The sequence below is a fragment of the Camellia sinensis genome, chromosome 3 (genome assembly GCF_055761805.1).
Source record: "Camellia sinensis isolate YWXY chromosome 3, ASM5576180v1, whole genome shotgun sequence".
In the NCBI taxonomy this organism is placed as follows: Eukaryota; Viridiplantae; Streptophyta; class Magnoliopsida; order Ericales; family Theaceae; genus Camellia; species Camellia sinensis.
Window position 1 is genome coordinate 46,016,703 of NC_138963.1, and position 144,179 is coordinate 46,160,881.

General features: G+C 42.6%; 1 protein-coding gene across 1 annotated transcript; it reads right to left on the reverse strand.

Annotated features, from left to right (window-relative positions):
- Nucleotides 1-66,741: 66,741 nt before the first annotated feature.
- On the reverse strand, nt 66,742-68,639 carry LOC145821473 (putative disease resistance RPP8-like protein 2). The gene is made up of 3 exons (XM_082917995.1): nt 67,931-68,639; nt 66,937-67,468; nt 66,742-66,775 (listed from the first exon to the last, which is right to left on the reverse strand). The coding sequence occupies exons 1-3, from the start codon at nt 68,637-68,639 to the stop codon at nt 66,742-66,744; spliced, it is 1,275 nt and encodes a 424-aa protein (XP_082774121.1).
- Between the last annotated feature and the right edge of the window lie 75,540 nt (nt 68,640-144,179).

Consider the following 144,179-nt stretch of genomic DNA (forward strand, 5'->3'; position numbering starts at 1 on the left):
ACATGCAATGCAAAGAAACACACAAATGAAATCAAAATAGGATATCATGAGTTCGAGTCAAGCTCTCTAATGTCCCCAGCAGAGTCGCCAGAAACTGTAACAAGCCCGCGGGGGGACCTCGCTATAGTTCGGACTCTCGATTTTGTGTCGCGGTTCTTAATCTTGAACCAAAGAGTCCAAATCTGGCAAATCGTTTTGAGAAACAGATTTTTGAAAAAGTAGTGCCAAACATGGACTGCTTTGCCAGATACAGAGTCGCCACCTAAATATTTTTAAAAATGGGAAATTTAGGAAACCCTGACTCAGTGCCGAAGGCCACATGTCCGTCATCACCGGAGTTGTCTCGGCTCGGAAACTTGGGTACGATCGGGGAAGGTCAGCTATGAGCACCCCCTTTCGCCCGGTCCGAAGACCAGCCTCTACTAACCGTGATATCCGTTTTTGAAAACTTTATGTGTTCTTAAACCAATTATTTGCCTAGAATTACTATGTTATGCGCGCAGCAAACAAGTATAGACCAAATCGCCCAAATTGGAACAAAACATTTCATGTTTGTTTTGAAAATGGTTTGCTACTCAAGTAGGCTAAAATACAGATTTTGCCACCCTCAAGTGGGCTTTCGGAAAAGATGGTTTTGCCACTATCCAGTGGGCTTAAAAATCGCAATTTTAACGCATTATCCCAACTTAAGCAATTTGACCTCCACCCACAGGCATTCAATCAGTTTATCTCATGTAAGCACTTAGCCGCATGGCAAGCATACTGTTCTGGCAACACTCACACGCATGCTGGATGCTAAAGCAAAAATACTTACATCGTACTCCGTGCCAAAATAGTAAACTAGTTAGCAAACATGCGTGTCCTAGTTCATGTTAAAAATGGCTAATGCATCACATGCAAAAATGCAATCTAGGCAGGCTCGGCTAACCCTGAAACATGGTATGTGAAAATGCACAATTATCACATATTCGGTTTAGAATTTGAAATACAAATGCGGTTAGCGTGATGTACCGAGCCTAATGTATGCAATACAAATGCATGGATGCACGCATGCATGGCATAAGGTATGCTAATTTCAAAAAATGCCCTAATCTACCATCATAAGCGGGTAAATAAAAGGGAAGAAAGAAATGGGGATTGGAAGACATACACACCACCCACACACACTTATTACATCTTTACCCTCACTCGGAGGGATCAAATAAATATTACAGTCCTAAAATAATAAACGAATAAAATTATTACAAGATTTCTAATTTAATTTAAAAGAAAAGATGGCAAAGGAAAGAAGAGGGCAGCCGCAGCCTCTGCCTCGGGATGCGCGAATGGTGCATGCTCGAATCCGTCTCGCCTGAAAAACCCGTACTGTACTCCTGCCGCCTCTGTTTGTACTGCCTTGTCTTTCTAAAAATTGCCAAAGTACTGGAGCAAGTTCCTTGCATCCTGCAGAGCACCACCGGCCGGACAGAATTACCACCGGCACTTCACAATTCCCATCGGCATTTGTTGGATTCCTCGGCACTCCAGATAGTGCCGGTCGGCACTAAATTCTGTCGGTCGGCAGAAACTTCCTGCAGAAGACAATTTGACAGCAAACAGAGAACAGACAGTGCATGGCATGGAGTTTTTGGACACATGTAAGCATGGTCATACTTCCTATCATGTTTTGAACTCAAAGAAGCATGACCTTTAATCTTTGAGCCATCAATGGTGCATGGTGACTCAAGGGATCAAATTTGCCATTTAATGTAAGGATGTATGCAACAAACACAATGAACTCCGAAACCTTATCATGGCGAAGTCAAAGGCCTCGGGGACCGAAAGTTAAGACGCGTTACATCACTTGTGGTATGAACGCCCCTCAACTCTCACACTTGGTTTGACACCCCAAACCAAGTAATGCAATGCATGTTATGTAAAACATGGCTCAAAATGCAACATGATATCAACGTGCAAGGTATGCCAAGAATCATGCAACTAGTATGGCAAGCATGCAATATTAGACATATAAGACACAAATGTGATGTAAACACGGACACTTTGAGCAATAGAATTATCATGCTACAACAACATATGAAGCAACCATGCATCAATCATGAAGCAATCATGCAAAGATGGCTTAAAATGGCAAGGGGGCAGACCCTCACCCACCTCAAAACAGTGGCCAAAAGTGTCCGATAGATGGGCTAATGTTCATGCCAACATGCAAGCCAAAAGTCCTATGGTTAAGGCACAAAAGGGAAACATTTCACTTTCATAAACATGACTACTCATGGCATGATTAAAACAAGTAAAAACAGAATTTTTACATGCAAAATGGGACCCCAAAACCTCCTAATATGACAGCTAAAGTACCTCCCATGAAACAAATGCACTAAGGCTCACTCCTAGGCAAAAGAGGACACACCCTCAAGGCATGAAAGAGGTTATGCATTCACACATACAAACATGATTCTTGGGCTAAAATGTGGTCCTTGGTGATGTTAAAATCATGAGGGTAATCACAAACATGCATGCTAGAAGTCAACATGCTCAAAGCTTTAAAGCCAAAATACAAAGCAACCCTAACTAACATATCAAGCATGGTCAAATGGATAACCAACAAACTTTAAGCATGGAAAAACAATACTAAAAGCTTCATGGAACTAAGCCAACATACACAAGAATCATGGCCTAATCATGAGATGTACTTCCAAGCAAAATGGAGCAATACAAAACAAGTATTACAAGCATACAAGGAGGCACAAATCCGACCAAAAACAGAGGTTACATATGACCTAAAATACCTAAAAAAATTCTGAAATGAGGCCAAGGATCATCAAGCACACATGCTACCTTTTTGGGCCCAAAAAGCATGGAAACAAACCATGATGGGAGAGGGGTGTCCCTCCCCTATGCAAGACTTCAAACCATCTCTTTTTGACACTAAAATACACTGATTTTCAGTGGTCAAAGGACCAAAATACTGAAGTGGACAAAACCTTATGAAAGAGGCACCAAAATGGATCAAACAAGGCTTAGAAGGGGGAGTTTGCACTCAAACCACAAAATGACCTTAATGAAAGTGCTAGAGCAGGAAAATACAAGCCCTTTTTATGTTATACACAAGAGCTAAAACAGCAAGCTAGATAGGTAAAAAAAACTATTGCAAGTTTGGGGAATATAAATCAAAATGCTCACCCTTGAAGAACCTTTGAAGAACAAATGGTCTAGCCTCCTTCTTTGGATCAAAACTAGTCCAAAAACTCAAGAAACAACCCCCCAAGTCCCTCAATCTCGGAGTAAGGTGTAATGGTGTGTGTAATGGTGCAAAAGTAAGGTAAAAACCACCTTTTGAGCTAAGAAACACACACAAAGGAGAAGAGAGGGGGAGGTATAGAGATAATATGTATCTATATCTCAAAGGTCTGGTTTTTGGTTGCAAGAAGCTAACCTAGATCAAAGAGGAAGACCCCCCTCTTATAAGACTCCCTCTTGCAAAGCTTATTCAACAAGCTTGCTTAGAGGGAGATCCCTCCATACACGTGTATGGAGGGGGGAAGAGTTGGTTCCAGCTATCATAGCTGGCACAAAATATCTCCATAAAGTGGATGAACAGTGGTCGGCTGCCCAAAAATGTCATTTCGACAAAAAACAGTGCCGACCGGCAACAAACTATGCTGACCGGTAATAAAGTGTGCCGACCGGCAAACAAAGGTGCCGATGGAAGAAAAAGACTAGCCGGTGGCCTCCAGCCACTGCCGGTGGTGTGTGGGGATGCCTCATAAGGCATTCCCTGCCTCTCAAAGGCAAGATGTAAGTGTTTGGTGCAAAACCAGACACTAAACGGTTGAGTTCGGAGATCCTGAGGCAGGGCACGCGAGCCGAGACCTCTGGGAACTCTAAACGAACACATACATGGATGATCACCGAGTATTCAAACGGTGACGTCCAAGTCTTGAGGACGGTCAAAAATGGGGTGTCTACAGTTTGACATGACCCTGTAAATTGTTCCGACATTAATTCCGGTCAGTTCCAAGAACAGTCTGGCATAACCCCATAAACTATCCCGACATTTATTCTGGTTAGCTCCTACAACGGTCCGGTACGACCTGAAACTGTCCCGGCATTAGTTCCGGCCAGTTTGTATAATGATCCAGCAATACCTTAAACTATCTCGGCATTAGTTCTGGCCAATTTCTACAACGGTCCAGCGCGACCTTAAACTGTCTCAATATTAGTTTCGACCAGTTTTTATAACGGTTCAACACGACCTTAAACTATCTCGGCATTAGTTTCGGCCAGTTTCTATAATGGTCTGGCACGACCTTAAGCTGTCATGACATTAGTTCCGGCCAATTCCTACAACGGTCCGACACGACCATAAACTATCTCTCGGTATTAGCTCTAGTCTCTGATCTATCTCAAGTGCCCTTGCGCTTCTGTTCGGATTTTGCAATCTATTTGCCTTTTATTTTATTTAGTTTTATTTTATGTTTTAGTTTCTCTCTCCAAGTTGAAAATGTTTATCCTCCTATCTTGAGTTTGAGGGGGGATGTTAATGTATATATAGTATATATTTTTAGATATATTTGTATTATCATAGCTATGTTTCTTATAGGATATTCTTTCTCAATCTATATATACAGGTTTTCTATTGTATATGATTAATTAGTTGAATACAATACATATTAATTCTTCTCTCTCTACTATTCTAACAACTAGCATGTATACTCAACCAATAAAAAAAGAAGAAGAAGCCTCAATCAATGCCAAGTTCTTTTTTATTTTATTTTATTTTATTGTGGCTGATGATGCCACAAGTGGTGAAATGTTAAATTGGCACATAATATATGGTGCAACCAATAAAGGTGAAACCGAAACTTGTTGTGAATCTCCTACATGAAAGATTGAATTCATTCAAACGAACAAATCAGCATGATGTCAATTTTTTTAATTAATCATTCTTAATTTAAGAACCATGTTGATTCAATCTCACTTTCAAATCCACATGTTAGAATGCTCTAAATTCTATGAGTATTTCAGCCTTAAAAGTGAGCCACTTCATGAACATACAAATAAATTTTATTTAATTAAGCCAACCACAAGTTAAAAATAGAGTTGCAGTGTATTTTACATAAAAAAAACGGTGTTGTGAACAACAGAGATACAACAAGCTGCATTTTTTTTTTGCAGCACATCAATGTAGATACCCCATTTTTGACCGATCTCAAGACTTGGACGTCATTGTTTGAACACTCGATGATCATCCCTGCTCGTGTTCGTTTTGAGTTCCCGGAGGCCTCGGCCGCGCGCCTTGCCTCAAGATCTCTCAACTTGTCTGTTTTGTGCTTGGTTGTGGACCAAACACTTGTGTTTTGCTTCTGAGGGAAGAGGGTGGCTTGTTTGCCATCCCCTCAACCCACCGGCCAAGGCTTGAGGCCATCGGCCCTATTTTCATTCCATCGGCCAAAAGTGTTGGCCGATCGGCACTTTATTTAGTCGGCTGGCCATTGTGTTGGTTGATCGGCCATTTTTGTTGGCCGAACCCTGTTCATTTGTTTTATGCAGATATTTTGTGCCAGTTGGCACAGCTGGCACCCACAATTGACCCCCTCTATGCACATGTATGGAGGGATTTGCTTCTTGGTTTAGCTTTCTTTGGAAGCTTTGAAATTGGATTTCTATAAGAAGGGAGCTCCTCCTCCCTTCTCAGGGGTTCTGAAATTAGGGATAGAAAAATTTGTATATCTCTATCTCTATATTTCCCTATCTCTATCATTTTGTGACCTAAAGTGATTTTTGTTCACACTATTGCACGCAAACACCTAGCATTACACCATCCTTGGTTGCTGAGGTTCTAAGGAGTTGTTGTTAGGGTTCTTGGAGTGCTTTTGATCAAAGAAAGGTGCTGGAGTGGTGTTCTTGAAGGTGTTCTTCAAGGGTGAACATTCTTGCTTTAGATACCCCTTTCTTGCTTAAGCTTTTAGCCCTTCTTGCTTATTGTTTTAAGCTTAGTTTATAACTGATAAAAGTTCTAATTTTGTGTGCTTTAGATCTTTGTTTAAGGTCATTTTGAGGTTTGGGGTTTTTTTCCCCCTCTTAGGCCTTGTTAGGCCTTGTTTTAGGCCATCCCTTTTGGCCCTTGCTTTGAGCTTTGCATGACCTTTCTACCACTGAAATCTAGAGGATTTTTAGTGGTGGAAAGGTGGTTTTGGTGTCCTAAATAGGAGAGGGTCATCCCCTCTCCTTGTTGTTTTGAATGCTTGCATAAATGACTTATGTTTGTAGCTTGTATGCTTAGCTTGTTTTAGCTTCATTTCAGTATATATTAGGCTTTGTTTTTCCATGATATAGCACTATTTTGACTTGGTTTAGACATACCATGCATGCTTTATGTACTTGTCTTGTAATCCCATGATTTGCCTTACACATGTATCATGTTGTAACATGTCATTTTAGCATGGTTTTGGCTCCACTTCATGAAGCTTCTAGCCTTGTTTTGACATGCTTGAGCTCTATTTTTCATTGTTTTGGTCATGCTTACATTGTTTTGTATAGCTACCATGCAATCTAGCTTGTTAGCTTTGGGTGTTTAAGTCACTAGCATGCTCTATTCGGATCATTTCCGTGGTTTGGCATCACTTGTAATGTTATTTCAGTCCATGTTTCATGCTCAAACACTTGCACTTATTACTCCTTTAATGTTTTAAAGGGTTTGTGTTTTATGCCTCATGAATGTGCCATTGTGTATGCCACCATGCTTAGGTCTTTGGGATACCATCTAAGTGAGTTTTTGGGCTCATTTTGACATGCCATAACTCTGATTTTGGTTGCTTAAGTCATGCCATATTTGGTTATGTTAGGTGTAGTGTAACACCTCTTTTGTGGCCTTGCATGCCTCATGTTTTGGCATTGTGTTCTAGCTTGTGTTGGCTAGTTTTGAGCTCACTTTTGGTCTTGTTTAGACTTGCCTTGGGACTGTTTTAGGTCCCCCTGGCCCTTTGGGGCTTGCTTCATGTAGCCTTGGTTTGAGTCCCTTGGCTAGTTTCAAGTTTTGGGCTTTATTGCATGCCTTACTTGCATTATTTGGTTGATTTGGGATCATCCCTAACATGATTTCAGAGCTTACCATGTTTATCGTATGTCCATATTTATCCCCTTTTAAGTGTGCTTAAAAGTCACCCTTTTATGCCTAAGTGTTAGGATAATTAGCATGCATGTTTATATGTGTATTTCATGTCTTTGTCGCATCATTTTGGCCACTGATTTGGGCCTATTTGAGAGCTGCCCATTTTGGTTTAAGACCATCTCCGCATGTTGTTGCATGCTTGCCTTGCATGTTGTTGCATACTTGGCCTATTGCATGTTGTTGCATGCTTGAGTTGTCTTGCATTTGGCATGCACTTTTGTTAAGTTGCTTTACATGTTTGCATGCTTGCCTCACATGTTGTTACATGCTTGCCTATCCTTGAATGTTGTCGCATGCCTTGCATGTTTGCATGCTTGTCTAGGTCGCATTGCATTTGTTATGCTTATTACCATTAGCCTTGTATGGCATTGTCCTTAACATGCTCATGTTGCATTAGTTTTGCTTGCATGTTTGCATCCCTGGCCTCTTGATCAATCATGATAGAGTTTGGGGCCCCTTGTTTGTTTTGTGTGCATTTCATTTGATATTAAATGCACTCTTGGCTCCTTTGGCCATCATGCATTGAAATACGTGATTGATGGTCCGAGGGTCGAGAACTATACTCCCTTGAGTTCATAACATGATAGGGAGGGTGGTTGTACAAACATTGCCTTGTAAATGCATTGCCATTCTCTGTTTGTCCTCTGCAGCAGCAAAACAACATTCTGTAGGAATAGATGGTCGGTCGGCCATCTGAAGTGCCGGTCAGCTACAAATTGTTGGCCGAGAGCCTCATACATGGTCGATGATCAGTTCTCCTTGGCCGATGGCCTTGTCTCTTGGTCGATGGACTCTCAGCATGTCCCCAAGGTGGTTCAGAAGTATCCTTGAAACTTGTGCAGTTTCAGAGGTGTAAAGCAGTGCAAACAGAGGCAACATGACATGGCGATGGATTTCTGAGTGAAGCCGACCAAGCATGCATGCATCCCTCTTCTTGGGGCTGCTTTACTGCTTTAGTACCTTAATTAATTTGTTTAATTAGTTAAGTGTTGTGAAATAATTAATTAGCTTGTTAGTTAGTTAATTTGTATTATTCTTTCGGTCCCTCCGTCGAGAGGGCACAATTGTGTAATAAGCGTGCGTGTGTGTGATGCACGTCTTCCAATCCCCATGTCTTTCTCCCTCTTATTTAACCGCTTACGATGGTTAGATTTAGGGCATATTTCATTTTAGCATACTTATGGTTGCATGTTTGCATTCATTCATCAGTATTGCATGCACCGGGCTCGGCGCATCATATTAATTGCATCGTATTTCAATTCCAAGTTGAATACATATATCGAATTGTCGCATCTCACATGCTATCTTAGAATAGCCGAGCCTATTTCTAGTTTCATTTTGCATGTGATGCATTAGCCATTGTTAACATGAACTAGGATCATGCATTGATTACTAACTAGTTCCTTGTTTTGGCTCGGAGTGCACTGTGAGTTTTACGCTTTAGCATACTGCATATATGTTAATGTTGCCATGAAACCATGCTTGCCATGAGGCTAATTGCTTATGTGATATAACTACCTGAATGCCTGTGGGTGAAGGTCGGATTGCTTGAATTGGAACAATTCATTGAAATCCATGATTTAGCCTACTTGCGAGTAGCAAATCTCAAACCATTTTCCAAACAAACGGATATGTGATACTTTGTTCTAAATTAGGCGATCTAATTTATACTTGTTTTACTGTGCGCATCACGTAGTAAAGATTAGCTAATTAACCGGAATAGGAATGTATGTGTTTTCAAAAACAAGATATCATGTTTAGTAGTGGCCGATTTTTGATTGGGCGAGTGGGGGTGCTCATTGCATGACCTTCCCCAATCGTACCCAAGTTCCCGAGCCGAGGCAACTTTGGTGATGACGAACATGTGGCCTTAGGCACGAGTCAGGGTTTCCTAAATTCCCCCAAAACAAAATATTTAGGTGGCGACTCTGTATCTGGCAAAGCAGTCCATGTTTGACACTTCTTTCTTAAGAATCAATTTTTCAAAACGATTTGCTGGATTTGGACTCTTTGGTGATTTATCTGTCTCGCATTGCACTTTGCGGGATTAGATTCAAAACCGTGACATTTGAGTCCGAATTGCAGTAGCAAAGCCCTCGGGCGAGTCTATAGTTTCTGGCAACTCCGCTAGGGAGTTAGAGAGCTTGACTCGAACTCATGATATCTTGTTTTGATTACACTTATGTGTTTCTTTGCATTGCATTTGCATCGGTGCGCCTAGGACACCGTGTTTGTCGTATGCTATTCCTGAACGGTTTTCCGGAGGCTCGCTTCGAGAAGCGTGCCCTAAGGCTAACCAGTTGCGGGCTCTGCAATGACGGGAACACAAACCCCAGTTTTACCGGGGCACCCTTTTTGACCATTCGACCTAGTGCATATTTGGAATCCATAGCGACCATTCCAAGCTAGGACAGGTTGCTTACCCGATTGTAGGTTGTTTGAAACCGCTGTGTGCGTAGTGAAACCCTAGCTCCTGACAAAATAGGTCAGGGAAACCCTACTCCAACATAGGAGTGTTTTGGCTCTCATTTACTTGCTATGTGCTTTTAGAGTGTATCTCTACAGGGAACGCATATATCAGTTTGCAAGTCTGAGTATCAGGTCTGCGGGCATCAGTGTTTTGAGAATCGGTTATATTTGCAGGTATCGGATTCAGATTTGGGGCAGTGATTTTGGGGAACATGATCAGTGGTTGAGAACAGTTCATTCAGCTTGTGTTTGCCAACTGTGTGTTGTCTTTATTTTAAGCTGTTATACTGTCCGTTTTTTCTGTTCATTATTTCCTTATTATGCTTTATTTATCTTTTTGCAAGGTAGTTTAGCATCATTGCATCCGATCAGTTAGATATCCCCATAGCACTCTGGATCAGAGGTTGTAGACTTAATCGATCTAGGGATCTGATAGACGGACAAGCAGTGTTTCTTTCTTTACCCCCGGTTACCAGACGGAGGTCAAGAAGGCGCAGTGTATCGTTACAGCGGCTGTCAGATCAGTGGTCTACCCCATCAGTGGATAGTTAGGCTGAGGTCTTAGTTTTTACTATAGGAATAGATATACCAGTTATTCAGCTAGATCAGCATAACATGGCAGGAATGGAGGAAATGATACATCAACTCCAGGAAAGTATGAGAACCATGCAGCAGGACGCTGCCCGTCAAGCAGAGTTTGCCAAACAATAGGCCGAGGTCATGGCTCAATAGGTAGAGTTAATTACCAAACTACAACAACAAGCCGGAGCATCAGCTTCACACCAAGCTCCTCTCCTGCCAAGAGTGCCAATACTCGGGGAGGCAGCTAATGTCCAGGAAGATACAGACATTCCAATAGGGCCGGCTCTGCCCCCGATCCTACCCAGCTATCCAAAGCACAGATCAACCTACCAGATTCTCCCTTTGAGTTCGAAGTGGACTCCACAGCATTAAAAGTGAGCAAGCTTGAAAAGAAGTCTCAGGGTGTGAAGTCCATTCCAGATATTGAGGATGGGTACACCGACTCGGCCGTGATGCTGCCGGACCGTTTTAAGATGCTACATATTGACCGCTTTGACAGATCTGGGGATCCCATGGTGCATTTGTGGCTGTTTTCGGACATACTGAGACCGATGGGCCTCACCAGGTTACAGAAGATTTCTTTGTTCGGCCGGGCCTTGTCGGGTGTAGCAGCCATTTGGAATGCGAAATTGAAAGATTTCGTCAAGAGGAGTTGAGAGGAGATGGCCGAGGCCTACATAGCTCAATACACAGATCGAGATTATGACCCGTGATCTTGAGAAAACAAGGCAAGAGCCGAAGGAGAGTTTCTTTGATTTTGTGACTTGATGGAGGGCCAAGGCTTCGATGATGACCATCAGGCCTGTGGACAAGGATTAGATTAGGATAGTTATGCGCAGCCTCCAGCCCAAACTTATGCAGAAGATGATCGTTCTCTCCCTCCCCACCTTTTCAGATTTACATGAGATAGGAGTACAGATCGAGGACGCGATGAAACAGGGTCTAATTGACCAAGATAGAGAGCAGCCCAAGAGGGCATTCAACTGTAGCACCAATGCAGGCACAAGCAGTGCTGCAACTACCAGATCTTCAGATGTGGGAATGGTCACCACCACCACCACCCGGAGAACCCTTGCAGCTACGCCATTCACCGGCGCGTCCGAAAGTAGCTCACAAACAACCAAGTATTCCCCCCGAGGCCAAAGAACCTTTACCCCACTATACATGCCTTTGTCCAAAGCTCTGGTGGTTTTGATCAGGAAAGGGCACTTGAAGCCCCTAGAGTTGCGGCCATTACCAGATAAACTTCCTGCTTCCCATAACCCAGCCAAGTACTGCGCGTTTCACTAATAGCATGGTCATGAAACTGACTATTGCTTTCGACTGCGTCATGAGATTCAGGATCTCATTGATAACAGGGTGATCGTGCCTCTGGAGAAACCGAATGTCACAACCAACCCTCTCCCGCCATATAACTAAGCTCCACCTCCCAAACGCATCAATCTAATCCAAACTGGGGTTGTGTCATACAACCCTAGTATATATATCACCCCTTCTCACCTACCCAAGCCGGAGGTGTTCATTCCTGACAGCACTGACTTGTGCATGGTGGACATCTCCCAAACCCAACCTAAGACGATGGTGGTGGCTATCAAAGATGGAAGTGGGTCGACTATGGATGTAAATTAGATTGATGATACAAAGCCTGAGGGGTCTGCAAGCTTTGTGAAGAACTTGAGCGGTTACATTAAATCAGCAGGCCAGGCTAGGCCGATGTGGAATTTCCAGTAGGGGCAGAGATTTGTGTAGTCCGGGAAGATGGACTTGATCAGGGGCTGGATGACCTAGCAGAACTAGAGAAGGACATTGCGAATCTTCAGTTTTTCAACAAGCAGGACTCAGGGGACGTGACTGTCAACTAGTTTGGTTTGGATGGTTTAGCAGAGTCTGCCAGGTGGCTTGACGATCAGCCGGATATTGTTGAACAACCTCAGTCAGAACAGGGTCCGTCAGGGACGGGGACATCATTTGTGGCCGGTAGGGCCGAGGAACAGAGTACATCACCGGAGAGCACCGGTGTTAAGAATTTTGCTCAGAATACGGGCAGTTTGGGGATAGAAGAAACTAAACAGTAGGCTGTGCAGAAGCAGCTTGAGCGGGAAAGGATTGAAGATTCTGAGAGGATTAGAAAAGCCAAAGCCCTTGTGGGGACAAAATATGTTCCGGGCACGGGAACGGAAGGTGCTATGGGCACATGAATAGTTGTGACGAAGCTGGACAGGTGTCTGTTGGCTGCCGATGGCATGTGGTGGAAAGATGATGATTTATGTCTTGCTCACAAAGATGAGGACTAGGGGAATAACCAGCCGAATGATACCTGGTACATTGGTGAAGTGGACCACATGACTAGGAGCGGGCGTTATTTTAAGCCCCCGCACTTAGATCAACCAGAGGCGTCCGGAAAGGACAAGGAGGCGGAGAAGCAGAAAGATAAATTGCTCAAAGAGGAGGCTGTATTGAAATAGCTGAAGAAGATACATGTAGAGATCTCCATCTGGCGTTTTGTAGACACCCCATTTTTGACCGTCCTCATGACTTGGACGTCACCATTGGAACACTTGGTGATTTCCCTTGTTTGTGTTCGTCTTGAGTTCCCGGAGGTCTCGGTTGCGCGCCTTGCCTCAGGATCTCTCGACTCAACCGTGTTGTGTTTGGTTTTGCACCAAACACTTGTGTTTTGCCTTGGAGGGGCAGAGAATGCCTTATGAGGCATCCCCACACATCACCAGCCATGGCTTGAGGCCACCGGCCAGTGATTTTATGCCATCAGCAATGTATATTGCCGGTCGGCACTCTTTGTTGCCGGTCGGCCATTTATTTTGCCAAAATGGCAATTTTGAATGGCCGATCGCTGTTCATCTACTTTTAGTAGATATTTTGTGCCAGCTGTGATAGCTGGCACCCACTCTGTTCCCCTCCATACACGTGTATGGAGGGATTTCCCTCTTGGATGGCTTGTTTTAGAAGCCTTACAAGAGGGAGTTGCCTATAAGAAGAGGCTTCCTCTCTTGGCATTAGGGTTACAAAAATTTCAGAGGGAGTTCTGGATTAGGGTTAGGGTTGATACATATTTCCTATCTCTATATCTCTCTTGTGTGTGTCTAGTGTGTGTTTGTCCATACTATTGCACACAAACACATAGTGTTACACCTTCTCTTGGTTGTTGAGGGACCAGAGGGTTGTTCTTGGTGTTCTTGACTGGATTTGAGCTCAAGGAGGAAACAAGATCATCATTTGTGAATGAGGACTTCAATGGTAAGAAACTAGCCCCTTTTTACCCCATTTTTGCACACTACTTTTACCTATCTTGAAACTATTTTTTGGCTTTGCATATAATACATAAAATTTCTGTTTTTAAGGCCTCTAAATAGTTTATTAAGAGTGTTTTAAGCTTTGGGGTTGTTTGACCCCTCTTAAGCCTTGTTTGGCCCTTGTTTTGTGCTATTTTGTGTGAGCTTCGGGACTTTGGTGTTTGGGCCTCCTCACCATTGAAATCTTGAGGGATTTCAGTGGTAAGGATGGTGCCTTGAGGTCCCAAGAAGGAGAGGGCCAGCCCCTCTCCTTGTTGTCCTTGAAAAGGACCATTTTTGCCTCTTGAGGGAGCACCTAGCTTAGGCTCTTGTTGACCATGCCTTAGCTATTATTTATGCTTATTTTGCCATGAAATAGCATTGTTTTAAGTTGGTTCTGGTACACCATGCTTGCTTAGCATACATGCCCTGTAATGCCATTTTGTTGCCTTAACATGCCTTAGGTTGTAAATCATTGTTCTAGCATGTTTTATGTAACGCCCTCAAAATAATAACAATAAACCCATCAATATAGACATGAATCGATAATAAAGATAAACATTCTCCTATTCATCAGAGTAGTTTCTTACAAAAGTATTACATGTTAACAACAAAAGCAAATGCCCTACGGGCTTACAGCTTTCCAAGTTAACACTTGGTTACAACAAAAGAGTACTAACTCATTTACAGTTTAAGCCCTTGGCTTGAGATTACACGTAATACATCAAAAAATAAAACAACAAAAGTGTATCCGCCTCTAGCCTCCCAAGCTATGTCCTTGGAGGTGGCATGCTACCTGCACCTGAAAATGATATTCCCATATAGGGTGAGCCACAGCCCAGTAGAAATACACTAAACCAACCATGAACAATGACTAAAAGATTAGCAATTGATAGATGGCCAACACTGATACATCCACATAAATCACATTTTATGTCATACGACTTATGAGTCCAAGTTACTTTTCATTTTCCCTTTTTCAACAGATAAGCATATTAGCTCTATCATCATTTCAACAGATATGTATAAAAACTATATCCCACATTCACAGATAAGCATATAAGTTACATCCACATTTCACAAAGATAAGCATACTAGCCCTATCTTCACTTCTCTAGATAAGCATATGAGCTGTATCTACACTTCTTAAAGATAAGCATATGAGCTCTATCTTCATTTCTCTAGAAAAGCATATGAGCTGTGTCTACGGAGTTCATCCCCCATCTCCTCCCAACACTATCCGGTTTAGAGGTACATCCCCCATCTTCCCCTAAACCGCGGAGTACATCCCCCATCTCCTCCTCTACACATAACGTATACAAACACATTGGTTCTATATACTATCATTCAATACATACAGTTAATGTATTCTATTCAATCGTCAAATTCCATGACACATTCCATTGATTAGTTTTTATTTGCCTAATCATCATGCATTTTCTACAACAATCACGACCATCCTCCACCGATAGCCCAAAGCAGTTATTTCTAAACAGAAAATAAATGCACAAATGGATATTCAATCAACATTTCATTTCGGTGAGTGATAATTAATTCAACTATACCCTTTAACCCCATGCATTCCCAATCTCAACAATTCCATTTCATTTCCTCAATTCTCACGATTAATTATCCCAATTAATCAAACAATGTAATTAGGTCATTTCCCATAATTAACATTACAACCCTGAGGGTCCCATTTTCATCAATGATTCAACATTTATTCCATTACTCTATGCCAAACATGCATCTAGGTTTATTATAAATAAAACTCCAACTTTTGTAAAACTACACAAAAGCCCCAAACTTTCACAAAATTGCCAAACCAACCCCAACATCTGAAAATACTAAAATTTAAAGACAAAATCCATAGAGAGGAGTAGGATATCCCTACCTCGAAGTTTGAGCTCCAATAGAGATGAAGACCAAAACCAAAATGCTCCAAATTCCGAAATTTTCAGATTAAAACGACGCCCTCGACGATCAACACAACTTTTACAAAGGCCGAAGTGAAGGAGGACACTCTAACTAGATCAAATCCTAGAGAGAAGGGAGTATCTAGAGAGAGAGGCTCTCAAAAAAGGGTTTTTAGAAAAGTAGGAGAGAGAAAGAAAAGCAAAAAGTGATTTGAAATCACCCAGCGGATAACTCATATACGTATGACCCCCTCGAGCGAAGAACACGACGCTCGAGCGCCAAGAACAAAACTCTGGACACCCTCGAGCGCATTAAGGCCCGCTCGAGCGCCGAGACACAAGAATGAAGCACTTCCGCTCGAGCGCGAAAACCAGTCCGCTCGAGCGTTGATTTCCCCCTCCCAGAACTTAAACTCTAGAAGTACTACCCGCTCGAGCACCAACCGACCCGCTCGAGCGCCACCACTCGAGCGTAAACAAACCCGCTCGAGCGCAGAAATCATATCTGCAGAAGTTTTGCAGGAACACGAAATACTGGAGGAGTGTAATCCCCGCTCGAGCGCCAGAACACCCGCTCGAGTGCTATACTAGAAACCGAACTCCGCTCGAGCGCAGAATGACCCGCTCGAGCGTACCACGAAAAACCTGGGCAACAAGGATAAAGACCAAGGCTTAACCCACCTGTTCAACACAAGCCCATAAACATCCTAAAACTCAGTCAAGTGGAATTAAAGGACGACAACAAGATAAATACCACTACCAACTTCACGGAACCGAGTCCGGAATACAACAGGACAGTAAAGGGATAACCGGGATCGCTATAACCTCCCCCCCTTAAAGAATTTCGTCCCCGAAATTAAGCACAAGTTTTCAAAAATAGGTTTTTCTCCATTTTTAACAATGTTGCAATTTAACATTCAACAATTCGACCCATTACCGGTCATCCCATCTCTTATCAAGAGGCATTTCATAATATGTAAACAACATATGTACTTTCAACATGCATCAACATTACGCATTTCCCTTCCAATTTCAACAATATATTCAACATATATAATGTTACATTCAACTTCCATATGAGGCAAGTTTCAAAACATACTTCCAAAAAAAAAAACAAAACATTTTCAATGTTTCACAACTTAAGACATATATAAAAGCTCTTAAGTTCAACAATAGTCCAAAATGTAAATACAAGATTATACAACAACAAACAAGTCCGGATATTTTTCACGGACTTCCAACTCACGTTCCCAAGTGGCTTCCTCCACTCCATGATGTTTCCACAAGACTTTCACCAAAGGAATAGTCTTGCCACGCAAGACCTGATCCCGCCTATCCAAGACCCGAATTGGTCTCTCCTCATACGAGGCATCCTCATCTACCTCTAAATCGGTCCAATCCAACACATGTGATGGATCTGGCTCATACTTCCGAAGCATACTCACATGAAACACGTCATGAACTCCGGACAACTGTGGCGGTAAAGCTAATCGATAAGCAACCTCGCCAATCCTCTCAAGGATCTCAAAAGGGCCAATAAATCGAAGGGATAACTTCCCACTCTTCCCAAACCTCGCCTAGGTGATATCTTCAGAAAGACATGATCACCTACCTCAAACGCCAAAGGCCTCCTCCTACGGTCGGCATAACTCTTTTGGCGACTCTGGGCTGTAACAAGCCTCCTACGGATAAGCTCAACCTTCTCCGTCGTCTCCCTTACCAACTCCGGACCCAACAAAGGTGCATCACCCACCTCGGCCCAACAAACTGGAGACCTACACGGTCGGCCATACAAGGCCTCAAACGGTGCCATACCGATACTAGACTGAAAACTGTTGTTGTAGGCAAACTCCACCAAGGGTAAGTGCCTCTCCCACGTCTCACTGAAGTCTAGGACACAACCCCGAAGCATATCCTCGAGGATCTGAATAGTACGCTCGGACTGCCCGTCAGTCTGAGGATGATAAGCGGTACTAAAGGTCAACTTAGTGCCCAAGGCACTCTGCAAACTCTGCCACAACCTCTCTATCTGAGACGATCATCACTGGGACCCCGTGCAACCTCACTATGTCCCGAATATACAAGTCGGCAAGATGATCCACCGAATCTCTCACGCGCATAGGAATGAAGTGCGCCGACTTAGTCAACCGGTCTACAACCACCCAAATGGCATCACTACCCCGCTGAGTCCTCGGAAGACCTACAACGAAGTCCATAGTGATATGCTCCCACTTCCACTCGGCAATAGGCAAGGGTTGCAACAAACCCGCTGGCCTCTGATGCTCGGCCTTCACTTGCTGACAAGTAAGGCACTTCGATACGAAAACAACCACATCTCTCTTCATACCCCGCCACCAAAATTGGCGACCCAAATCCCGATACATCTTAGTACCTCCCGGATGCACCGCAAGGCGCGAATGATGAAACTCTCGGAGTACCTCCTCTCGGCAAGACTCTGGCACAAACAAATGGTCTCGGTATCTCACACTCAGGTCGGGATACACCGTCAAACCCTTCTCAACTTTCCCACTGGAGATCCTCTCTCGGAAGGACTCTACCTCAAGGTCACCTCTCTGTGCCTCTAATACTCTAGTCACAAGTGTAGGCTGTGCGACAACAGAAAACAAGGCTGCAGCCTCAATAGATTCGCCCCGTAGCAAATCAAACTCACCAAGTGCACCCAACATCTCCCATTCCCGGATGGCTATACTAGCTACATCACTAATGGATTTCCTACTAAGGGCATCGGCCATAACATTGGCCTTTCCCGGATGATAATGCAACTCAAAATCATAGTCCTCGATGAACTCCATCCACCTTCTCTGCCTCAGATTCAAGTCTCTCTGTGTAAACAGATACTTCAAACTCTTGTGGTCCGAGAACACCTCGAACCTCTCACCATAAAGGTAGTGCCTCCAAATCTTCAAGGCAAAGATCACTGCTGCTAACTCTAGGTCGTGCGTAGGGTAATTCTTCTCGTGTATTTTCAACTGACGTGAGCCATAGGCTACCACTTTCCCCTCTTGCATCAGCACACAACCCAAACCCTCTCGTGAGGCATCACAATAAACTGCATAACCCAACCCTCTCTCCGGAATAATCAAAACCGGAGCGGTGGTCAATCTAACCTTCAGCTCTTGGAACGACTTTTCACAAGTCTCACTCCACACAAACTTGACTCCCTTCCGAGTCAGCCTAGTCAACAGAGACGCTAACCTGGAGAAGTCTTTCACAAACCGACGGTAATACCCAGCTAATCCCAGAAAACTGTGGATCTCAAACACACTCTTAGGCTGTGCCCAATCTTGCACTGCCTCAACCTTGGATGTATCTACAGACACCCCTTCCCCGGAAACCACGTGGCCTAAGAATTTAACTTCTCCTAGCCAGAACTCACACTTCCCAAACTTGGCATACAGCCTATGGGCTCTAAGCAACTCAAACACCACTCTCAAGTGTTCCTCGTGCTCCTCCTCTGAAGGCGAATAGATAAGGATGTCGTCCACGAAAACAACTACAAATCGATCCAAGAATTCCCGGAAGATCCGGTTCATCAAGTCCATAAAGACTGCCGGTGCATTGGTAAGCCCAAATGGCATCACCAGAAACTTATAATGGCCATACCGCGTACGGAATGCCGTCTTAGGAATATCCTCCTCCCTGACCCTCAACTGGTGGTAACCCGATCTCAAGTCTATCTTAGAGAAACAACGGAAACCCTTCAACTGTCAAACAAATCATCTATACGGGGCATAGGGTACTTATTCTTAACCATAGCCCGATTCAACTTCCGGTAGTCAATACACAATCTCAAGGCACCATCTTTCTTTTTAGCAAAGAGGGCCGGTGCTCCCCACGGTGAAACACTAGGGCAAACAAAACCCTTATCTAGCAATTTCTGAAGCTGAACTTTCAACTCAACCAACTCTGCTGGAGCAAAACGGTAAGGTGCCATAGAAATCGGCGCCGTGCCGGGCACTAAATCAATGGAGAACTCGATCTCCCGATGAGGTGGCAAACTAACGAGATCCTTGGGAAAAACGTCCGAGTACTCACAAACTACCCTCGGCAACACAACCTGGGTCTCAACACACTCACCACTCTCAAAGCTAGCAAGTAGACCACTAAGTTCTCCCCGCCCTCGCGGATCACACCCCGGTGGCAAAACACTACCAACTCGGTCTCCCAAGAAATGGAAACACTCCCCGCTCAAGGTACAAACTGTGACCCTCTGGCGGTAGCAATCAATAACAGCCCGGTATGACGATAACTAGTCCACCCAAAATAACATCAAAACCCTTCATGGGCATGACAACAAACGGAAAAGGAAGCCTATGGTCGGCGACCTCTATATCACAACCTCTGACACCCTGTTTCAGAATCAACTCACCCCCAAGAGGTGACAATACACAAACAGGAGATGCTAACTGTGCTAACTCCAATTCCAAAACAGATGCAAATGCAGCAGATACAAAAGAATGAGATGCACCTGTGTCTATCAACACACTAGCAACCGAGTTGCAAAACAGAAAAGTACCTCTCACCACTGATGGAGCCGGCACTAGATCCTGCGCAGTAACAGCATACACGGGCCTTGTAGGCCCCTGATCTACCTGCTCACCCCTTGGAGCAAACGACTGCTGCATAGACTGGGATAACGAAGCTCCCGGATTGGCCCTCGAGGCCTGCACAGACTGAGCTAGCTGATAACTCTGCGTCTGCCTAGAACCAGACGCCCCCGAAGTGGCACTCAACTGCGGGCAAAACCTCCTCAGGTGCCCAGGCTGACCACACTGATAACAAGACAAGGGCTGCCCCCTGCCCAAACTCTGACTCTGTGGTCTAGCTGAAGAAGAAGCAGGTCTCTGACCCCCACCCTTCTGCGGGCAAACCGAAACTTTGTGACCGAGCTGGCCACACTTGTAATAAGCAAACTCCCCTTGATTGCCTCTCCCGGAGCCTGCACTCGGCACTGGAAAGGTCGATCTAGCAACACCACCCTGCGACTGTTGAGGGTTAGAACCCCTCTGCCTCCTGCCATCATCCTGGCCATCTTGGCTCCTCTTGGAGCCTCTCTGCCCCTCATCCTCCTCCTGCATCAAGAGCTCCATGTGAGCTGCAGCATCCACTAAATGCCTATACTCCCTGATGTAAGACCCACAAACTCTCAGCTTGAGGCCCCGCCTCAACTTCCGCTCAAACTCATAGCAACGGCGTTCCTCAGACGCCACCAGTTCAGGTGCAAACCTGGATAGGCTGGTAAAGGTAGCCTCAAACTCGGCCACCGACAAGCCCTGCTGATTTAGCCGGCTAAACTGATCCCTCAGCTTCTCCCTAGCCACTGCAGATAAGAACCTCTCCTGGAAAGCATTTACAAACGCCTCTCATGTACCACCAACACGAGCCTTCTCGTACTTCCACCATTAACCCGCATCTCCCTTCAGTTGGAAGGATGCCAAGGTCACTTTCAGTGCTCCGTCCTCGATGCCAAGCATCTCGAACGTCTTACTCATTTGCTCTAGCCACTTATCAGCCTTCAGTGGCTCCTTCGGATCCCCGATAAACTCATCCGGATTAGACCGGAAAAACTCCCTCTTCAAGAAAGAAGGCCCTGCCTCAGCTGCTTGATTCCCAGCTCTAAGAATACCCAAAGCTCCTGCTATCTCTCATGCCAAGGCACTCATAGCCTGCTGATCCGCTGGCTCAGCCACATTGGCCTGACCAACTCCCTCCTGTACTGTCGGAACGTCATCCGGTACAGGTACCTCCTGCCTCACAGGTCTACCACGCCTAGCACCTCTTCCTCGCCCTGACATCCTAATAAAGGTAGTACAGAACGTCAGCACATTCACAAATGTGCCAAAACTAAACACTCACGTCCTAATGCACTCCACGTAAGCACACATAAACACATAAGCACTTACGAATTTCATTTCCGGATAATGATAGTCCCAAGGCGTTACTAGAGTTCCGGTCAGAAATAGCATTGATCAAGTGCTTTTCCAACAAGACTCCCAGAAACCCAAGGATCCAATCAACATCCTAGAAATTAAATCCCATACCCACATAGTTACATAAGCATGTTATCAATTTAACACATAGCATATGACACTACATCTAAGTCTCTACCAAGCGAGACAAACCCATTGTGATACTAATCACTTCCCACGTACCCAAAGTATTCAAACTCGGTACGCTCTGATACCAAGTTGTAACGCCCTCAAAATAATAACAATAAACCCATCAATATAGACATGAATCGATAATAAAGATAAACATTCTTCTATTCATCAGAGTAGTATCTTATAAAAGTATTACATGTTAACAACAAAAGCAAATGCCCTACGGGCTTACAGCTTTCCAAGTTAACACTTGGTTACAACAAAAGAGTACTAACTCATTTACAGTTTAAGCCCTTGGCTTGAGATTACATGTAATACATCAAAAAATAAAACAACAAAAGTGTGTCCGCCTCTAGCCTCCCAAGCTATGTCCTTGGAGGTGGCATGCTACCTGCACCTGAAAATGATATTCCCATATAGGGTGAGCCACAACCCAGTAGAAATACACTAAACCAACCATGAACAATGCCTAAAAGATTAGCAATTGATAGATGGCCAACACTGATACATCCACATAAATCACATTTTATGTCATACGACTTATGAGTCCAAGTTACTTTTCATTTTCCCTTTTTCAACAGATAAGCATATTAGCTCTATCATCATTTCAACAGATATGTATAAAAACTATATCCCACATTCACAGATAAGCATATAAGTTACATCCACATTTCACAAAGATAAGCATACTAGCCCTATCTTCACTTCTCTAGATAAGCATATGAGCTGTATCTACACTTCTAAAAAATAAGCATATGAGCTCTATCTTCATTTCTCTAGAAAAGCATATGAGCTGTGTCTACGGAGTTCATCCCCCATCTCCTCTCAACACTATCCGGTTTAGAGGTACATCCCCCATCTTCCCCTAAACCGCGGAGTACATCCCCCATCTCCTCCTCTACACATAACGTATACAAACACATTGGTTCTATATACTATCATTCAATACATACAGTTAATGTATTCTATTCAATCATCAAATTCCATGACACATTCCATTGATTAGTTTTCATTTGCCTAATCATCATGCATTTTCTACAACAATCACGACCATCCTCCACCGATAGCCCAAAGCAGTTATTTCTAAACAGAAAATAAATGCACAAATGGATATTCAATCAACATTTCATTTCGGTGAGTGATAATTAATTCAACTACACCCTTTAACCCCATGCATTCCCAATCTCAACAATTCCATTTCATTTCCTCAATTCTCATGATTAATTATCCCAATTAATCAAACAATGTAATTATGTCATTTCCCATAATTAACATTACAACCCTGAGGGTCCCATTTTCATCAATGATTCAACATTTATTCCATTACTCTATGCCAAACTTGCATCTAGGTTTATTATAAATAAAACTCCAACTTTTGTAAAATTACACAAAAGCCCCAAACTTTCACCAAATTGCCAAACCAACCCCTACATCTCAAAATACTAAAATTTAAAGACAAAATCCATAGAGAGGAGTAGGATATCCCTACCTCAAAGTTTGAGCTCCAATGGAGATGAAGACCAAAACCAAAATGCTCCAAATTCCGAAATTTTCAGATTAAAACGACGCCCTCGACGATCAACACAACTTTTACAAAGGCCGAAGAGAAGGAGGACACTTTAACTAGATCAAACCCTAGAGAGAAGGGAGTATCTAGAGACAGAGGCTCTCAAAAAAGGGTTTTTAGAAAAGTAGGAGAGAGAAAGAAAAGCAAAAAGTGATTTGAAATCACCCAGCGGATAACTCATATACGTATGACCCGCTCGAGCGGAGAACACGATGCTCGAGCGCCAAGAACAAAACTCTGGACACGCTCGAGCGCATTAAGGCCCGCTCGAGCGCCGAGACACAAGAATAAAGCACTTCCGCTCGAGCGTAGATTTCCCCCTCCCAGAACTTAAACTCTGGAAGTACTACCCGCTCAAGCGCCAACCGACCCGCTCGAGCGCCACCGCTCGAGCGCCACCGCTCGAGCGTAAACAAACCCGTTCGAGCGCAGAAATCACATCTACAAAAGTTTTGCAGGAACACGAAATACTGGAGGAGTGTAATCCCCGCTCGAGCGCCAGAACACCCGCTTTAGCGCTATACTAGAAACCAAACTCCGCTCGAGCAAAAAATGACCCGTTCGAGCGTACCACGAAAAACCTGGGCAACAAGGATAAAGACCAAGGCTTAACCCACCTGTTCAACACAAGCCCATAAACATCCTAAAACTCAGTCAAGTGGAATTAAAGGACGACAACAAGATAGATACCACTACCAACTTCACGAAATCGAGTCCGAAATACAACAGGACAGTAAAGGGATAACCGGGATCGCTATATTTTAGGCTTGGCTTTGTGAAGCTTTCATGTTTATTTTGCCATGATTAAGGTCTGTCCTTAGTTGTTTGGGTCGACTTTGGCATGCATTGTATAGCCTCTTTGCATTTTTGGCTTGTTGGCCTTAAGGGTGTGAGCGTATAGCATGCATTACTTGCTTTGATTTAGTGGGTTGGGACCATTTTCCATGTCATTTCAGTCCACTTAGTATGCTTGTATGCTTGCATTTTATGGTCCCTTTGATGTGTCAAAGGCTTGTGTTGCATGCTCCATGTTTTGGTCATTGTGCATGCTTTTGAATTCAAGTCATTTAGATTCCATCTAAGTAATCTTTTGGGCTTTGTTTTATGTGCTAAAACTCTGTTTTGGGTCATTGAATTCATGCCATGTTTGGTCTTGTTAAGTGTGGTTCAATACCCCTTTAGCTTGCTTTGAATCTTGGACTTTACTTGCATACCTTGATTGCATTGTTTGGGTTGGTTTGGCACCATGTTCTTGCATGATTTTCAAAGCTTAATTTACATGCTAATTGTCCATGTTATGTCTCTTTCAAGCGTGCTTGAGAGTTGCCCTTTTGTGCTTAAGTATTAGCCCTTTAACATGTGCATGTGTGTGCGTGTGTTGGCCTCCATGTTTGAGCACTTTGGCCACTGATTTAGGCTTGTTTGAGAATTGCCTAATCATGTTTAAGTCCATCTCTTTGCTTGTTTGCATGCTCACCTCGCATGGTTGCTTGCCTATTTGCATGTACACAATGCATTGCCATATTGCATCCTTAGCTCGCATGCCTAGGTTGCATTGCATTGTGCATTCATTGCCTCACCTCTTGAAGTGAGTCATGATAGAGGTAGAAGCCCCTTGGTTTGACTATGTGCATTGCATTACATTTGAAATGAAAAATGCACAACTTGGTCTCTTGGGCTATCACACATTGAAATGCGCGCTTGATGGTCTGAGAACGAAGGACCATGTCCCTTTGAGTCATAAACATGATAAGGGATATGGTCGGTGCATACATTGCTTGAAATGCATTGCCATGCTGTGCCTTGCCCTCTGCTGCTGTCAATTGCCGGTTCTGCAGACATTCTTGGCCGACCGGCAGTGTTCAGTGCCGACCTACCATAAATCCGTGGCCGATAGCTTCATAAACAGCCGATGATCACATCTTACTGCCGGTGGCCATTCTCCTCAGCCGGTGGTGTCTCCCAATGTCCAGGGAAGCAATTCTGAGACTTTGGCAGTTTTCAGAGGGGCAGAGTAGGGAAAACAGAGGCAGCCTACGCATGGCGGTGGACTTCCGAGCAAGACCCGAGCACGCGTGTATTGAGCCCTCTTCCCGAGGCCCTTTTTCTTGCTTTCTTAAATTAATTAATTTGTTTAATTAATTTAGTTGGTCGGTAATAATTAATTAGCTAGGATAGTTAATTCATTATTCGAATTGTATTATTCTTTTGGTCCCTCCGAGTGAGGGCGAATTTGTAATAAGTGTGGGTGAGTGTGTGCATGTCTTTCAACCCCCACTTCTTTCTCCCTTTTACTTACCTGCTTTGATGGTTAGTAATAGGTCATGTTTAATTTAGCATACCTTATGTTATGCATGCGTGCATCATTCATCAGTATTGCATGCACCGGGCTCGGCGCATCATGCTAACTGCATTAGTATTTCAAATCTAACTTGAATACGTGCTACTTGTGCATTTTCACATGTCATTCATAGACTAGCCGAGCCTACTCTAGTGACATTCCGTATGCATTGCATTAGACATTTAAACATGGACTTGGATCATGCATTGATTCCTAACGAGTTCTTTGTTTTGGCACGGAGTACGATGTAAGTATTTATGCATTAGCATCCTTGCATGCGTGTGAGTGTTGCCATGATAGCATGATTACCATGAGACTAGCTGCTTATGTGATATAACTGCTTGAATGCCTGTGGGTGAAGGTTGGATTGTCTGAGTTGGAATAGCTCATTGAAATCCGTGTTTTAGCCTACTTGCGAGTAGCAAATTCCAAAACATTTTTCCAAAACAAACAGATATGCAATGCTTATTCCCAAATTAGGCAATCTAGTCTATACTTTTGTGCTGTGCACATAACATAGTAATTCTAGGCTAATAATCGGGATAAGAACATATAACGTTTTCAAAAACGGATATCACGGTTAGTAGAGGCCGATCTTCGGATCGGGCGAGAGGGGGTGCTCATAGCTGACCTTTCCCAATCGTACCCTAGCTCCCGAGCCGAGGCAACTTTGGTGATGATGGACACGTGGCCTTTGGCACCGAGTCAGGGTTTCCTAAATTCCCCCTTAAAAAAATATTTAGGTGGCGACTCTGTATCTGGCAAAGTAGTCCATGTTTGGCACTTCTTTTCAAAAATCTGTTTCTCAAAACGATTTGCCGGATTTGGACTCTTTGGTTCAGATTAAGAACCATGACAATTTGAGAGTCCTGAACTGTAGCGAGCCTAATAACGAACAGAATGGGACTCGTCCTCCCGGGGTGTTCGGGGGCGTCTACAGTTTCTGGCGACTCCGCTGGGGATTTTAGAGAGTTTGACTCGAACTCGTGATATCCTGTTTTGATTTCATTTATGTGTCTCTTTGCATTGCATGTGCATTGGTGCGCCTAGGACACTGTGTTTGCCATCTGCCATTCCTGAACGGTTTGTCGGAGGCTTGACTTTGTCAAAACACGCCATAAGGCTGACCGGTTGTGGGCTCTGACAGTATAGGAACACAAACCCTGGTTTTACCAGGGCACCCTTTTCGACCATTCGACCTAGTGCATATCGAAATCCATAGTGACCATTCCAAATTAGGACAGGTTGCTTACCCGATGTTAGGTTGTTTGAAAACTGCTGCGTGCATAGTGAAACCCTAGCTCCTAACAAAATAGGACAGGGAAACCCTACCCCTCTATAGGGGTGTTTTGGTTCTCTTTACTTGCTATGTGTTTTAGAGTGAATCTATGCAGGGGAACACACATATCAGTTCGCATGTTTGAGTATCAGACCTGAGGGCATCAGTGTCAGTTTATGAGAATCAGTTATATCTGTGGGTATTCGATTCAGTATTTTGGGAACAGTGATTCTGGGGAACAGTGATCAGTAATATAGTGCAGTTGTTCGGCTACACCCGTGTTTGATCTGTTTGGGCTGAAATGCTATTTGTTTTTCCCTTCAAGGTTCAGAGGTTCAGAGAGTTGATATAGAGTAGCTAGCGTTCCCCCTTGCTGAGGCAAGACAGATATCTGATCCGTCAGTCACCGTTCAGTACATCGGACTTATGATGACGCAGAATTCAGAAGAGATTGTGGTTATGATAGCTACGCTAGATCAAGGGATCACCCTGCGGGATGAAACCAATGTTGATGTATCGCATCTGCCTAGGTCGCCTGTCGCGCACCCAGTCTGGACCCCACAGTTGTATCAGGCTCGTGAGCCCACCACATTTGAATTGATGGGAATGATAGGTGACCTCCAGAGATCTGTGGCCGATCTGGCCTATGGAATGTCGGCTTTGCTGCCAGCGGCACCGTATGCCGGGAATTTCATACCACAGGAGCCCCCGCTACTGGGGCGGATTGTGATAGAGCTCAACCAACCAGAGGTTGCCTCCAGCTACAGCAACGACGTGTCAGCAACAACCGGGCTTCGCTCTGATGTAGTAACCCAAACCCCCGATCAAGCTGAGGCCAGAGATAAGAACAAAATGAAGGCAGATGCCGATCCCATTGAACAACTGCTGCGGGCAGTCGAGGCTTTGAAAGCCGGGGGGATGAACAAGCAACAGATATCCGCAGTTGTGGCAAAAACTGTGGAGGATGCTTTCCCCACTCCACCTGAGGGTAGTTCAAGTCAGTTAGAAAATCGGGATAGGCCCCGTCATGCCAGAACAATTCCTCCTATTCCCAACCCTGCACCTGGGAAAGATCAGAAAACCAAGGCAGTGCTTGCCGACCATTTTGCTAGTGCGTCTAGTAAGAGTACTCAGACTTCAAAGTACCTGCCTCGAGGGCGCAGGATCTTTCATGCTCTTTACATGCCTCTGTCTAAGGCACTTCAGATTCTTGCCGAAAGGGGGCACCTCAAACCCCTTGAACCTCGGCCTCTCCTGAAGAATCTCCCTCTCACACATGATGCTGCTTTGTACTGCGCGTACCACCAACAGACCGGTCACGCCACCGATAACTGTTTCCACCTTCGCCATGAAGTGCAGGATCTGATCGATAATGAGGATATTCTTCCACCTACCTCAGCGAAGTCTGTTACCACCGAGCTGTTGGACTTTGAGGATACTGCGAGTATGTGATCAGGGGTTGGACCACCTGCGGGCGGCGCTCGGTGTATTTCAAATGTGGCATCTGGCACGCACTTTTTGAGCATTTGTAAATGCAATTTTGTAGCTTCTGGCTTAGGTTTTGAGTCAGTTCTCTATTTTGTTTTTGAGTCTGCCTCTTTGCTTTGAGTCAGTCTTTTTGTTTTTGGGTCTGTCTTGTGGTACCGAGTCAGTCCCGTTGTATAGGATGTCGAGTCATTCCCGGGTTGTTGCCTCGAACACTGTTTTTGTATTTAACCTTTTTGCTTTCTTTTTGAGTCTGTCTCTGCTGTGGAGCCAGTTACATCCGAGAAACCTGAATGAAACAGCTGCGGCTATCATGTTTCCGTGCTTATTGTTTGTTTTGGGCTAGTTGTGCCAGAGGTTTTGAATGGAACGACCCTGCATTCTACCTCCTCTTCTGTGCCTTGAGAATTATTGCATTGACCTAAGTTCTTCAAAACTTTTTTCGAAACATTGTGATAAAAACGAAGAGGAAGGAATTCCTCCGGTTTTGCAAAAATTTGATCAATTGAGAGAAAGAGAGGCATGCTAAGCCCTTAATGAATGAAATCATGCTTGTCAGCGTGAGTACTGGGAAGGACCCTGGCTTGATCCAAATCGATTCCATACCATCTTCAACGCGAGCGATTTGTCGCTTTCTTAAAAAAAAAAACTTTCAAAAACAAAATATTTTGCGCGATCCTGTGAAGACCTGTGTGGAATCGCTCCTGAGATGGTGCATCCTAGGATCGCTCTCGACCTCAAGATTCGACCTGTTTGTTTTGAACCTCGAACTCATTCGGAACATTCAACGGTTAACTGTCAGAGGAGGCCCGTGTGGTCAATTTTGAAGCAGCCCTCGAACAAGAGGCACCAAAGTCGAATAAAAAAGATTAGATCTCACCAGAAGAAGCTCGTGGAGCAGCCATGATGGATTCTTCTGCAAATCATTGCAACAGCCGTCCTCCTAGATATAGAGAGGCTTCAACTTCAAAAACCATTTGGCATGGACTTGTTACACTTTTACCCTTTTGAGAGGCTTGCTGGGCCGAAAACCCGGAAGGGCGACCCAAGCAAAAGTTAAAGCAAGAGAAAAATACAAAAAATGCAAAAAAAAAAAAGAGAAGAAATAAAATCAAAAAAAAAAAAAGAAAGGAAAAAATACAAAAAAAATCAAGAAAAAAAAGAAGAAAAAAAAAAAGAAGAAAAAAAAAAGAAAATGAAAATAAGCTCGCAAGGTCGAAAACCCGCATCGAGCATCTTGGCAAAAGTTAGAGCCTGAAAAGTGAAGGTTAAAATACCCGAGTGTACCTTAACCGGAACTACGTAAGGCTTGATTCCCATGTTTGGGATACGTAGGCAACTTCGTCTTGAAGTCCAGCCCCCAACGCTCTCATAGCGACTAAGTCCATGCAATGGTTTTTAATCATCCTTGATTCCCATGTTTGGAGTATCTAGGCAGCTTCGCCCTGAAGTCCAGTCCTACGAACTTTCAAAGTGACTGTGTCCATATATTCGTTTTGACCATCTCCGTCTTCTCAGCATCCGAGAGTTCGTTTGCAATCATAACTGACGAAGACTGTTTACCAAATGCTACGGCGTCATCCAGACAAGGGGTAACTTTCCGTTCCTATGATGTCGCCGTTCAAACCAGGGGCAACTTTCCGTTGCCATGCAGCCCCTTCAAGCAAGGGGCAATTTTCCATTGCCTCCGATCCGAGGTTGCGTATCTCAAAGGTAAGTTCCGTGCTCATTTAGCATTGGCCGTTTGCAAAAATAGTTTTCTACTGAGGTTGACTATTTTCTCGAAAACTATTCCATTTTCCAAAACCTGACCTTTTCTTGGACACAAAAAAGGAAAATTTTCAGTGCTTACAGCCTGACTTGCGTGATTTTCAAATCAAAAATCGAACAAGTACGTTAATCAGACTCTCATCTTGATTAAAACTGTTTTAGTAGAAAACAAAAAAAAAAGGTGGTCAAAATGATGAACTATGGGCACGGTTGAGTCAGGCTTCTTGTCTTTCCCCCATCGCCAGCATACTTGGCAAGAAGGGCACAACTTAAGCCGTCATTAAAGGGCTGAAAGCTCTCTCAACCTCCGAGCAACGAGGTATCGAACCAAGTGCGAAGCACGAATCTGAAGGGATCAAGGTACTCTATTCCCTTACCTGGGGCATCGACCAAGCGCCACCGGAAGAAACAGCCGTGAGCTAACCATGTCGGGTGTGAACCTGCAACTTCCTATTCATTCATCAATCACCTTGGGGAGGGATGAAAAATGAGAGAATAAAAATAGAGAGGTGTAAGTTGAGAGAAAAGTAAGAAAAAGGGTTTTGAGAGAAAAAACGAGCCTGAGGGCCGAGTGATGTGAGAATCACAAATCAGAAAGGGTGGGAAATATACCCGGAGGAACTGGCTCCTCGAGATTTGAGGTCTTTCGTTGAACATGTCCGCGTGTCGTGTCTTTCATTTTGTTCACCTCAACTTTTGTTTTGGGTCTTTTCCGAGCGTGTCTCGTTGTGTTTAGGTCGTGTACCCTTTTGTTTGAGTCATTTCCGTTGTGTTCAGTTGTAGGCTCGATACCCCGGTTGAAAATCCTTTTTTATTTCGAAAATCGTTTATGATCAGAGTGTTGTGCCATTCTCTACATCTGTGCGAAGCAAAAGAAGAAGAAAAAAATTCGGGGCATCTGAGCGTGCTTCAACTTCAACTGGTTCCATCTTTGTGTTCCGTCTTGTCAGATTGGGCCGTTTTTCCAGGATTTGCTGTGTGCAGAATGAACCGAGTGTGGTGTTAGGGGCTGTATGCAGACTAATCCCCAACAGAGTATGGGCTGTGCGTTCAGTTTGAGCAGTGTGTTGCTTGGGCTGTTTTGCTATGAGGCCGTTTGGTTATCTGATCATTACAGTACAAATGCTCGATTTGTCAGACAACAGGTCAATTCCATTCACATTGAGGTGTAACATGATGTGATGCGATGTAATACATGAGATATGTAAATGTAACACTTTTTAAGCAAAAAGTTTGTTCATTTCATTATCTTTTTCAAGTACATAGCTTTGAAAACAAAAATCTGCCTGTGGTAGTACAAGGTAATCTAACTACCAACAAAGAGAAGGAAGAAAAAGGAAAAAAATGTACAAAAAAGAAGAAAAGCAGCAATCTGGATCATCATCAGTAGTCTCGGGCCCGGGGATTTATCCTCCCCCTCTTCTTGGACGAAGGTCCAGGGGCATCGTCATTAGTATCACCATCTGAGCCTGAGTCTGAATCGTCTCCAGCCTCCTCAGATGACCCGGCCTCTGCCTCAGCCTCAGCCTCGGACTCATCATCATCATCATCGTCATCATCAGGGGTCGGCGCCCGAGAGCTACTCCTGACATGAACATGCCCCGCCCTGGTACGGGGACGTACAGCGTCTCCATGCCCTCCTCGAGCAGGAAAAGAGGGCCCAGCCGGAGCGCCACCCACCGGAGGAATTTGGAAGGGAGGCTGAAAAGCACAAAAGGCAAATATATCATAATACTGTGAGCAGTGTATCAGTGCAGAATACAGTGTATGAGTATAGTGTGTGAATGCCGCGAGCAGTTTATCAGTGCAGAATGCAGTGTATGAGTACAGTGTGTGAATGCCGTGAGCAGTTTATCAGTGCAGAATGCAGTATATGAGTACAGTGTATGAATGACGTGAGCAGCTTATCAAGTGTTGTGTTGTGCACCAGATTATGTTAAGCAGCTTATGAGTATGGTTTGAGGCCGTGATCAGAAGAACATACCGGAATACTATAGAGGGCTAGGAGGTCGAAGGTCCGCTGTAGCATCCCCATCATGGAGGCATTCAACTCCAAGGACTGCCGGGTGTACTCGGAGGACGCCTGCAAAAGTATCAAAGGCATTAGTATTCTGCGGAATATCAAAATAAACTGAAATAAAATGACAATGCAAGATGCAAGATGCAAGATGAAGTAGTACATACCGGAGGTAAGTCATAGAACCCGACCAACTCATGGTCAGCCGAAGGAGGAGCAAAGGGAATCTGGTACGCCGCCCCACCCTGCCCTCGGCATGTCAGTATAGTGGGTAGCGCTGGCCAGCTAACCCCCCGACCCCTCCGAGCTCCGCTCCTGCCATGGACACGAGCCGTCCTCGACGTCTCTGCCCCAGCTCCTGCTCCAGCTACTGGCGCCGCAGGTCCCCCTCTCTCAGCTCGGCGGCCACCGCTCAGCGGCTGCATAATGTAGGTCTGGACGTACTCTCTGAGGTCGCCCTCGCCCCTGAAGTCCCCCGTGTCCCAGCCGATCATGTAATCGGCCATCTCTTGGGCGGTGAACCTCTCAGTATCTCTCATATGAGCAGGGGGCGGACCCGGAACTATCTGCTCTGGTAAACGCAGGGTCTGACGCAAGAAACGCTCGCCCAGGTACCAAGCCCGACAGACCGGGCCCTCCAACAGAATCCAGCAACGGGCAGTCTCCTCTGCGCCCTCGTAGTGATCCCTCACCACGGCTGGCAACGGAGCCCAGGGCTGCCAGGTGATCTGTGGATAAATATGCAGTTTGTTATCTATCTGTTATCAAACATACAGTGCTAAGCGAAGCCTAAGCAAATTCCAAAGTTGAACATACCTCCGCGGCGGTGATGGTGTTGAAGCAGCGGCGGAAGAAAATAAAAGACTCCCGTGGCCTCCGCACGCATCGCACATCAAAGCGATGAGAAAAGGGGACGCCAAGTGGGTCTCCACATCAAGTACTGGGGCAAGCCTGGGAAAGTAGGCATACACCCACAACTGCAGAACAAATATAAGTATGACTATCAGATAAAGCAAAATACAGAATAAAGCAGAAATGACAGAGCCGCGTGTTGTGCAGTGTATTGTACAGAGTATACAGTGTGTGCAGTATACAGTTAAAGGAAAGTAGAGTATATGTGTTCCGCGTGCGCAATATATAGTCAGTGAGAGGCAGACCGTGGTGTGTGCAGTGTACAGAATACAGAAAACGTGAAGCAGAAATGTAAAAGGGGAAGAAGATGTACCTCCCAAGCTTGCCAGTAGTCGCCAAGAAGCTGTCCGCTGAGGCGGGAAGAAGAGCTCATGTAACCATACAAAGTGGCCAAGCCGGCACCACCGCAGTCATAGCGGCGGATCCGCCTGACATCCACCAGTGCGCTCAACAGACATAGAGGCACGGTGTTCACCCGGTCGGCGAAAAGAGTCGTCCCGAAGAGGAACATGATGAAGCCCCGCGCATACCGATCCACCTTCTCTGGGGTCATCTGTGCCTCCTCCACCAAGGCTGACTGAATCCGAAAATGGCTCTCGAACCAAGAGTACCTGACAAACCCTGCTCGAGCGAGGGGAGGCTGAGTGCCGAGCAGGTATAGCTGGACGGCGTCCCACTCATCCATATCGGTGTCGAAGGGGATCGGATCACCCCCTACCCCGATGCCGGTGAGCATCGAGAAATCATAAGGGGTCATCGTCATGTCCCCCGTAGCGGAGAAGTGGAAGGAGTTGGTGGTATCTCACCACCTCTCCACTAAAGCGGCAAGCAAGGGCCTGCAGGTCATAAGTCGGGAGAGCCCCCTGCAGAAGATGCCGAAACTGGCCTCGTCGATGATATGACGAACCGCGTCTGGCAGCTCTATGTACCAATCCCGAGCAATGACATTCCCATACCCGCGGATGGTATGGGAATCCCCCTGTAATAAAAAACAACAATTGCGAGGCAATATTCAAAACGCAGTTTTAAGAAGCATACAGGTATACAGCATGTGTGCATGTTTTCAAATTCGAACAGGCATCGGGTGCCGGTGTACTTACAGTGAACTACAATGTGTGATGTGTCAGCGTGTTTGAGTGGTTCAGGGCAAATACAGCATGTGTGCATGTTTTCAGACTCAAGCAGATACCGGGTACCAGTGTGTATGCAGTGAAATACAGTGTGCGCCGTGTGTTTGGGTGATTCAGGGTCAGTGCAGTGTGTGTGCACGTGTAAGTTTCAAACAGATATCGGTTGTAAGTTTGTTTGCAATCAGCTACAGTGTACAGTGTATCGGTGCATCCGGGCTAAGCAGTTAGAGAACAAAATCAACAAATGGCAGTTATGTTCTACATTGCGGAAAATAATAAAACAGAAGAAAGAATGTTACCTCGGAAGCGCCGAAGGACAGATGGGAGGTAGGCTCACCCAGGAGAAGCTCGGGTGCCACGCCCCTCTCGAAGCTCCGGAACTGGCGTAGTCCATCGGGGAGCATCACATGAACCGCAGGCCTGTAGGTCTCCGGATCGAACTGCCGGATATGAAGTGGCAAGGGGTCGGCCTCGAGATCCATCTCGAGCTCTGGAGGGGTCCCGCCCTGTGGAAGATCGTCCGCCATCTCGAAGAGAATGTGAAAATGGCTGGAAGACGAAAAACCGGGCGAGAATGTGAAGAGTAAACAAAAAGTCAACCCCGAGAGGGACAGAAAAGGCCGAAAAAGCCGAAGTGCGGAGAAGGCACAAATATTGAGAAAAACTCAAGGGAAACAAGCCCCGAGTGGCGGAAACCGAAAAAACAACACCGAAATGAAATTTCAATCGGTTCAAAACGTTCAAAACGCAAGGGTGAACGCGAATCGAACGACGAAATGGAGGCAAAAACCAAGGAAAATGAGGAAATAAGGCTCGAAAAATATTTTAGAGAGAGAGAGGAGAAGATTTCGAGCAAGGAGAAGTAAAGAAAATAGGGCTAGAAGCCCTATTTTAAAAGGCCCGTAGCGAAATGCCAAAATTGCCCCGATACAGGGACTTTTTGCCAGTCGGCTACACTCTTTGCCGGTCGGCAAAATAGTTTGCCGATGGAAATTGTATGATGGCCGATGGATGGCCGGTGATGCATTTTGATGGCCGGTGGGTATCCGGTGGTCTCTTACAGTGGTTTTGGAGCCTCCTACATCCTTTTTTGGGTTATATGTGCGGCTCAGGGCCTTCATTGCTCAAGACGGTGCAAGAAACGTGCATCTCCGACGCTCAACCGGCCTCCGTTTTGACCTCGGATTGTGTCTTCTGTGCGTGGCACTCGAATTCGTGCAAGGTGTATCCTTTCCGTATCCTTTTGGCTTTTACAAAACTCAAAAGTTGCCCCATGTGCATCACATGTCAATCGCACTGTCTTGTGCATTTCAAATCAATCACACTGTCTTGTGCACTCACGTTGTCTAACGCATCGCGCTATTTTGCGCATCGTATTGCATTTTGCATGCATTCCATCGTGCTATCTCGCGCATCGCACTGTCTTGTGCACTCGCGTTGTCTAACGCATTGCGCTATCTTGCGCATCGCACTGTCTTGTGCACTCGCGTTGTCTAACGCATTGCGCTATCTTGCGCATCTCATTGCATTTTGCATGCATTCAATCGCGCTATTTTGCGCATCTCATTGCATTTTGCATGCATTCAATCGTGCTATTTTGCACATCTCATTGCATTTTGCATGCATTCAATCGCGCTATTTTGCGCATCACACCGTCCTGTACATACGACGGTCTAGGAGACCCTAAATCCTCTGAAGGTGCAAGTCCTTTGGTGTTTGTCGTGCCCGAACAACTTTTGATAAGTTGCATTATACATGTATTTCAAGTGACTCGCGTCGTCGCATATTCAAGTTCACGTGCATCTCAAAAGCCGCGTGTTGTCGCGCACTTCAAAATCATGCATCATCATGCATTTGCATTTCAAAAAAAAAAAAAAAAAAAAACATGCCTATGTCATGCATCATTGTAAATAGTGCATATGTCATGCATCATTGTAAATAATGCATATGTCATGCATTTCCACTATAAATATTACATTTCCATTCCATTGCATATTTGTAGATATTGCATTGTAGCTTGCATGCATTCACTGCATCACCTCCGCCTATGGCTTGCGCCTTTCCATGTTGAGCTTGGTCTGGTATGTGCCCATACTTTTCACGTCGAAACATAGTTCAGTAGACCGTTCTATGTTAGACATGGCTTGTATGTGTACATGCCTTTCCTAGGCAAGATTTGGTTTGGCCCGCAGGCCATATCCATCATATCTTTTCCATCCCAGTGCACATTGCATTGTAATTTGCATGCATTCATTGCATCACCTCTGTCTATGGCTTGCGCCTTTCCATGTTGAGCTTGGTCTGGTATGTGCCCATACTTTTCACGTCGAAACATAGTTCAGTAGACTGTTCTATTTCAGATACGGCTTGTATGTGTACATGCCTTTCCTAGGCAAGATTTGGTTTGGCCCGCGTGCCTTATCCATTGCCATTTTTCCCAGCATTTTCATTGTATATATTACATTGTAGTGAAATTTTTGCATCTAGCATTAGGATCATTGTCCTTTCCCCAGCGGGTCGTTTCCCTACTTATGTCATCCCCCCTAATACTTGTTCTTATGTCTGTCTACATTACTCATAGTTCAGTTGATCGTTCTATGGTAGACGGACTTGTTACCTCCATCAATCTATTTGACATTTGTGTGGTTTTGAACCACTCATGATTGGATCATGATTCAATTGCTTTGCATATAGTTTGCATTGTTTCAATTGCATTGCATTTTCATTTGCATTGTTTATACATAGTTTTGTATATATTGCATATCATTTTGCATTCATTTTGCATGTTATGCATGTTGCTAACGATATTGTACCTGTTAAGTTTGCTTTCTTTTCAGGCACGATATTGTATGTACGGTTCATTTGAGGCTAGTGCAACCAGACGAACCGCACATGTATTGTATCCTCCGAGTGAGACGTATCGAGAATTGCATAATTCTCTTACATCCTTTCTGCATTTGTAATGTAGTTGCATTGGTGTATGCTAGCTTAAAACTGTCGCATGTGTGCTTCATTACAGCTTTCTTTGCATGATCATAAGTTATGTCCGGCTCTGTGCATTGTCTTGCATCTTGCCCCTGCCTTCGGGCGCCAATCTTGTTTGTCTTGCATGTTTTTCTGAGTCTTCGGCCTTGTCAAAAATCGGTCGTCTCTGGACTTTGACATTCACTCCCGTCATTGTTATGACTTTCGAGTTCAGTTAAAGAGGGGCAACTATAGACACCCCATTTTTGACCGTCCTCAAGACTTGGACGTCACCATTGGAACACTTGGTGACTACCCTTGTTTGTGTTCGTCTTGAGTTCCCGGAGGTCTCGGCTGCGCGCCTTGCCTCAGGATCTCTCGACTCAACCGTGTTGTGTCTAGTTTTGCACTAAACACTTGTGTTTTGCCTTGGAGGGGCAAGGAATGCCTTGTGAGGCATCCTCACACATCACCGGCCATGGCTTGAGGCCACCGGCCAGTGATTTTATGCCATCGGCAATGTATATTGCCGGTCGGCACTCTTTGTTGCCGGTCGGCCATTTATTTTTTCAAAATGGCAATTTTGAATGGCCAATCGTTGTTCATCTACTTTTAGTAGATATTTTGTGCCAGCTGTGATAGCTGGCACCCACTCTGTTCCCCTCCATACACGTGTATGGAGGGATTTCCCTCTTGGATGGCTTGTTTTTGAAGCCTTACAAGAGGGAGTTGCCTATAAGAAGAGGCTTCCTCTCTTGGCATTAGGGTTACAAAAATTTCAGAGGGAGTTCTGGATTAGGGTTAGGGTTGATACATATTTCCTATCTCTATATCTCTCTCTTGTGTGTGTCTAGTGTGTGTTTGTCCATACTATTGCACACAAACACATAGTGTTACACCTTCTCTTGGTTGTTGAGGGACCAGAGGGTTGTTCTTGGTGTTCTTGACTGGATTTGAGCTCAAGGAGGCAACAAGATCATCATTTGTGAAGGAGGACTTCAAGGGTAAGAAACTAGCCCCTTTTTACCCCATTTTTGCACACTACTTTTACCTATCTTGAAATTGTTTTTTGGCTTTGCATATAATACATAAAAGTTCTATTTTTAAGGCCTCTAAATAGTTTGTTAAGAGTGTTTTAAGCTTTGGGGTTGTTTGAACCCTCTTAAGCCTTGTTTGGCCCTTGTTTTGTGCTATTTTGTGTGAGCTCCGGGACTTTGGTGTTTGGGCCTCCTCACCACTAAAATCTTGAGGGATTTCAGTGGTAAGGATGGTGCCTTGAGGTCCCAAGAAGGAGAGGGCCACCCCCTCTCCTTGTTGTCCTTGAAAAGGACCATTTTTGCCTCTTGAGGGAGCACCTAGCTTGGGCTCTTGTTGACCATGCCTTAGCTATTATTTATGCTTATTTTTCCATGAAATAGCATTGTTTTAAGTTGGTTTTGGTACACCATGCTTGCTTAGCATACATGCCTTGTAATGCCATTTTGTTGCCTTAACATGCCTTAGGTTGTAAACCATTGTTCTAGCATGTTTTAGGCTTGGCTTTGTGAAGCTTTCATGTTTATTTTGCCATGATTAAGGTCTGTCCTTAGTTGTTTGGGTCGACTTTGGCATGCATTGTATAGCCCCTTTGCATTTTTGGCTTGTTGGCCTTAAGGGTGTGAGCGTATAGCATGCATTACTTGCTTTGATTTAGTGGGTTGGGACCATTTTCCATGTCATTTCAGTCCACTCAGTATGCTTGTATGCTTGCATTTCATGGTCCCTTTGATGTGTCAAAGGCTTGTGTTGCATGCTCCATGTTTTGGTCATTGTGCATGCTTTTGAATTCAAGTCATTTAGATGCCATCGAAGTAATCTTTTGGGCTTTGTTTTATGTGCTAAAACTCTATTTTGGGTCATTGAATTCATGCCATGTTTGGTCTTGTTAAGTGTGGTTCAATGCCCCTTTAGCTTGCTTTGAATCTTGGACTTTGCTTGCATACCTTGATTGCATTGTTTGGGTTGGTTTGGCACCATGTTCTTGCATGATTTTCAAAGCTTAATTTACATGCTAATTGTCCATGCTATGTCTCTTTCAAGAGTGCTTGAGAGTTGCCCTTTTGTGCTTAAGTATTAGCCCTTTAACATGTGCATGTGTGTGCGTGTGTTGGCCTCCATGTTTGAGCACTTTGGCCACTGATTTAGGCTTGCTTGAGAATTGCCTAATCATGTTTTAAGTCCATCTCTTTGCTTGTTTGCATGCTCACCTCGCATGGTTGCTTGCCTACTTGCATGTACACATTGCATTGCCATGTTGCATCCTTAGCTCGAATGCCTAGGTTGCATTGCATTGTGCATGCATTGCCTCACCTCTTGAAGTGAGTCATGATAGAGGTAGAAGCCCCTTGGTTTGACTATGTGCATTGCATTACATTTGAAATGAAAAATGCATAACTTGGTCTCTTAGGCTATCATACATTGAAATGCGCGCTTGATGGTCCGAGAACCAAGGACCATGTCCCTTTGAGTCATAAAAATGATAACGGATATGGTCGGTGCATACATTGCTTGAAATGCATTGCCATGATGTGCCTTGACCTCTGCTGCTGTCAATTGCAAGTTCTGCAGACATTCTTGGCCGACCGGCAGTGTTCAGTGCCGACAGATCATAAATCCGTGGCCGATAGCTTCATAAATAGCCGATGATCACATCTTACTGCCGGTGGCCATTCTCCTCAGCCGGTGGTGTCTCCCAATGTCCAGGGAAGCAATTCTGAGACTTTGGCAATTTTCAGAGGGGCAGAGCAGGGAAAACAGAGGCAGCCTACGCATGGCAGTGGACTTCCGAGCAGGACCCAAGCACGCGTGCATTGAGCCCTCTTCCCGAGGCCCTTTTTCTTGCTTTCTTAAATTAATTAATTTGTTTAATTAATTTAGTTGGTCTGTAATAATTAATTAGCTAGGATAGTTAATTCATTATTCGAATTGTATTATTCTTTTGGTCCCTCCAAGTGAGGGCGAATTTGTAATAAGTGTGGGTGAGTGTGTGCATGTCTTCCAACCCCCACTTCTTTCTCCCTTTTACTTACCTGCTTTGATGGTTAGTAATAGGTTATGTTTAGTTTAGCATACCTTATGTTATGGATGCGTGCATCATTCATCAGTATTGCATGCACCAGGCTCGGCGCATCATGCTAACTGCATTAGTATTTCAAATTTAACTTGAATACATGCTACTTGTGCATTTTCACATGTCATTCATAGACTAGCCGAGCCTACTCTAGTGACATTCCGTATGCGTTGCATTAGACATTTAAACATGGACTTGGATCATGCATTGATTGTTAACGAGTTCTTTGTTTTGGCACGGAGTACGATGTAAGTATTTATGCTTTAGCATCCTTGCATGCGTGTGAGTGTTGCCATGATAGCATGATTACCATGAGGCTAGCTGCTTATGTGATATAACTGCTTGAATGCCTGTGGGTAAAGGTTAGATTGTCTGAGTTGGAATAGCTCATTGAAATCCGTGTTTTAGCCTACTTGCGAGTAGCAAATTCCAAAGCATTTTTCCAAAACAAACGGATATGCAATGCTTGTTCCCAAATTAGGCAATCTAGTCTATACTTTTGTGCTGTGCGCATAACATAGTAATTCTAGACTAATAATCGGGATAAGAACACATAACATTTTCAAAAACGGGTATCACGGTTAGTAGAGGCCGATCTTTGGATCGGGCGAGAGCGGGTGCTCATAGTTGACATTCCCCAATCGTACCCTAGCTCCTGAGCCGAGGCAACTTTGGTAATGACGGACACGTGGCCTTTGGCACCGAGTCAGGGTTTCCTAAATTCCCCCTTAAAAAAATATTTAGGTGGCGACTCTGTATCTGGCAAAGCAGTCCATGTTTGGCATTTCTTTTCAAAAATCTGTTTCTCAAAATGATTTGCCGGATTTGGACTCTTTGGTTCAGATTAAGAACCGTGACAATTTGGTAGTCCTGAACTGTAGCGAGCCCAATGACGAACAGAACGGGACTCGTCCTCCCGGGGCGTTCGGGGACGTCTACAGGACTGCTTATGGCTTCAAGAGTACATAGACAGGCTGTCCTTTCAGCAATGGACAAGGCCAAACTTTCAATAGACACTACACCCGAGCAGCTAGTAGGACTGGTCTTTCCGGGAGGAGCTTCCCCGACATTGACCTTTTCTGACAAGGTACCGCAGCCTGAGGGCGCAAATCACAACAAACCACTCTACATCTCTGTGGAATGTAGAGACAAATGGATACCGGTGGTTCTTGTTGTTACAGGATCCGCCATTAACGTGTGCCCATCGAGGACAACATGTGCAATCGTGTGAAGCCCCTGAAAAATGTATTCACTTTAAAGACCCTAATGTTTGAATTATTTTCTTAAAACCCCTCAATTCCTTGAATCATTTCAAATCTTGTCGGTTAGCATTTTATTTTATTTTTATCAAGAATATCCTAGCCAGATTAGGTTCCTTAGCCCAATTTAGTTTAATTCTACATAAGTAAGGTCCCAATACATGAATTTAACTCCAAGCCCTTACTTCTTTATTTAAATTCAAAATTTACCTCAAAAACTAGTACATGTACCCTTATACTATAAGTACCATCAATCAATTGAAATCTATATATATATATACATTGAGGAATGTGCCCCTAGTACCTAAATTGATTAAAAAAATAGCCCCATCACCCTTCCCAATGGCCGGCCACCCTAGGGAGAAGTGAGAAGCCAATTTCCAAGATTTATGATCATGGTATTCTAGAAAACCCAAAACCTAGCACCCTAGACCTAGGATGTTGTTTCCAATACTAGTTTCATTTCAACTAGGAATCAACTAGATGTTGCCTAATCCTATGATTAAGCTCCCTAATCACTCCTATCCCATTAGACTCCAAGCAAATCCTAACATTTCCATCCATTTCCAACTAGTGGGCTTTTATGACCTTTTACACCAAAATTTGCTTATAAATACCATCATCCCCTAGCTTGGCAAGCACAACAACACACTCACACACACACACACATTCGGCTAGAAGAGAGGAATGAGAGCAAGAAAGGAGTCTTGAGAGGAAGGAGAGCAAGAGAGAAGTCTTGGGAGGGAGAGAAAGGAAGAAGAGAGCCATCTTGTCCAAAGCTTAGCAAGTAAGCCACAACACAACCTTCTTTTTCATTTTCCTTTTTCAAATACATGTTCTTAAGGGTTATAAATAATTTTTTCAGATGCGTTATTGACGAGTTACTTGTGTTAAAAATGCTAAGAGTTGAGCATTGATTCTACCTCTCTTGTATCTTCTCCCATTTCGGCACAAAACCATCTTTTTTCATACCAATCTCTCAAACTTTCCAAAGGCACACTTTCAAGAAAATTTTCTGAGTTTAATATATGTTAGTTAGCATGTTCTCATCACAAAAGAAACAAAAATTTTCCCTTAGTGCACCCCTTTTCTCATAAATCTTCTTGTTTTGGGCATTGAACCCTAGAATCTGTTTTTGCAGCCCATTTTCAAATATTCTAGAAAAATGTATAAAATTATTCTGGACCTCTATTTTATGTCAAAATCTTCCTTAAGGAGTTAGATTTCAACTAAAATTGGTTTCATAGAAAAACAGTGAGCGGTTTGCAAGAAAATCAAATTTTCGTAACGATCGACAAATCTGGACAGCGCTGGAATGTTTTCTAAATAATTTAAAGTCTAGAAAAGCTATCCCATTTCCGAAATATGTTCTAGAAACTAGATCAAATTCTCCACGAACCATAGGAAGGACGAGTCCGGTGAAAAACCTAAAATAGCCCTTTCATTCTAATCCTTATGTGATATTGAATCTGGAAAATTCTGTTGTGTTTGATGTCTTATGCCCTTGTGTTCATGAAAATGTTTATTAGCTTATGATCATATCTTGGCATGATATTGTATGTGTTATGGTTATGTTCTTTATCTTCTTCATATTATTGATGCATGCTTGTGTGGATACTATTATCGTGTTAAGTTGTCTAACCTTGATTTAAAACATTTAACTCAACGGAAAACTTAATTGGGATGGTATTGGGTTTTCGATCACTTAAGTAATGAAAAGATGAAAATATGTGATGTATGGATTGTTGGGATGCGTTCCCTATTTGGAAGTTAAAGTCTTGCGTAAGTGGTTTTCGGAACCCTTGAACGGAGCGGTTGTATTCGGACCCTAGGTGGTTTGGTATGAGGAGGGATTCGGGCAAGGCCCTATTTTAGCATCATTTCAGTATATATTAGGCTTTGTTTTGCCATGATATAGCACTATTTTGACTTGGTTTAGACATACCATGCATGCTTCATGTACTTGTCTTGTAATCTCATGATTTGCCTTAACATGCATCATGTCGTAACATGTCATTTTAGCATGATTTTGGCCCAACTTCATGAAGCTTTTGGCCTTGTTTTAACATGCTTGAGCTCTATTTTTTATTTTTTTGGTCAGGCTTACATTGTTTTGTGTAGGTACCATGCAATCTAGCTTGTTAGCTTTGGGTGTTTGAGTCACTAGCATGCTTTATTCGAATCATTTCAGTAGTTTGACATCACTTGTAATGTCATTTCAGTCCATGTTTCATGCTCAAACACTTGCACTTATTTCTCCTTTAATGTTTTAAAGGGTTTGTGTTTTATGCCTCATGAATGGTCCATTGTGTATACCACCATGCTTAGGTCTTTGGGATGCCATCTAAGTGAGTTTTTGGACTCATTTTGACATTCCATCACTTTGATTTTGGTTGCTTATGTCATGCCATGTTTGGCTATGTTAGGTGTAGTGTAACACCTCTTTTGTGGCCTTGCGTGCCTCATATTTTGGCATTGTGTTCTAGCCTGTGTTGGTTAGTTTTGAGCTCACTTTTGGTCTTGTTTAGACCTGCCTTGGGACTGTTTTAGGTCCCCTTGGCCCTTTGGGGCTTGCTTCATGTAGCCTTGGTTTGAGTCCTTTGGCTATTTTCAAGTTTTGGGCTTTATTGCATGCCTTACTTGTATGGTTTGGTTGATTTGGCATCATCCCTTGCATGATTTCAGAGCTTAACATGTTTGCCTAATATCCATGTTTGTCTCCATTTAAGTGTTCTTAAAAGTTGCTCTACTATGCTTAAAGCAATGGACCATTAGCATGCATGTTTGTATGTATATTTCATGCCTTTGTTGCATCACTTTGGCCACTGATTTGGACCTATTTGAGAGCTATCTATTTTGGTTTAAGACTATCTCCGCATGTTGTTGCATGCTTGCCTTGCATGTTGTTGCATACTTGGCCTATTGCATGTTGTTGCGTGCTTGAGTTGTCTTGCATTTGGCATGCACTTTTGTTAAGTTGCTTTGCATGTTTGCATGCTTGCCTCACATATTGTTACATGCTTGCCTATCCTTGAATGTTGTCACATGCCTTGCATGTTCGCATGCTTGTCTAGGTTGCATTGCATTTGGCATGCTTATTACCATTAGCCTTGTATGGCATTGTCCTTAACTGCTCATGTTGCATTAGTTTTGCTTGCATGTTTGCACCCCTTGCCTCTTGATCAACCATGATAGAGTTTGGGGCCCCTTGTTTGTTTTGTGTGCATTTCATTTGATATTAAATGCACACTTGGCTCCTTTGGCCATCATGCATTGAAATGCGTGATTGATGGTCCGAGGGTCGAGAACCATACTCCCTTGAGTTCATAACATGATAGGGAGGGTGGTTGTGCAAACATTGTCGTGTAAATGCATTGCCATGCTCTGTCTGTCCTCTGCTGCAGCAAAACAGCATTCTGCAGGAATAGATGGCCGGTCGGCCATCTGAAGTGCCGGTCGGCTACAAATTGTTGGCCGAGAGCCATACTTATGGTCGATGACCAGTTCTCCTTGGCCGATGGCCTTGTTCCTTGGTCGGTGGACTCTCAGCATGTCCCCAAGGTGGTTCAGAAGTATCCTTGAGACTTGTGCAATTTTCAGAGGTGCAGAGCAGTGCAAACAGAGGCAACATGACATGGCGATGGATTTCTGAGCGAAGCCGACCAAGCATGCATGCATCCCTCTTCCCAAGGCTATTTTACTGCTTTAGTAGCTTAATTAATTTATTTAATTAGTTGAGTGTTGTGTAATTAATTAATTAGCTTGTTAGTTAGTTGATTAGTATTATTCTTTCAGTCCCTCCCTCGAGAGAGCCAATTATTGTAATAATTGTGCGTGAGTGTGTGAATGTCTTCCAACCTCACGTCTTTCTCCTTTTTAGTTACCTGCTTATGATGGTTAGTTTTAGGGCATATTTCATTTTAGCATCCTTATGCTATGCATGTTTGCATCCATTCATCTGTATTGCATACACCGGGCTCGGCGCATCATACTAACTGCATTGTATTTCAATTCCAAGTTGAATACATGTCCCAAGTTGCATTTCATATGCCATTCTTAGGATAGCCGAGCCTATTCTAGTTGCATTTTTGCCTGTGTTGCATTAGCCATCTTAACATGAACTAGGATCATACATGATTTCTAACTAGTTTCTTGTTTTGGCTCGGAGTACACTGCGAGAGTTTACGCTTTAGCATACTACATATGTGTTAATGTTGCCATGAAAGCATGCTTGCCATGAGGCTAATTGCTTATGTGATATAACTGCCTGAATGCCTGTGGGTGAAGGTTGGATTGCTTGAATTGGAACAATTCATTGAAATTCGTGATTTAGCCTACTTGTGAGTAGCAAATCTCAAACCATTTTCTAAACAAACGGATATGCGATGCTTTGTTCCAAATTAGGCGATCTAGTCTATACTTGTTTTGCTGTGCGCATCACGTAGTAAAGATTAGCTAATTAACCGAAATAAGAACGCATGTGTTTTCAAAAATAAGATATCATGTTTAGTAGTGGTCGATCTTTGATCGGGCGAGCGGGGGTGCTCATTGCATGACCTTTCCCAATCGTACCCAAGTTCCCAAGCCGAGGCAACTTTGGTGATGACGGACACGTGGCCTTAGGCACGAGTCAGGGTTTCCTAAATTCCCCCAAAATAAAATATTTAGGTGGCGACTCTGTATCTGGAAAAGTAGTCCATGTTTGACACTTCTTTCTTAAAAATCAATTTTCCAAAATGATTTGCCGGATTTGGACTCTTCGGTGATTTATCGGTCTCGCATTGCACTTTGTGAGATTAGATTCAGAACCGTGACATTTGAGTCCGAACTGTAGTAGCGAAGCCCTCGGGCGCGTCTATGTAGACACCCCATTTTTGACCGTCCTTAAGACTTGGACGTCACCGTTTGAATACTCGGTGATTATCCTTGTTTGTGTTCGTTTGGAGTTCCCGGAGGTCTCGGCTCGCGTGCCCTACCTCAGGATCTCCGAACTCAACCGTTTAGTGTCTGGTTTTGCACCAAACACTTGCATCTTGCCTTTGAGAGGCAGGGTAGGGCTTGTGGACCATCCCCACACCCCACCGGTAGTGGCTAGAGGCCACCGGCTGGTTTTTTGCTGCTATCGGCACTTTTGTTTGCCGGTCGGCACATTTTATTGCCGGTCGGCATAGTTTGTTGCCGGTCGGCACTGTTTTTTGCCGAAATGGCATTTTTGGGCAGCCGACCACTGTTCATCCACTTTATGGAGATATTTTGTGCCAGCTGTGATAGCTGGCACCAACTCTTCCCCCCTCCATACACGTGTATGGAGGGATCTGCCTCTAAGCAAGCTTGTTGTATAAGCTTTGCAAGAGGGAGTCATATAAGAAGAGGGCCTTCCTCTTTGATCTAGGTTAGACTCTTGCAACCAAAAACCAGACCTTGGAGATATAGATACATATTATCTCTATACCTCCCTCGCTCTCCTCCTTTGTGTGTGTTTCTTAGCTCAAAAGGTGGTTTTTACCTTACTTTTGCACCATTACACACACCATCAAACCTTACTCCGAGATTGAGGGACTTGGGGGGTTGTTTCTTGAGTTTTTGGACTGGTTTTGATCAAAAGAAGGAGGCTAGACCATTTGTTCTTCAAAGGTTCTTCAAGGGTGAGCATCTTGATTTATATTCCCCAAACTTGCAATAGTTTTTTACCTATCTTGCTTGCTGTTTTAGCCCTTGTGTATAACATAAAAAGGGCTTGTATTTTCCTGCTCTAGCACTTTCATTAAGGTCATTTTGTGGTTTGAGTGCAAACTCACCCTTCTAGGCCTTGTTTGGTCCATTTTGGTGCCTCTTTGATAAGGTTTTGTTCACTTCAGTGTTTTGGTCCTTTGATCATTGAAAATCAGTGTATTTTTAGTGTCAAAAAAGTTGGTTTGAAGTCTTTCATAGGGGAGGGACACCCCTCTCCCTTTATGATTTTGTTTCCTTGAGTTGTGGCCCAAGAGGGTGACATGCATGCTTGCTTGGTTCTTGCTTCATTTCAGAACTTTTTGGGTGTTTTTAGGTCATGTGGGATCTCTATTTTTGGTTGGATTTGTACCTCCTTGTATGCTTGTAATACTTGCTTTGTATTGCTCCATTTTGCTTAGAAGCGCATCTCATGATTAGGCCATGATTCTTGTGTGTGTTGGCTTAGTTCCATGAAGCTTTTAGGGTCATTTTTCCATGCTTAAAGTCTGTTGGCTATCCGTTTGGTCATGCTTGACATGTTTGTTAGGGTTGCTTTGCATTTTGGCTTAAAAGCTTTGAACATGTTGACCTCTAGCATGCATGGTTGTAATCATCCTCATGATTTGACATCATCTAGGATCACATTTTAGCCCAAGGATCATGTTTGTATGTGTGCATGCATGGCCTCTTTTATGCCTTGAGGGTGTACCCTCTTATGCTTAGGAATGAGCCTTAGTGCATATGCCTTTTGGGAGTCATCTTTAGCTGCCATACTAGGAGGTTTTGGGGTCCCATTTTGCATAAAAAAAATCTGTCCTTACTTGTCTTAATCATGCCATAGCTTGGTCTTGTTGTTGGAAGTAAAGTTGTCCCCTTTTGTGCCTTGACCTTGGGATCATAAGTTTGCTTGTTAACATGAGTTGTTTGTCCATCATTTTGAGCACTTTTGGTGCTGTTTTGAGGTGAATAAAGGTCTGCACCTTTATCACTTCGAGGCCCCCTTTGCATGCTTATTTCATGATTGATTGCATGATTGTCCCATTAATGTGCTATTCTAATGCTAACTTTATGGCAAATTGGTTCATGTTTGTATCCCAATTGCATCTTGCATGTTGACATTACATACTTGCCATGTTTTTGTTGCATAACATTTGGTATATCTTGCATGTTTAGCATCATGTTGTATTTTGAGCCTTGTGAGCATAACATGCATTGCATCATTTGGCTTGGGGTGTCAAGCCAAATATGAGGGTCAAGGGACATTCATACTCCAAGTGATGCAATGTACCTTGATTCTCGGTCACCGGGGCCTTTGACTTCGACATGAAAAGGCTTCGGATCTCATTTTGTTTGTTGCATGCATCCTTACATTGAGTGGCAAATTTGATCCCTTGGGTCATCATGCTCCATTGATGGCTCAAAGATCGAGGGTCGTGCTTCTTTGAGTTCAAAACATGATAAGAAGCACAACCATGCCCACATGTACCTGAGAACCCCATGCCATGCACTGTCTGTTCTCTGTTTGCTGTCAAATTGTCTTCTGCAGGAAGTTTCTGCCGACCGGCAGAATTTAGTGCCGACCGGCAATATCTGGAGTGCCGAGGAATCCAAAAAATGCCGATAGGAATTGTGAAGTGCCGGTGGGAATTCTGTCCAGCCGGTGGTGCTCTGCAGGATGCAAGGAACTTGCTCCAGTACTTTGGCAATTTTTAGAAAGACAAGGCAGTACAAACAGAGGCGGCAGGAGTACAGTACGGGTTTTCCGGGCGAGACGGATTCGAGCATGCATCATTCGCGCATCCTGAGGCAGAGGCTGCGGCTGCCCTCTTCTTTCCTTTGCCATCTTTTCTTTTAAATTAAATTAGAAATCTTGTAATAATTTTATTTGTTTATTATTTTGGGACTGTAATATTTATTTGGGCCCTCCAAGTGAGGGCAAATATGTAATAAGTGTGTGTGGGTGGTGTGTATGTCTTCTAATCCCCATTTCTTTCTTCCCTTTTATTTACCCGCTTATGATGGTAGATTAGGGCATTTTTTGAAATTGGCATACCTTATGCTATGCATGCGTGCATCCATGCATTTGTATTGCATACATTAGGCTCGGTACATCACGCTAACCGCATTTGTATTTCAAATTCTAAACCGAATATGTGATAATTGTGGATTTTCACATACCATGTTTAGGGCTAGCCGAGCCTGCCTAGATCGCATCTTGCATGTGATGCATTAGCCACTTTTAACATGAACTAGGACATGCATGTTTGCTAACTAGTTTACTGTTTTGGCACGGAGTACGATGTAAGTATTTTTGCTTTAGCATCCAGCATGCGTGTGAGTGTTGCCATGACAGTATGCTTGCCATGCGGCTAAGTGCTTACATGAGATAAACTGCTTGAATGCCTGTGGGTGGGGGTCAAATTGCTTAAATTGGGATAATGCGTTAAAACTGCGATTTTTAAGCCCACTAGATAGTGGCAAAACCATCTTTTCCAAAAGCCCACTTGAAGGTGGCAAAACCTGCATTTTAGCCTACTTACGAGTAGCAAACCATTTTCAAAACGAACATAAAATGTTTTATTTCCAATTTGGGCGATTCGGTCTATACTTGTTTGCCGCGCGCATAACATAGTAATGCTAGGCTAATAATTGGAATAAGAACACATAACGTTTTCAAAACTGGATATCACGGTTAGTAGAGGCCGGTCTTCGGACCGGGCGAGAGGGGGTCCTCATAGCTGACCTTCCCTGATCGTACCCAAGCTCCCGAGCCGAGACAACTCCGGTGATGACGGACATGTGGCCTTCGGCACCGAGTCAGGGTTTCCTAAATTTCCCCATTTTAAAATATTTAGGTGGGGACTCTGTATCTGGCAAAGCAGTCCATGTTTGGCACTACTTTTTCAAAAATCTGTTTCTCAAAACGATTTGCCAGATTTGGACTCTTTGGTTCAGACTTAGAACCGTGACACAAATCGAGTCCGAACTGTAGCATGAGGCCCACGGGCGCGTCTACAGTTTCTGGCGACTCTGCTGGGGGAATTTTAGAGAGCTTGACTCAAACTCGTGATATCCTGTTTTGATTTCGCTTATATGTTTCTTTGCATTGCATGTGCATTGGTGCACCGAGGAACACAGTGTTTGCCATCTGCCATTCCTGAACGGTTTGCCGGAGGCTTGCCTTGTCAAGGCATGTCCATAAGGCTGACCGGCTATGGGCTCTGACAGCATGGGAACAGAAACCCCGGTTTACCGGGGCACCCTTTTTAACCATTCGACCTAGTGCATATTCGGATCCATAGTGACTATTCCAAATTAGGACAGGCTGCTTACCCGATATTAGGTTGTTTGAGAACTGCTGCGTGCATAATGAAACCCTAGCTCCTGACAAAATAGGACAGGGAAACCCTACCCCAATGTAAGGGTGTTTTGGCTCTCTTTACTTGCTATGTGCTTTTAGAATGTATTTCTATAGGGAAATGTACATACCAGTTTGCAAGTCTGGGCATCAGGCCTGAGGGCATCAGTATCAGTTTTAAGAGAATCAGTTATCTGCGGGTATCAGGGTTCAGTGTTGGGAACAGAGCTCGTTTTTGGGGAAACAGTGATCAATATCGAGGAACAGTGTGTTCGGCTCACCGACTTTGTATTGAATATCCAACTGTGTATTATATGTTTATTTTATACTGTTGTGCTGTCCGGTTGTTGGTTTATTTATTGCTTTATTTATCTTTTTGCTAGGTAGTTTAGCATCATTGCGTCCAACCCACTAGACATTCCCCAAGCACTCTGGATCAGAGGTCGTCGGCTCCATCGATCTGAGGATCTGATAGAAGGACAACCGGTGTACCATTCTCTACCCCCGGTTACTAAACGGAAGGCAACTAGGCAGAGGACATCGGTCCAACAGTCAGTACAGAGGGCTTCATCTACCCCACCTGTGTAAAGTAGGGATCAGGATCCTGTTTCACCCACAGAGAGGGAACGCATACTAGTAACTCAACCAGAGCAGAATAGTATGGCTAGCTTAGAGGAGATGGTGCGCCAACTTCAAGAAAGCATGAAAATGATGCAGCAGGATGCTGTCCGACAAGCAGAATTCACCAGACAACAAGCTACAGTCATGAGTGAGCAAGCAGATTTAATTGGGAGATTGCAACAGCAAACTGGGGCATCACCTTCGCAGCAAATCCCTCCTCCATTAAGGGTTCCAATACCCGAAGAGACACCAATCGCCCGGAATGTCCAAGAGGATACAGACATCCCAACAGGGCCAGCTCCCCTCCCGATTCCACCTCAACAATCCAAGGCACCCACTTCCATCAATCTGTCGGATTCTCCCTTTGAGTCCGAGGTAGACCCCATGACGTTAAAAATGCACAAGCTTGAAAAGCTGTTCAAGAAATCTCAAGGTACGAAGTCCATTCCCGACATTGGAGACGGATACATCGACACAGCTGTGACGCTGCCAGATCGGTTTAAGATGCCACAAATTGATCGTTTTGACGAATCTGAGGATCCCATGGTACACCTGCGACTATTCTCAGACGTCCTAAGGCCAATGGGCCTCACTAGATTGCAGAAGCTATCTTTATTCGGCCGGACCTTGTCGGGAGTGGCGGCCGCATGGTATGCCAAGTTAGAGGATGATGTCAAGAGAAATTGGGACGAGATGGCCGAGGCCTTCATCCTGCAGTACTCGTATAACACAAATCGAGATCACGACCCGGGATCTCGAGACAACGAGGCAAGAACCCAAGGAGAGTTTCTCAGAATTTGTAACCAGATGGCGGGCTAAGGCTTCGATGATGACCTTAAGACCCACGGACAAAGACCAGATTCGGATGATTGTGCGCAATCTCCAGCCGAAGCTAATGCAAAAGATGATCGTAGTCCCCTTCCCTACCTTTGCTGATCTGCATGAAATGGGGGTACAGATCGAGGACGCCCTAAGACAAGGGTGGATTGATAATGACCGGGAGCAACCTCGCAGAAATTTCAATCGTAATACTAATGCAGGCCCGAGCGGCGCTACGACTGCCAGGACCTCCGAAGTGAGTATGGTCACCACTAACCCTTCCCCAAGAAATACGGCAGCCACACCATTCTCCGGTGCGTCCGGAAGCAACTCACAAACAGCCAAATACCCTCCCAGAAACACCAGAACCTTCGCTCCACTTTATATGCCCCTGTCCAAAGCTTTGGGGGTTTTGATCAGAAAAGGGCATCTGAAGCCCCTAGAGCCGCGGCCCTTACCTGAAAGACTACCCGCCACCCACAATCCAGCCAAGTATTGTGCGTTCCACCAGCAGCACGGTCACGACACCGACTTATGCTTTCGTTTACGTCATGAGATTCAAGATCTCATTGATAATGGGGTGATTCTACCCCCTGAGAAACCCAATGTTACTACAAATCCTCTCTCCACACATAACCAAGTTCCACCACCCAAAAGAATCAACTTCATCTACACTGGGGTCGCATCCTACGATCCTAGTAACTATATCACACCCTCCTACTTGCCTAAACCGAAAGTTTTCCTCCTTGATTGCACCGATTTGTGCATGATGGACATCTCTATAACCCAACCCAAGCCAGTGGTGGTGACCATCGAGAACAGGAAAGAGGTTGTCAAACCAGAGTCTGTGGAGCCTGAGAATGATATTGGGAATGCTTACAGTCCGAGTGACTACATTTCACCAGTGGGCCAGAATCGACCAAATGTCGAATTTCCAGTCGGGGGAGAGCTGTGTGTAATCCGAGGGAACGGTCCAAGATAGGAAACGGATGATTTGGCAGCCATGGAAGAGGATTTTGCCAAGTTCCAATTTTGCGATAACCAAGATCTAGAATATTCAGCCACCAACTGGTACGATAATGAAGAATCAGCGGAGGCCACAGGATGGTTAGACGATCAGCCAGATGTAATAGGGGAGTTCCAGTCAGAACAAGGCCCGGCAGGGGCGGGAATGTCCACAACGGCCGGGAGTGTCGAAGAACAGAATACATCGCCGGAGAGCGCCGGTGTCGAGAGTTTCGCTCGGGAATGGAGCATTTTAAGTACAGGGATCAATGAGCAATCTACTGCATTGACACAGTCAGAACAAGAGAGATTCGAGGATTCTGAGAGGATCAGGAAAGCAAAAGGCCACGTGGGGGTCGAAACCGCCACAAGTACGGAAATGGAGAATGCTGCGAGCATAGGGATAAAAGGTACTGCGAGTATCGGGACAGTTGTGCCAGAACCAGACAGATGCTTGTCAGCTGCAGATGGTATGTGGTGGGAAGACGACGATCTATGTCTTGCCCACACGGACGAGGATTGGAAAGGTAACCAACCAGATGATATCTGGTATATCGGCGAAGTCGATCACATGACTAGGAGTGGACGGTATTTCAAGCCTCCACACCTAGATCAACCAGAGGCATCTGGAAAAGATAATGAAGCAGAGAAACAAAAGGAGAAGCAACTCGAAGACGAGGCCGTATTGAGACAATTGAAAAAGATACAAGCAGACATCTCCATCTGGGGACTGCTTATGGCTTCTCGAGTATATAGGCAGGCTGTCCTTTCAGCCATGGATAAGGCCAAACTTTCCATAGATACCACGCCTGAACAACTGGTGGGCTTAGTCTTTTCGGGAGGAAGTTCCCCAGCATTGAGTTTTTCTGACAAAGAACTGCCACCCGAGGGTGCGAACCATAACAAGCCGCTCTACATCTCTGTCGAGTGCAGAGATAAATGGATACCTGTGGTACTTGTCGACACGGGGTCCGCCATCAATGTCTGCCCGGCAAGGACAGCTTATGCGATTGGTTTGAAAGTCGCAAATTTTGTGCCAACGGCCCAGGTGATTCGGGCATATGACAACACAAGCCGGGAAGTGATGGGGACAGTTAAGATTCAAACAAAGGTTGGGCCAGGACAGCACGAGATAGATTTCCATGTCTTGGAGGTTCCTGCAACGTTCAACTTGCTTTTGGGGCGGCCGTGGCTGCATCAGGTAAAGGCGGTCTCCTCTATCCTACATCAAGTGGTGAAATACCCCTATGGGAAGGGAGTAGCCATTGTTTTTGGAAACTCATCAATTCATCCACCACCAGAGGTATCTACGTCTGTTCTAGAAATTGAGCACGGTATAGAAGATGTGTTCATATCAGGTTTTACCTTGGCCGAGGCTCGGGTCGTACAGAACATCATGGCAGCTAACGAAGGGGTGTATGTCAGTGCCCAAGCAGTCTATCTCATGAACAAACTCCAGCACATCCCCGGGATGGGATTAGGCAAGAGCGGCAGGAAAGGTGCCGCAGCATCGGCCGAAGTGCCACATAACCCCCATACCTTTGGTTTGGGCTACCTACCCACCAAAGAGGATTGGATAAGGAAAGGAAAGGAAATGGCCGGAAGGGCCAGGGCGAAACAGATGGGGAAGCCCTTTGACTTAATGCACCAGCCCATTCGAGGGACCCTAAACGGATGTTTCGTCCGGGAGGGGGAGGACTTTCCGTCCTGTGCCTTCCCAGAGCCGTGGCTCAACGCGGAGAAGAAGCGCGTACCGGGATTTGAGATTTTCTTTGATTTACAGTTACCTGAGGGTGACATCGCCGAAGGGCAGGCAGATCTATCGGCTGAGGCTGGGCAAAGTAAGGAAGTGCAGTTTGAGGACGCTGAAAACGAAATGGGGGCAGCGCTGGCATGTCTGCTTTCAGATCCTCCGATCGAACAGAAGTGCTTGGGGGATAGCTCCTCGGTATGTGTGATTGGCAATGAAGCGGCTGCGAGCCTACCATCAGCTATTTTGGATGCGTCCATCGCACCTTCTCTCCTCTGGCAATATGAAGAAGGCTTTTTATCAAGCAGCACCGGGTCAGGTAGTGAGCCGGAATCTGATTCTACCGAATCTTGTGCGTCGAAATCAGATTCCAGCTCAACTGAGTCTGAGTCCGGTATTCCCGGCGGTGATAACTCGGATGCCACAGTCCTGTCTAGGTCATCTTTTTCATTTTCTTTTGAGTCTGTTGTAACAGAGGAATCCGACGGCTCGGAAGTATTTAATGACAACGACGTGGATGTGGTTTCGGAGTATTTTTCTGTGCCTTTGATTTATTGCTTAAATCAGGATTTTCAAAATTTTGATGAAAACGACGAGGAAGAAATTCCTCCGGTTTTGCAACGGTTAATTGATCAAGAGCAGGAAAGATTTGTTAAACCTTTAATGGATGAAATCACTACTGTGAATGTTGGTACTGTGAAGGACCCGCGGCTGGTCCAGATCGGGTCCACGTTGTCTTCTGAGGAACGCGGGCGCTTAGTCGCTTTGTTAAAAGATTTCAAAGATGTTTTCGCGTGGTCCTACGAAGACATGCCTAGAATCGATCCTGAGATTGTACAGCACCGGATCCCTCTTGATCCCGAGGCCTGACCTGTCAAACATAAGCTCAGAAGGATCCGCCCTGATTGGGCCATTAAGATCAAGGAAGAGGTCACCAAGCAGATTGATGTAGGCTTCCTGTTGGTGTCTGAGTACCCGACTCGGCTGGCCAACATTGTTCCGGTGCCGAAGAAAGACGGCAGAATTCGGGTCTGTGTAGACTTCAGAGACTTGAACAGGGCCAGTCCGAAGGACGACTTTCCCCTGCCGCACATTGATGAATTAATAGATTTCACGGCAGGACACGCCTTGCTTTCGTTTATGGATGGCTTCTCAGGCTATAATCAGGTAGTAATGGCACCCGAAGACCGGGAGAAGACTGCATTCACTACCCCGTGGGGTACATATTGTTATAGAGTGATGCCATTTGGGCTGAAAAACGCTGGAGCTACCTATCAACGGGCAGCAACTACAATATTGCATGATATGATCCATAAAGAGGTCGAGGTGTATGTGGACGACATGATTGTCAAGTCCAAAGAAAGAGAGGGCCACTACACCGCCTTACAAAAATTCTTTCAGAGGATTAGAGAGTTTCGGCTGCGGCTGAATCCCCAGAAGTGTACTTTTGGTGTTACAGCAGGGAAGATGCTAGGGTTTCTAATTACGCAAAGGGGCATCGAGGTCGACCCTTCCAAAATCAAGGCCATCTTAGAAATGCCACCACCGAGGACTGAAAAGGAGGTGAGAGGCTTTCTAGGTAAAGTGCAATTCATAAGACGGTTTATCTCTAAATTAACCTTGACTTGTGAACCACTTTTTGGTCTCCTGAAGAAAGGAAAGAAATTCCAATGGGACGGCCGATGTCAAGCAGCTTTTGAGCAGATCAAAGAGTATCTACAGAACCCGCCTGTGTTGTCACCGCCAGAACCGGGGAGACCGTTGATATTGTATCTTTCGGTAACTGAGACCACCATGGGCTGCATGCTCGCACAGGAGTCAGAAGACAAAGTGGAAAGGGCCATCTACTATCTGAGCAAAAAGATGCTGGATTACGAGACCCGCTACACTTCGCTCGAGAAGGCTTGCTTGGCCTTGGTATGGGCTACCAGGAAGCTGCGGCACTACCTGTTAGCTCACTCTGTAATGTTGGTTTCATGTTTGGATCCCATCAAATATCTTTTCGAGAAACCAGCACTTACGGGTAGGCTAGCTCGTTGGTTGCTATTGCTTTCCGAATTTGACTTGAAGTATGTAACACGCAAGTCGGTGAAAGGGAGAGCGGTAGTGGAGTTCCTTGCCGACCACCCGGTTAAGGGGGATGAAGCGGTTGAGTACCTATTCCCAGATGAAGCCATTCTGCACATCGAAGATGAAACTTGGACGATGTACTTTGACGGAGCGTCAAACCAGTATGGGTATGGGATAGGGGTGTTGCTGATAGCGCCTGACGATTCCCGTATCCCTTTAGCATTCAAGCTCCAGTTCAGAGTCTCGAACAATGAGGCAGAGTATGAGGCATGTATTGCTGGTCTGGAAGCAGCCCTAGAACTAGGGGTAAGACGGTTGGACGTCATTGGGGACTCAAATCTTGTTGTGTCTCAAGCAAAAGGAGACTGGAAGGTCAAGGAGGAAAGGATGATAATCTACCACCAAACCTTGGATTTGTTAATTCCTCGATTTGAGAAACTAAATTTCACCCACCTCGTAAGAGAGAACAATAGGTTCGCAGATTCACTAGCAACTCTATCTTCCATGATAGACATCCCGTCGGGAGTCTGGATGCGTCCAGTCATCATTGATAAGAAGTTTGCGCCAGCATACGAGTCAATTTCTGCCATAGATGAGGCCCAAGACGACAACCCCTGGTATTACGATATTTGGAACTTCTTGGAAAAGGAGACGTATCCACTAGGGGCAAGCGCCAAGGATAAGAGGGCCATTAGAAGAATGGCTATTCAGTTCATCATCTGCGGAGGTAAGCTGTACAAAAGGGGTCATCTGGGAATGCATAAGCTCTGTGTAGAAGCTGAAGAGTCGAAGCGCCTAATGGAGGCTATTCATGGAGGGGAGTGTGGTGCGCACATGAATGGAGTAATGCTGGCCAGAAAGATCCTCAGGCAGGGTTACTACTGGTCGACCATGGAGGAGGATTGTATCGGCTTTGTTCGGCGATGCCACAAATGCCAGATCCACGCAAACCGTATGAACATCCCACCATCCAAGCTTTACAACATGACGTCCCCGTGGCCATTTTCCGTGTGGGGGATTGATGTGATCGGAGCTGTTACCCCGAAGGGGTCGAACGGACATGAGTATATCCTGGTAGCGATAGATTATTTCACAAAGTGGGTCGAGGCCCAATCATACGCGGTGTTGAAAGGGTCACACGTCACCAAGTTCATCAGAAACAACATCATTTGTCGCTACGGGGTACCAAACGAGATCATTTCGGATAATGGATCCCACTTTAAGAAAGAAGTGATCGACTTGTTGGAAAAGTATAATGTGGCTTTTCATAAGTCATCTACGTACCGGCCGCAAACCAATGGAGCAGTTGAGGCCGCCAACAAGAACATCAAGCATATACTGCGGAAAATGGTGGAGACCTATCGAGATAGGCCAGATAAGTTGCCGTTTGCTCTGTGGGGCTATAGGACTTCAATTAGAACTTCTACCGGAGCAACTCCGTATTCGTTAGTTTATGAAATGGAGGCTGTTCTACCTATTGAGATTGAAGTTCCGTCTTTACAGGTATTGGCCGAGTGTCAGATAGCTGAGGCAGATTGGCAGCAGAGCAGGTTCGAAGAACTTATGCTCTTTGACGAAAGAAGGCTGAAAGCACTGTACCACGTTCAGAGTTATCAGCGCAAGATTGCTCGGGCTTTTAACAAGAAGGTTAAGTCCAGAAATCTAAAGGAAGGGGATTTGGTACTCAAAGACAACCGAGCACCCATCCACGACCCGAGGGGCAAGTTCAGACCCAATTGGACTGGTCCCTACATCATCAAAGCTATCTGGTCAGGTGGAGCTGTGGTTCTGATGGACTTAGATGGCTTGGAATTTTCCCAACCGATCAACATGGACAAGTTGAAGAAATACTACCCTTGAGAGGCTCGCTAGGCCGAAAACCCGGAAGGGCGACCTAGGCAAAAGTCAGAGCACAAAAAAATTAGAAAATATAAAAACTGAGCTCGCAAGGCTGAAAACCCGCAAAGGGCGGCCTTGGCAAAAGTTAGAGCGCAAAAGGAGAGTGAAAATACTCGAGTGAACCCCAGCCGGAACTACGTGAGGCTTGATTCCCATGTTTGGGATACGTAGGCAGCTTCATCCTGAAGTTCAGCTATAACACTTCCCCGATCAACTTTGTCCATTTGATCATCTCAGTCATCTTTGTTCATCAGCATTCGTTGGAATCTCCGGTGCGGTGCCACTCAGACTAGGGGCAACTTTCCGTTGCTATGCAGTGCTGCGGCGCTCTTCAGACTAGGGGCAACTTTCTAGTTGCAGGAATCTGGGGTTGTGCATCTCGAGTGACAGATCTCAGGCGTGTCCAGTTCTGATCCACATCAAAAATATCTTTGAAAAGTTTTAATATAAGCTGACTTTGTTCAAATAATCTTTTTACAACTTTGACCATTTTTGGACCAAGGTGGAAAATTTTCAGTGCCACAACTTTCAATTTCTTTGATTTCAAAACAGAGTTCTCCTGCTCTTACACACAATTGAAGTTATTTTTTATTACATTCATAAGAGAAAACTTGAAAGTACTAATAAAGCAATAAATCTATGGCATAGTCAAGTCAGGTGTTCCTGCACCCCCTCCCAGAGCTGGCCGAAGCCTCTGATGCCAAGATGGGCCCGATCTGTGCTTCTTCATTGAGCCAATCTATGCACTCGTCAGGCAAAGTGCAACTGAAAGTAGGAGCGGGGGCCAGGAGTTCTCTCATCCTCCACGCAGTGGCCTGCCAAGCAAGCTGCGCGCCCCGGGCTGGGAATGCAGCAGGATACTCTATCCCCTCTGGCGGGCAGGTTTGATCATGGCCAAATTGGCGTCGAATCCGAAATGGGAAATAGAATACACAGTGAGTGAGACCAACCAGTTGAATCCCAGTCCGCCGAGGCATATTGTAACTCATTGCCGGAAGGTTCAGCCAAGGGCACCGCCAAGCAATACGGTCTGCGGACAAGTGGCACATCCAAGCGAACCACCATTACTCATCCAAGGCATTGACTAGACGATGCCGGAAGAAGTAGACGCGAGCTGAATATGCGGGGCAGGAGTCCACAACCTGCAGTTTATCCATCAGCCACACCTGGGGAGGGATTGAAAAATGAGAGATTAAAGAATAGAGAGATGTACGAGGAGAGAAGAGTGAGAATAGGGTTTTTGTGAGAAAAGACCGAGCTTGAGGGTCGAGTGATGTGAGCAATACATAAATGCGAGATTGGGTGGGAAACATTATCTGTAGTAGTAGTGGACTCCCCGCCAATCTAGACGTCTCATGACGATAAAAGGCGTCTAAGCCCATTAGCGTCTCGGCCAGAGCCATGGCAATACAGCTCTTGCCCTCCTTCAAGCCTTGGGCAACCTCAATCAACCGGATACTAGCCCCTCCAGACCCTGAGACGAACAGGAAATGGGACAGCATGCACAAGCAGAGGGCATGTCGCCGGAAGCCTTGCCAGTGATGGTTGTTGCGATCACCAGCATCAGAAAATCGATTAGCCAAACTCGGAATGTCCAGCATCCCGTCACAAATCAGGGACCGAGCGTCACGCATGCTGAGTCCACACATGCGCCCTAAGGATTGGACATGACCAAAATTAAGTTAGGACAGGAGTTCCTCGTCGCGCTCGGACTCCATTAAGGCTCGGAAGTCTTCGAAAGTAGGACATATCTCTTGCCCGGCGAAGCTAAAGACATGTGTCACCGGATTCCAAAACCTTGCCGCGGCTTGAAGAAACGGGAGGTGCAATGGGGTGCGACCTAGCGTGAATAGTGCATTTATGCCGAAACCCCGGAAATTCACTTTTTCCGAGCCATTCAAGCTAGCAATCCAAGCTGTCAGATTTTGGGCAAGAAACTCTTCCATTGGAGCGAATCAGTGTGAAAATGAGAAAAACTACGAGGCTGGGATCTTTTGTAGGAGATAAGGTTGAGTGGGGGACAAGTGTCAACATTCTGGTGGTCCCCCTCATTCAGTGCCGGCCGGCCAAAAACTCTGCCGACCGGCCATTTTATTTTGCCGACAAAACAGACGCATGGCTGGTAGCCATTCCTTGCAGCCGGTGGTCCCTACACCATGCCGGTAGACTTCCTTCTGGTTTTCTGAGCTGTTTATGCTAAGAATTGGGGAACTTCACCACCTCCAACCCCTCCCCGGCGATCGACTCTTGCGGAGCCACGCCTGTCTGCTTGTCGAGTTTTGAACATTTGCTTATCGAGTTGTATTTCGCTCTCTTTGAGCTCTTGATTTGTTTATCAAGTTGTATTCACACTTGTTTGGTTGCGTCATGTCCTTGTTTTGCTTATTGAGTTGTAAGTCGGTTCACTACCTGATTATTACGATGGCAAATTTCCAAAATGAGTTCAATTTCGTTCACATTGTGGTGTGATACCCTGCGATGCGATGCACAGAAGATCCACAAATGCAACATCTTTTGAATAAAATGATTTGTTTCATTCCCATCACATGTTTTGCAAAGTGTGTGAATTTTAAGAAAGAAAATAAAACCTGCCTGAGGCAGTGCAATGTGCTTAAACTACTAGTAAAAAGGAAAATAAAACGTAGAATGGCAGGGTAGCCAAGTATCAGAATTGATACCAGTGAAACTCCCCTTGCGGTTAACGCACCTTCCGCATCTTTGTTCGGGTCAGCCACGTCGTTGGACGCCCTCACAATACGGGAAATCACACCTTTGAAACGTGAACCTTCGAGTTGACCTCAGGACACAACTTCTGCGAGCAACCCTCGATGCGTGTGAAGAATGCCCCGCCCCATATCCTTTTCATGCTTTGTGAACTCCACAAATTATTTCAATTATGCTATGTAATGGTACATCCTTTCTTTACTTGCATAGACCGCATGTTTAATTCCATTACCTGCGTAGACCGCATGTTTTGATTGCGTAGACCGTATGCTTAATTCCATTACCTGTGTAGACCGCATGTTTTGATTGCGTAGACCGCATGTTTAATTCCATTACCTGCGTAGACCGCATGTTTTGATTGCGTAGACCGCATGCTTAATTCCATTACCTGCGTAGACCGCATGTTTTGATTGTGTAGACTGCATGTTTAATTCCATTACCTACGTAGACCGCATGTTTTGATTGCATAGACCGCATGTTTAATTCCATTACCTGCGTAGACCGCATGTTTTGATTGCGTAGACCGCATGTTTAATTCCATTACCTGCGTAGACCGCATGTTTTGATTGCGTAGACCGCATGTTTAATTCCATTACCTGCGTAGACCGCATGTTTTGATTGCGTAGACCGCATGTTTAATTCCATTACCTGCGTAGACCGCATGTTTTGATTGCGTAGACCGCATGTTTAATTTCATTACCTGCGTAGACCGCATGTTTTGCTTGCGTAGACCGCATGATTTATCGATTTCATTACCCGCGTAGACCGCATGTCTTGATTGCGTAGACCGCATATTTAATTTCAATACCTGCGTAGACCGCATGTTTTGCTTGCATAGACCGCATACTTGTCAATTTCAATACCTGCGTAGACCGCATGTTTTGCTTGCATAGACCGCATACTTGTCAATTCCATTGCCTGCGTAGGCCGCATGCTTATGATCAATTTCGTCGCCTGCGTAGACTGCTTGCTCCACTTACCTAGTTGTATTTCCATATGCATTGTCATGCTCCCCACTTGCTTTGCGCTATCACGCATTTCGAGTACACTACTTTGCATGTTGCTAACGATATTGTACCTGTTAAGTTTGTTTTCTTTTCAGGCACGATATTGTATGTACGGTTCATTTGAGGTTGATGCAACCAGACGGGCCGCACAAGTATTGTATCTCCCGAGTGAGACGTATTGAGAATGGCATAATTCTCTTACATCCTTTCTGCATTATAGTGTAGTTTGATGTGTGCTAGCTTAAAACTGTCGCATGTATGCTTCGTTACAGCTTTCTTTGCATGATCATAAGTTATGTCCGGCTCTCTGCATTGTCTTGCATTTTGCCCCTGCCTTCAGGCGCATATCTTGATTGTCTTGCATGTTTGTCTAAGTCTTCGGCCTTGTCAAAAATGGGTCGTCTCTGGGCTTTGACATTCACTCCCGTCATTGTTATGACTTTCGAGTTCTGTCAAAGAGGGGCAACTGTAGACACCCCATTTTTGACCGTCCTCAAGACTTGGACGTCACCGTTTGAATACTCGGTGATTATCCTTGTTTGTGTTCGTTTGGAGTTCCCGGAGGTCTCGGCTCGCGTGCCCTACCTCAGGATCTCCGAACTCAACCGTTTAGTGTCTGGTTTTGCACCAAACACATGCATCTTGCCTTTGAGAGGCAGGGTAGGGCTTGTGGACCATCCTCACACCCCACCGGCAGTGGCTAGAGGCCACCGGCTGGTTTTTTGCTGCTATCGGCACTTTTGTTTGCCGGTCGGCACATTTTATTGCCGGTCGGCATAGTTTGTTGCCGGTCGGCACTGTTTTTTGCCGAAATGGCATTTTTGGGCAGCCGACCACTGTTCATCCACTTTATGGAGATATTTTGTGCCAGCTGTGATAGCTGGCTCCAACTCTTCCCCCCTCCATACACGTGTATGGAGGGATCTGCCTCTAAGCAAGCTTGTTGTATAAGCTTTGCAAGAGGGAGTCTTATAAGAAGAGGCCCTTCCTCTTTGATCTAGGTTAGACTCTTGCAACCAAAAACCAGACCTTGGAGATATAGATACATATTATCTCTATACCTCCCTCTCTCTCCTCCTTTGTGTGTGTTTCTTAGCTCAAAAGGTGGTTTTTACATTACTTTTGCACCATTACACACACCATCACACCTTACTCCGAGATTGAGGAACTTGGGGGGTTGTTTCTTGAGTTTTTGGACTGGTTTTGATCTAAAGAAGGAGGCTAGACCATTTGTTCTTCAAAGGTTCTTCAAGGGTGAGCATCTTGATTTATATTCCCCAAACTTGCAATAGTTTTTTACCTATCTTGCTTGCTGTTTTAGCCCTTGTGTATAACATAAAAGGGCTTGTATTTTCCTGCTCTAGCACTTTCATTAAGGTCATTTTGTGGTTTGAGTGCAAACTCACCCTTCTAGGCCTTGTTTGGTCCATTTTGGTGCCTCTTTGATAAGGTTTTGTTCACTTCAGTGTTTTGGTCCTTTGATCATTGAAAATCAGTGTATTTTTAGTGTCAAAAAGGTTGGTTTGAAGTCTTGCATAGGGGAGGGACACCCCTCTCCCTTTATGATTTTGTTTCCTTGAGTTGTGGCCCAAGAGGGTGACATGCATGCTTGCCTGGTTCTTGCTTCATTTCAGAACTTTTTGGGTGTTTTTAGGTCATGTGGGATCTCTATTTTTGGTTGGATTTGTACCTCCTTGTATGTTTGTAATACTTGCTTTGTATTGCTCCATTTTGCTTAGAAGCGCATCTCATGATTAGGCCATGATTCTTGTGTGTGTTGGCTTAGTTCCATGAAGCTTTTAGTGTCGTTTTTCCATGCTTAAAGTCTGTTGGCTATCCGTTTGGTCATGCTTGACATGTTTGTTAGGGTTGCTTTGCATTTTGGCTTAAAAGCTTTGAACATGTTGACCTCTAGCATGCATGGTTGTAATCATCCTCATGATTTGACATCATCTAGGATCACATTTTAGCCCAAGGATCATGTTTGTATGTGTGCATGCATGGCCTCTTTTATGCCTTGAGGGTGTACCCTCTTATGCTTAGGAATGAGCCTTAGTGCATATGCCTTTTGGGAGTCATCTTTAGCTGCCATACTAGGAGGTTTTGGGGTCCCATTTTGCATAAAAAAAATCTGTCCTTACTTGTCTTAATCATGCCATAGCTTGGTCTTGTTGTTGGAAGTAAAGTTGTCCCCTTTTGTGCCTTGACCTTGGGATCATAAGTTTGCTTGTTAACATGAGTTGTTTGTCCATCATTTTGAGCACTTTTGGTGCTGTTTTGAGGTGAATAAAGGTCTGCACCTTTATCACTTCGAGGCCCCCTTTGCATGCTTATTTCATGATTGATTGCATGATTGTCCCATTAATGTGCTATTCTAATGCTAACTTTATGGCAAATTGGTTCATGTTTGTATCCCAATTGCATCTTGCATGTTGACATTACATACTTGCCATGTTTTTGTTGCATAACATTTGGCATATCTTGCATGTTTAGCATTATGTTGTATTTTGAGCCTTGTGAGCATAACATGCATTGCATCATTTGGCTTGGGGTGTCAAGCCAAATATGAGGGTCAAGGGACATTCATACTCCAAGTGATGCAATGTACCTTGATTCTCGGTCACCGGGGCCTTTGACTTCGACATGAAAAGGCTTCGGATCTCATTTTGTTTGTTGCATGCATCCTTACATTGAGTGGCGAATTTGATCCCTTGGGTCATCATGCTCCATTGATGGCTCAAAGATCGAGGGTCGTGCTTCTTTGAGTTCAAAACATGATAAGAAGCACAACCATGCCCACATGTACCTGAGAACCCCATGCCATGCACTGTCTGTTCTCTGTTTGCTGTCAAATTGTCTTCTGCAGGAAGTTTCTGCCGACCGGCAGAATTTAGTGCCGACCGACAATATCTGGAGTGCCGAGGAATCCAAAAAATGCCGATGGGAATTGTGAAGTGCCGGTGGGAATTCTGTCCGGCCGGTGGTGCTCTGCAGGATGCAAGGAACTTGCTCCAGTACTTTGGCAATTTTCAGAAAGACAAGGCAGTACAAACAGAGGCGGCAGGAGTACAGTACGGGTTTTCCGGGCGAGACGGATTCGAGCATGCATCATTCGCACATCCCGAGGCAGAGGCTGCGGCTGCCCTCTTCTTTCCTTTGCCATCTTTTTTTAAATTAAATTAGAAATCTTGTAATAATTTTATTTGTTTATTATTTTGGGACTGTAATATTTATTTGGGCCCTCCGAGTGAGGGCAAATCTATAATAAGTGTGTGTGGGTGGTGTGTATGTCTTCCAATCCCCATTTCTTTCTTCCCTTTTATTTACCCGCTTATGATGGTAGATTAGGGCATTTTTTGAAATTAGCATACCTTATGCTATGCATGCGTGCATCCATGCATTTGTATTGCATACATTAGGCTCGGTACATCACGCTAACCGCATTTGTATTTCAAATTCTAAACCGAATATGTGATAATTGTGCATTTTCACATACCATGTTTAGGGCTAGCCGAGCCTGCCTAGATCGCATCTTGCATGTGATGCATTAGCCACTTTTAACATGAAATAGGACATGCATGTTTGCTAACTAGTTTACTGTTTTGGCACGGAGTACGATGTAAGTATTTTTGCTTTAGCATCCAGCATGCGTGTGAGTGTTGCCATGACAGTATGCTTGCCATGCGGCTAAGTGCTTACATGAGATAAACTGCTTGAATGCCTGTGGGTGGAGGTCAAATTGCTTAAATTGGGATAATGCGTTAAAACTGCGATTTTTAAGCCCACTATATAGTGGCAAAACCATCTTTTCCAAAAGCCCACTTGAAGGTGGCAAAACCTGCATTTTAGCCTACTTACGAGTAGCAAACCATTTTCAAAACGAACATAAAATGTTTTATTTCCAATTTGGGCGATTCGGTCTATACTTGTTTGCCGCGCGCATAACATAGTAATGCTAGGCTAATAATTGGAATAAGAACACATAACGTTTTCAAAACTGGATATCACGGTTAGTAGAGGCCGGTCTTCGGACCGGTCGAGAGGGGGTGCTCATAGCTGACCTTTCCCGATCGTACCCAAGCTCCCGAGCCGAGACAACTCCGGTGATGACGGACATGTGGCCTTCGGCACCGAGTCAGGGTTTCCTAAATTTCCCCATTTTAAAATATTTAGGTGGCGACTCTGTATCTGGCAAAGCAGTCCATGTTTGGCACTACTTTTTCAAAAATCTGTTTCTCAAAACGATTTGCCAGATTTGGACTCTTTGGTTCAGACTTAGAACCGTGACACAAATCGAGTCCGAACTGTAGCATGAGGCCCACGGGCGCGTCTACAGTCTACAATAAACTCTTTGAAGTCATTGAAAGTCTTGACTCCAAATTAAAACTGCATTTTATTCCAGTCTCCAGTATCCACGAGCATTAATCCTTCATTAAAAACATTAATATAATTAGAAGATCCTTAGTGATTTGCTCACTTTTGGTTCATTAAAAAAAAAAATGATAAACAGTATATTACAAATGAAAAAAACTTACATGCGAGGGACGAAGGCTCCCACTCATTGGTGAGTAAAATGTTTCTTCCCAACCTTTTTTTAACATCTGCAACAAAATTCGGCGACATGTTTGTTAAAGGTAATTCCTTCAGGGCAGGCAGGTGCTCTAATCCATCCAACTTCGTCAATTTTTTGCAACCTCTAATTTCTAACTCCGCAAGTTGGGGCATGCCACCTCCCTCCAATGTCCACTGAACTAGGTTTTCTAGCATCCACAATTTCATGACGCGGAGTTTAGGGAAGTTCCCTGAAACACATCTCATTTCCGACCCTAGATAAGAGAAAGCAAGAATCTTGAGGACGTTCAGTTGAGGCAGCAGCTTCCCTATCACCGGCATTGGATCTTCTATGAGTTTTGACATTGACAATGTTAGGACTTTGAGATTCAGGGGAAGGTATTTAATCCCATCCTTTATCACTCCAAACAAATATAAGTTCGAAAGAGACTGATGGTCCTTCAAAGGACTCAACTTGAGGTCTAAAGGTTGACCAAATCGATCTTTTGATCTCAATCTTAAGGTTTGGAGTTTGTCAAGTCCTGATATGCACTTGGCTGTTTTCTCTGCTGATTTTGGATGGCATGACAATCCCAATTTTCCAAGGCTGGTGAACTAGTCTAAACCGTATTCATAAGGGTCCTTAGCACCAAGCAGGAGCCCCATTATGGTTTGAAGGTTTGTCGGTGAAGACTCTTTTGATGATGGCTTCGCAATTGACACCTCGTTCATAAAGAGATGTCGAAGGTTCTATGCCTTCCAAATGGAACCCAGCAAAGTGGTTATATTAGTATACTTCAAATCTAAAGTCTCCAAGCATGGTAGATCCCCAATTGATTCCGGACAAGATTCTAGACCGGTCCATCGCAAGCCTATGGACCTTAGGTTCTGTAAGTGTTAGTCGAGTTTCTCGGGTAGCAAAGGTTTGTAGACACCCTCTAGATCAACCACTTTCATCAGGAAAATACCTCTAGATCTCCTCTTACTAATTATTGTGTTAAGCAATGTACCGACTTCTCTATTAGATGTACCTTGTTTTTGGGCTTCGAATGAAACATACGAGCATAGATGTTGAGTATGAGACTCCAAAGTAGACTTGACCCCAACATAATGATCTGCAAGCCTCCGAATAATCTGATTAGACTCATGTACATGTGAATTACAATGGTGGATTTGAAGAAATCCTATATCGTCGGCTTTTGGCAAGAAGACATTGTAAAGAAAGCTCGACATTTGACATGTTTTGGGGCTTCCGTCTTCTTTCCATGTGGCTATTTCAATCATGTTTCTCGATACTAGTTCTTCCAAATATGCCTTGGCCAGAACTTTAAGTTCAAGGACACTAGTCGCAGTAGTAGTTGATATTTGAATAAATCCCTCGGCAATCCACAACTGCAACAACCTCTGCGTAGGAATCTCATACGCTTTAGGGAAGAGGGTCAAATAAAGGAAACACGGCTTTAACACATACAGTAGCTCATGATAGCTTAAAGCTACGATAGTCAAGAGATCAACTGATTGATCATCATCCCCCAAGTACTGTGAAAGATGATCAATTACACCGGACCACTCATCATTCGGTTGTATGCTCGAAAACAATCCTCCAAGCATGACAATTGCTGGAGGCAAACCGCAACATATTCTCACAATTCCTACCTTGAAATTGTTCAAATTATCATGATTTGCCCCATTTACCACCTTCAAGAACAATTCCCAACTCTCCTCACCAAATAAGCTCATGAGTTTCAATGGGTGACCCCACGGGTCAACCTCAGATGCAAGCTTAGAGTCGCGCGTAGTGAGGATGACTCTGCTTGCATTCGCGACAACAGCGAAGGGAGTGCTAACATGATCTAGACATGATTGGTGCAGATACCATCCAATACTATTAAAAACCTGAGCTCCATTAAAATCTAGAAAAGCAAAGCCAACTATTGGTGCTCACTCATAAGCTCCGCGTCAGCCAATACGCCACATATTGGAATCTGTTTGATTATTGCAAGCAACAGATCCTTGTATGTGAAATCTTTGGCGACGTGGAGCCATGCACGACACTGGAAATGCTACTGAATGTCTACTCTGTTGTAGACATTCCTTGCCAGTGCCGTCTTTCCAAGCACTTCTTCGCTCACCAGAGAAATCACACAGAGGCTTTTCTCCTCCTCGTTGTCGGTCAATTAAGCTATTAACTCCTTCTCGACATCTCCACGTCCAACAAGTACATCGTGCTGCATTTTTTCATGCGTTGCGAATGTTTGATTAAATTTCTTATAATCAAGGATATTGTATTGGTCTGTTTGTGTTGCCGGTCAATGTTGATGTGGAAATAATTAAGTGGATACATCTCTGAAGCTTCGTACAATTTTATTCATTTTGTAGGTGAATCGGATTTGGATCCATGGTCTCCTTTGTTGGGTGTTGAGGAGGAAAGATTCGATGATATATTCTGCAGAGTAAAGAGTGTGAAGAAGCCAAGGCCAAGACGAAGCCGAGACTCATCGAAGCTAGTGGTATTGTTGTTTTCGGCATGGAGGAAGATCAAAATATGTTTGAGTTCTTTCAAGGTGAAAAATCTAGAAATCCCCTAGATGTTGATTTGTGATTATGTATCAATTTTAAGCAGTATATAACAATCCCAATCAAACAATCAAGACAAATCGACACAATGATTTTACGTGAAAAAATCACAATTGGAGCACCTCCAATTGTGATAAAAAAATCACGGGCAACAGCCACAAAACAATCCACTAAGAAGATATAAAGGAATTGCACAGGTATACTCTCAATTACCTAGCGAATCCACGCCCGAATTGAACCAACCCCTATGTGTCTCTTCCAACCCCGTCTTCACTTCGGAATTGTCTTGACGATGAGCCACTCCAGAATCCACCAAAGCTTCAGACTCAAATTCTTCAGAATCCACCGAAGAACAACTCTCTCTTTTGTATAGAATGAACAAACAAACCTTTGATGTATTCTTCTTAACCCATGAGTTGAATACTCAATTAAACATCAAAGAAAACTAGCAACATATCCCCAGATATAAACCTTAATATCCAAAAAGAAGATCTGAAAAAGTAATCCTAAAATCTGACAGAAACACGTACTTATAGAAATCTGGGACTGTGAAGCTCGCTCGAGCGAAGGTTCTCTCGCTCGAGCGAGGAACTAATCTCGCGTGTTTTTCCATAAGTGGCTTCGCTCGAGCCACACAACCTTTGCTCGAGCGTACATTCATCCTTCTCAGGTTTTTTTGCCAGACGCAGCCTTTGCTTGAGTGAGCAAGGGCGGACATGCAACTTCGAATGCAATTTTGCATTTTGTTTCAGGGGCGCTGCCCTCGACCCCGTCAGGGCGCTGCCCCAAACCCGCCAAGGGGTGCTGCCCCCTGGACCCCCACGAGCTGACCAGGCAGCTTGATTCCTTTCATAATCAGCGAAGTGGCAATCTTGAAAGTATTAACATCACAAACTTCTTTGCAAGGCACAATTCGGGTTGGATTCGCATCTAAAACTCATATCCTCACTGAAATACAAGAGCGAATAAAATTACAACTGAAAGGAGTTTTGTCAAACGGGATTGCCAAGAATAAAAACCTAACACAAGGCAACGTCCACGCGATTTGCTAGTCCTGGAAAGATAAATCTTCCTTCGGCAAGAACTACAAGAACAGATTGTAATTTCTGAAATAAAATTAAAATAGGCACATCATCAGCCATGGTCATTCTCTCTCTCTCTCTCTCTCTCTCTCTCTCTCTCTCTCTCTTTTCTTGCTTGCTTAGTTTCTTACGGATTCACAGCTAGGCAACTGTTAATCATTGGACGCGGACTTCTTTATTCTTTTTTTTATATGCTTTATGCTTTATTTTTTTTTAATTATTTATAATTTTTTTTAGTGACACGGTGTTCCATGATTTATTTATTTATTTATTTTACATGATATGATAAAAAATTAAAATTTGATATATAACTTACAATGTCACTAGGAAAAATTTGTTGAACTTAAATTGTAATCTCAATATTTTTTCCAATTACTGACCGGTGAATTTATCAATCACATCGTAAAAAATTATGTAGAGCATTGTACTATTAATTATCAACAAAAATATCTTTAATTATGAATTTAGTGGCCTTTAGTTATAACGGAAAATTGCCACCCAATGGTATTCCCACAAAATTATTATAAGTTGATGGAAAATTTTAAGAATTTAGTTATTAATATTTATAATTTTTTTATTGATCTGTAATTATTTTTTAAATATACACTGAGATTTTGTTTGGGAACAGACTATTTTAGTAATTTTTTGACTTTTTACGAAAAGATGTAAAGAAAAATAAAAAAAGTGATGTGGCAACTTATAACGACCTTTTAGCTAAAATACATAGTTCTCAAACGAGACTTTAATTTAATTTTTCTCTAGTTATAACGTGTTGGTTGTAACTTAATTATTATCCATAGTGTTTGTTGTGGCTTAATTATAATATATTGTGGTTATTATTTTAATTATGATTGGAAAATCATATTTATGTCTCAAATCGTGTGTGGTTATGATTATTGTTCCTTTGAATGATTGAAAGCAGTTTAATTATAACGCGAAGTAATATCAATATCATAAAATGTCATAACTTACCTCTGATATACGGATTTGTATTGTAGAATCTCCCATATATTACAAATTGAGAAAATTACCAATTACTTAGAAAACTAAATCAATAGATCACATTCATTTTGGATGTGAGCCATATTTTATTAAAATTTTTTTACACAATATATTTTACTTTTTGGATGATTTTTAGACTACAAATTCTTGGTATATAGCATTTTTCAATTTTTATACTTAAAATTTATAACGGTTCTGGTTTAGACCCAACCTATTTCTTACTTTTGAATATGAGAATCCATATCCTTAATTGTTGTTCATCTCATTTTCATCTTAGTATTAGTTGAGTTTGGTTGTTTAGGAATTGTGATTGCGTTTGAAACAGGTTGAGAAATTAGTTTTTCAAAGAGTTTTTGCCCAGTTTTTTGCCTGTTTGGTCGAGCGGTCTTTCTTGCGCTCGAGCGGTCTTTTACAGTTTGCAAAACTACTAGAAGTGTGGTATCTTCGCTCGAGTGGTATTTCTTGCACTCGAACAATTTTTTGCAGGTTTGAACTTCTGGGAGGGGGTCATTGTGTGCTCAAGCGGTGTCACTTATTGTGTCTTGCACTCTATCACGACTCAAAACCGCCCCTATGGATTAGGATCATAACCGACCAGTAATCACTTGATTACTTACAGCCTCAAACAATAATACAGAATAAATACAATAATGGGGTCATAAGTGGAAGCATATCACATACAAAGAAGTCCATTGAATTGTGCTAACATGATCAAAAAATATATAAATTGCTTAAATTATAGTGCATCACACACATTTACATGTCCATGCAAAACTTTATGTATCAAAGAAGTTCCTTGTACATATAGTTTACATAAGCCAAGACCATCATAGCAAAGCTAACACAAAAATCGTATCAAAAGTGAGTCAAAAGACAAAAGATAGAGGCTCCATCTTGGAGACTTGACCAATCGGTTAAAAAAATAACTCCTAGTGCAGACCCTACGGTTGGTCTCCATGCTGCTGGTCACCTACATATACATACATATATACGGAGTGAGCAAAGCTCAATGAGTAACACTAAAGTAAAGAGATTTGAATGAATAAGCATAAGCTTTACAAGACTATAGTAATTGAAGCAGATCTTTCCAAGATATAGCTTTCATAAAATATCTGTATTCACATTGCAGAAGGGTCTTGACCCCAACATCGTACAGAACGGCCTCTGGCCCATTAAATAGAACGACCTCAGGCCCATTACAATATTAGAATGGCCTCAGGCCAATTACATTATCAGCTGATCAGAACGACCTTAGGTCCAAGCAAATCATATCAAAACAAAATGGCCTCGGGCCCAAACATATCATAGTATAGTAGAATGACCTTGGGTCCACATTGCATATATCATATCACATTCATGAAGCTCATTCATTTTGAACAAAACACAAGTTACAGATGGCATATCCGTTAAGGAGGAGAATAAGTACTTTAAAGCATATATTTACAATACTATTACTCACAGTGATATTGGCCTTGCAATGGTCCTTCTGGCAGGCGACCTACACATCATAACATAGATACAAATTCGGTAAACAATTCATTCATTCTTAGTCTTTTCCTTTATTTACTCATTTACGATTCATTTATTTTTTTGTTTATCTTTAAACATTCTAGAGGGTCTAAACATGCTTGCACACAATTTTAGAGGGTCGGACACGTTAGCAGAGATTGACGATTTTTCACCCTGTTTTCCGCACATGCGAAAATCCTTTACAACACGTGCATTTATTTCAGAAGTGATGCTATGATTTGCCTTGTTTTCCGCACGCACAGTTGTGAGCCCTACACATGCAGTTCTGGGCTTTTCTGGGCAGTCCGAAAATTGTCTGAACCTTAAGCTTTTAAACTCATATTCAAGCCCCAATTCATACAAATCCATTTCAAAAAAAATGACATATATACATGATTAAAGTGTATTTCAAACTCAATTGAATCAGATCTTACTTAAATTCCAAAATCAAACCCCTAGCTTTCACAAATTGATGAATTTCTTCATTTTCTTTCAAATTCACTTACGTTTTCATTAAGTATATAATTCTTGAGTTAAAATCTTGCAAATGCTAAAGATTAGGGTTCAAGTTTTCACAAGTAACCTCAAAACAAGCAATGAGAAAGATATACAATCTTAAATCAAACAAATCCAAGGGATTCAAGGTCCATTCCATAACTATAATTCAATTAAGCTCTTAATTCCAAAACCCTAACTCTTTTAGGTGTGAAATGTCCATTTCAAGACTTGATTTTAAACAAGCGAAAAGATATTTAAAGAGTTTGAGCTAATTTTTGAACTTACCTTGAGCTAATTCCTTGAATTTTTCCTTCAAATCCCCAAGCTTCCAGGCCTTGACGTGATCTTCTCTATTTTGTTCTTGCTCTCACTCTCTAGAACTCTCAACAAGATATTTTTGAGTCTAACTCTAAGTTCTCTAAGGCTTCATCTATATCTATCTTAAGTTAAGTTAAAAGCATATATTAATTAGTCATAATTCAACTTTTTAGCTTAATTAAATGCATTTAATTCATTACAAATCAAATTTTTACAAAACTTCATATTAGGCCTTAAAAAGCATGCTGATCACAAATGCCAAGTCAGTTTTGGTTCTTGACATCTTTAAGACCTTCAATTTTCAGCTCAAAGCTCTAATTTCACAGATTTTCCTGCACTCAATAGATAAAAATTCAAAATTATACCATTCACACAATTAAGCATGCAATTTCATATCAAACATATAATCACATGGATAATTAGAGAATGAAAGCATATTATGGAATCAGGTTATCACAAGCTCGCGCAGTTTGTGCGTATATCAGTCTGAGGGACAGGCATTTTGGGTCATTTTTTACATTTCTCTCTCTAAAAACCCTAAATCTTCACACACACACACACACACACTCTCTCTCTCTCTCTCTCTCTCTCTCTAGTTCTTACATTCTATCTCTAAATACTCGTAATCTTTTGATTTCTTCACAATAGCCCTTTTGAGAAAATGGTAGAGCACGTTGAGAGCTTCGTTTTAATCGAAGGAGTTACTATTTTTATCTCCGCCAAGTTTTTACCTTTGCTCTCTCTTGTCTTTTACTTTGAGCAAGGAATTTCTTCAACCCTTAAGCTATGTTTGGTTTTGGCTTTTTGGCCAAAAAACACAAAAGACAAAATTGGCTACATATGCCAATAAGACAAAATGTCACATCGAAACCATAATTATTACATTTTTTTCTCAGAAAAGTCAAAAAGCCAAAAACAAAAACCAAACGAGGCTAAAAAACTCAGGCTAAAATAGTTAAAAATCTAAAAAGTCAGGCTATTTTAGCTCTTCCCAAACAAAGACTTAATATGGTTATTAGCTTAGTTATTTGCTCTTTGAAAATGGTTAGTGATTTGGGGGTTTTTGGTTAAATCAAGGTTTTGATTTTGAAAAGTAAAAGAGTGGTTTTTCAAATAAATGCCTGAGAAAGGTTATGGGAGTGTATATATTGTTGGGTTGTGTTGGATTTTTGGAAACTTACTTCTTAAATGAGATTTTAAAGAACAAAGAACAAAGAAAATTTTGTTTGAGAATCATTGTTATTTGGTTGATGGGAGTAAAGGAAAAGATGTTGGGTTTTGTAAGATTGGAACAATGTTATGTTGATGATGATGGTGAAGTCAGATATGTAATATCAATCCCATTTTAAAATTATGGAATTATATATTTTGATTAGAAATTATCTATCAAGTAAAAATATCTGTTTGGGCTATCAGTGGATAACTTTGATTGTTGTAGAAATTACATGAGAATTAGGTTAAATTAAAACTAATTTCTCATACATCTTGCATTGAGCATCATTTTATATTAAACATTCAAAATGTATTGATTTTGAGAAAAATGGGTGAATACTTTTGTGAATCTGGTTAGGGGGTATGCTTGTGGCTATTATGTTGGTCTGTGAGTTCTTTGTGAAAGTTCAGAATCCCGTGCAGTTAGGTGTCGTTCCTTCCGGTTAGTACCAGTAAAATAGCCTTGGTAGTGCTTGTATAGCCTACTGACAGACACTTACCTAGAGATTCCTAATGTTTTGTATCCACTGCCCTGCTTTCTGTTATAAAAGGATTATTTTCATGAATTGATTTATAATCTGACATTGCATAGTTTTGAGATAGAAAATGTGAAATGTTTGACAAATAGCATACATGTGTATTCACCTTATGACTTCGTTAAGATTCATATATTGTGTTAAAGTATCTCTACTAGGTTTTGGCTCACCCTATGTGGAAAACAACTTTCAGGTGTTGATGATATGCCTCCACCAAAGACATGGCTTAGGAGGACTTGTAGCCAAGGGCTTCATTTTGTTAGTTTGATATAATTATTTTTGTATAGCCTTGGAGTTTAGTTGTATTGAGTTAAACTCATTTTGTTATTCCCAAGCATTGACTTGGAAAGATGGAACCATTAGGGTATATAATTACCTGACTTTATTTTTATTTTTAACTTCATGTATCCATGTCATATACTTTAGATTCAAAATATAAATGTATATCGCATATGTTATCTCTTGTGTTTATCAAAGTTATAAATGAAATAGAAGATATGATGTTATTGATCATTTTGTAAAGAATAATATGAAATGGGTTATTTTTATTATTTCGGGGCGTTATAACTTGGTATTAGAGCTACTGGGTTTGAATACTTTGGGATTGTGGGATGTGATTTTTACCACAATGGGTTATCTTGTTGGATGATATTAGAACTAAACTTGGTGTGCTATGTGATGATATACTTATGCGATTAAATGAGTATGAGATTTAATTTCTTAGATATTGATTGGGTCTACGAGTTTTTAGAAGTCCTGTTAGAAGATCACTGCTATTTCTAGCTAGAACTCTGGCAATGTCGCGGGACAGTCACTATCTAGAAAGGAAATTCATTTGTGTTTATGTGATTAGGAGCTTATGTGGAGCGAATTATTTGTTGTCCACTGTATTAGGACGTGAGTGAACTAGTTTTGACACATTTATAAATATTCTAATCTGTTGTGTTACCTTTATTATGATATTAGGATGTGGATGTAGACGTGGTGGTGGTAGGCGTGGTAGGCCTAGGCGGTAGGAGGTGTCATTATTGGATGATATTCTGATGCAAAAGAAGAGATTTGGTCAGGCCAATATGGCCGAGGCAGCAGGTCAGCAAGCCATGGACGCTTTGGCTCGCGAAATGGCTGGAGCTTTGTAGGAATCTATGGACATTCGTAGAGCCGAGAATCAAATCCAAGCCCATGTTACTGAGACATGGCCATTCTTTTTGAAGAGGGAGTTTTTGGGTTTAATCCGGATGAGTTTTTGGGGGATCTGAAAGAGCCACTGAAGGCAGATGAGTGGCTTGAGTAGATACTGAAGACGTTCGAGATGCTTGTTATCACGGATGATGGTTTAAGAGTGACCTTGGCATCCTTTCAGGTAAAGGGAGATGCGGGTCAATGGTGGAAATATGCGTGAAGGCATATTGGAGTGACTTAGGAGACCTTTGTTAACACTTTCTAGGACAACCACCCATTACTAGAGAGAAGTTAAGGGATCAGTTCTTGAAGTTCAAGCAGCTGAACACACTCGTAACTGAGTTTGAGGATGCTTTTACAAGCCTCTCTAGATTTGCACTGGAACTTGTGACGACGGAAGAAAGTTGCTGTGTTGAGTTCGAGAAGAGGTTGAGGACCTAGTTCCTTTTCAAGGTGGCCGAGTCTATGATTAGGGATTACGGTTACCTTGTGGAGGCAGTGACTCAGCTAGAGACAATGATCCAGACAGATAAGGGGCTCCAGGTAGAGGAGTCAGGAGGTTTAGAGAGAGACTTAAGACAACAAAAAACAGAGGGGTTCCACCGCACAACAGTCCCAGGGAGTACAACTCATATCCACTTTTCCTATACTGAGTTCTAGTTCAGGGAGTGATAGTTAGAATGGGATCGCTTGTTGAGAGGTAACTTTTTGTTGTTCAATTTTATTGCCAATGTGTTGATTGATGTTGGTGCATCTCATTACTTCATTTCATCTACATTTGCATCAATTTTGGGATTAGAGGTGGCTCAGTTAGCGTCTCCGCTCAGGGTAGACTCACTAGTTGAGGTTGAGGTTATCTTGGACTAGGGATGCCGCGGTTGTGAGATAAAGGTTGTCAGTCATCGATTTCCTTTTGCTTTCGTATTGTTAGACATGTTGGGTTTCGATGTCATCTTAGGCATGGATTGGTTGTCTTCGTACCATGCTGTTATAGATTGTTACCGTTAGAGAGTTATAGTGTGCATTTCAAGTGGTGACTATTTTCATTTTTTGGGGGGACCAAGTTAATATAGTTTTGTCACCAGTATATGACTCTCACGGTCAGGGTGAGTTTAGTTGTCTTCTTGCAACTTTCTTGGGTAGTGAGAGTGATTTAGTCCGAATTAATTTGCCGAGGGTAGTTTGTGAATACCCGGATATCTTTTCCGAAGATCTTATTAGTTTTCCACCCCATCGAGACATTGAATTCTCTATTGACTTAGTGCCTGACACGACATTGATTTCTATGGCACCACATAGATTTGCACCAGCCGAGTTGTATGAGTTGAAGATTCAACTCCAAGAGCTGTTAGATAATGGCTTCATTCACCCCTAGTACATCGCCTTGGAGAGCACCAACTCTCTTTGCTAATAAGAAGGATGACACTTTGTGACTGCGCATTGACTACCGGAAGTTGAATCGGGTAACTGTTAAGAACAAGTACCCATTACCTCATATAGATAATCTGTTTGACCAGTTGAAGGGGTCTTGTTGCTTTTCTAAGATTGACTTGAGATCAGGTTATCACTAGTTGACGATGAAGGAGAAGGATATTCAGAAAACGGCCTTTCATATGCGGTATGGCCATTATGAGTTCTTAGTGATACCTTTTTGGCTAACTAATGCACTAGATTCATCTTTGGATTTCATAAATCGGATCTTTTGTGAGTTCTTAGACCATTTTGTGGTTGTCTTTGTTGATGACATCTTAATATACTCTCATTCTGAGAAGGAACACGAGGAACACTTACGGATTGTACTTGAGTTGCTTAGAGCACACTGTCTATATGCTAAGTTTGGGAAGTGTGAGTTCTTATTAAAAGAAGCTAAGTTCTTAGGCCATGTGGTATCCGAAAAAGAGGTGACTATGGACTCTTCTAAGATAGAGGCAGTGCAAGATTGGGAACGACCTAAGAATGACTTTGAAATTCGAAAATTCTTGGACTTAGTCGTGTATTACTGACGTTTTGTGAAAGACTTCTCTAGATTGGCCTAACCTTTGACTAGATTGACGAGGAACAGGTTAAATTTGTGTGGAGTGAGACTTGTGAAAGTTCATTTCAAGAGCTTAAGGTTTAGACTTATCACTGCTCCAGTATTAATTATTCCGGAGAGGGGTTTGGGTTACTTAGTTTATCATGATGCGTCTCAAGAAGGTTTGAGTTATGTGTTGATGCAAGAGGGGAAATCAGTAGCATATAGTTCACAGCAGTTGAAAACACATGAGAGAAACTATCCTACTTATGATCTAGAGTTAGCAGCGGTGATTTTTGCCTTAAAAATATGGAGGCATTATTTATATGGTGAGAGATTTGATGTGTTTTCCGATCACAAGAGTTTGAAATATTTGTTTTCACATAAGGATTTGAATTTGAGACAGAAGAGGTAGATAGAGTTTATGGAGGATTACAATTTTGAGTTGCACTATCATTTGGGGAAGGCCAATATAGTAGCCGACGCCTTGAGTACGAATCTGTAAGCAGTATAATATTGCCATCCGAGAATGGGAGATGTTGGGTGCTATTGGCGAGTTTGACTTGCATCTTGGTGAGTCTGTTGAGTCTGTTGTTTTATTCACTGTAATTGCATAATCTACATTAATAAGCCGAGTTATAGAAGCATAACGGGATGATCATGAAGTAGAGGCTATCTAAGGGAAGATATCTGGTGGAAAGGTAGAGAAGGGCTTGAATGTGTATTCTAACTAGAGTGCGAGGTATTTGGATTGTCTTTTTGTGCTAGAATCTTGTGGGGAGGAGGTACTCCGAGAGTTTCACCTTTCATGCTTTGCAGTACACTCGGGAGACACAAAGATGTACTAAGACCTTAGTCGCCAATTTTGGTGGAGAGGGATGAAGAGAGACGTAGCCTTGTTTGTTTCGAGGTGCCTTACTTATCAAGTGAAGTATGAGCATCAACGATCGACAGGTTTGTTGTAACCCTTACCTATTGCTGAGTGAAAATGGAAGCATGTAACAATGGATTTTGTTATAAGTCTTTCACGGACTTAACATGGTAATGATGTCGTGTAGATGATAGTCGACTGGTTAACTAAATCAGCACATTTGTACCTATGCGCACAAGTGACTCGGTAGACTATCTTGTCAGCCTTTATTTTAGGGACATAGTTCGACTTCATAAGGTCTTTGTGACTATCGTTTCGGATAGAGATCCACATTTTACGGCTCGATTGTGACAGAGCCTATAGAATGCCTTGGGAACTAGATTGAAGTTTAGCACCGCCTATCATCCTCTTACTGACGGTAAGTCTAAGTGAACCATTCAGATTTTAGAGGACATGCTTCGGGGTTGTGTTTTGGATTTTAAGGAGTCGTGGGAGAGGCATTTACCTTTGGTGGAGTTTACCTATAATAACAGCTTTCAGGCGAGTATTGGTATGGCGCTGTTTGAGGCCTTGTATGGCCGACTGTGTAGATCTCTAGTATGTTGGACCGAGGTGGGTGACGCACCTATGTTAGGTCCTGAACTAGTTCGGGAAATGACAAGGAAGGTCATGCTTACTCGTAAGAGGTTGGTTTTGGCTCAGAGTCGCTAGAAGAGCTATGTTGACCGTAAGAGGAGACCTTTATCTTTTGAAGTAGAAGATCATGCTCCTGAAAATATCACGGAGACGGGGTTTAATAAGATTTGGGAAGAGCAAGAAGTTGTCTCCTAGATTTATTGGGTCTTTTGAGATTCTAGAGCGGATAAGAAAGCTAGTTATCGTTTGGCCTTGCCACCTCAACTTTTTGAGGTTCATGACCTGTTTCATGTTTGTATGCTCCGGAAGTAAGAACCTGATCCTTCACACGTGTTGGATTGGATCAAGTTAGAGGTAGATAAGGATGTCTCGGATGAGGAGAGACCGGTGCGGGTTTTAGACTCTCTGGACCAACTTTTATGAGGCAAGACTATTCCTTTGGTTAAGGTGTTGTGGCGACACCATGGAGTTGAGGAGGCGACCTGGGAGGGTGAGTCGGAAGTCCGTGAGAAGTGTCTAGACCTATTTGTTGATATTTGAGAATTGTGTTGAAGATCTTATTTATGTTGTAATATATATATATATATATATATATATATACGCTGTATATGTTTTAGAGAATTGAACTGTAATAGTTGATATTGAAAAACTTTGTTTATCCTTGTTACAGGTCTGGATGATATATGAATTGATTTACTTTCAGTGATTGTTAGTTAAATTTTGGGGACGAAATTCCTTAAAGGGGGAGATTATAACGGTTCTGGTTTAGACCCAACCAATTTTTTTACTTTTGAATCCGAGAATTTTCATTTTGTTACTAGTTGAGTTTAGTTGTTTGGGAGTTGTGGTTGCGTTTGAAGCAGGTTAGGAAGTTAGTTTTTCAAAGAGTTATTGTCCAAATTTTTGCCTGTTCCCTCGAACGGTCTTTTAAAGTTTGCAAAACTACTAGAAGTGCGGTATCTTCGCTCAAGGGGTATTTCTTGTGGTCAGTGGTCTTTCGCAAGTCTGAATTTCTAGGAGGGGGTCATTGTGCGCCTAAGCGGTGATTTGGTTTCCTCGAGCGGTGTCACTTATTATATCTTACACTCGAGCGGTGTTTTGATCGCTCGAGTGGGCTATGCGTATATCAGTCCAAGGGAAGGGCATTTTGGGTCACCTTTTCACTTCTCTCTCTCTCTCTCTAAAAACCGTAAATCTTCACACACTCTTTCTCTAGTCTTTACATTCTAGCTCTAAATACTCTCAATTTTTTGATTTCTTGACCTTAGCCCTTTTAAGAAAAAGATAGAGTACGTCGAGTGCTTCATTTTAATTGAAGGAGTTGTTGTTTTTGGCTCAGCCAAGCTTTTACCTTTGCTTTCTCTTGTCTTCTACTTTGAGGTAAGGATTTCTTCAGCCCTTAATATTGTTCTTAGCTTTGTTATTTGGTCTTTGAAAAGAGTTAATGATTTGGGGATTTTTGGTTAAACTTAGGTTTTGATTTTGAAAAGTAAAAGAGGGGTTTTTCAAAAAAATGCTTGAGAAAGGTTGTGGGAGTGTATATATTGTTGGGTTATGTTGGAATTTTGGAAACTTACTCTTTAAATGAGATTTTAAAGAACAAAGGAGATTTTGTTTGAGAATAATTGTTATTTGGTTTATGGGAGTAAAGGAAAAGATGTTGGGTTTTGTAAGATTGAAACAATTTTATGTTGATGATGATGGTGGAGTTGGATATGTAATACCACTCCCATTTTAAAATGATGGAATTATAACTTTTGATTGGAAATTATTTGTCAAGTAGAAATATCTGTTTGGGCTATCGATGGAGGATAACTTTGATTGTTGTAGAAATTACATGAGAATTAAGTTACATTTAAACTAATTTCTCATACATATTGCATTGAGTATCGTTTATATTGAACATTAAAAATGTATTGATTTTGAAAAAAAAATGGGTGAATACCTTGGTGAATTTGGTTAGGAGGTGTGGTTGTGGTTATTATGTTAGCCTGTGTGTCCTTTGTGAAAGTCCAAAAACCCACGCGGATAGGTACCGATCTTTCCGATTAGTACTGGTAAAATAGCTTTGGTAGTGTTTGTATAGCCTACTGGTAGACATGTACGTAGAGATTCCCATTGTTTTGTGTCCACTGCCCTATTTTCTGGTATAAAAGGATTATTTTCGTGAATTGATTTATAATATGACATTACATAGTTTTGAGATAGAAAATATGAAACGTTTGACAAATAGCATGCTGTAGACACCCCATTTTGACCGCCCTTAAGACTCAGGTGCCTTACGTTGAACACTCAATGATGAATTGTTACACTGTGCAATCGTTTAATTTCCTCAGCAAAAGGCTTCGATTTTTGAACGTCAAAGCCTAAACCTTGTACCCCCTTTGGACCAAAACCTAATTTTTTCTAACCTGACACCTGGAGGCCTGCTGGCCAACAATTAGCTAGCAGGCCATTTTTGGTTGGCTAGCCGACCATTTTCATTGCCGGTCGGCCATGTTTCCCAATAGGCAGATATTTTACAGCTAGCTGTCCTCCCATGTGCATGGCTTGCATCAACTGGCTTATTACAGATATTTTTGACATGAGAAGGCTTTCTTCTATAAATACTTAACTATTATCCCTCATGGTTTTAGGTTAAATTTTTTTCCTAAGAGCCTAAAGCTTGCCAAACACACTTCCTCTCTTGCTTGAAATATACATATACTATCCATACACTTCCTAAATCAAAGACTTGAGGCCTTTTGTTGAAATTCTTGACCCTAATTTTCAGCTCTTTAGAGTGATCACCTTGTGGTTTGTGAACTAAAGAGAATCTTCTCTTAAAAGGTATAACCTTTGCCATCTTTTTCCTTGTTTAAACTACTCTTCTTTCCTCTCTTTCTTGGTGTTTACACACTGTTTTGGACTGATTTTAAGTGCTGAAACTTGTGATTAAAAAGCTACCAAAGGTGGAGGGGTTAACCACCCTTTCTTGAACCTTATCCCATAGCTTATATCCTTGTTTTTCCATTTGTTTCTTTGCTTTTAGCTACTGTTTTTTAGAGTTTTCAGAGGCTAAAATATGTGATTTAAAGGCCCAAAAGTGGAAGGATTAGCCACCCTTTCTTAGGTTTTCTTACTAGCTTTGTTCTATTCTTTTTTTTTTTTGGGTCTAATTCTTCTAGCTTTTCAGCACTATTTTGTGCTATTTAGGGGCTGTTTAGTGTGTTTATTTAGCTTATGCTTTGAATACTATGTTTGTGTTGTTGTAAGTCCTCATAGATTTGCTTGTTTAGGCCATAGACACCAATCTATTTAAATTGATAGCTTTCTTTACATAGTTTTCATGTAAATATTCACACTTGTAAGTACTCTTCTTTGCATAATCATCTCTACAACCTCCCTCTTTTCTTTGCTTTCTTTGAATAAGAGTTGTCTCTAACACTAAGTTGTTGCTTAAGGCATGAGAAAGTGACTTTCCATACTTAATGGTTTAATCTTTTCAGAGGTTCGTTACCAAGGCATTACATCTCTCTCATGCTAGACACAACCTCTTGTTTTACACTTCTCTTTATCGCTTTTTGCACTTAGTGGACGTAACTATCACTTTTGCACAAAATGAAGAAAAGATAAGAAAATGGCAAGGCAATGTAAAAGTGAGGTAAAAAAGGTAATAAAATTGAGTTGGGTTCAATCGGACGTTATATTGAACCTATTGCGTCTTGAATCATTTCATACTTTTAGTGATGTTTAGTGATTCAAGAAGCAATGTCCACCCCTTTCCTTGAGGTAACTCTATGATATGGAAGAGGTGTTGTTGGTCTTGTATTTCATTTTATTGAGCTTTTGTCCTATCGATTCATAGATCATCACGTAACAAATTTGCAACAATTGATGATTTATGAATCGAATCTACTCCTCCCTTAATCAGTTTTATGATAGGGAGAGGCAGAGAGGATAAACATCTCCTGGAAACACTCTATTTTTGCTCTGTTTCAATTCTATGGCAGTAGGGCAGTACTCAAAAACAATGGCCGGCCGATCATCTTTTTGTACGACTGACCACTTTTCAAGGCCGGCCGGCCATCCACTTTTGTACAGGCAGTGGCATTTTCATGGCAGAATAGAGCAGAAGCTGAGGCAAAAATAGAATAATTTTTTGACTGCAAACAAAACAGATTCTGGTAGCAAAACAAAGAGGTTTCTAGGAGGATGTTCTTATTTGTACGTGTGCAACCCTTCGCTTCCCGTAGTCCTTTAAATTAATGCTTTAATAGTAGTTTGTTGTACTTAATTAGTAGCTTCATTCGAATTTGTAATAGCTAGTTAATTTAGTTAATTTTGGTGTTGTAATATTTAGCTAATTAGGGCATTTATTCGGGGCCTCTTGTATGTGGTCATACTTCTAATATTGTGTATGTCTTCCAACCCCCATTCTTTCTCTCTTTTATTTACTTGCTTACGATGGTTGCATATAGCATTATATTTTGGTTGCATATCATTACTATGTGTAAATATCCATTTTTGCATGTATCGGGTTCGGTTCATCATTCTAACGTCATTGTTATTTCCTACTTACTTGAATACGTGCGCTACCTCATGCTTTGAATTGATCCATATAACATGTTAAAATAAACCGAACCTCATAGTTGCACTTTGTATGTGTTGCATTAGTCGCTTGCATATTAGAGCATGCATTTTTCTAACTGCTTTATTCTATTTTGGCTTGCCTCGGTTGAATACTAGGTGAGCATTTCTTACTTTAGCATATTGCATGTATGTTTGTGTTTCCATATCAAGCATATTTACCATGAGGCTAGGCGATTATTTGATATATCTCTTTCAATGTCGATGGATGAAGGCTATTTTGCTTAAGTTGAGATGATTTGATTAATGTATATATGAGTTTGCTTTTTCAAGTAGCACATGTTCAAAACTCTTTCCAAAACAAACATGACATCAAAGTGTTCCAAAGTGGGTGAAATAGTCTATACTTGTATGCCTCACATAGTAAGTTAACATAATAATCAAAACAAGAGCATATACTATACATAAAAATCACGTCATGATTAGTAGAGGCCGTTCTTTGATTGGATGAGTAGGGTGCTCAATTTATGACCTCCTTCTTTCATGCCTAAGTTCCTGAGCCGAGACACTTTGGTTATGACGGACAAGTGGCCTTTGGCACGAGTCACGGGTTTCTTAAATTTTCCAAATATATTTTGGTGGCGACTCTGAAATCTGACAATGTAATCTATTTTTGGCATCTCTGATGATAAACGGATTTTTTAATATTTGCCGGATTTGGACTCTTATTTATGTTTTTTTCTGTTTCACATTGCACTTGTGAAACCAAATTCAGAACTGCGAGAGTCTGAACTGTAGGGCTATTGTATCCGAGGAGGCTAAACCTCTCCGAGGAGCACGAAAAACAAGCTACACATGCATGTGCATTCACCTTATGATTTCGTTAATATTCATATATTGTGTTAAAGTATCTCTACTGGGTTTTGACTCATCCTATGTGGAAAACAACTTTCAGGTGCTGATGATATGCCTCCACCAATGACATAACTTGGGAGGACTTGGAGTCAAGGGCTTCACTTTGTTATTTTGATGTAATTATTTTTGTGTAAGCCTTGAACTTTAGTTGTATTAAGTTGGATTCAATTTTTCGTAACCAAACATCGACTTGGAAAGGTGTAGCCATTAGGGCATATAATTACTTGACTTTATTTATCCATGCACTACAAGAAAAAAGGGGCATATATCACGGAAGCATTTGCGACAGCACCACTTACCGTCACAAAAAGTGAGTTTTTGCGATGGCACCACTTGTGGTCGCCAATAAATCGGGTTTCAGCGATGGCACCATTTCCTGTCACAAAAACGCACGTTTTTGCGGTGGCAACAACTGCAGTAACAAATAATGCGTGGTTTTTTGCGACAGCATGAAACTTGACGTCACTAATAAATCGTTTTATTGTTTAAATTTTCATTTGTGACAGTGAAACTTGATGTCACAAAACAAAAAAACCCCAAAATCTTGCGCTCGTTTTTTTCCCCTCTTCAACCAAAAATTTCCAATCTCAAAAATCCCTAATCTTTTGAACCAAAAACCCTATCAAAAATCCCTATCTTTTCTCTCTCTCTCTCTCTCTCTCTCTCTCTCTCTCTCTCTCTCTCTCTCGATCGACTGTGAGTAGCGGAAGACGACAGCGAGCATTGAATTGACGGCGTCGAGCGACAACATTGATCAGCTTCTCTCTCTCTCTCTCTCTCTCTCTCTTTCTCTCTCTCCTGTGAGTAGCGGTAGATGACGACGAGCATCGAATCGACGGCGTCGAACGACGACATCAAGCAATGTGCGACGGCAGCGAGCAGCATGCGATGGCGACGAGCGAGCGACGATGGTGCGACGTGTCTCTTTTCAACTCTCTCAGTCAGTCTCAATCTCTGAACCAAGTTAGCTTTTCTTCTTCTTCGTCATTGTGCCACCTGTCGCGAGGTTCTTGGCTAGGTGGCAAATCATCAAAAATAATGTATTGTAGACACCCCATTTTTGACCGCCCTTAAGACTTGGGCGCCACTAATTGCTTACTTGATGGTGTATACTATGCTATGCAAAGGTTCGAATTCTTTGGCAAGGAGAGTGTCAAATCCAAACCTTACCCCCATTTTTGGACCAAAAGGTTTTAGACCTTAAAACCCTCTCTTTCAAAATATTTTTTTGAAACAAAGTTCCTACAATGTTCCGACGCTCGCATTTTGTTAAATGTTGCGCTTTTCAGTAAACTGAGCAAGGACAAAGTGGAAATGAATGAAAGAAAGGTGAACTCTTTGAAAAAAATCTTTAAAACATCTTATTTAAAGGTTTCGATTTGAAGAAAAGAAAGGAGAAGGAAGAAACCAAGTTGGGGAAGAAGATGGGCATGAACCGTTAAGAGAGAGTCGAGCAGCCCTCGCTAAATCGAGCCTATCCATTTGTACACTTGGATTTCAGCTATGAGACCACCACCGTTGGAAAGAGAACTTATGGGGCTTCATTTTGCACTCAAGAATCTCCTAAAGCCGAGGCCAGATGATGGAGATATGGCTGGTTGAAGTTAGGCATCAATCCGGTTGGGCCGAAACTGAGCATTCTTCACTAAAAGAGGGATATCTCTTAGCACACATGGAATTTTGATGTGAGGCTTCCACCATTGGAAAGATTACTTCCGGGGATTCAGTTTAGGCTCAGGAATGACCTGAAAAGGAGTCCAGATGAAGGCGTTATGCTTGGTTGAAGTCGGGGACTAGAACCAGATTTTGCCATTGGCCTCTGGGGAGTGTGCCGGCTACAAATGGAGCTTGCCGGCCATAGCTCGGCCAAAAGTGACCCTTATCGGCCAACATTACTAGCTGGTTGGCAACTTCAAGTAGCCGACCAGCCACTAAGGTCCCAAACTTAGATATTTTGCAGATCTTTTCCCTTCAGCTGTTGTGCACAACCTCCAGTTGTCCCAATTCAGATATTTCGACCTCGAGCACTTGTTGTGCTATATATGGAGGCTATATCTCATATATGGGAAGGTTGGAGAGTTTGGGAGCTTCTCTCTCTAAAATCTCTCTCTATATATATAATTTTGTGAGCAAAATTTCGGCCTCTCTCTCTAGAAATCTCTCTCTCTTCCTATATTGTGCTTAGCAGGGAGAATTTCCTACACTCTTGCAAAGAGACCCTAGGCCAAACACCACCACCTTGGAGCTGAGATCCTTGGAGGTCCTATTTGATGTCCAAAGCTTGGTTTTAGCTCAGAATTTGGGCTGGTTTGCTGATGTGCTTCAAGGGTAAGGCCTTACCTCTTTTCAAGCTTTGTTTCATTTACTTGTTTGGCCACATTTGCATGATGTTTTTGGCCAATCTTTCAACTGAAAAAACCTCTATTTTTAAGGTTTAAAAATAGTGCTTTAAGGAGTTTTTGGAGTTAGGGGTGGTCCACCCTCCTTTGTTGCTTATTTGCTAAGAATTGTGCTATCTTTCAAAGCTTTTCAAACAATCTCTTTTTGGCCTTTTAACCACTGAAATCCAGGGGATTTTTAGTGGCAAAAACCTAGTTTTGAGGTCCCAAATAGGAGGGGGTGGTCCCCCCTCCTTGTGTCTTGTTTGCATGTGTTGGTGGCCTAGCATTTGAGCATGCTTTTCTACTCTTTTGTAACTTAGTTCAAGCATGTTTTAGGCTCTATCTCAACATGTTTTAACTCTGTTCTTGACTGGTTTGGCCACTTGTTGCTTGCATCTTGCACATGTAGTGTAATCGTGCTTACTAGTCTAACATACCTAATGAGTTAGCCTATTATTCTAGCTTATGTTAGCTTAACTCCAGCTTGGTTTAGCTATCGATTTGGCATTATTAAGCTTTCTTTTGAGCTGGTTTGATCACATGAGCTTTGCTTTGCATGCTTGTAGTGCAATTGTGCTAAATTGCCTAGCATGTGCTATTGTTTTGGTCTCTTAATATAACTATTCTTAGCTTATTTCAAGCATGTTTTAGAACTCTATTTAGTGTGTTTTAGGACTGTTTTGGACTGTTGGTCCCTTTTGAGCTTTGTATTGCATGCTCATAGTGTTATGCTCTTCACTAGTTTAATGCCTTTGGCTTTGAACATGTTGCGCATGAATTGCTTACATGATTTAGTGTCTTTAGCATGCCATATCAGCACTGAAAGTCTGCAATCTCCCTTTGTTCTTCACTTTTGAATTTTCTTTTGAAAGTGGTCTTGAGCCCCTTGTGGGCTTGAGCATGAAATTGAGGTTTTCATGCCAAATGGTTTTAACTCTCTTTTGAGGGTTCCTCCTAATCAACAGCATGAGACTTCTTTCATGCTCAAGGCACTTGTGGCTTAGACCATCTCTCCAATTAGAGGACTTTTCATATTGGACTTAATCGGTTAAAAGACTAATGGGTAATGTAAAATGTGTAAACAAGAAATGGACTAAGTAAAACTTGTATAAGATAAGCATGTGTGAGGCATTGCATGTGTTTGGATCGGACGTTAATCTAAACACAAGAAATGTGAGACGTTTCATACTCAAGGTGATGAAACGTGTCGCATTTCTTGGTCGCCAACACCCTTGATCATGCATGATGGGGTGGAGGCACTTTGAGTCTTATGTGCGCATTCACTAAGCTTGTACAAACTTTGTTCTTCGGCCATCATGCATTGAAAGTGCTTGGTTGGTGGCTTGAGAGCCAAGTGCTACACTCCTTTGAGCTTGAGACATGATAAGGAGTGCAGTAGTACACACATTTCCTTGCAAATACACTGCCATGCCTCTGTTTCCTCTCTGTTGCAGCAAAATGAGGAATTTCAGGGAAGCAGTGGCCGACTGGCCACATGTCCTAGCTGACCGGCCACCAAAGCAGCCGACTGGCCACCAGTACTGGCCGATGGCCACCAATCATGGCCGATCGACCATCAGTATGTTCTTGAGATCAAACAGAAGCAATTTGGAGGTTGGCACAATTTTCAAAGGTCCAAAGATGTGCAAACAGAGGCATTTAGAGGCAAGGTGTTGGATTTTCGGGAGGACGCAACCGAGCATGCATGCCTCCCTCGCCCGCAAGGCCATCTTTATCGCTTTATTAGCTAGTTATAGTTAATTACATGTGCTGTAATTAATTTAGCTTAATTCATTTTGTAATGTTCTAATTAGCTTAGCATAACTAGTTATTCGTTCGGTTTGCAATAATTAATTAGCTAGAATAGTTAATTAGTTGGTTTGTAATAATTAGCTTGATTAGTGTAGCTAGCTTAGCTTAATTATTTGGACCCTCCGTCGAGAGGGCATAATGTTGTAATAAGCGTGCGTGTGTGTGTTCATGTCTTCTAACCCCATTTCTTTCTCCTTTTTACTTAACTGCTTTCGATGGTTAGTTTTAGGACATTTTTCAATTAGCATACTTAATGCTTTGAATGTTTGCATCATTCATTTGTCTTGCATGCACCGGGCTCGGCGCATCATTCAAACTGCATCATATTTCAATATCTATTTGAATATGTGCATCAAGTGTTGTATTCATATGCCATCTTAGATAGTTGAGCCTATTTTAGTTGCATTATTACATGTGTTGCATTAGGCATCTAGCATAGTTAGGATCATACCTTGTTTCTAACTAGCTTTTGTTTTGGCTCGGAGTACACTGTGAGTGTTACACTTTAGCATACTTGCATGAGTGTGAGTGTTTCCATGATAGCATGCTTTCCATGAGGCTATTTGCTTAAGTGCTTAACTGCTTGAATACCTGTGGGTGAAGGCTAAATTGCCTGAATGGGAACAACTCGATGATTGTGAGTTTTAAGCCCACTTTGTGTAGTGGTAAAATCATGTTTTAAGCCCACTTGAGGGTGGCAAATCTATGCTTTAGCCTACTTGCGAGTAGCACTTTCAAACCATTTTTAAAAACAAACACGAGTTGTTTTGTTTCAATTCTTGCAATTGAGTCTATACTTGTTTGCTGTGCGCATCACACAGTAAGTTAGCTAATAACCGGAATAAGAACACATGAGATTTATAAAACAATATATCATGCTTAGTAGAGGCCAATCCTTTGATCGGGCGAGCGGGGGTGCTCATTTCAAGACCTTCCCCTCTCGTACCCAAGTTCCTGAGCTGAGGCAACTTTGGTGATGACGAACACGTGGCCTTTGTCACGAGTCAGGGTTTCCTAAATTTCCTAAAACAAAATATTTAGGTGGCGACTCTGTAATCTGGCAAAGCAGTCTATGTTTGGCGCTTTTTTTATTCAAAATCGATTTTTCAAAACGATTTGCCGGATTTGGACTCTTTAGTGTTTATCAGTCTCACATTGCACTTTGTGAGATTAGATTCAGAACCGTGACAGGAGTCCGAACTGTAGTAAGACCAAATTCGCGCCCTCTCCGAAAGGGGGGCGCGCGGAGAAAGTCGGGTCTACGTTTATGATCTCTACCATTTTCATAAATTTTTTATTTTGATAGTGTTTTCTTTACTTGAATTAGGAAATTTTTTATTTTGTTTTAATTGATTTGATTCAGATCATTGACGTTCTACATCTAGGAAGACCAAATGATTCCAAGGTTTGTTCTTTCTCCTTTTTTGATTTCTCTCCAACATCTCATGGTTTGTAGAACATGTTTTTCTATCTATTTTGTTTGCTATAATGTTGTTATTACTGTATATGTCTAGTTTATTCACAAATTAGTGATCTAGTTTAACCTTTTGTATTGTTGATTAATTATTCTTGAAAAACAAAATCATGGGTTTGTTTTATTGGGAGGTCATTTGTTTACCTAAGTTATGAAAGTGTAATGTGTTAATCAACTATTGTTATTTTGGTGTCTTTTATTTATTTAAGTTAATGTGTTCTTGTATAGCCATTACCTATTAATGCACATTTTCAGGTTGTATTTTATTTCTGGTAGAATTATTTTGTTTGGTTCTACATATTATTTTTTGATTGGTTGTTCTACATTTTTTCCTTATGGGTTTTCTTTTTTCTTTTTTTTAATTGAAGGCAGAGCTAAAGGAAAAATTGTCTAGGATGTATGAGGTGAAAGACCGAAATGCCATCTTTGTTTTTAAGTTCTAGGCCCATTTTGGAGGAGGCAAATATACTGGTTTTGGTTTGATTTATGATTCTGTTGAGAATACAAAGAAATACGAGCCAAAATATAGGCTCATCAGGGTAATTTCTCATCTTTTCTTATTTTTGTTTTCACCTGTGTACTACTACTTGCCATCTATTTAAATGGGTGTCCGCATCACTGTAGACACCCCATTTTTGACCGCCCTTAAGACTTGGGCGCTACTGATCGTTTATTTGGTGATGAAAGATGTGCAGTGCAAAGATTCGATTTCTTCAGGAAGAGGAGCTTCAAATCCCAACTTCACACCCCTTTTTGGACCAAAACCATTTTGACCAAAATATTTTAGACCTTAAAACCCTCTCTTTCAAAATAGTTTGTGAAAGAGTTCCTACAATGTTTCGACGCTCGCATTTTGTTAAATGTTGCGCTTTTCGGTAAACCAAGCAAGGACAAAGTGGAAATGAATGAAAAAGAGGTGAAATCTTTGAAAAATATTTCAAAACACCTAATTTAGGGGTTTGGAGTTGAAGCAAAAGAGGAGAGAAGAGAAGAAAACTAGTTGAGGAGAAGTTCGGCATGAATCTGGGTAGGATTGAAACTGAGCAGTCTTCATTAAAAGAGACATATCTTTTTGCACAGTTAGAATTTTGATGTGAGGCTTCCACCATTGTAAATAAGACTTCCAGGGCTTCAATTTAGGCACAAGAATGACTTGCAAAGGAGTCCAGATGAAGGAGATAATCCCATTTCAAGTTGGGCCCAAAAAGCAGATTTTTCTAGCCAACTAGAGGTGGAAGTTGCTGGCCATGAATGGGATTTTCTGGCCATGTGCCCGCCATGAATGGCCTATTCCGGCCACCTTCCATCCAAGGGTGATTCTTTCCGGCCAACAATGGACATGTGCCGGCCATCAATGATGGCTTGCCGGCCATTGATGGAAAAAGTCAGATTTTGGCAGATATTTGTGTTCTAGCTATTCCAGCTGTCCATTCTGGGATATTTTCGACCATGGCTTACATTCTTCTATATATAGAGAGCCTTCTCTTTTGTTTTAAAGGTTAGAACATTTGAGGAAGAAAAATTTTGGGAGCCTCTCTCTCTACATTTCTCTCTCTCTCTTGAACCTTTGTGCATAAATACATACAAGTGTAGACACACTTCTCCTTTGCCTATACATCCTTGACTAAAGTTGTTTATCCTTGAGCTGAGGTTCTAGAAGGTCCTTTTGGAGGTCTTGGAGGTGATTTTGCTTGGTTTTGTTGCCTAAAATTGTGTTGTGCTTCAAGAGGTATAACTCTCTCCCTTTGAAGCTTGTTTTTCATACTTGCTTTGCCATCTTTTTCCACCATTTCAAGGCTGGTTTTGGCATGTAAAAAGTTCTGTTTTTCAGTCCTAAAAATGGTGATTTGAGTCTTTGTGAGTTAGGGGGTTGTCCTCCCCTCCCCCCCCCCCTCCTTTTTTTTGCTCTTTAGCTTGTTAAGTTTTTTGCACCATTTCTCATCACCTTCAAATCAAACTTTTTAGGCCTTTTTATCACTAAAACTTAGAGGTTTTTCAGTGAAAAAAGCCATGTTTTGAGATCCAAAGTAGGAGGGGTTGGCCTCCCCTCCTTGTGTCTTGTTTGTAAGTGTAGATAGCCCAACATGTGAGCATGTTTTTCTACCATTTTATGACTTGATCTCAGCATGTTTTTGCTACTTTTTTTGACTTGTTTTACCTCTGTTTGGGGCTGGTTAAGTCACTTGAGGCTTGCTTTGTATGCTTGTTGTGCAGTGGTGCTTAATAGTCTAGTTTGTGCTATGTATTAGCCTCTCATTCTAGTTCTTTTTTAGCCTCCTTCAAGCATGTTTTAGGACTCCTTTTAAACTGTTTTAGGACCATTTAAAAGTATTTGTCCCTTGTGAGCTTTGTATTGCATGGCTATAGTATAATGGTCTTCATTAGCTCATTGTTTTAAGGCTTCTAACATGTTTTGCATGAGATCATTGCATGTTGTAGCATCATTTAACATGTGATTTCAGTGTGTCTAGCTCTGTCACACTCTCACTTACTTCACTCTTTCATTGCTTTTGAGAGTTGTGCTTTGAGTCTTGTTTGTAGCCTAACATATGAGCATGTTTTTCTTGCCTTCTATGCTTCAATCTCAACATGTTTTGGCCATTGTTTTGGCATGTTTTAGCTCTGTCCAGAGCTGGTTTGGTTATTTGAGCTTGATATTGCATGCCTCTAGTGTAGTGCTCTTCACTAGCATGTTTTAGTGTTTTTGGCTCTTAACATGTTGTAGATGAGTTGTTTGCATGTTGTAGTATTATTATTTTTCATGTCATTTCAACAGTGAAATATCTGCAACCTCCCTCATTTCTTCACTTTTCATTTGTTTTGAGGGTTGGTTAACCTTAAGGTTGTGTTTAAGCTTGAGATAGAGCTTGTGCTCAATGGTTTTAATCCTCTTTTGAGGGTTCCTCCTAACCAAATGCATGATCTCTCTCATGTCTTAAACCATCTTTTGGTTGACCCCTCTCTTATTAGAGGACATTCATCTTGGACTTAACTGATTAAAGAATGGCTTGGTAATGCTTAAATGAGTAAACAAGAATTGGACAAGTAAAACATGACTAAGATAAGCATGTTGTGCATGTGTTCAATCGGACATTATACTGAACACAAGGTAAATTGGTCCATTTCATACTCAAAGTGATGAAATAAGCCAATCTCCTTTGTCTCCATCACCATTGATCATGCATGATAGGGTAGTGGTCCTTTGAATCTTGTTTTGTGCATTTATTGAAAGTGTACAACTTGGATCTTTGGCCATCATGCATTGAAAATGCTTGATTGGTGGTTTTGGATCCAAGAATGCCACTCTTTTGATGTTTTGAGATGATAAGAAGGGGCACAGTACAAACATATCCTTGGAAAACCCTCCATTTTTCTCTGTTGGTGCTCTGTTGCAGTGTGGTGATTCAGCACACTAGTGGCTAGCAGTGGTCCACTGATGGCCGACAGTGCTACATCTTTGGCTGGTAATGCCTCTTTTTGGCCGGCAGGTGTAGACGTGCCTGAGAACTCTCCGGCTCCGTGTACGAAGGCGCGAAATTTGTTTTGTTCACAGGCTACTACAGTTCGGACTCAATGTCACGGTTCTGAATCTAATCCTGCAAAGTGCAATGCAAGATTGATAAATCACCAAAGAGTCCAAATCCAGCAAATCATTTTGGAAAATTGATTTTTGTAAAGAAGTGTCAAATATAGACTGCCTTGCCAGATACAGAGTCTCCACTTAAATATTTTATTTTGAGAGAATTTAGGAAACCCTGACTCGTGCCTAAGGCCACGTGTCCATCATCACCAAAGTTGCCTCGGCTCGGGAACTTGGGTACGAGAGGGGAAGGTCATGTAATGAGCACCCCCGCTTGTCCGATCAAAGATCGGCCTGTACTAAGCATGATATCTTGTTTTTTAAAACACATGCGTTCTTATTCTGGTTAATTAGCTAGAATTACTATGTGATGCGCACAACACACGAGTATAGACTAGATCGCCTAATTTGGAACAAAGCATCACATATCCGTTTGTTTGGAAATGGTTTGAAGTTTGCTACTCACAAGTAAGCTAAAACACGGATTTCAATGAATCGTTTCCAATTCAAGTAATCCAACCTTCACCCACAGGCATTCAGGCAGTTATATCACATAAGCAATTAGCCTCATGGCAAGCATGCTGTCATGTTAACACTCACACACATGTAAGATGCTAAAGCATAAACACTTACAGTGTACTCCGAGCCAAAACAAAGAACTAGTTAGTAATCCATGCATGATCCTAGTTCATGTTAAGATGGCTAATGCAACACATGCAAAGTGCGACTAGAAATAAGCTCAGCTATTCTAAGATGGCATATGAGATGCAACTTGATAACATGTGTTCAAATCGATATTGAAATACAATGCAGTTTGTATGATGCGCCGAGCTCGGTGCATGCAATACAAATGGATGGATGCAAACATGCAAGCATAAGGTATGCTAAGTGAAATATGTCCTAAAACTAACCATCGTAAGCGGTTAAGTAAAAGGGAGAAAGATGTGGGGTTGGGAGACATTCGCACACTTACGCACGCTTATTACACAATTGGCCCTCTCGACGGACGGTCCGAAAGAATAATACAAACCAACTAATTAACTAACTAACAAGCTAATTAATTATTACACAACCTCTTAACTAATTAACAAATTAATCAAGCTACAAAAGTAGTAAAGTAGCCTCGAGAAGAGGGACAAATGCATGCTCGGTCGGTTTTGCTCGGAAATCCGTTGTCATGCCTTATGTTGCCTCTGTTTGCACTACTCTGTACCTCTGCAAACTGTGAAAACTCTTATGATGCTTCTGAACCACTTCATGGGCACTGTGGGAGGCCATCGGCCAAAAATAATGGTCATCGGCCAAGAGAAAGTGGTTATCGACCAAAGATAAGGTCCTCGGCCAGACATTTGTAGCCGACTGGCACTGAAGATGGTCGATCGGCCATCCCTTCCTGTCAAATGCTCTTTTGCTGCAGCAGAGGACCAACAGAGCAGGGCAATGCATTTATAAGACAATGTTTGCAGCTACAACCCTTATCATGTTTGAGACTTAAAGGAGTGTTGTTCTTGACCCTCGGACTATCAATCGCGCATTTCAATGCATGATGGCCAAAAGAGTCAAGTGTGCAATTCAATATCAAATGAAATGCACAAAACACATAAGGGACCTTAACCTCTATCATGTATGATCAAGAGGCAAGGCAATGCACACACAATGCAATGCAACCTAAGCATGCAACAACATGCAATGGAACTAATATGGAACAACATATAATGTACTAAATATGTAACAAGCATGCGACAAAATGCAAGGCAAGATGGATGAGCATGCAACATGTCAATTAGCAAGCATGTGACAACATGCAATATGACAAGCATGCAACAAGCATGTAAGCATGATGTAAAGTAGTTACTTCGAACAACATGGTAAATGGACTTAAACTAAAGATGGACAGACCTCAGCCATGCCCATAATCAGTGGCCAAAGTTAAGAATTGGAAGCATGAAAATGCAAAACAAACATGCACATGTAAATGGTCCAACACCTAGGCATAGGAGGGCAACTTTCAAGTGCACTTAAAAGGGGACAAATACGGACATGTGACAAACATTGTAAGCTCTGAAATCATGCATGGAAAGGTGTCAAACCAACCAAACAAAGCAAGCAAAGCATACAAGAAAGCCCAAAGCTTAAGGCTAGCCAAGGGGCTCAAGCCATGGCCATGAAAGGCAAGCCCCAAAGGACCAAGGGCACTCAAAAAAGTCCCAAGGCAGGTCAAGACAAGACCAAAAACACGCTCAAAACTAGCCAACACAAGCTAGAACATAACACCAAAAACATAAGGCATGCAAGGCTACAAAAGGGGTGTTACACTACACCTAGTACAACCAAACATGGCATGACTTAAACCAATAAAATCAGAGTTATGGCATGTCAAAGTAAGCCCAAAAACCCACTTAGATGACATCCCAAAGACCTAAGCGTGGTGGCATGCACAATGACCCATTCATGAGGCATAAAACATCAACTCTTTAAAGCATTCAAGGAGTGATAATTGCAAGTATATGAGCATGAAACATGGACTGAAATAACATTTCAAATGATGCCAAATCATGATAATAGTCCAAATAAAGCATGCTAGTGATTTGGACACTCAAAGCTAACAAACTAGAATGCCTTATGGCTATACAAAGCGTGGCATATTTGATCAAAACAACACAAAACAGAGCTCAAGCATGGTAAAACAAGGCTAAAAGCTTCTTTGAGTTGAGCTAAAACTTGCAAGAATAGTAGTCTAAACGCAAGATGCATGTTAAGGCAAATGAGAGGATTGCAAGACAAGTACATGAAGCATGTAAGAGCCAACTAAACCCACCCAAAATAGAGTCATGACATGCTAAAACAACACCAAAAACCCACTGAAATAGAGCCAACATAAGCTAGAAAGACATGCTCAAACATGAAGCATATAAGACTAGTTTATGTGATTTACACTACAAGTGTATTAGGTATGCATGGAGTGACAAAACCAAGCAAAAACAGTGTTGTATCATGGCAAAACAAAGCCTAATACATACTGAAATGAAGCTAAAACAAGCTAAGCCAACATGCTACCAATATAAGCCACTTATGCAAGCATACAAAACAACAAGGAGAGGGAATGACCCTCTCCTATTTAGGACTCTAAAACTGCCTTTCCACCATTGAAAATCCTCTGGATTTTAGTGGTAGAAAGGTCATGCAAAACCTAAAACAAGGGCCAAAAGGGATGGCCTAAAACAAAGCCTAACAAGGCCTTGGAAGGAGGAGATGACCCCCAACCAAAAAGTGACCTTAACCAAAGATTTAAAGCATGTAAGAACAGAACTTTTATCAGTCAAGAGTTAAGCTTAAAACAATAACCAAGTAGGTCTAAAAGCTAAAACAAGAATGGGGGTTTAAAAGCAAGGAACTCACCCTTGAAGACCACCTTCAAGAACAAAAGCTCCAGCAACTTTCTCTGATCAAAACCAGACCAAAAACACTAAAATCAACCTCAAGGGATCTCAGCTCCAAGAGGATGGTGTTTTAGTGTGTGTTTGTGTACAATAGTAAGACAAAATGGCACTTTTGAAGAACAAAATGAAGAATCAAGGCAAGATAGATACAAAACTATATCTATCACTCTAACCCTAATTTTCTGAACCTCTGAGAAGGGAGGAGGAGCTCCCTTCTTATAGAAGTTCAATTCCTAAGCTTGTTGAGCAAGCTAAGCAATTAAATCAAATCCCTCCATACACGTGTATGGAGGATGTGAATTGTGCATGCCAGCTATGACAGCTAGCATAAAATATCTACATAAAGCAGATGAACAGGGCTCGGCCAGAAAATATGGCCGATTGACCAACATAAGTACCGATTGAGCAAAAAACGTGCCGATCGGCCAGCACTATTGGCCAATGGCAAGAAAACAAGGCCGATGGCTTCATGCCTTGGCCGATGGGTTGAGGGGATGGCTAACAAGCCACCATCTTCCCTCAGAAGCAAAAACACAAGTCCTTGGTCCACAACCAAGCACAAAACAAACAAGTTGAGAGATCTTGAGGCAAGGCGTGCGGCCGAGACCTCCGGGAACTCAAAATGAACACGAACATGGATGATCATCGAGTGTTCAAGCGATGACATCCAAGTCTTGAGGACGGTCAAAAATAGGGTGTCTATAGCAGGTGGCCAGCAACAACCAATCATGGCCGACAGGCCACTGGTGCAGTCCTCAACATTGGTTTGGTAAGTTGAAGTAGAAAGTTCTTGAAGTAACCCTGTAAACAGAGCCTCTCAAGAGTAAACTGGTGGACTTTTTGGGGCAAAAACCGAGTGCATGCATATTCAACTTCGTAAAGCAGAGCTCAGGCAGTGTAGTTTAGTGCTTTACATGTTTAATTAGTGTACATTGGTTTTGTAATTTTATTAACTAGTTGTTAATTAAGTGTTGTAAGAATTAAGTAGCTTAGTTTAGCTATTTTTTTATTTTGTTTTGTAATAATTAGTCTAATTAGTTTAATTAGATTAGTTTGATTAGCTTAGCTTATTCGGACCCTCTTTCACGAGGGCACAAAGTTGTAATAAGCGTACGTGTGTGTGTGTGTGCATGTCTTCCAACCCCACGTCTTTCTCCCTTTTACTTAACCACTTTCGATGGTTAGTTTAGGGTCATTTTCAATTAGCATGCCTTATGCTTGCATGTTTGCATCATTCATTTGTCTTGCATGCATCGAGGCTCGACGCATCATTCAAACTGCATCGTATTTCAATACTCCTTTGAATACGTGTATCAAATCGTTGCATTCATATGCCATCTTAGATAGCCGAGCCTATTTAGTCGCATTATTGCATGTGTTGCATTAGGTATTTTGCATAGTTAGGATCATGCATATTTCAAACTAGTTTTTTGTTTTGGCTTGGAGTACACACTTTAGCATACTTGCATGAGTGTGAGTGTTGCCATGATAGCATGCTTACCATGAGGCTATGTGCTTACTTGATTAATTGCATGAATGCCTGTGGATGAAGGCTTTGTTACTTGAATTGGGACAATTCGATGATTGTGAGTTTTAAGCCCACTTTGTGAAATAGCAAATCATGTTTTTAAGCCCACCCAAGGGTGGCAAATCCGCGTTTTAGCCCACTTGAGAGTGGAACCTTCAAACCATTTTCAAAAACAAGCATGAGTTGAATCCGTTCCAATTCTCGCGATTTAGTCTATACTTGTATGTGTGCATCATGTAGTAAAGTTAGCTAGTAACCGGATAAGAACACATGAGGTTTATAAAATAACATATCATGATAGTAGAGGCTGATCCTTTGATCGGGCAAGCGGGGGTGCTTATTTCAGGACCTTTCCCTCTCGTACCCAAGTTCGAGAGCCGAGGTAACTTTGGTGGTGACGGATACATGGTCTTTGGCACAAGTCAGGGTTTCCTAAATTTCCCAAAATAAAACATTTAGGTGGCGACTCTGTAATCTGGCAAAGCAGTCCAGTTTTGGCATTATTTGATTCAAAATCTGATTTTTCAAAATGATTTGTCGGGTTGGACTCTTTGGTGTTTATCAGTTTCACATTACACTTTGTAAGACTAGATTCAGAACCGTGACAGGAGTTCAAACTATAGGACCAATTCGAGCCACTCCGAAAAGGGGAGCACGAAGAAAGTCGAGTCTACAATTTCTGGCGACTCTGCTGGGGATTTAGAGAACTTTACTCGAACTCATAATATGTTGTTTTATCAACATTTTTGTGTTTCTTTGCATTGCATTTGCATAGGTGCGCCTAAGTGTAGACGCCCCATTTTTGACCGTCCTCAAGACTTGGACGTCATCGTTTGAACACTCAACGATCATCCCTGCTCGTGTTCGATTTGAGTTCCTGGAGGCCTCGGCCGTGCGCCTTGCCTCAAGATCTCTCAACTTGTCTGTTTTGTACTTCGTTGTGGACCAAACACTTGTGTTTTGCTTCTGAGGGAAGAGGGTGGCTTGTTTGCCATCCCCTCAACCCACCGGCCAAGGCTTGAGGCCATCGGCCCTGTTTTCCTTCCATCGGCCAAAAGTGTTGGCCGATCGGCACTTTATTTGGTCGGCCGACCATTGTGTTGGTCGATCGGCCATTTTTGGTGGCCGAACCCTGTTCATCTGCTTTATGCAGATATTTTGTGCCAGCTGGCATAGCTGGCACCCACAATTGACCCCCTCCATACACGTGTATGGAAGGATTTGCTTCTTGGTTTAGCTTGCTTTGGAAGCTTTGAAATTAGATTTCTGTAAGAAGGGAGCTCCTCCTCCCTTCTCAGGGGTTCTAAAATTAGGGTTAGAAAAAGTTGTATCTCCCTCTCTCTATCATTTGTGTGTGTATTTGTGACCTAAAATGATTTTTGTTCACACTATTGCACACAAACACCTAGCATTACACCATCCTTGGTTGCTGAGATTCTAAGGAGTTGTTGTTAGGGTTCTCAAAGTGGTTTTGATCAGAGAAAGGTGCTGGAGTGGTGTTCTTGAAGGTGTTCTTCAAGGGTGAGCATTCTTGCTTTTAATACCCCTTTCTTGTTTAAGCTTTTAGCCCTTCTTCCTTATTGTTTTAAGCTTAGATTATAACTGATAAAAGTTCTGATTTTGTGTGCTTTAAATCTTTGTTTAAGGTCATTTTGAGGTTTGGGGTTGTTTCCCCCCTCTTGGGCCTTGTTCGGCCTTGTTTTAGGCCATCCCTTTTGGCCCTTGCTTTGAGCTTTGCATGACCTTTCTACCACTGAAATCTAGAGGATTTTAAGTGGTGGAAAGGTGGTTTTGGTGTCCTAAATAGGAGAGGGTCATCCCCTCTCCTTGTTGTTTTGAATGCTTGCATAAATGGCTTATGTTTGTAGCTTGTATGCTTAGCTTGTTTTAGCTTCATTTCAGTATATATTAGGCTTTGTTTTTCCATGATATAGCACTATTTTGACTTGGTTTAGACATACCATGCATGCTTCATGTACTTGCCTTGTAATCCCATGATTTGCCTTAACATGCATCATGTTGTAACATGTCATTTTAGCATGATTTTGGCTTAACTTCATGAAGCTTCTACCCTTGTTTTAACATGCTTAGGCTCTATTTTTCATTGTTTTGGTCATGCTTACATTGTTTTGTATAGCTATCATGCAATCTAGCTTGTTAGCTTTGGGTGTTTAAGTCACTAGCATGCTCTATTCGGATCATTTCAGTGGTTTGGCATTACTTGTAATGTTATTTCTGTCCATGTTTCATGCTCAAACACTTGCACTTATTACTCCTTTAATGTTTTAAGGGGTTTGTGTTTTATGCCTCATGAATGGTCCATTGTGTATGCCACCATGCTTAGGTCCTTAGGATGCTATCTAAGTGAGTTTTTTGGCTCATTTTAACATGCCATAACTCTGATTTTGATTGCTTAAGTCATGCCATGTTTGGTTGTGTTAGGTGTACTGTAACACCTCTTTTGTGGCCTTGCATGCCTCATGTTTTGGCATTATGCTCTAGCTTGTGTTGGTTAGTTTTGAGCTCACTTTTGGTCATGTTTGGACCTGCCTTGGGATTTTTTTAGGTCCCCTTGGCCCTTTGGGGCTTGTTTCATGTAGCCTTAGTTTAAGTCCCTTGGCTAGTTTCAAGTTTTGGGCTTTATTACATGCCTTACTTGCATGGTTTGGTTGATTTGGCATCATCCCTTGCATGATTTCAGAGCTTAACATGTTTGCCTAATATCCATGCTTGTCTCCTTGTAAGTGTTCTTAAAGGTTGCTCTACTATGCTTAAAGTAATGGACCATTAGCATGCATATTTGTATGTGTATTTCATGCCCATGTTGCATCACTTTGGCGACTGATTTGGGCCTATTTGAGAGCTGCCCATTTTGGTTTAAGACTATCTCCGCATGTTGTTGTATGCTTGCCTTGCATGTTGTCACATTTGGCTAATTGCATGTTGTTGCATGCTTGAGTTGTCTTGCATTTGGCATGCACTTTTGTTAAGTTGCTTTGCATGTTTGCATGCTTGCCTCACATGTTGTTACATGCTTGCCTATCCTTGAATGTTGTCACATGCCTTGCATGTTTGCATGCTTGTCTTGGTTGCATTGCATTTGGTATGCTTATTACCATTATCCTTGTATGGCATTGTCCTTAACATGCTCATGTTGCATTAGTTTTGCTTGCATGTTTGCATCCCTTGCCTCTTGATCAACCATGATAGAGGTTGGGGGCCCCTTATGTGTTTTGTGTGCATTTCATTTGATATTGAATTGCACACTCGGCTCCTTTGGTCATCATGCATTGAAATGCGTGATTGATGGTCCGAGGGTCGAGAACCATATTTCCTTGAGTTCATGACATGATAGGGAGGATGGTTGTGCACACATTGTATTGTAAATGCATTGCCATGCTCTGTTTGTCCTCTGCTGCAGCAAAAATAAGATTCTGTAGGAATAGATGGCCGGTCGGCCATCTAAAGTGCCGATCGGCTGCAAATTGTTGGCCGAGAGCCTCACATATGGTCGATGACCAGTTCTCCTTGACCGATGGCCTTGTCTCTTGGTCGATGGACTCTCAGCATGTCCAGAAGGTAGAAGTATCCTTGAGACTTGTGCAGTTTTCAGAGGTGCAGAGCAGTGCAAACAGAGGCAACATGACATGGCGATAGATTTCTAAGCGAAGCCGACCGAGCATGCATGCATCCCTCTTCTCGAGGCTGTTTTACTGCTTTAGTAGCTTAATTAATTTGTTTAATTAGTTAAGTGTTGTGTAATTAATTAATTAGCTTGTTAGTTAGTTAATTAGTTGATTTGTATTATTCTTTCGGTCTCTTCCTCAATAGGGCACAGTTGTTGTAATAAGTGTGTGTAAGTGTGTGAATGGCTTCCAACCTCACGTCATTCTCCCTTTTACTTACCTGCTTATGATGGTTAGTTTTAGGGTATATTTCATTTGAGCATCCTTATGCTATACATGTTTGTATCCATTCATCTGTATTGCATGCACCGGGCTCGACGCATCATACTAATTGCATCGTATTTTAATTCCAAGTTGAATACATGTATCGAAATGTCGCATCTCACATGCTATCTTAGAATAGCCAAGCCTATTTCTGGTTGCATTTTTCATGTGATGCATTAGCCATTGTTAACATGAACTAGGATCATGCATTGATTACTAACTAGTTCCTTGTTTTGGCTCGGAGTACACTACGAGTGTTTATGCTTTAGCATACTACATATGTGTTAATGTTGCCATGGAAGCATGCTTTCCGTGAGGCTAATTGCTTATGCGATATAACTACCTGAATGCCTGTGGGTGAAGGTTGGATTGCTTGAATTGGAACAATTCATTGAAATCCGTGATTTAGCCTACTTGCGAGTAGCAAATCTCAAACCATTTTCCAAACAAACGGATATGCGATGCTTTGTTCCAAATTAGGCGACTAGTCTATACTTGTTTTGTTGTGCGCATCACGTAGTAAAGATTAGCTAATTAACCGGAATAAGAACGCATGTGTTTTCAAAAACTCGATATCATGTTTAGTAGTGGCCAATCTTTGATCGGGCGAGCAGGTGTGCTCATTGCATGACCTTCCCCAATCGTACCCAAGTTCCCGAGCCGAGGCAACTTTGGTGTGACGGACACGTGGCCTTAGGCAACGAGTCAGGGTTTCCTAAATTTTCCAAAATAAAATATTTAGGTGGCGACTTTGTATCAGGAAAAACAGTCCATGTTTGGCACTTCTTTCTTAAAAATCTGTTTTCCAAAACGATTTGCCAGATTTGGACTCTTTGGTGATTTATCGGTCTTGCATTGCACTTTGCGAGACTAGATTCAGAACCGTGACATATTGAGTCTGAACTATGATAAGCATAGGCCCTTGGGGCGCGTCCACAGTTTCTGATGACTCTGCTGGGGGAGTTAGAGAACTTGACTCGAACTCATGATATCTTGTTTTGACTACACTTATGTGTTTCTTTGCGTTGCATGTGCATTGATGTGCCTAGGACACCGTGTTTGCCGTATGCTATTCCTGAACGGTTTGATGGAGGCCCACTTTGAGAAGAGTGCCATAAGGCTGACCAGTTACGGGTTCTGCCACGACGGGAACACAAACCCCGATTTTTACGGGGGCACCCTTTTCGACCATTAGACCTAGTGCATATTCGGAATCCGTAGTGACCATTCCAAACTAGGACAGGTTGCTTACCCGATTATAGGTTTTTTGAAACTGCTGTGTGCGTAGTGAAACCCTAGCTCCTGACAAAATAGGACAGGGAAACCCTACCCCAACATAGGCGTGTTTTGGCTCTCTTTTACTTGCTATGTGCTTTTAGAGTGTATCTCTACAGGGAACGCATATATCAGTTTGCAAGTCTGAGTATCAGGCCTGCGGGCATTAGTGTTTTGAGAATCAGTTATATCTGCGGGTATCAGATTCAGATTTGGTTCAGTGATTTCAGGGAACAGTGATTAGTGGTTGAGAATAGTTCATTTAGCTTGTGTTTGCCAACTGTGTGTTGTCTTTATTTAAGCTGTTATGCTGTTCATTTTTTCTATTCATTATTTCCTTATTATGCTTTATTTGTCTTTTTGTAAGGTAGTTTAGCATCATTGCATCCGACCAATTAGATATCCCCCGAGCACTCTGGATCAGAGGTCGTAGACTTAATCGATCTAGGGATCTGATAGACAGACAAGCGGTGTTCCTTTCTTTACCTCCGGTTACCAGACGGAGGTCAAGAAGGCACAGCGTATCGTTATAGCAGTTGTCAGATCAGTGGTCTACCCCATCAGTGGATAGTCAGGCTGAGGTCTCAGTTTTTACTACAGGAATAGATATACCAGTTATTTAGCTAGATCAGTATAACATAGCAGGAATGGAGGAAATGATGCGTCAACTCTAGGAAAGTATGAGAACCATGCGGCAGGACGCTGCTCGTCAAGCAGAGTTTGCCAAACAACAGGCCGAGGTCATGGTTTAACAGGCAGAGTTAATTGCCAGGCTACAACAACAAACCAGAGCATCAGCTTCACACCAAGCTCCTCCCCCGCCAAGAGTGCCAATACTCGAGGAGGTAGTTAATGTCTAGGAAGATACGGACATTCCAACAGGGCCGGCTCTGCCCCCGATCCTACCCTAGCTATCCAAAGCACAGATCAACCTACCGGATTGTCCCTTCGAGTTCGAAGTGGACCCCATAGCATTAAAAGTGAGCAAGCTTGAAAAGCTGTTCAAGAAGTCTCAGGGTGTGAAGTCCATTCCAGATATTGAGGATGGGTACACCGACTCGGCCATGAAGCTGTCGGACCATTTTAAGATGCCACATATTGACCGCTTTATTAGATCTGGGGATCCCATGGTGCATTTGCGGCTGTTTCCGGACATACTAAGACTGATGGGCCTCACCAGAATCTTTCTTTGTTGGCCAGACCTTGTTGAGTGTAGCGGCCATTTGGTATGCGAAATTGGAAGATTCCGTCAAGAGGAGTTGAGAGGAGATGGTCGAGGCCTTCATAGCGCAATACTCCTACAATACACAGATCAAGATTACGACCCATGATCTTGAGACAACAAGGCAAGAGCCGAAGGAGAGTTTCTCCGATTTTGTAACTCGATGGAGGGCCAAGGCTTCGATGATGACCATTAGGCTTGTGGACAAGGATCAGATTAGGATGGTTGTGCGCAACCTCTAGCCTAAACTTATGCAGAAGATGATCGTTCTCCCCCTCCCCACCTTTTCAGATTTTCATGAGATAGGGGTACAGATCGAGGATGCGATGAAACAGGGTCTGATTGACCAAGACAGACAGCAGCCCAAGAGGGCATTCAACCGTAGTACCAATGCTGGCACAAGCAATGCTGCAGCTACCAGATCTTCAGATGTGGGAATGGTCACCACCACCACCACACCGAGAACCCTTGCTGCTACGCCATTCACCGGTGCATCCGGAAGTAGCTGACAAATAACCAAGTATTTCCCCCGAGGCCAAAGAACCTTTACCCCACTATACAGGCCTTTGTCCAAGGCTCTGGGGGTTTTGATCAGGAAAGGGCACTTGAAGCCCCTGGAGCCGCGACCATTACCAGATAAACTTCCTGCTTCCCATAACCCAGCCAAGTACTGTGCGTTTCACCAACAACATGGTCATGAAACCGACTATTGCTTTCGACTGCGTTATGAGATTCAGGATCTCATTGATAACTGTGTGATCGTGCCTCTGGAGAAACCGAATGTCACAACCAACCCTCTCCCACCACATAACCAAGCTCCACCTCCCAAACGCATCAATCTAATCCAAATTGGGGTTGTGTCATATGACCCTAGTATATATATCACCCTTTCTCGCCTACCCAAGCCGGAGGTGTTCATTCCTGACAGCGCTGACTTGTGCATGGTGGACATCTCCCAAACCCAACCTAAGACGATGGTGGTGGCTATCGAAGATGGAAGTGGGTCGACTGTGGATGTAAATCAGATTGATGATATAGAGCCTTAGGGGTCTGCAAGCTTTGTGAACAACCCGAGCGGTTACATTATATCAGCAGGCCAGGATAGGCTGAATGTGGAATTTCCATTAGGGGCAGAGATTTGTGTAGTCCGGGAAGATGGACTTGATCAGGGGCTGGATGACCTGGCAGAACTAGAGGAGGACATTGCGAATCTTCAGTTTTTCAACGAACAGGACTCAGGGGATGTGACTGTCGACTGGTTTGGTTTGGATGGTTCAGTAGAGTCTACCTGGTGGCTTGACGATCGGCCGGATATTGTTGAACAACCTCAGTCAGAATAGGGTCCGTCAGGGACGAGGACATCAGTTGTGGCCGGCAGGGCCGAGGAACAGAGTACATCGCCGGAGAGCACTGGTGTTAAGAATTTTGCTCAGAATACGGGCAGTTTGGGGACAGAAGAAACTGAACAGCAGGCTCTGCTAAAGCAGCTTGAGCGGGAAAGGATCGAAGATTCTAAGAGGATTAGAAAAGCCAAAGCCCCTATGGGGACAGAATATGTTGCGGGCAGGGGAACGGAAGGTGCTGTGGGAACATGAATAGTTGTGAAGAAGTCGGACAAGTGTCTGTCGGCTGCCGATGGCATGTGGTGGAAAGATGATGATCTATGTCTTGCTCACACAGATGAGGACTGGGGGAATAACCAGCCGGATGATGCCTGGTACATTGGCGAAGTGAACCACATGACTAGAAGCGGGCGTTATTTCAAGCCCCCGCACTTAGATCAACCAGAGGCGTCCGGAAAGGACAAGGAGGCGGAGAAACAGAAAGATAAATTGCTCGAAGAGGAGGTTTTGTTGAAACAGCTGAAGAAGATACAGGCAGACATCTCCATCTGGGGACTGCTTATGGCTTCAAGAGTACATAGACAGGCTGTCCTTTCAGCAATGGACAAGGCCAAACTTTCAATAGACACTACACCTGAGCAGCTGGTAGGAGTGGTCTTTCTGGGAGGAGCTTTCCCGACATTGACCTTTTCTGACAAGGAACTACCACCTGAGGGTGCAAATCACAACAAACCACTCTATATCTCTATGGAATGTAGAGACAAGTGGGTACCGATGGTTCTTGTTGATACAGGATCCGCCATTAACGTGTGCCCGTCGAGGACAGCATATGCAATCGGGTTGAAGCCCGCAGACTTTGAGCCAACTGCCCAGGTGATAAGGGCCTATGACAATACAAGTAGAGAAGTGATGGGGATCGTCAAGATTCACACCCAGGTTGGTCCAGGACAACACGAGATTGACTTTCATGTCTTGGACGTTCCTGCAACCTTTAATCTACTCCTGGGGCGGCCATGGCTGCACCAGGTGAGGGCGGTCTCTTCCACCCTGCATCAGATGTTGAAATACTCCCACGAGAAGGGGGTGGCTATAGTTTTTGGGAATTCGTCAATTCATCCGCCACAAGAGGTGTCTACACCGGTTTTGGAAATCGAGCACGGCACGAAGGATGTGTTCCTATCAGGATTTACCCTAGCCGAGGCCCGGGTCGTTCAGAACATTTTGGCTATTGATAAAAGGTTGTATGTCAGCGCGCAGTCAGTGTATCTTATGAACAAGCTTCAGCACATCCCTCGGATGGGATTAGGAAGGAGTGGCCGGAAAGGCGTTGCAGTATCGGCCGAAGTGCCGCACAACCCGCATACCTTTGGTTTGGGTTATCTGCCCACCAAAGAGGATTCGGTGAGAAAAGGCAAAGAGATGGCCGGGAGAGCCAGAGCCAAGCAGGCCGAGAGGCATTTTGATTTGATGCATCGGTCTATTCAGGGACGCTTCGTTTGGGAGGGGGAGGACTTTCCATTCTGCGGCTTCCCAGAGCCATGGTTGAATGCCGAGAAGAGATGCTTGCCAGGTTTCGAGATCTTCTTCAACTTGCAGTTATCTGGGGACGATGTTGCTGAGGAACAGACAGACCCATCAGCTGAGGTTGAGCAGTGTAAAGAAGTGTATTCCGAGAGCATCGAGATCGAAATGGGGGTAGCACTGGCTTGTCTACTATCAGATCCTCCGATCGTACATGAGTGCTTAGGGGATGATCTCTCAGTGTCTATGATTGGGAATGAAACGGCCGCGAGCCCACATTCAAACATTTTGGATGCATCCGTCGCACCCTCTCTCGTCTGGCAGTACGAGGAGGGATTCTTATCGAGCAGCACCGGGTCAGGTAGTGAGTCAGAATCTAATTCCACCGAGTCTGTAGAGTCAAAATCAGGTTCCAGCTCGTCTGAGTCCGGTATTCCTGGGGGAGACAACCCAGATGCCACAGTCCTATCGAGATCGTCTTTTTTTTTCTATTTTGAGTCTGTTGTAATAGAAGAATCAGATGGACTGGATGAAGTACTTATTGAGAATTGTGCGGCTGTGGCCTTTGATTACTTTTCTGTACCCTTGATTTATTGCATTAATTTAGACTTTCAAAACTTTGATGAAAACAACGAGGAAGAAATTCCTTCGTTTTGAAACATTTGCTAGAACAAGAGCATGAGAGGTTTATAAAACCGCTGGTTGATGAAATCACCCAAATTAATGTTGGTACTAAGAAGGACTCGCGGATGGTCCAGATCGGGTCCATGTTGTCTTCGGAGGAGCGCGAGCGCTTAGTCGCTTTATTAAAAGATTTCAAAGATATTTTCGCGTGGTCCTACAAAGACATGCCTGGAATCGATCATGAGATTGTACAGCACCGGATCCCTCTTGATCCAGAGGCCCGACCTGTCAAGTAGAAGCTCAGAAGAATCTGCCCAGACTGGGCTATCAAGATCAAAGAAGAGGTCACCAAGGAAATTGACGCAGGTTTCCTGCTGGTATCTGAATACCCAACTTGGTTGGCCAACATTGTTCTAGTGCCGAAGAAGGATGGTAGAATCCGGGTATGTGTGGACTTCAGGGATTTGAACAAAGCCAGTCCAAAGGACGACTTCCCTCTGCCGCATGTCCATGAGTTAGTGGATTTCACTGCGGGGCATGTGTTGCTTTCGTTTATGGATGGCTTTTCAGGCTACAACCAAATTGTGATGGCACCCGAAGACCGGGAGAAGGCAGCTTTTACCACCCCGTGGGGGACCTATTGTTATAGGGTAATGTCGTTTGGGCTGAAGAATGCTGGGGCTACATATCAACGGGCTGCGACCACGATATTGCACGACATGATCCACAAAGAGGTTGAGGTGTACGTGGACGATATGATTGTCAAGTCCAAAGAAAGAGAGGGCCACTACACCACCTTTCAAAAGTTCTTCCAAAGGATCAGAGAATTCAGGCTGCGGTTGAATCCTCAGAAATGTACGTTTGGTGTTGTAGTAGGGAAAATGCTAGGGTTCTTGATTACACAGAGAGGTATCGAAGTCGATCCTTCCAAAATCAAGGACATCTTAAAAATGCCACCACCAATGACTAAAAAGGAGGTGTGAGGCTTTCTGGGTAAAGGGCAATTCATAAGACAGTTTATTTCTAAATTAACCTTGACTTGTGAACCACTCTTTGGTCTTCTGAAGAAAGGAACGAAGTTCCAATGGGACGGCCGATGCCAAGCTACTTTTGAACAGATCAAACAATACTTATAGAACCCACCCGTGTTGTCATCGCCTAAGCCGGGGAAACCGTTGATTTTGTATCTTTTAGTGACTGAAACTATGATGGGCTGCATGCTTGCACAAGAGTTTCAGGACAAGGTGGAGAGAGCTATCTACTACCTGAGCAAGAAGATGCTGGGTTATGAGACCCGCTATACTCCGTTGGAGAAGGCTTGCTTAGCCTTGGTATGGGCTACCAGGAAACTGCGGCACTACCTGTTAGCCAACTCTGTAATGTTGGTTTCGAGATTAGATCCCATCAAATATCTCTTCGAGAAACCAGCACTTATGGGTAGGCTAGCCCGTTGGTTGCTTTCCGAATTCGATTTGAAGTATGTGACGCGCAAGTCGGTGAAGGGGAGAGTGGTAGCAGAGCTCCTAGCCGATCACCCAGTTGAAGGGGATGAAGCAGTTGAGTACCTATTCCCAGATGAGGCCATTTTCCATGTCGAAGACGAAACTTGGATGATGTACTTTGACGGAGCGTCAAACCAATACGGGTATGGGATAGGGGTGTTGCTGATAGCACCCGATAATTCCCGTATCCCTCTAGCATTCAAACTCTTGTTCAAAGTCTCGAACAACGAAGCAGAGTATGAGGCATGCATTGCCGGTTTAGAAGCCGCCCTAGAACTAAGGACAAAACGGTTGGACGTCATCGAGGACTCGAACCTTGTTGTATCTTAAGCTAAAGGAGATTGGAAAGTCAAAGAAGAAAAGATGAGAATTTACCACCAGGCCTTGGACTTACTGATTCCTCGGTTTGAGAAACTGAACTTTGCTCATCTGTTAAGAGAGAACAATAGGTTCGTAGATTCACTAGCAACTCTATCTTCTATGATAGGCATCCCTTTTGGAGTTCGGATTCGTCCGATCGTCATTGACCAGAAATTTGTGCCGGCCTACGAGTTGATTGCTGCCATAGATGAGGTTCAAGATGAGAATCCCTGGTATTACGATGTCTAGAACTTCTTGGAAAAAGAGGCGTATCCACCAGGGGAAAATGCCATGGATAAGAGGGCAATTAGAAGAATGGTTGTTCAGTTCATCATCGGCAGAGGTAAACTGTACAAGAGAGGTCATCTGGGAATGCATAAGCTGTGTGTTGACGCTGAAGAATCAAAGCGCCTAATGGAGGCTATCCATGGAGGAGAGTACGGAGCGCACATGAACGGGGTGATGCTAGCCCGGAAGGTCGTTAGACAGGGTTACTACTGGTCCACCATGGAGAAGGATTGTATTGGCTTTGTCTGGCGATGCCACAAATGTCAGATCCATGCAAACCGCATGAATATTCCGCCATCGAAGCTATACAACATGACTTCGCCATGGCCATTTTCAGTCTGGGGGATTGATGTGATCGGGGTTGTTACTTTGAAGGGGTCCAATAGGCATGAGTTCATTCTGGTCACAATAGATTATTTCACGAAGTGGGTTGAGGCGCAATCTTATGCGGTGTTGAAGGCTTCACATGTTGCAAAGTTTATCAGAAACAACATCATCTGTCACTACGGGGTCCCGAACAAGATCATTTCAGATAATGGTTCCCACTTCAAGAAGGACGTGATCGACTTGTTGGACAAATACAACGTGACGTTTCATAAGTTATCTACGTATCGGCCACAGACCAACGGAGCAGTTGAGGCCGCCAACAAGAGCATCAAACACATTTTCCATAAGATAGTGGAAACCTACCGGGACTGGCCAGACAAGTTGCCATTTGCTCTGTGGGGCTACCGAACGTCAATTCGAACTTTCACTGGGGCGACTCCGTATTCATTGGTGCATGGGATGGAGGCTATTTTGCCTATTGAGATTGAGGTTCCGTCATTACGGGTACTGGCTGAGTGTCAGATTACTGAGGCAGATTGGCAGTAGAGCAGGTTCGAAGAACTCATGCTGTTTGATGAGAGAAAACTGAAAGCACTGTACCATGTTCAGGGTTATCAACGCAGAATTGTCAGGACTTTCAACAAGAAGGTTAAGTCCAGGAATTTGAAAGAAGGAGATTTGGTGCTCAAAGACAACCGAGCTCCCATTCACGACCCTAGGGGTAAGTTCAGACCCAATTGGACTGGTCCTTACATCATCAAGTCTATCTGGTCAGGTGGAGCTGTCGTTCTAATGGACCTAGATGGCCTAGAGTTCTCCTAACCGATCAACATGGGCAAGTTGAAAAAATATTTTCCCTGAAAGGCTCGCTAGGCCGAAAACCCGAAAGGATGACCTAGGCAAAAGTTAGAGCACAGAAAATTTGAAATTATAAAAACTGAACTCGCAAGGTTGAAAACCCGTAAAGGGCAGCCTTGGCAAAAGTTAGAGCGTAAAAGGTGAGGGTCAATACACGAGTGAACTTGAGCCAAACTACGTAAGACTTGATTCCCATGTTTGGGATACATAGGCAACTTCATCTTGAAGTCCAGCCATAAACACTTCCCTGGTCAATTTTTTCCATTTGATCACCTCGGCCATCTTCGTCTATTCAATATTCAAGAGCTCGGTCGCGATCTCCGGTGCAGTGTTACTCAGACTAGGGGCAACTTTTCAGTTGCTGGAATCCGTGGTTGTGCATCTCAGTGACAGATCTCAGGCGTGTCTAGTTCTGATCCATATCGAAAATGGTTTTGACAAGTTTTAATAAAAGTTGATTTTGTTCAAATTAATCTTTTTACAACTTAGACCATTTTTTGACCAAAACGGAAAATTCTCAGTACCACAACCTTCAATTTCATTGATTTCAATACAGAGTTCTCCTGCTCTTGAATACAAAACTGAAGTTGCTTTTCATTACATTCATAAAGAAAACTTGAAATTTTTGATTAAAGAAAATAAATTCGGGGCATAGTCATGTGTTCTGCCGTCCCCTCCCAGGGCTGGTTGAAGCCTCTGATGCCAAGCTGGGCCCGATCTGTGCCTCTTCATTGAGCCAATCTATGCACTTATCACAGAGGGTGCAGCTGAAAATAGGAGCGGGGGCCAGAAGCTCTCTCGTCCTCCATGCCGTGGCATACCAAGCTAGTCGTGCGCCTTAGACCGGAAATATAGCAGGGTACTCAATCCCTTATTCTGGGCAAGTTTGATCATGTCCAAACTGGCGTTGGAACCGGAATGAAAAGTAGAACATGCAGTGTGTTAAGCCTATCAACTGGATCTTGGGCTGACGGGTCATGCTGTAACTCATTGTCGGCAGATTGAGCCAAGGGCAACGCCAAGCAATATGGTCTGCGGACAAATTGCACATCCAGTCGTACCACCATCCCTCATTTGGGGCATCGACTAGACGTAGTCGGAATGAATAGTTGCGAGCTGAATATGCCGGACATGCGTCCACCACTCTCAGTTTGTCCATCAACCATACCTGGGAAGGGTTGAAAAATGAGAGATTAAAGAATAAAGAGATGTAAGTTGAGAGAAAAAGTGTGCAAATGGTTTTGAGAGAAAAACCGAGCCTGAGGGCCGAGTGATGTGAGCAATATACACGTGAGATGGGGTAGGAAACATTACCTGCAATAGTAGTGGACTCCCTGCAAACCTAGCCGTCTGCCGATAATGAAAGGCATCCAAGCCTATCAATGTCTCGGCCAATGTCATGGCGATGCAACTCTTACCTTCTCTCAAGCCCTCGGCAACTTCAATCAAACGAGTGCTGAACCCACTGGAGCTTGGGGCTAGTAATAAATGAGATAGCATGCACAGGCAAAGTGCATGTCGTTGATAACCTTGCCAATGATGGTCGCCGCGGTCACCAGCATCAGAAAATCGACAAACCAAGCTCGGAATGTCCAGCTTTCTATCATGAATCAATGACCGAGCATCGTGCAAAGTAAGGCCACACATCCGTCCTAAGGCTTAGACGTGGCCGAAGCGGAGTTGAGGTAAGATTTCTTCTTCGCGCTCGGATTCCAGTAAAGCTTGGAAATCCTCAAAAGTGGGACACATCTCTTGCCCGCCAAAGCTAAAGACGTGTGTTACCAGATTCCAAAATCTTGCCGTGGCATAGAGGAACAGAAAACGCAGTGGGGTGCAACCCAAAGTGAATAGTGCATTTATGCCGAAACCCCAGAAATTTAGCCTTTCCGAACCATCCAAGTTGGCAATCCAAGTTGAAAGATTTTGGACAAAAAGCTCTTCCATTTGGTGTAAATCAGTGTTGAAATGAGGAAAACTATGAAGTTGAGGCTTTTGTAGAAGATAAGGTGTTGAGTGGAAGACAGGTGTCAACATTCTGGAGGTGCTTACCATTTTTGGCCGATCGACCAAATATAGTGCCGACCGACCATCCTTTTTGGTCAATCGGCTAAGAATGTTGGCTGATGGCAATTTCTAGTGGCCGGTGGCCTCTTCCTTTGGCCGATAGCCTTCCCTCTTGTTCCCTGAACTATTTATGTGTAGGATATGCTGAGAATTTGTGATTGGCACCACTTCCAATGCCTTCTGGTGATGATTTTGCAAAGTCACGCCTGTTTGTTTATCGATTTGTTGTACATTTGCTTATCAAGTTGTATTTCGTATTCTTTAAGTCTTTGTTTTGCTTATCGAGTTGCACTTACACTTGGTTAACTTGTCAAGTTCTTTGTTTTGCTTATCGAGTTTTGTCGTTAGTTGGTTCACTACCTGACTTATTGCAATTCGAGTGTTTGGTTTTCAAAACAAAAGCTCAATCTCAATTACATTGTTATGTAATGCGATGCGATGTGATGCGATGCATTGAATGTACAAATGCAACACTTTTTGAACAAAAATAGCTATTTCATTTCATCATATGTTCTCTTGCAAAAAGTACATAGTTTTGAGAAAATAAAACCTGCCTGAGGCAGTACAATGTGCTCAAACTACTAGCAAAAAAGGGAAAATAAAGCAAAAAAGAAAAAACAACAAATCTCTGAGCAAAGCAAAGAAAAGAAAAGCAGCAGAATGTTTGGATCAACATCGATCATCTCAAGCATGGGAGTCGGTCTTGGTCCTCTTCATGGACGAGGGTCCAGGATTACCATCGCCATCAGAATCAGAATCTGAGTCATCTCCAGCCTCGCCCTAGGACGACACTGCCTCTGCAACCGAATCATCGGGAGAGGGCTCTCACGAACTGCTCTCAGCACGAGCATGCCTGTGCCTGCCACGGCTGTGGAACGTCATCCCCCGCCTGGCTCCCCCTCCTCCTCAAGTAGGAATAGAAGGTCCAACTGGAGCGCCTCCCGCGACCGGAATCTGGAATGGGGCCTGAAAAGAATAAATGGCAAATGCATCGGTTATGCTACGCAGTATAGAGTATGAATGCCGAATACAGTGTGTGAGTACAGTGCATGAATGCTGTGAATAGTGTATCAGTATAGAATGCAATGTCCGAGTACAGTGTATGAATGCCGTGAGTAATGCTGTGAGCAATGTATGATTATAGTGTATCAGTGCCGTGAGTGTTGTGTATCAAGTGCCATATTGATAGTGCGATGCATCAGATCATGTATGGAACAGATTATGCAGAGTTTGAGACTGCGGTTGAAAGAACTTACCGGGATGCCATAGATGGTCAACAAGTCGATGCTCCGCTGCAGCATCCCCATCACGGAGGCAGTCAGCTCCAGAGACTGGCGAGTGTACTCGATAGAAACCTGCAAAAGTGTTAAAGGCATTAGTATTCTGTGGAATATCAAGCGAAATAAAATGAAACGACTGTACAGGATGCAAAGTGTAGTAGTACATACCGAGGTCGAGCCGTAGACTCCGACAAGCTTGTGATCAGCCGGAGGAGGAGCGATGGGGATTTGGTAAGTCTCCCCACCCTGCCCTCGGCATGTCATCATCGTGGGCAGCTCGGGCCACCCAGCTCCCTTTCCTCTTCGAGACCCACTCCTGCTACGAGCCTGAGGTGCCCGCGATGCTCCTGCTCCCGTTGCCGGCGCTGCAGGTCTCTCTCGCTCAGCTCGACGAGCACCGGTCAGAGGCCGCATGAGATAAGCTTGGATGTACTCGGTGTAGTCGCCCTCTTCTCTAAAGCGTGCATAGTCCCAACCGATAGTGTAGTCTATCATCTCATCTAAAGTGTACCTCTCGGTGTGTCTCATGTGGGTAAGAGGAGGTACTAGAACTATCTGCTCTGGCACGCCCAAGGTCTGCCGCAGGAAGCGCTCCCCGAAGTACCAAGCATGGCAGACTGGTCCCTCTAACAAGACCCTGAACCGGCCGGTCTCTCGAGCGCCGGCATACCGCTCCCGAATAGCGTCAGGCAACAGGGCTCACAGCTGCTAGGTGATCTGCAAATAATATACAGTTTGTTATCTACTATTATTGAAAGTACAATGCAAAGCGAAGCTTAAATGAACTGAAAATTTTAACATACCTCTGCGGCGATCACGGTGTCAAAGTATCGGCGAAAGAACATGAAAGACTCTCAGGGTCTCCGCTCGCACCTCACATCGAAGCGGTGGGAAAACGGAACCATGGGGGGCGTCTCCACATCTGGCACTAGGGCAAGCCTAGGAAAGTAGGCATACACCCACAACTACAGAATGTAACAGAGCAGACATGAGTATGCTTATCAAATAAAGTAGTATACAGATAAAAGTAGAAATCAGAGAACAGTGTGCAATGTATGGCGTAGTGTGTGCAGCATGTTGTGCAGTGTGTGCAGTGAATAGCCAGTGTAAAGCAAATTGCGTGTGCGCAGTGTGTGTGGTGTACAGATATTGAAAAGTAGAATTGAAAAGACAGAAAGGGAATGTGTACCTCCTAGGCTCGTCAGTAGCCTCCAAGCAACTACCCGCTGCGTCGGAAAGATGAGCTCATATATCTGTAAAGGGTGGCCAGGCCTGCGCCACCCCAATCATAGTGGTGGATCCGCGCCACGTCCACAAGTGCGCTCAGCAGGTAGAGGACGACGGTGTTCGCCTGGTCGGCGAAAAGCACGGTCCCCAGTAAGAACATGATAAAGCCATGAGCATACTACTCCTCCTCCTCCCGGGTAGTAGGCGCCTGGATCCGGAAGTGGTCCTCGAACCATGAGTACCTCACGAACCCTGGCCGGGCGAGAGGTGGCTGAGTGCCGAGCAAGTATAACTAAGCAGCATCCCACTCGTCCATATCAGTATCAAAGGGGATCGGATCACCCCCTACCCCGATGCCGGTGAGCATGGAGAAGTCAAAGGGAGTCATCGTCATCTCTCCTGTGGCAGAGAGGTGGAAAGAGTCGGTGGTGTCCTACCACCTCTCCACCAAAGCAGTGAGAAGAGGCCTACTCGCAGTGAGGTGCGAGAGTCCCATGCAGAAGGTGCGGAAGCCGACCTGGTCGACAATCTGGCGGACAGCATCGGGCAGCTCCATATACCATCCTCGGGCGACGATGTTCCCATACCCCCTGAAGGCATGGGAATCTCCCTGCGTTCAAAAACAAACAGTTGCAAAGCAATGTTAGAAATACAGTGTTTGAATGCGTTTAGAGTTGATGAAAGTGCAGTGTGGGTGCATGCGTTCAAGTTTAAAAAGATATCGGGTGCGGGTATGCCCTAAGTGGACTAAGCATGCGATGTATCAGTGTGTTTGGGTTATTCAGTTGAAAATGCAGTGTGTGTGCATGTGTTTGAATGCGTTCAGAGTTGATGAAAATGCAGTGTGGGTGCATGCGTTCAAGTTTAAATAAATATCGAGTCTGGGTATGCTCACAGTGAACTTAGCATATGATGAATCAGTGTGTTTGGGTTATTCAGTTGAAAATGTAGTGTGTGTGCGTGTGTTTGAATGCGTTCAGAATTGATAAAAATGCAGTGTGGGTGCATGTGCTCAAGTCTACACAGATATCGGGTGTGGGTGTGCTCACGGTGAACTACAACATGTGATATATCAGTTTATCGGGGTTAAGCAGTTAAAGAACAGTATTGACTATTGAAGTCAGACAGTCTACATTACAGAAAGTAAAGAGGAAGAGTGTACCTCAGAGGCACCAAATGAGAGGTGTGACTCAGGCTCGCGCAGCAGAAGCTCCAGTGGCGCGCATCGCACATAACTCCTGAAGTGGCGGATGCTATTAGGAGGAAGCACATGTATTGCCGGCCTGTAGGTCGCCGGGTCGAATGGTCGGACACGAAGAGGTAGAAGCTCAACCTCGGGGTTCATGTCCATCTCCAGGGGAGTCCCACCTCGTGGAACGTCGTCTGCCATCTTAAGAAAGGTGCCAAAATGGCCGAAAATGCGGAAAATAGGCGAGAATGTGAAAAGTCAACCCAAAGGTCAACCCCGAGATAGTGAAAAAAATAGGAGGAAAGGTTGGAGTGCGAAAAAGGCATGAAGATCGAGGTATGACTCGGGAGAAACAATGTAGAGACCCTAATTTTTGTAATTACCATTAAATCCCTAACCTTGAGTTTATTTCAATAGAGCCCTTGAATTTTCGCTTAATTGTATTTTAAACCCTAGAATCGGGAAGCATCGCGGATTAATTCGAGTAAACCCTAATCGATCACGTAGATTAATAATCACCTTTAAAACCATATTATTAATTATTAGACCCTATTATTATATATTAATCACTCTAAAATCTTAATTCCCGATAATGCCGTTTTTGCTCGGTTTCTCGCATTTGTTTGCGCTTTAATTTAACGGGACTCGAATTTATTATTTTAACTATTTTCTAATGTTAGTATATTAATAACATATATAAAGGTTTCATAAATTTAGACTTGGTCCCTATATACTTTTATTTTATTTCATTCCAACCCTTAATTGTAATATTTCATTAATTAATGTACTTGTGGCTATTATATTATGTTTATAAATAAAAATATCTTATATATATATATATATATATATATGTCTTGGAGCCCAAGTTGTGGACCATGTGATGGATGAAAAGGGCCATAATGGCAACTTTGACAATTTGCACTTAGGGAACTTAGTCCCTAAGAAACCTTCCCAATCTTTTCTCTTTCTCTCTCTATATATATATACGCACACTTCTCCCCCCTCATTATATACATTTTCAGCCATTCACTAGAGGAGTGAGAGAGAGTGATCTTGGAAAAAAAAGAGAGAGGGAGAGAGTGAGAGAGAAGAAGAGAAGAAAAAGAAGAATTGTGTTAGTCTTGTACAACAAAGGTAACCATACAACACCTCCTCTCAAGTTCTCTTACCACTTGTTTTTCCCCTCCTAATACATGCTATTTGTATATATTTGTTGTAGTATAGGCCTACACTCCTGTATTAAGGTGTATTAATCAAGAAATGGTGTGCTTCTCTTTCTTTCTTAAATTTCCAGCAGCAAATCTTTTCCTTCTCTTGAATTTATTTTCCTATCAAAACTCCATAAACTCAAAATCTGTTTTTATGGTACAATATTTGGTATGTCTAGAGTATGTGGTAATTTTTGTAGGTCCTAAGGATGCGTTTTTATAACCTAAATTTTTTTTCTAAGTTTGTTACTCATAGAACCAGAAAAACAGTCAATTTATCTATTTTTAGAAAATTCCAGAAAAATAATATTGAGCCCAATTTTATGGAAAAATCTTAATCTTGGTGTTATATTTTAACTAAAATTTTTTTGAACTCAAGAGAGTGAGGGTTTGAGAGAAAAACCAATTTGCGTAACGATCAACGAATCTGGACAGATCTTGATAATTCTAAATTATCTTAAAATATAAAATACCTACCCTACTTTCGTAAATTGAGTTTGAAACTAGACTTATTTATCTACAAACTCACATGAGGCCAGGTCTTTAGGGCCAATAAAACTATTTTTTGCATAGTTATTTTCGAACTGGTTCAAATCTGGAAATCTGGAAATTTGTGTTAATATGCTCTTATTTGGTTTGCAACTCTTATATTCTATGTTTCTTGAATGTTTTAGTCTCGATATGTAATCTATGATAAATTGTAAATTTGCTTTACCATGAATAAATTACTTGTTGTTTAGTTTGGATTCGTAATTATACTGACCATGCTTTGCTATAACTGAGAACATAATGCACTTAATAGAGGGGAAATCAAATGGGATGGTAATGGGTTGCGATAATTGTATTAAATTTTATGAGATAATGAACGATGGATTCAAGAGTATGATATAGTGGAATGTATGCCATTTTTTTGAAGTCTTGCGCAAGTGTGTTTCCGAACCCTAACATGGCACGAGAGATATTCTGGCAGCTTAACGGAAATGGAAGGCATAAGGGTGGCAGTGAGGGTTTCATACATGGGAGAGTATCCCTGGAAGCCCGTTTCCTTGGGGCAGACCGTGATATCACCACTTGGGTATGTAACCTAGGTGCGTGGGCATCATTGGTAATTGTGCGGTAAGTGACGCACTGGTGGTCATGCGGTAAGCAACGCATTGGTATTGTATTAACCAAGGGGGAGTCAGAATTGCCCGTGGCCAGTGTTAGTGGTTAGGTAGGAACGACATTCCGCGGGGAGTTGCCTAGAAGTAACTAAAATTGACTATTATTCATGAGAACTGAAATTTAATTATAAGCTCTGCTTAATTATTTCTTTCATTGTATGTTATGACCGTGCAATTATGTTACTTGTGTATTTGGAATGGGAAAAGGGTCGGGGTGTGTGTGTTTACTGGGCATTCCAAGCTCATGGCGTTTTATGCCAGGTAAAGGCAAGTTTTACACCAAGAACAGAATCCCTAAAAGCTTTGTGGAACCATGGCTGCCTTAGAAATTAGATTGTATATTTCCTGTATTTTGGATAACCTTTTTGTATCAAGGAACTGACCTGTATTTAAAGAGTTGAAGAATTTTATCTGTAACTATTATTAATATTTTATTTTAGTGTAATTATTTGTATTTTGTGCTTAAAAATGATGTGTATCCTCTAGTTAAACCCCGGTGCATCGTTGTATTATATTATCAAAATTTAGGGCGTCACAACTTGGTATTAGAGCTTAGGTTCAACCCTTACCCACGCGTTCCGACTTGTAATTAGAAACAACCTTGCTACCGACTATACTACATTACGATAACACTACTTAGTCTAGAAACTAGAAGATGTCAAAAATTAAAATTTTCTCAACCAACCCTAGGAAGTGTCTTCGAATTTCAGGCATGGCAATGTCGATTCGTGAAAGCATGTAGCCGGGCGTCGACGATTCTACTATTGGTACAAGGTACTAAAGAAAGCCTTTTAGACAAGGGTAGTGGAACTAGAATTTCATAATAAAGAAAGGAAAGGTTAGATTCAATTAGCGAACCGAAACCTGAAGTTGCCTAGAGCGATCGAGAGTGGTGATGGAGTCGATGGTTGAGTAAGACTACCTTAGGTGCTTATTAAGTGTTACTTGGATTATGTTTCGAGTAGAGCATTTCACTTTAGTAATTTCCTTGACTAACCACATTAACAAAACCCTAACCTGCACTTAACTGTGCATTTGGCAGATGGTGAACCATACAAGAGCAAACAAATACGTAGGCAACAAAACGCCACCAACCACAATGATGATGCCAATTTAAATAGGAATGGGGCACCTGGGGTCAACAATCACGATCACTCGCCTGCATCCGCTGCCAACTTACCCGAGAATGTTGGAAATCAAATTTTGGAAGAATTAGGAAGGCTGAGGAAAACGCGTCAGAATGAGAGGACACATCTATTCTTCGAGTTTCGCAAACAGAGACCGCCGATCTTCACTGGCGAACCCGATCCTAAAATTACTGAAAATTGGATCCGACAAATTGAAAGATGTTCAACACAATGGGAATAACTGAACACATTGATAGGATTGATCTAGCAATTTACCAACTTGAAGGGGAAGCAGATCATTGGTGGGCTCTGATTGGGGAATCTAGGGACATCGCCGCAATGACGTAGGCGCAGTTTAAGGAGTTATTTTTGAGGAAGTACTTTCCAAACATGGTCAAACAAGAAAGAATTCGTGAATTTCTGAACCTAGAACAAGGCACGATGACGGTGACCCAATACGTGGCAAAGTTCGAGGAGTTGGCGTGTTGTGCGACTCGATACGTAGAAAATGATGAAGACAAAGCACGAAAATTTGAATGGGGTCTAGACCCTATAATTCGAGGAAGAGTTTTGCCCATGCGACTTTCCACTTTTGCAGATGTGGTTGACACAGCACTTGATTCAGAACGGGAGGTGGCAGATTCCAAGAGGATTTGGAGTTTGAGGAAAAAAAATAATCATTCTAATGTGGGACCCGAAAGAAATAGTTGAAGGCATGCAGCACAGAAGCCGTATTCTAGGGAACTCCAACAACCCCAACAATCGCAGCAGCAAAATCTAAAGGAGAGTTTTTAGACAAGGCCAGCTGGGTTAATCTAGTGCTATCATTGTCAACAGATGGGACACAGGAGGTTTGAATGCCCCCAACTGGCCGGAAATTGAGGAGAGCGCTCGGGAGCAAATATGCAGGTTATTGGCGGGCAGCAACCACGGGTAACTAAGTCGGGAGCTACTAGGCAACAAAATTACAAGGCGGAGAGCAATCAGAAATCTGGGCCGGTTAACAATCAAAGGCCAACAGGCAAAATATTTGCGCTGCAAGAAGAAGAAAATAAACATCTCACTAAGCAGTATCTTGAGGAAGAGCAGTGCACCACATATGAACCCATGGAACCACAGTACGAGCCATGGCTAACTTAGGAAAAATATAACTAGGATATTAGTTATAACTCTTTTGGCTGACCTTTTGTAAAATATATATAGACGATGTAAATTTCCTTTTGTTAATATAGTTTTAGAACTCTTGAGTACATGCTTTATTCATCGTATTCTTTCGTCTTTACTATGTGGATGCAAACCTTTAAGAATTGTTTATGTGTTTGATTTTCAATCTCCAAGGCATGAATAGGTCCAAATAGAAAATCATCTTGGACACAGATTGACTGTTTATACACCAATCGTGATCGATGGCAACTAGAAGAATGAGACGAGTTACACATTCATTGGGACGCTTTTATTGTTTAAGGGTGATAGACCAATTTCCCTGGTTATCACAAATCAACGAACGTAATGACACCAAAAATCGAGAGAACGATCATCAGGATACATTCATAGTGAGTACGTGGACTACCACATCAGAAATTGGCAATAGGGGTTTTCACAACAAAGCAATGACATCATTACCTATACAACGGGTAGTTTAAATTTTTTGCGATTAAAATACATTGTCAGAATCTACTTGGAAGCACAATGATGCAATGCAGGTAAATTAACCACAACTTTTCGACTGCTTAAAATTTTGAGGACAAAATTTGTTTAAGGGGGATAGGTTGTAGAGACCCTAATTTTTGTAATTACCATTAAATCCCTAACCTTGAGTTTATTTCAATAGAGCCCTTGAATTTTTGCTTAATTGCATTTTAAACCCTAGAATCGGGAAGCATCGCGGATTAATTCGAGTAAACCCTAATCGATCCCGTATATTAATAATCACCTTTAAAACCATATTATTAATTATTAGACCCTATCATTATATATTAATCACTCTAAAATCTTAATTCCAGATAATGCCGTTTTTGCTCGATTTCTCGCATTTGTTTACGCTTTAATTTAACGGGACCCAAATTTATTATTTTAACTATTTTCTAATGTTAGTATATTAATAACATATATCAAGGTTTCATAAATTTAGACTTGGTCCCTATATACTTTTATTTTATTTCATTCCAACCCTTAATTGTAATATTTCATTAATTAATGTACTTGTGGCTATTATATTATGTTTATAAATAAAAATATCTTATATATATATATATATATATATATATATATATGTCTTGGAGCCCAAGTTGTGGACCATGTGATCGATGAAAAGGGCCATAATGGCAACTTTGACAATTTGCACTTAGGGAACTTAGTCCCTAAGAAACCTTCCCAATCTTTTCTCTCTCTCTCTCTCTATATATATATATGCACACTTCTTCCCGCTCATTATATACATTTTTAGCCATTCACTAGAGGAGTGAGAGAGAGTGATCTTGGAAAAAAAAGAGAGAGGGAGAGAGTGAGGGAGAAGAAGAGAAGAAAATGAAGAATTGTGTTAGTCTTGTACAACAAAGGTAAGCATACAACACCTCTTCTCTCAAGTTCTCTTACCACTTGTTTTTCCCCTCCTAATACATGCTATTTGTATATATTTTTTGTAGTATAGGCCTACACTCTTGTATTAAGGTATGTTAATCAAGAAATGGTGTGCTTCTCTTTCTTTCTTAAATTTCCAGCAGCAAATCTTTTCCCACTCTTGAATTTATTTTCCTATCAAAACTCCATAAACTCAAAACCTGTTTTTATGGTACAATATTTGGTATGTCTAGAGTATGTGGTACTTTTTGTAGGTCCTAAGGATGCGTTTTTATAACCTAAACAATTTTTCTAAGTTTGTTACTCACAGAACCAGAAAAACAGTCAACTTTATCTATTTTTAGAAAATTTCAGAAAAATAATCTTGAGCCCAATTTTATGTCAAAATCTTAATCTTGGTGTTATATTTTAACTAAAATTTGTTTGAACTCAAGAGAGTGAGGGGTTTCAGAGAAAAATCGATTTGCGTAACGATCAACGAATCTGGACAGATCTTGGTAATTCTGAATTATCTTAAAATATAAAATAGCTATCCTACTTTCGTAAATTGAGTTTGAAACTAGACTTATTTTTCTACCAACTCACATGATGCCAGGTCTTTAGGGCCAATAAAACTATTTTTTGCATAGTTATTTTCGAACTGGTTCAAATCTGGAAATATGGAAATTTGTGTTAATATGCTCTTATTTGGTTTGCAACTCTTATATTCTATGTTTCTTGAATGTTTTAGTCTCGATATGTAATCTATGATAAATTGTAAATTTTCTTTACCATGAATAAATTACTTGTTGTTTAGTTTGGATTCGTAATTATACTGACCATGCTTTGCTATAACTGAGAACATAATGCACTTAATAGAGGGGAAATCAAATGGGATGGTAATGGGTTGCGATAATTGTATTAAATTTTATGAGATAATGAACGATGGATTCAAGAGTATGATATAGTGGAATGTATGCCATTTTTTTGAAGTCTTGCGCAAGTGTGTTTCCGAACCCTAACATGGCACGAGAGATATTCTGGCAGCTTAACGGAAATGGAAGGCATAAGGGTGGCAGTGAGGGTTTCACACAGGGAGAGTATCCCCGGAAGCCCGTTTCCTTGGGGCAGACCGTGATGTCACCACTTGGGTATGTAACCTAGGTGCGTGGGCATCATTGGTAATTGTGCGGTAAGTGACGCACTGGTGGTCATGCAGTAAGTGACGCATTGGTATTGTATTAACCAAGGGAAAATCAGAATTGCCTGTGGCCAGTGTTAGTGGTTGGGTAGGAACGGCATTCTGCGAGGAGTTGCCTAGAACTAACTAAAATTGACTATTATTCATGAGAACTGAAATTTAATTATAAGCTCTGCTAATTATTGCTTTCATTGTATGTTATGACCGTGCCATTATGTTACTTGTGTATTTAGAATGGGAAAAGGGTCAGGGTGTGTGTGTTTACTGGGCATTCCAAGCTCATGGCATTTTATGCCAGGTGAAGGCGAGTTTTACACCAAGAATAGAATCCCTAAAAGCTTTATGGAACCGTGGCTGCCTTAGAAATTAGATTGTATATTTCCTGTATTTTGGATAATCTTTTTGTATCAAGGAACTGACTTGTATTTAAAGAGTTGAAGAATTTTATCTGTAACTATTATTAATATTTTATTTTAGTGTAATTATTTGTATTTTGTGCTTAAAAATGATGTGTATCCTCTAGTTAAACCCCGGTGCCTCGTTGTATTATATTATCAAAATTTGGGACGTCACAAACAAACCCCAAGTGGTGGGAACCAAGGACACCGAAACTGAGTTTTATTCGGTTCAAAGTGTGCGAAACGGGAAGGGTTTCGCGAATCGAACAATGAAAAGTGTCGAAAACAAGAGAAAAACGAGGATTGAAGGCGAGAAAATCACCTAAAGAGAAAGAGGAAAGATTTTCGAGTTTGAGGAACTGAGCATATGGGGTTTGGAACCCCATATTTAAAGACCCGTGGCCAAAAGACAAAACTGCCCCGAAATTGCCTTTTTTTGGCCGGTCAGCCAAATTGTTAGCCGATCGGCCAAATATTTGGCCGATGAGTTTATTTTGTGGCTAATGGATGGCTGGCAGCCTCCCCTTATGGTCGATACACCTCCCACACCCTTGTTTGGGTCAGCTATGATGTTTGGGACCTTCATTCCTCAAGAAAGTGCAAGAAAATACACTGTTGAAGCTCAAACCGGCCTCCGTGTTGGCCTCGAATCATACCTTCCTTGTGCGATGCTTGGTACGCGCAAGGTGTATCATTTTTCGTATCCTTTTGTATCTAGCGAGATTCAGAAACTTCTTTAAATGCGTTGCATTACAATGTTTTTGTCTTGCTTATGATAATCATGCATTTCTTGCATTGTTATGCTCATCTCTTATGCATTGTAGCGCACACCATGCTTGCATTGTTATGCACGTATTATATGCGTTGTAGCGCACACCACGTTTGCATTGTTATGCGCGTACTATAAGCGTTGTAGCGCGCACCCCTTGCATTGTTATGCATGTCTCTTATGCGTTGTCGCGCACGCCATGCTTGCATTGTCATGCACATCCTTCAAGTTGCATTGTCTTGCGCCCCTCCATCCGCGTTGTTTCGCGTGTCTCATTGGCATCATCACATACCTCATCTTATACGCATTGTCATGCAATTCCTCACATGCATTGTCATGCATATCTCACAAGCATTGCCATGCACACATTACATGCATTGTCATGCATTTCAGTTCATTACGTGCATTGTCATGCATTCCAGCACATTATATGCACTGTCATGCATTCCAGCACATTACATGCATTGTCATGCATTCCAACACAGCACATGCATTGTCATGCATTTCAGTACATGCATTGTCATGCACATCTTATCTGCATTGTCATGCATTTCCTTATCTGCATTGTCTTGCACGCCTCTTTTGCATTGTTTTGCATCCTTTATGACTTGCGTTGTCTCGCTTGTCATGTGCGTTGTTTCGCACCCCTTTATGACTTGCGTTGTCTCGCTCGTCATGTGCGTTGTTTCGCACCCCCTTATGACTTGCGTTGTCTCGCTCATCATGTGCGTTGTTTTGCACCCCTTTATGACTTGCGTTGTCTCGCTCGTCATGTGTGTTGTTTCGCACCCACTAACTCGCGTTGTTTTGCACCCACTAACTCACGTTGATTCGCATCTTCTAACTTGCATTGTTTTGCAACCTTCTAACTTGCATTGTTTTACAAACTCTCTAACTTGCATTGTTTTGCAACCTACTAACTTGCATTGTTTTGCAACTATCTAACTTGTATTGTTTTGCGACTTATCTAACTTGTATTGTTTTGCAACCCATTAATTTGCATTGTTTTGCAACCCTTCTAACTTGCGTTATTTCGCACCTTCTCTAACTTGCGTTGTTTCACATACCTTTAACTTGCATTGTTACGTTTGTTACTTACATTGTTATGTACCCCTTTAACTTACGCTATTATGTTTGTCATTTACATTGTTATGTACGTCTTTAATTTGCGTTGTTTCACATGTTTTATTTGTATTGTTATGCACACTTCACTCGCATTGTCATACAATTTTAATTTGCATTGTTATGCATGTTGCTAACAATATTGCACTTGTTAAGTTTCTTCCTCTTTCAGGCACGATATTGTATGTACGGTTCATTTGAAGCTGGCGCGACCAGACGAACCGCATAGGTATTGTATATTCTCCGTGTGAGACGTAGCGAGAATTGAATAATTCTCTTACATCCTTTCTGCATGAAATGTAGTTAGATTTGTATTCACTTGCTTAAAATTGTTGCATGATATGCTTCGTTACAGCTTCGCATGATCATAAGTTATGTTTGGCTTTGTGCATTGTCATTGCATCTTGCCTCTGCCTACGGGCGCATATCTTTGTCTGTGTCTTGTATGTTTGTCTAACTCTTCAGCCTTGTCAAAAATGGGTCGTCTCTGGGCTTTGACATTCACTCCCGTCATTGTTATGACTTTCGAGTTCTGTCAAAGAGAGGCAACTGTAGACACCCCATTTTTGACCGTTCTCAAGACTTGGACGTCATCGTTTGAACACTCGATGATCATCCCTGCTCGTGTTCGTTTTGAGTTCCCGGAGGCCTCGGCCGCCCGCCTGGCCTCAAGATCTCTCAACTTGTCTGTTTTGTGCTTGGTTATGGACCAAACACTTGTGTTTTGCTTCTGAGGGAAAAGGGTGGCTTGTTTGCCATCCCCTCAGCCCACTGGTCAACGCTTGAGGCCATCGGCCTTGTTTTCCTGCCATCGGCTTTGTTTTCCTTCCATCGGCCAAAAGTGTTGGCCGATCGGCACTTTATTTGGTCGGCCGACCATTGTGTTGGTCGATCGGCCATTTTTGCTGGCCGAACCCTGTTCATCTGCTTTATGCAGGTATTTTGTGCCAGCTGTGCCAATTGACCCCCTCCATACACGTGTATGGAGGGATTTGCTTCTTGGTTTAGCTTGCTTTGGAAGCTTTGAAATTGGATTTCTATAAGAAGGGAGCTCCTCCTCCCTTCTCAGGGGTTCTGAAATTAGGGTTAGAAAAAGTTGTATCTCTCTATCTCTATATCTCCCTCTCTCTATCATTTGTGTGTGTATTTGTGACCTAAAGTGATTTTTGTTCATATTATTACACACAAACACCTAGCATTACACCATCATTGGTTGCTGAGGTTCTAAGGAGTTGTTGTTAGGGTTCTTGGAGTGGTTTTGTTCAGAGAAAGGTGCTGGAGTAGTGTTCTTGAAGGTGTTCTTCAAGGGTGAGCATTCTTGCTTTTAATACCCCTTCTTGCTTATTGTTTTAAGCTTAGATTGTAACTGAAAAAAGTTCTAATTTTGTGTGCTTTAGATCTTTTTTTAAGGTCATTTTGAGGTTTGGGGTTGTTTCCCTCCTCTTGCGCCTTGTTAGGCCCTGTTTTAGGCCATCCCTTTTGGCCCTTGCTTTGAGCTTTGCATGACCTTTCTACCACTGAAATCTAGACGATTTTCAGTGGTGGAAAGGTGGTTTTGGTGTCCTAAATAGGATAGGGTCATCCCCTCTCCTTGTTGTTTTGAATGCTTGCATAAATGGCTTATGTTTGTAGCTTGTATGCTTAGCTTGTTTTAGCTTCATTTCAGTATATATTAGGCTTTGTTTTGCCATGATATAGCATTGTTTTGACTTGGTTTAGACATACCATGCATGCTTCATGTACTTGTCATGTAATCCCATGATTTGCCTTAACATGCATCATGTTGTAACATGTCATTTTAGCATGATTTTGGCTCAACTTCATGAAGCTTCTAGCCTTGTTTTAACATGCTTGAGCTCGGTTTTTTATTGTTTTGGTTATGCTTACATTGTTTTGTATAGCTATCATGCAATTTAACTTGTTAGCTTTGGGTGTTTGAGTCACTAGCATGCTCTATTCGGATCATTTCAGTGATTTGGCATCACTTGTAATGTTATTTTAGTCCATGTTTTATGCTCAAACACTTGCACTTATTACTCCTTTAATGTTTTAAGGGTTTGTGTTTTATGCCTCATGAATGGTCCATTGTGTATGCCACCATGCTTGGGTCTTTGGGATGCCATCTAAGTGAGTTCATTTTAACATGCCATAACTCTGATTTTGGTTGCATAAGTCATGCCATGTTTGGTTGTGTTAGGTGTAGTGTAACACCTCTTTTGTGGCCTTGCATGTCTCATGTTTTGGCATTATGTTCTAGCTTGTGTTGGCTAGTTTTGATCTCACTGTTGGTCTTGTTTAGACCTGCGTTGGGACTGTTTTAGGTCCCCTTGGCCCTTTGGGGCTTGCTTCATGTAGCCTTGGTTTGAGTCCCTTGGGTAGTTTCAAGTTTTGGGCTTTATTGCATGCCTTACTTGCATGGTTTGGTTGATTTGGCATCATCGCTTGCATGATTTCAGAGCTTAACATGTTTGCGTAATATCCATGTTTGTCTCCTGTTAAGTGTTTTTAAAAGTTGCTCTACTATGCTTAAAGTAATGGACCATTAGCATGCATGTTTGTATGTGTATTTCATGCCCTTGTTGCATCACTTTGGCCACTGATTTGGGCCTATTTGAGAGCTATCCATTTTGGTTTAAGACCATCTCCACATGTTGTTGCATGCTTGCCTTGCATGTTGTCACATACTTGGCCAATTGCATGTTGTTGCATGCTTGAGTTGTCTTGCATTTGGCATGCACTTTTGTTAAGTTGCTTTGCATGTTTGCATGCTTGCCTCACATGTTGTTACATGCTTGCCTATCCTTGAATGTTGTCACATGCCTTGCATGTTTGCATGCTTGTCTAGGTTGCATCGCATTTGGCATGCTTATTACAATTAGCCTTGTATGGCATTGTCCTTAACATGCTCATGTTGCATTAGTTTTGCTTGCATGTTTGCATCCCTTGCCTCTTGATCAACCATGATAGAGGTTGGGGGCCCCTTATGTGTTTTGTGTGCATTTCATTTGATATTGAATTGCACACTCGGCTCCTTTGGCCATCATGTATTGAAATGCGTGATTGATGGTCCGAGGGTCGAGAACCATACTCCCTTGAGTTCATGACATGATAGGGAGGATGGTTGTGCACACATTGTATTGTAAATGCATTACCATGCTCTGTTTGTCCTCTGCTGCAGCAAAAACAGCATTTTGTAGGAATAGATGGCCGGTCGGCCATCTGAAGTGTCGGTCGGCTACAAATTGTTGGCCGAGAGCCTCACATATGGTCGATGACCAGATCTCCTTAGTTAGTTAATTAATTAGGAATAAATGACCAGTTCTCCTTAGCAAAAACAACACTCTTGTTAGTTAGTTAATTAGTTGATTTGTATTATTCTTTCGGTTTCTTCCTCGAGAGGGCACAATTGTTGGAATAAGTGTGCGTGAGTGTGCGAATGTTTTCCAACGTCACGTCTTTCTACCTTTTACTTACCTACTTATGATTGTTATTTTTAGGGCATATTTCATTTTAGCATCCTTATGCTATACATGTTTGTATCCATTCATCTGTATTGCATGCACCGGGCTCGGCGTATCATACTAATTGCATCGTATTTCAATTCCAAGTTGAATACATGTATCGAAATGTCGCATCTCACATGCCATCTTAGAATGGCCGAGCCTATTTCTAGTTGCATTTTGCATGTGATGCATTAGCCATTGTTAACATGAACTAGGATCATGCATTGATTACTAACTAGTTCCTTGTTTTGGCTCGGAGTACACTGTGAGTATTTACGCTTTAGCATACTGCATATGTGTTAATGTTTCCATGAAAGCATGCTTGCCATGAGGCTAATTGCTTATGTGATATAACTGTTTGAATGCCTGTGGGTAAAGGTTGGATTGTTTGAATTGGAACAATTCATTGAAATCCATGATTTAGCCTACTTGCAAGTAGCAAATCTCAAATCATTTTCCAAACAAACGGATATGCGATGTTTTGTTCCAAATTAGGCGATCTAGTCTATACTAGTTTTGATGTGCCCATCACGTAGTAAAGATTAGCTAATTAACCGGAATAAGAATGCATATGTTTTCAAAAACTCGATATCATGTTTAGTAGTGGCCGATCTTTGATCGGGCGAGCGGGGGTGCTCATTGCATGACCTTTCCCAATCGTACCCAAGTTCCCGAGCTGAGGCAACTTTGGTGATGACGGACACGTGGCCTTAGGCAACGAGTCAGGGTTTCCTAAATTCCCCAAAATAAAATATTTAGGTGGCGACTCTGTATCTGGCAAAGCAGTCCATGTTTGGCACTTCTTTCTTAAAAATCAGTTTTCCAAAATGATTTGCCGGATTTGGACTCTTTGGTGATTTATCGGTCTTGCATTGCACTTTGCAAGACTAGATTCAGAACCGTGACATATTGAGTCCGAACTGTGGTAAGCATAGGCCCTTGCGGCACGTCCACACTAAGTCATAGTGTTTGCCATCTGCTATTCTTGAACGGTTTGCCGGAGGCTCGCTTGGAAAAGCTTGCCATAAAGCTGACCGGTTACGGGCTCTGCCATGATGGGAACACAAACCTTGGATCTGGACTACTGCTGTATCGTTTGATCCTCCTTTCACTTCTCGGTGTTAGGGGCGAGAGATATATTTGGTGGTCTTGCTGAGGCACCCTTTTCGACCAATTGACCTAGTTGCATATCGAAAGCCGTAGAGACTGTTCCAAACTAGGACAGGTTGCTCACCCGAATACAGGATTGTATGAAACCGCATGCGTGCGTAGCGAACCCCTAATTCCTGACGAAATTAGGACAGGGAAACCCTACCCCACCATAGGGGTGTTTTGGTTCTCACTTGGTTGATATATGTTGTTAGGGTGTGTCTCTACAGGAATGTATGTATCAGTTGCAAGTCTGGGTATCAGTTTGAGGATATCAGTTTTTAGGCAGAAAATTTTGGAACAGAATTCAATAAAGAGCACAGTCATTCAGCTATGCTCATATCTATTCTAGTGAAATCAGGCTAAGGTGTTGTCTGTTTTCTCTTTTGCAAGGTAGTCTTGGAACCATAGCTTCGGAAGGCTCCGATATCCCCCGGGTACTCTGGACTTGTATCGATAGACTTTGTCAGGTCGGAATTGGTTCAGAAGCAACTTGTATTTACCTCACCCCCACTGGTTACAAGACAAAGAAGGTTCAGGCAGAATTCACTAGTACAGTTTGTATAACAGTCACCCCTCAGTTTACTTAGGTCTAGTCTGGTCTGGGAACAGTTGTTTACATTCAGCTCAGCACTAGATCAATCACCCATTCCCATGGCTCAGTATCCCCCAGCCAGTGTGGAAGAACAGATACAGCTCCTGCAACAGACAATCGAGGCACTGCAGCAGGACGCAGTTCGTCGGGCTGAAGTCACGGCTCGTCAGGCCGAAGTGATAACCTGGCTACAACAACAACAACCACAGCTAGCTACGGCCTCTGCATCTTATGCACCTCCCACGGGTAACCTGACACCTAGAGCCGCTACCCATACTGCTAATGTCCAAGAGACTCAGGGTAATCTGGCGGAGCGAATCCCAGCACAGGCCTCTAAAGCTCTTGTCTATCAAGCCCAAGCTCTGTTTGAATTTGTGGTTAACCCAACTGCACTTAAGGTCAACAAACTGGAGAAGTTATTCAAACGAGCACAGAGAGTGAACTCCATCCCGAATTTAGAGGACGGGTATACTGAATCTGCAGTTACCTTACCAGAGCGGTTTAAAATGTTACATATTGACCGCTTCGACGGCTCTGGAGACCCAATGGTGTACCTCCACCTATTTTCTGATATCTTGAGGCCAATGGGTTTGACCCCAGCCCTTTAAGAAATGGGGGTTCAAATCGAGGATGCCCTCAGACAAGGGATCTTTGTGGAAGATAATGAGCCTTTGAAGAAGACTGTTGTTCGAGGTTCCAATGCTACTACTGATGGTAGCACAGTTGCGAAATGCTCAGAAGTAAACACTAGCACCACTTCCCTCAATGGCCAAAAACCAACTACTTCAACTCGGCCCCAAGCCCGAAATTTCCATCCTCTTTACACGAGTCTCTCTCTAGCTTTGAAAATACTACGAGAAGAAGGGTACCTAGAACCTCAACCCCTTTCAAATCCTCTTCCACCAAGATATGACCCAGCTAAATACTATGTCTATCATCAACAACATGGTCATGATACGAACTGTTGCATCCACCAAAAAGACCTCGGGCTAGTATTGACCCGTCACCTCTACATCTCAATTTAATCCATACATTGCCATCCACCTACAACCCCAGCGTATACAGCACCCCAACCCATCTACCCAAGCCTGAGGTTTTTATCCCAGAAAGCATGGATTTATGTATGATGGATACACTTGAACCCCAATCATCTCAAACCTATGAACCCACTATTTCTGAGCTGATGAGAATGATTGAAGATCTTCAGGGAACTATGGCAGATCTAGTCTTTGGAATATTGGCTCCGTCATCGACCACATCACATGCCAGAAATTTCATGCCAAAAAGCTCCCCAATCTTGGGACAGACTGCATTAGAAGAAGGCCAATCCCTTGGCAAAGTGGAGGCAAATGGTAAGAACAAGGTTGGGGCAGGCATTGGTTTCCTTGAACACCTTCTGTGGGCTGTTGAGGCTTTGAAAGCCGAAGGACTGAACAAACAGCAAGTGTTTGCAGTTGTTGCAAAAACTATAGATGACATTTTTGTTGCTCAAGTTGGGGACTTTTCGAATCAAGGGACAAGTCGGAAAAAAGGATGCTGTACCAAAAATGCCCTTTTTGGCTCCGATCCTACACTAGGAAGAGATCATCAAACCCAGTCAACCCCTGCCAATCCCTTTGCTGGCACATCCAGAACTACCACACAACCTACAAAGTGCCAACCCCGAGGCTAGAGGGTCTTCAAACCCCTCTACATGACCTTGTCCAAAGCTCTCCGAATCCTTATATGAAAGGGCCATCTCAAACCCCTTGAGCCTCGGCCTCTCCTGGATCCCCTTCTAGCTAAGCATGATGCTGCCAAGTACTGTGCCTTCCATCAACAAATCAGACATGGCACTGATAGTTGTTTTCGTCTTCGCCATGAAATACAAGATCTGATTGACAACGGGGTCATCGTCGCACCAGGTCTTGCAAAGTCTATCGCTACTGGATCGATGAACTTGGGGGATAAGGTGATTATGTGATCAGGGGATGAATCACCTGCTGAGGGCGTTCATTTTACTCCAGATATGGGAATGGCACGCACTGTTTTGAGCATTTTGTGAATGCTGTTTATTTTACTTTCTGACTGGGGTATTGAGTCAGTTGTGTTGTGTTGTATTGTATTGAGTCTTTTCTTGTTGTTTTGAGTCAGTCTTGTTGTATCGAGGCAGTCCTGTTGTGTTAGAGTCAGGTGATTTCAGGTGTGTTACCTCGGACATCACTATCTTGTTTTGTGTTTGTCTTTTACACTCTTTCTTTTGAGTCGGTTTTGCCATGAAGCCAGTTGTGCCAGAAGATTTGAATGAAACGACAGTGCTTTTCACCTACTTTTTTGTGCCTTGAAATCATTGCATTGACTAAGTTTTTCAAAACTTTTTGAACACTGTGATGAAAACAAAGAGGGAGGAATCCCTTGGGATTTGTAAAAATTTGATCAATTGAGAGGAAGAGAGGCATGCTAAGCCCTTAATGAATGAGATCATGCTTGTTAATGTGAGTACTAAGAAGGATCCTAGCTTAGTCCAAATAGGTTCTACATTGTCTTCAGCGCAAACGACTAGTCGCTTTCTTAAAAGATGTCAAAAAATGTTTTGTGTGGTCATGCAAAGACATGTATGGAATTGATCTTGAGATTGTGCAGCATAGGATCACTCTCGGCCTTGAGACTCGACCCCTTTCGCTTTCAAACATTGAACTTTGATTCAGAATGTTCAGAATGTTCAACGATCAACCAAAATATGAGACTCGCAGGGTCAGATTTTAAGTAGCCCTTGAACAAAGGGCAATAAGGTCGTATGTCATCAAAGGAGGCTTGTATGGCCGGATCGAAAGTAGCCCTTGAACTAGGGGCAAGAAAGTTAGATCAAGAAGGTCAGATGTTATCAAAGGAAGCTTGCAATGCTAGATCAGAAGTAGCCCTTGAACTAGGGGCAAAAATGTCAGATGTGCTCAAAGATTCAAAAGATGGGTCATTCCACAAACCAATGAAGACTGGCAAGAAAGCCAAATTCCAGCAGCTGGAATAAGAGAAATTATTGCTGAAGGACAATCGAGTTCCTATCCACAACACTAGGGGCAAAATTCAGACACGATTGGATGGGCTCCTACATCATCAACGAATAGCATTCATTCCCCTGGATTCAGATGGCTTCGAGATTTCAAAACTGATCAATATGGACAAGTTAAACTTTTTTTTATCCTTGAGAGGCTCACTGGGCTGAAAACCCAGAAGGGCGACCCAAGAAAAAGTTAGAGCAATTGAAAAAAAACAAAAAGAAAAGAATAAAAATAAAGAAAATGGAAAAAAAATGAAGAGAAAGAAAATAAAAGAAGAATAAAAGATATGAAAAGAAAAGAAAAAAAAAAAAACAGAGCTCGCAAGGTTGAAAACCCGGAAGGGCGACCTCGGTAAAAGTTAGAGCGCAAAAGGAGAGTGTCAACACCCGAGTGAACCTCAACCCGGAACTACATACGGCCTGATTCCCATGTTTGGGATACGTAGGAAACTTCATCATGAAGTCCGGCCCCAATACATTTTCAGCCTGCTTGGCTCATCCATGTTGATTGGTTTATCCTTGTTCAAACTTGGCTATTTATCCATGTGCAAATTGGCTTGTCTTCGTTCAAAATTGATCGTCCTATTCTGTTAGAAGATTCAGTTACAAGACAAATCAAGTTCAGATCGGAGATTGTGTATCTCAAGAGTAAATTCCACGTTGGTTGAGCAGTGGCCATCTGCAAAAATAGTTTTGAGGATTTTTAATGAGGTTGACTAATTTTCTCAAAAATTACTCCATTTTTCCAAAACTGGACCATTTCTTGGACCCAAAAAAGGAAAATTTTCAGTGCTTACAACCTGACTTACATGATTTCCAATCAGAAAGTTGAACAAGCATGTTAATATGACTCTCATATTGGTCAAAATTGTTTTAGTAGAAAGCCAAAAACAAAAAATGGTCAAAATGATGAACTAGAGGCATAGTTGAGTCAGGTTTTCTGTCTTTTCCCCCGCTGTCAACATACTTGCCAGAAAAAACACCATATTTGCCAGAAAGGGCACCATATTCACCAGAAAAGGGCACAATTGAAGCCGAAAGCTTTCTCATCCTCTAAGTGGTGAGGTATCAAGCTAAGTGCGAAGCATGAACTGGAGTGGGATGTTCGGTTCCTTCACTCGGACGATCACACCCAGATTGGCATCTGACCCGGAATGGGGATGTAGAAAATGCAATGTGTGAAACCAATCAATTGTATGCCTGGCCGGTGGGACATGCTGTAACTCACCTTGATCAAGCTAAGCCAGGGGCATCGTCAACCGATGTGAGTTGCAGATTTACTCCAGTCGTGACACAACCCCTCTGTGGGAGAGCTCACTGTTGTAAGCAGAAGAATGAGAATCTAGTAGAATACAAGGGGCAAGAGCCCACAACTTCCTATTTATCCATCAACCACCCAGGGGAGGGATAAAAAAATAAGAAAGATTGAAGAATAGAGAGATGTGCGCTGAGAAAAAAAGTGAGGAAATGGCTTGTCAGAGAAATAGAGATGAAGTGCCAAAGTGATGTGAGAATCACAAATGAGAAAGGGTGGGAAACAATACCCGAAGAAACAAGTTCCTCATGAACTGAGAGGTCTCCCGTTGTTGGAACACATTTACGTGTTGTGTTTGTTGTTTTTTATTCTTGTTTTGAGTCGTTTTGAGTGTTTATAGATGTGTTTAGGTTGTTTTACCTTTGTTTTTCCTTTGTTAAGTCGTTTTGACTGCGGTCAGTTGTAGGCTCAATACCCGGTCGAGAACTCATTTCTCATTTCAATTTAAAAAAAAATCATTTTGTGCTCAGAGTGCCATGCCATTCTCCACATTTGTGCAAAACATGATTTGTTCTTTCATAAAACTACAGGGTTCAACCTGGGTTATGTGAGAACAATAGAGCAAGGACCTATCTGAAGCTACATGGGTTTCAAACTGCAAAGCAAAATAAAAGAGGGAACATACGGAGCATCTGAATGTGTTTCAACTTCAGCAAATTCTGAGATTGCATTCCATATGTACCTCTTCAGGCCTTTTTAATGCTCCGAAGTACGAATGAACCTCAACCTCAACCTCAACCTCAAGCCTACTTCAAAGCCAGAATGGCGATCAGAAGTGCTCTCCCTAAGTACCATTCCTATCAAAGACATCTTGGCTGTGTTTGCAATGAGTTTCTAGGAGATCAACTGTGACGGTGGAAACTAGAGTTCGAATGGCTGATGCCTAGAACACAAAGGTTTGGAATTTCTGAGACTAAAGTCTGGTTTAAATACCCAGGGGTGCATCCCCGGCTTGAAATCTATATGGAAGCCCCATAGGTTGAGGTAGCATGTATGCGCCTCAATTCTAGATACTGAACCAACCTAGTCTGTCACCCTGTTGGAGAATAAGCAAAGTTGTGAACATGGCCAGGAAGAAAAGTAGTACCTATGGTTTGGAAGTGTAACCAAGAAAAAACAGAAGATCCCTAATAGCATAAGGCACAATATTATATGCACAGTTCATTCAGAGGACCTCCAGGTAAGATCATTCCTGTCATTTCAACTCCTTGTTGGTTAGAAACATTCGGGTATGCCCGGTGTTTACACCACTTCTTGTTGGTTAGAAACATTCGGGTACGCCCGGTGTTTACACCACTCCTCATTGGTTAGAAACATTCGTTGGTTAGAAACATTCAGGTACGCCTAGTGTTTACATAACTTCTTGTTGGTTGGAAACATTCGGGTACGCGCGGTGTTTACACCGTCACCTTTCATTGGTTAGAAACATTCGGGTACGCCCGGTGTTTACACCGATGCCTTTCGTTGATGTTTACACCGACGCCTTTTGTTGGTTAGAAACACTCGGGTACGCCCGATGTTTACACCAACACCTTTTGTTGGTTAGAAACACTCGGGTACGCCCGGTGTTTACACCGACACCTCGTTGGTTAGAAACACTCGAGTACGCCCGGTGTTTACACCGACACCTTGCGTTGGTTAGAAACATTTGGGTACGCCTGGTGTTTACACCGACACCTTTCATTGGTTAGAAACACTCGGGTATGCCCGGTGTTTACACCATAACTTTCGTTGGTTAAAAACACTCGGGTACGCCCGGTGTTTACACTGACACCTTGCATTGGTTAGAAACACTCGAGTATGCCCAGTGTTTACACCGACACCTTGCGTTGGTTAGAAACATTCGGGTATGCCCGATGTTTATACCACCCCTTTGGTTAGAAGCGTTTGGGACGTGTGTCTAACGCTCATACCTCGCTTTGGTTAGAAACACTCGGGTACGCCCGATGTTTATACCTCTCTTCCGATTAGAAACGTTTGGAACGTAGTTCGTCGCTTATACCTCTTTGTTTGGGTTAGAAACATTGGAACGTGCTCTGATGTTTATAACACCCTCCGGTGTTTGCACCGCTCCCTTTTCCCTTTCGCGCATGGTGCGTTAGGATGCTTTGGTTAAATGCATTTGAACAAATTTTTGATGCTTATACCGCTCTTTGCTTTGATTGCATAATGGTTGGATGCGTTTCACTTGTTATCATTACTTTTTTTTCTCCCTTGTGCCATGTGTTGGGATCATGTTTGCCGCCTCGGGTGCGCCCGACGGTTATTGTTCTTTACCTTTCCTGCGTGATGCGCAGTTGAATTTGCATAATTTTCTTACATCCTTTCTGCATGAAATGTGGTTCGGTTCATGTTTACTTGCTTATGTATGAGTTTACTGTAGCATTTCTTTGCCTAAAATTTGCATCTAGATGTTTCCTTACAGCCCTCATTGCATGATCATAAGTTATGTTCTGCATTATGCAAACCATTTGCATCTTGCCCCTGAACTACGCTGGTTTGATTCCTTGCAAACGGATACGTAGGCAGGTGCGGGCACAACCATCTATTTCCACATTTGCATTTTGTTTATTTGTCCAAGTCTTTGGCCTTATCAAAAATGGGTCGTCTCTGGCCTTTGACATTCACTCACGTCATTTTATGACTTCGAGCTCTGTCAAAGAGGGGCAACTGTTGACACTCCACTTTTTACCACCCTTAAGACTTGGGCAGTATTGATCGTTTACTTGGTGATGAAAGATGTGCAGTGAAAAAATTCGATTTCTTCAGCAAGAGGAGCTTCAAATCCCAACTTCACACCCCTTTTTGGACCAAAACCATTTTGACCGAAATATTTTAGATCTTAAGACCCTCTCTTTCAAAATAGTTTTTGAAAGAGTTCCTACAATGTTTCGACGCTCGTATTTTGTTAAATGTTGCGTGTTTAAAAAATATTTCAAAACACCTAATTTAGGGGTTTGGAGTTGAAGAAAAGAGGAGAGAAGAGAAGAAAACTAGTTGATGAGAAGTTCGACATGAATCCGGATAGGATCGAAACTGAGAAATCTTCACTAAAAGAGGCATATCTTTTTGCACAGTTAGAATTTTGATGTGAGGCTTCCACCATTGTAAATAAGACTTCCAGGGCTTCAATTTAGGCTCAAGAATGACTTGCACAGGAGTCCAGACGAAGGAGATATTCCCATTTGAAGTTGGGTCCAAAAAGCAGATTTTTTTGGCCAACTAGATGTGGAAGTTGCTAGCCATGAATGGGATTTTCTGGCCATGTGCCGGCCATGAATGGCCTATGCCGGCCACCTGCCGTCCAAGGATGATTCTTTTCGGCCAACAATGGACATGTGCCGGCCATCAATGATGGCTTGCCGGCCATTGATGGAAAAAGTCAAATTTTGGCTGATATTTGTATTCTAGCTGTCCATTCTGGGATATTTTCGACCAAGGCTTACATTCTTCTATATATAGAGAGCCTTCTCTATTGTTTTAAAGGTTAGAACATTTGAGGAAAAAAAATTTGGTAGCCTCTCTCTCTAGATTTCTCTCTCTTGAACCTTTGTGCATAAGTGTATACAAGTGTAGAGACACTTCTCCTTTGCCTATACATCCTTGACCAAAGTTGGTTATCCTTGAGCTGAGGTTCTAGAAGGTCTTCTTGGAGCCCTTGGAGGTGATTTTGCTTGGTTTTGTTGCCTAAAATTGTGTTGTGCTTCAAGAGGCATAACTCTCTCCTTTTAAGTTTGTTTTTCATATTTGCTTTTCCATCTTTTTCCACCATTTCAAGGCTGGTTTTGGCATGTAAAAAGTTTTGTTTTTCAGTCCTAAAAGTGGTGGTTTGAGCCTTTGTGAGTTAGCGGGTTGTCCTCCATTTTTTCTCTTTAGCTTGTTAAGCTTTTTGCACCATTTCTCATCACCTTCAAATCAAACTTTTTGGGCCTTTTTACCACTAAAACTCAGAGGTTTTTCAGTAACAAAAACCATATTTTGAGGTCCAAAGTAGGAGGGGTTGGCCTCCCCTCCTTGTGTCTTGTTTATAAGTGTAGATAGCCTAACATGTGAGCATATTTTTCTACTATTTTATGACTTGGTCTCAACATATTTTTGCCACTTTTTTGCCATTTTTTACCTTTGTTTGGGGCTGGTTAAGTCACTTGAGGCTTGCTTTGTATGCTTGTAGTGCAGTGGTGCTTAATAGTCTAGTTTGTGCTATGTATTAGCCTCTCATTCTAGCACTTTTTTAGCCTACTTCAAGCATGTTTTAGGACACATTTTAAACTATTTTAGGACTGTTTTAAAGTGTTTGTCCCTTGTGAGCTTTGTATTGCATGGCTATACTATAATGGTCTTCACTAGCTCATTGTTTTAAGGCTTCTAACATGTTTTGCATGAGATCATTGCATGTTGTAGCATCATTTAACATGTAATTTCAGTGTGTTTAGCTCTATCACACTCTCACTTACTTCACTCTTTCATTGCTTTTGAGAGTTGTGCTTTGAGTCTTGTTTGTAGCCTACCATATGAGCATGTTTTTCTTGCCATCTATGTTTCAATCTCCGCATGTTTTGGCCACTGTTTTGGCATGTTTTAGCTCTGTCTAGAGCTAGTTTGGTTATTTGAGCTTGATATTGCATGCCTCTAGTGTAGTGTTCTTCACTAGCTTTAGTGTTTTTGGCTCTTAACATGTTGTACATGAGTTGTTTGCATGTTGTAGTATTATTTTTCATGTCATTTCAGCACTGAAATATCTACAACCTCCCTCATTTCTTCACTTTTCATTTGTTTTGAGGGTTGGTTAACCTTAATGTCATGTTTAAGCTTGAGATAGAGCTTGTGCTCAATGGTTTTAACCCTCTTTTGAGGGTTCCTCCTAACCAAAGGCATGATCTCTCTCATGTCTTAAACCATCTTTTGGTTGACCCCTCTCTCATTAGAGGACATTCATCTTGGACTTAACTGATTAAAGAATGGCTTCGTAATGCTAAAATGAGTAAACAAGAATTGGACAAGAAAAACATGGCTAAGATAAGCATGTTGTGCATGTGTTCAATCAGACGTTATATTGAACACGAGGTAGATTGGTCCATTTCATACTCAAAGTGATGAAATGAGCCAATCTCCTTTGTCTCCATCACCCTTGATCATGCATGATAGGGTGTTGGTCCTTTGAGTCTTGTTTTGTGCATTTATTGAAAGTGTACAACTTGGATCTTTGGCCATCATGCATTGAAAATGCTTGATTGGTGGTTTTGGATCCAAGAGTGCCACTCCTTTGATGTTTTGAGATGATAAGGAGGGGCACAGTACAAAGATATCCTTGGAAAACCCTTCATTTTCCTCTATTTGTGCTCTGTTGCAGTGTAGTGATTCAGCACACCAGTGGCTGGCAGTGGTCCACTGATGGTCGGCAGTGCTACATCTTTGGTCGGTAGTGCCTCTTTTTGGCCGGCAGCAACCAATCATGGCCGGCAGGCCACTGGTGTAGTCCTCAACATTGGTTTGGTAAGTTGGAGCAGAAAGTTCTTGAAGTAACCTTGTAAACAGAGTCCCTCAAGAGCAAACCGGTGGGCTTTTCAGGGCGAAAATTGAATGCATGCATATTCAACTTCCTAAAGCCAAGCTGAGGTAGTGTAGTTTAGTGTTTTACATGTTTAATTAGTGTACATTGGTTTTGTAATTTAATTAACTAGCTGTTAATTAGTTAAGTGTTGTAATAATTAAGTAGCTTAGTTTACCTATTTCTTTATTTCATTTTGTAATAATTAGTCTAATTAGTTTAATTAGATTAGTTTGATTAGCTTAGCTTAGTGTAGCTTAGCTTATTCGGACCCTCCTTCGTGAGGGCGTAATGTTGTAATAACCATGTGTGTGTGTGTGCATGTCTTTCAACCCCACGTCTTTCTCCCTTTTACTTAACCGCTTTCGATGGTTAGTTTAGGGTCATTTTCAATTAGCATACCTTATGCTTGCATGTTTG

What these genes read in the sequence shown, in the direction of transcription:
- LOC145821473 (XM_082917995.1), bottom strand. Translation starts at nt 68,639, where the DNA reads ATGAGCTTATTTGGTGAGGAGAGTTGGGAATTGTTCTTGAAGGTGGTA. An exon ending in ATTCGAAGCCCAAAAACAAG is followed by an intron (nt 67,469 to 67,930) that starts GTACATCTAATA and finishes ATCCAAAATCAG; the next exon opens with CAGAGAAAACAGCCAAGTGC. An exon ending in GTTGCAGATGTTAAAAAAAG is followed by an intron (nt 66,776 to 66,936) that starts GTTGGGAAGAAA and finishes TTTTTAATGAAG; the next exon opens with GATTAATGCTCGTGGATACT.